The sequence below is a fragment of the Anser brachyrhynchus genome (assembly GCF_964034855.1).
Source record: "Anser brachyrhynchus genome assembly, chromosome: 15".
In the NCBI taxonomy this organism is placed as follows: Eukaryota; Metazoa; Chordata; class Aves; order Anseriformes; family Anatidae; genus Anser; species Anser brachyrhynchus.
This window is the reverse complement of record NC_137733.1, coordinates 14,035,192-14,171,100: the sequence shown is the minus strand read 5'-3', so window position 1 is coordinate 14,171,100 and position 135,909 is coordinate 14,035,192. Positions and strand designations below refer to the sequence as shown.

Here is a 135,909-nt window from a genome sequence, read left to right as displayed (position 1 = left end):
TTTGGCGTGCGGTTTGTGCGGTCGCTGCTATCTCCTCTCCCCATCGGTCGCATCCCCTCCCGGCGGTGACTCACCCGGCCGTACCTCTTCCCCGTGCCGCCTCGGAGAGCCGAGCGGCGCTGCAGTTGTGTCAGCCCAGCTGAAAACATCTGCGCCCGCCGAGCTCCTCTCATAACAGCCCTCCATTGATGGCTCCTGTGTGAAGCAGCTATGTTTTTACGGGAGATGGAGGCAGGGGAAGATGATGGGATGTGCCCGTTTTGGGGTCGGGAAGGAGGGCACGGGCGTGCGCCCCCGCTCCGTGCCCACCCACCGCCACAGGGGAGCTGAGCAGGGGTGTGGGTGCAGGGGCATCAGGAGCTGCAAGGAGGCTTTTTCCACCTCCCCTGGCTTTTTTCCTCATTTGGCTGAGGTTTTCCAGGAGCGAGAGGGCAGTCTCTGTGCTGGTGGATGTGTGGTTTTGGTGTGGCGGGGACAGGGGGCACGAGCAGCGGGCTGCAGGAGCGTGTCTCAGCCTGCCTGGCCTCGTCGGCACGTCCCTGGGCAGAAAGGATCCTGCGCTGGTTCAGCAACCGCCCTGGCCCCAGGCAGAGGGAGACGGTTGCGGTTTCCCCCTCTCCCCTCCCTTTCCCCTGGCAGCGGGCCGTGGTTGGGGTGAGCTGTGCGTTGCTCACTGCGGTAGAGTTTCTCCCCTTGGCATCGCTTTCTGGCGCGGAGATCCAAGGAGGAAGCAGCTTGCCTGCGGCCACCTCCTGCGAGCGCAGCTCCTCGGCGCCTGGAGGAACCGTATCGCCTCCAGGACCTGCCCGGGGCAGCAGGGCAGCAGGTTTTGGGCTGTGCGAGAGTTTTGGGGCAGCCTGGGAGCAGGAGGACTTCATGAAGGGGTGCCTTGGGGTTGCGTTTCCATCGGGTTCATCCCCCGAAAGGATCTGGCCCCGTTTTCTCCTCCCTGCCCCGGCTCTGGCTGCTGGTGAGGAATGGGACGAGGCTGTGGTTTGGGTGATGAAGCAAATCCTCGCACATGCCCGTGCCCTGTTTTCCCCACCTGCAGAGCTTTGGGATGGGCAGTGAGCCCTCGTGCTGGGATTAGCCTTCTCCCAGCAGCAGCGCTGCTGCCTGGGCTCGCAGGGGGTGCTGGAAGGGGTGCCCAGCGCGCGGGGCTTTGGGGCTCGGCTGCTGCAAACCTGCCCCGTGCTGCACCAGGTGGGTCCTGGGCACGGGAGGTGACAGAGCTGGGATGCTCCCCAGCTGTCTCCAGACCTAAGAAGTGGAGCTGGAAATGCTCCTGTGCGAGGGTCTTGGGGTTAAAGAGGCGAGGAGTGAATGAGTGTGCGCTCACGGTGCCTTTACAGCATCCTGCACGAGATGAGTTGGCAAGTTTCGGCTCCTGGGAGTGCGCTCTGCGTTGAGCCTCGTGGGCCCAGCAGCCAGGAGGGGTTGGTGTGAGGGTGATAACACTGGAACAGGGTGAGCAGCAGGAATTGGAGCCTCCTGGAGCCCGGTGGGCTGTAGGTTCAGACGGGCACTGTGCGGAGCGCTGCGTCGGTGAGGCAAGCGTGCCGGGTTGCAGAGGTGCATGGAAGAGGTCGAGGCTGCCTAAATAATGTGAAATATTGGGCAGCTCTCAAGGTGGTGCTTCACGTGCAGCTTCAGTAGGTTGAACCCCATCTCCTCGTGGGTTTTGGCGTGGTTTTGTTTTGATCCAGTTGGATGGGGGACTATTGACAAAACTCATCGCTGCCTGCTTGCTTTCAGTGGGATTGTTGCATTCGGTTGGGGTTTGTTGCTAATGGGGTCTGCGATGAAGGGTGGAAGCTTGCAGAGGGCTTCACCGGCTCCTTCAGGCTCTCCTGATGGCTTTTACCCAGTCTTTAAATGGTGGCACAACCTGGGAACCTGCTTCAGCACGTTCATGGGGCAGGGCGCGGTGCTGGGGTGTGCAGTATCGGACGGGTGCCGTTTGGTGGCAGTGTTGCAGAAGAATTGCTGCCTGTAGCCAAGAGCTGCTTTAATTACCGCTATTACTGTGATTGCCTTCACCAACACAGCGCTGCAGCTGGTTATTCGCATGCGGACGTTGCTGGGGGGGCCCGCTTGCAGCGGAGTCAGGCTGTGCCCAGGAAGCAGCACCCTGGATTCGCAGCGCACCGGCTGCCGGCTTGGGGTCCCTCAGAGGCGCTGCCGGGCGAGGGGCGAGCTGGGGGACCCCGAGGCGGGTGGCCAAAAAGGAGGGGACACGAGCAGTGCCCCCCATTACAGGCTGTGCCCTGCCTGCTGTGCCACGTGCCTCCTTGCAGCCCCCGCTGCTGGCGCGCGAGGGACCGCCAGCCCCAACAGTCTGCGCTCCTGCGGGGCTCGTTCCAACGCGGCGGGGCTGAAACATGTTTCCCTCTTCTGTTCCCGTCTTCCTGCAGGCTTCTCCCATCTGCCTAACGGGCTCTACCCGTCGTACATTCCCCTGAGCCACCTCGAGCCCCCCAGCGCCGGCAGTCCTCTGCTGGCCCAGCTGGGTCAGCACAGCCTCTTCGAGTCGCAGAAAGGTGAGCGGGGGTCCCTCCTGTCCTTCCTCTTGTCCGCCCCACAGCACTCGACATCTTTGGGATAGGGGACATCAAGGGGAGAGCTGCACCCCCTGGGGTTATCGCCAAGGGATATTTCTTGGGTTTTAGCAGTACTGAGGTCTTGAACATGGCTGTGCTGCGGGGAACGTGGCCGGGTTGTGCCTTGCAGCTCCTGCATGCTGCTGCAGCAGAAGGCTCGGCGTGCAGCGGACGGGGTTGTCCCGCGTCCCGCCTGGGTCATGCAGAGGTTCCTACCCCATCTCCTCTGCCCTGGTCCTTCCTGGTCTCTTTGACTCACTGCTGAGACATCCTCAAAACCCGATCCTTCCCAGCTGGCCACCGCTCCCCTGTCTCTTCTAATCTTGTCTGCCCTGGTAATCTTGTCTGCCTTTGCTCCGCAGATGGCTTCTACCTGTCCAGCCACGCGGGCCAGTCGGCTTTGCACCCGCAGCCGCCCCTCTCGAGGACGGCGGGCAGCCACACGCCGAGCACCCTGCTCCGGGAGAAGGACCTCGGGCAGCTGCACAAGAGCTCGAAAGAAAGCCTGAAGGACCCCGGCGGGAAGGAGCGGGGATGCCGGAGCGATCTCTCCCTGCCCTTCGCCAAGAAGGAGGGCAAGCCGAAGGAGGAGCCGCGGCCCCGCAGCGTGGTAGACCTCACGCAGGACACCAAGCCCGACAGCGACCGCAAGGTGAGCGTGGTGGAGAAGGCGGTGAAGGTGGGCGAGCGCCTCTCGCCCTTCCTGGCCGAGCACTTGCCAAACCGGGGCGGCGGCGGTGGCGGCGGGGAACCCAAGTCCAAGAACCCGCTGCAGAGCTCGTCCCTCAGCAACTGCAACGGCGGCGGGGACCCCATGCTGAAGGTCCTGGGCGCCGAGCAGGACCGCTGCGCCAAGGACCCCGCTCGGCACGACGAGAACATGAGGCCTTCCGCGCACGCCCACGCCGAGCGGCTGAAGCGGGGCGAGCCCCTGCTGCCCTCGGTGGGCGCTTTGCACGTCTCCTGCAGCTGCCCGTCCCCGCACCCCTCGCAGCCGGGGAAGATGACGCCCGCCACGACATTCCCCCCGCAGCCCGTCCATTCCAGCATGTACACCATCTTCCCGCCGGCCAAGGAGCTGGGGAGGGAGCACAAAGTCATCGCCCCCACCTTCGTGCCTTCGGTCGAGGCCTACGACGAGAGGAGCGGGCCCATCCAGATCGCCTCGCAGGCCCGCGACAACAAGGCGAAGGACAAGGACCTCGGCAAGGTGGGGGTGCTGCAGTCGCCCACGGAGCGGTGCCTCACGGACGCCTCCCGCACGCTCTTGTCCCAGGACTTCTCTTGCCACAGCGATGCCAAAAGGATGGAGGCGCTGAGGGAGAAGGGCTCGGTAATCAGGGCCAACTCCATGGCGCTGAAGAGGCAGGTCGCTTCGGAGCCTTTCCTCAACCGGCCGGGGCTGGGCTCTCCGGAGAGCAGGGAGTTCCTGGCCTCCAAGGACTTGCTGAAGCCGAGTCCGGAGGCAGAGCATCGGCCCTGCGAGCGGGACCGCTTCCAGCGCTCCGGCTCCAAGGAGGCGGCGAAGGTCTATGGCACTTTGGACTCCTCTCGGCAGCACCTGGACCACGGCCAGCTGAAGCCGCCCGAGCAGAAGTGGAAGCCCTTTGAGATGGGCAACTTTGCCACCACGCAGATGGCCGTGCTGGCTGCCCAGCACAACCACGTCACCCGGGCCGAGGAGGAGGCCAAGAAGGTCTACCTGGACCCCAGCGGCTTGCCGCGCTCCTCGGTGGTGGGCTCGCGGGGCGCTGCCGACGTCTTGCACCCCACGTCCCACGGTGAAGGCTCGGCCATGCAGAGCCTCATCAAGTACAGCGGCAGCTTTGCCAAGGAGACCGCGTCCCGGCAGAGCTGCGGCAAGAAAAGCCCCTTCGGCGGCTTGGGCAACATGAAGTTGGACTCCTCGCAGCTGGGCACCTCCAAAGTGCAGCAGCTGCTGGCGCAGCAGCCGGCGAAGCAGCTGAAGAGGGATCCCGAGAGACCCGAGAGTGCCAAATCCTTCGGCCGTGAGAGCATCAGCTCCCAGGGCGAGGTGGAGGTGAGGCACTTGCCCGTCGGCATCGCCGTGGCTGTGGCCCGGCAGAAGGACAACAGCAGCAGCAGCAGCAGCAGCAGCAAGCTGGCGCCCAGCCTGGCGGACCGGGATCGCTCGCTGTCCCTCAGCAGCATCAAAGGTGGGTTCCCCAGACCCGTCCTGGGGCTCTTTGCGCGGATCTGTTCGGTGGGTGGAGCAGCCCAACGCGGGCTGCGTGGTGTGAGCTGAGTTGGGCATCGTCACCTCCCTTTGCTTCCTGTTCCCAGCCAAGTTTTTGTTGTAAACCACGGCAAAGTGGGGCTCCTCCTGCTGGTCCTGTCCCCGTCCTTGGGCTGCAGTTGTGGCTGCACCGTCCCTGCTCCAGTGGCACTGGTACGAGTTTGCCCCATGCAGTTTGGCTCCTCCATGGACCATCAGCTACAGCGGCGCTGAACCGAAGCCCAGAGCTTCACGAGGCTGCGGCGAAGCCAAGCTGGGCCCTGTCAGAGGCTGCTGGCTGGGCCTGGGACCTCAGCCACCCATGCAGGCGGGAAGGAGGAAGGGAAACTCCTTGCCAGCACCCCTTTTCCAGCTCTGTCCACCTCCAGCAATCCCTGTCCGTGGGTTTGACTCCCGTTAGTGCACGGAGCGGTGCCAAAGCTGGCAGCCGGCGAGCTCCCCGCCGTGGGAGCTGACAGCCCGCGTCCCGCCCGCCGCGCGGTCCCTGCCTTTCCATTTTTCCCATTTTTCTCCCGTCACCCCCCTCTCCCAAACCTTCACCCCCCCCTTTCCCGAGCCCCTCTCCGCGTTCCCATCGCCTCCCGTCGCCCTCGAGAGCCGCCCGAGGACCTCGCGGGCATCACAGGGAGCTGTTTGTTCAGCCCTTCCATCGCCCAGACCCTCCCGGCTTGCGTTAAAATGTAATTTACTGAGCCGAACTAAAAGGCTGCAAACAAGGGCTGGATTCTGGCAGGCCCCCAGGCCTGTTGCTAAGGGATGCAGTTGGCTTTCAGACAGAACACAAGACTGCTTTTCTCCTACTCTCGCCCCCCCCAAACGCTGCCCCCCCCCAACTTTGTGTGCCAGGAGATATTCATCTAATAACATTAGCTTGCTTGCGCTGAGTGGACGGTGCTTGAATGTTTAGACCTTTTAAGAAGGAGAAAGCAGGCTTTGGTTGGCTAATCTGTAGTATTTGGCAAGTAAAATGCAAGTATTTAGTGCCGGGCATCGGTCGTCAGGGAAACGGGCCTGAGCCTTTCCTCCGTGCATAACTGATTGAATTTTTCTATGCGGGCCGTGCGTCATGTTCGTGTATGCGGACAGAATGATCATTCACCGCCGGGACAATCGGTGGTCTGTACAGAAGAGGGACCGTCCCGCTAGCGGGGCAGGGGCTGGGGAGGAGCTGCACGAATAAGAAAGGGTGTGCGTGCGTGGGGGGGTGAGGACAGGGCGATAAAGCCGCCTGCAAACAGCAGATCACGAGTAATACGGATGGGAGAGAGAGGAGCAGCCGCTGGCGGCGGGCTGGGGACGGCCGCTGACCCTGGGAAGTCCTTTGGGATGGAGAGGTGTGTGCCGGTGTTTAAAGCGTCTTTGCTTTCTGCCTGAAGCCCGTGGCAGGAGCCTGGGGAGAGGAGCCGGGCGAGATGTTGTCTCGTTCCTGGATTCCTTCTGACAGTAAAAGCTGAGGGAATTGGAGGCTTGACAGCAAAAAAACGCGGGCTGTCCAGGTTTGTGGAAATACACAGTGGAGCCCTCCTTTAAAAGGCTGCCTGTCAGCAGCGCGGACTTGATGTTACGGGAGGCTTTCTCCTGTGCCAAACCTTACCCAGACGCCAGAGCCGGGGGCCAGGGTGCAGCCGTGCGAGGCCACCGAGCCCCGCAGGGTGCAGAGCATCGTCCAGGCAGGAGATGTGCTGTCGGGGAGCACCCAGAGCTGGGGGGAAGCAAGCACCTTTCTCCTGGACCCCCTCGTGTCCCTTTAGACCATCTGGCAGCTCGCTGCAAGCAGGGCTGGGATTTAGGGGTCACCCAAACATAGCACGGACAGGGAAATGTGAAAGAAATGTGTGTACAAGAGAGTAGTTAGGGAAAAAGCCTAAAATCAAGCAGCTGGAGACCTTGGATAAAATCAGAGGGGCCACAGTACCTGGTCCGAGCAGGACCAGCAAGGAGCAGCTGAGGGTGTGCTCCTTCCTCCCTTCGCAGACGCAGCTGCTGCCCTGCCTGGCTGTGTTTTAGGATTCTGGATGAGCCGTTTCTCCAGCCAAACATCCAGCCCCCTCTTTGGAATCCTGCCCTCATCTGCCATCTGTGCCCCTGCCTCACCGGACCCTTTCCTGTTGCATGGCATGGGAGGGGGATGCAGATGCCCGCTAAGGGGTTGGTTTGCAGAGTGCAGCCCGCTGTTTTTCTCAGCGTCTGTCGTGTTGCTGCTGCCTGCTGCAGAGGGACAGGGCTTTGGAGCACACCCAGTCTGGTTTATGAGGAAGAAGGAGCCTCTTAGAGGCACAGCTGAAATCCCCCCTGTGAGATGTGCTCAGCATGACCGTGTGGTTTGATGCAGGGATTTAGCCGGGCCTTGTCCCCTTCTGAGATGGGAAATCCACCACTGTCCTTTGGCAAAAATGGTCCTGTTGGTCTGGCTGCTCCCAGGCTGGAGGCTCTCCTGTCCTGGGAGAGTGGCCAGAGGTGTTGAGTCGGTCCCTGGATGGCTTGAAAATACGGACCTCGAGCCAGGTGTAACTGCATGCTTCCAGGAATCCCTTTTGTGAGAGCGTCTTGGTCATGTAGGCAGCCCTGCCGTGTCCTCCGGGGCTTCAGCCTGGTAGTCCTGGGGAGGGAGAGCTTGTCCTGGGCTGCTGCTTGCCTCTGATGGCGCTGGGTGTCTCCTAGGGCACGGACGCTCGGAAGACGACTGCGGGGACGAGAGGAGCCGCCACCGGGACAGCCACCTCCTGGCAGGGCGGCTGGAGCGGGATCAAGAGAAGCTGCTCAGGTGAGGCTCGGAGGGCGATGGGGGCTCCTGCCATGGCTGCCACAAGCCACGCTCAGGACCGCGCTTGTTCTGCAAGCTGGCCCGTACCCCTGTGCTCCTCCAGTGCCCTGTAGCACTCAGAGCCTTTCCTTCTCCCTCTTGCCTCCCCCGTGACCAGAGAGAGCAAGGAGCTGGCAGATTTCGCCCGGATACATCCCTCCGGCTGCGCCACCAACGGTTTGAACTCCAACCTGATGGTGACGGGAGGCCCGGCCCTGGCGGGCTCGGGGCGCTGGTCTGCAGACCCGGCTTCGCACCTGGCCGCGCACCCCTGGCTCCCCCGGACGGGGAGCCCCTCCATGTGGCTGGCCGGCCACCCCTATGGTGAGTGCCCTGGAGGCAGCGACGTGTCCACGGGGTGCCCGCACCGCTATGATCTGCTGCCGGGTATCGCTGAGCGCCCGGTGAGGCTGCTCGTTGACTGTAGGGGATAGGGAAGGGGGCGTTTCGGAGCTGTCAAATGGTGGGTGGCTTCTTGCATGGGTAGGAGCTGCCTGTGTCCCTTGAGTTGTGACCGTGCTGTTCCTTCTTCCAGGACTCGGCCACCCTTCCCTGCACCAGGGCATGACTCCAGGCTTCCCCCCGGCCATGGGGGGGGCCCTCCCTTCTGCCTACCAGTTTGCCAGAGACCCGCAGTCAGGGCAGCTTGTCGTGATCCCCAGCGAGCACTTACCGCACTTCGGTAAGTCCCGGGGAGGGGAGGTGGCTTTGGAGGTGGCTAGACGGGAACGTACGTACCCGTGGGGACCAGCAGCTGCAGCTCTCGGGTGGGTGTGAACCAGCTTCTTGGTAGGTGTGTTTTGGAGACGGAAATGTCGTCTTCTGCACTGGCTTCTCATCGTGTGGAGGACCTCGTAGAGTTTGGCTCTTTGGTTAGGAGAATCTGCTCTTGGGATCAGCCAGGGACGGGCAAGCCAAGGCTGCCTAGAATCATAGAAACAAATAGAGAGCAAAGCAAGAGAACAAAGAGCAAAGCAAGTCAGAGACCCCCAGGACCTACACGTCAGCGGGAGTGGGGCTACAGAGAGCAAGACAGCACGCTTTCCATTTCTGGCTGTGTTTTTGCATAGCTTGATGTTCGGCATCCCCACACCGCGAGACTGGGGTAGATCCCCTTCCCCTGAGCAACCCGGAATCCTCTAACCCTCTAGCCGCCCCTGTCCTCGTGCCTCCTTGACTGTGCCTCTGCTCATTTCCCCAGCGGAGCTGATGGACCGGGCACCCCCGCTGTGGCCTGCCATGTACCCCCCGACCAGGAGCTCCCTGCAGCACGCTCACCAGCTCCAGCTGCTCTCCCACCAGCAGCTGCTGCGGCAGCACGAGCTGTACATCCTGCAGCAGCAAGCGGCCCACGCCATGGAGCTACAGAGGAGCGCCCAGCTCGTGGTACGTCCTCGGGAGCTTCCAGCTTGGAGGCGAAAGAGCCTCGAGTTGGGGGGCCCGGGGGGGGGGAGAGCACAGCCACGCAGGTGTGGCAGGGGTGCCTCGAGGGCAGGGGTGCACCGAGAAATCCAGTCCTGGTCCCCAGGATCTGCGGCATTTAGTGCAGCTTGCAGAGGTGGGGGGGTTTTAAAGGGGTTTGGCATCAAGCCCTTGAGCAGTGGTGTCAGGAGAGCTGCCCAGTGGCGCATGGCCATTATTCCAACCTTGGGATCGTCTCTGACCTGGGTGGTTTCATCCCTGGTCCCCTCCAAACAAACCTCCTGTGGCAGCCCAGAGGAGCAGCTGCGATGCTGGCAGCGATCTGGGTCCTGGAGGCAGCTCCCATTCACCAGGCAGTTTTGGCAGTCGGGAGGTTTCGTTTGGGTGTGTTTTGCACCCAGTTAATTTTTTGTAGCGGTCATCTGGTTTTTCGGCCTTCGTTTTACATGTGTGCTTGCCAGTCTGGAGGCTTAGAAATAGAAACCACTTCTTTCTGGTTGTGATTGAAAGCCGAGACGCCCTTCACGTGGCTCCTGGAGCTGGGGCTTCATAAAGAAAACTGTTACAGACCTCACGATGAGGAATCTACATCTGTTCCTGCAGATGCATCCTAGCAGATCGTCGTTCAGGTGTTTCAGGAGACCTTTCCTAGCTCTGAACACCTGAACTCTTCTCGCCCTGGCACTTGGGAAGCGCTAGTTTGAGAGCAGTGCCGCCCTCCATCAGATTGGCATTAAGATGGTGTCGCAGTCGGGAGCGTGTGTTTTATTGCAGTCCGTATTTGATACGACGAGGTTTTGGCCTCGTTTGGCGGTGGGCCTGTGCCGCTTTCCAGGAGCAGGCGGAGATGCCGTGCTGAGTTTTGCTCTGTTCTCGTCGCAGGAGAGGTTGAAGGCAACCGAGCAGCGGGCGGATATGGAAGAGAAGGTGACGAAGCGGAGCCTGGACAGTGCCAAATCAGGCCTTTCCTCCTCTGCCCCGGGACTGGTGCACCGAAAACCTCCTGTGCTGTCTCCCAGCGCCTCCACGTCCTACAGCAAGGCTGTGAGTCCACCTCCCCTCTCTCCCAGGGCCTCACCCGTGTCTGTGCTCAAAGCTGAGGTGATCCAAAAGATGGAGGAGCCACCTTCGCAGCCAGCCTACTCCTACCCCGCCACCCCCAGCTCCCATCCTTCCAGCCCGCCCCCCGCCTCTCCGCCCCCTGCCCCTGCCATCCCTCCAAAGGAAGAGGCGCCCGAGACGGTGGAGAAGAAAGACCTGGAGCTGGAAAAAGAGGCTGCCGGTCCGTTTCAGGCCTTGTTCCCAGGTAAGAGAGCCCTGCTTTGGCAGAGTCCCGGTGTGTTCGTGCCTGCCTCCCTTTTTCTCCTCGGCTCTTTCCTGCTTCCACCCCTTCCCCTAGAGAAAAACCGCGTCGCTCCTCTATGAAAGGCAGGGGAGAGGCAAGGGCCGGGGTGGTGCGGTGGGCTGGGATCGATGCTGGGGTTGTAGGGGCACCTGGTGCTGAGGGCTCTCCTCTTCCCTTGGGTCGAGCCTGGGTTGGTTCCTCCAGAGCTGAGGTCTCCGTGGGAGAAGGATGCGGGGTCCAGTTGCAGGAGCGTGCTGGGGAGGTGCAGAGGGGGCGTCTGGGGTGCTGCTGCCTGAGGCAGAGGGCGGCATCGTGGCCGGGAGAGAGGTGCCCAAGCAGCCACCGTGTGAGAATAGGAAGAGCTGAGAGATGATGGAAGCAAAGGGAACCCCTCTCTATGCCTTAGTGAGAGAGGGGCTGCTTTGGAGACCCGGCCGTTACACAGCCTGTCCCTCCTGATGTCTTGTAGAGATCCCCCCGGGATATCCATTCCAGTCCCTGCCTCCCTCCTTCGGAAGACACTATCCCTACCTCCTCCAGCCCACCGCAGCGTCCGATGCGGACGGCCTGGCTCCTGACGTCCCGCTGCCTGCCGAAGGCTCCGAGCACATGGAGCTTTCCCCAGAGGTCAAACCCATCCACCTGTCTCCGTCCAAAATGCTAGAACCCATCCAGGCGGCGGCAGAAGAGGAGTCCTTGGAAGAGCGGGTGAAATCGGAAGTGCAGATGGAGGAAAGCCAAGAAGGCATCTGCGAGCAGGACATGGGGGCTCTGAACATTGCCGCCTCCGCAGCCGTCCCGGTGCAGAACGTGGACAACTGCAACCTCCTCCTGCATCAAGGCGAAGCCCTGGGTGCTATGGAGCAGGACCAGGAGGACCTCCAGAGCTGCCCACCTCCTTACCAGGTCGTGGCCTGCCCCGCAGAAGCAGAGGCTCCGGCAGAGACGGGGAGCGGAGCAGAAACCTGCTCCGTGCACATGGACTACGACGGCTCGCTCGTGCACGCGGAGGCCGAGCCGCCCGAGATGGACTTGACGCCGCAGCGGGAGGAGGCCTCTGTAGCCATGGATCTGCAGAGCGCCGACGTGCCCTGCGGCAGGGAGTTCCCCAGCCTGCCCCCCGAGGAGGGGGAGCAGGGGCCGGAGATCCCCTCCTACACGGACGAGGCGATCTCTTGCCAAATGCCAGCTCTGGACATCAAACCGGGCGACCCGCTGGCTGGGATGAACGCTCTGGTGGCCGCCACGGAAATGCCTCAGGCTTGTTCCTTGTTGACTACTGCCAGCGTCGCCCCATCCCAGGTGAAGATGGAGGTGTTACCTGAGCAGGCCTTGGAGCACTCCTTCCTGCAGGGGATCACTCTGCTGAGTGAAATCGCCGAGATGGAGCTGGAGAAACGGAAGCAAGAAATGCAAAGTAAGTCGTGAGAGCGCGGTCTGGCCTTGGGCTAGGTCGGGTCTGCCTGCGCTCTGCATACAGAGGCCCGGGTGGGGTCTCTCGCACCCTCAGCCATGCAGCAAGGAGCGATGCCCCGAAATTCAGGAGGGGCTGGCACTTTGGAAGGAGTCGGAGTAAGGATTTTGTTGCAGTAGGCCGAGGTGCAAGCGGCTTCTGGACTGCTCCCCCCTTCCAAAGGCCCTCTCCGTGTCTAGACAGCTTGTGGTATGCGTAGCGGAAACGGAGCCCCACTTGCTCGGAGCTGCCAGGGTAACACCCTTCTGGCAGGCACCGAGGCTGCAGTCTGTCGGGGTTTGGCACAGGAGGCCCCAGTAGCTCGAGATGATGCTTTCCAAGAGCTTGGCAGGTCCTGAAAAGATCTCACCTTCCAGTAACTTCCTGAGGCGAGTCGTGGTGGGAGCTGCCAGTTGCGCTATGGCTGGGTACAACGGGAGATCTCAAGTGGGGGTCGGGGGCATCAGGGAGGCTCCGTGAGCTGCCATGGCCCAGAAAGGGGCATCAGCCTCTCCTTGTGGGGCTGCTATTGCAGGATGAACCTCTGTAGCTTTTATTTTTCCCCCCCTGTCCTTCCCAGCAGGTCCAGAGAGTTTCCCTGTCCGGCCAACGCTGGAGAGTTTGCTGGCTGCCAGCACCCACATGCTCATGGAAGTACTTTCCACCCCCTTTATGGAAAGTCTGAAAACCATCCGGCTGCCTCGAGAGCTGAATCCCAACAAAAAATACAGCTGGATGCAGAAGAAAGATGAGCCCGTAAGTAGCTCCTAGCGCGGCTCAGCCCGAAAAGCCGCAGTGCATCCATCCGCCGGCCGCGGCTCGCACCCGGCTCGCGTCACCCGTGTGCGTCCAGCAAAGCCTGCTGTCACTTCCCTCTGCGCTGGGAGCTGAGCAGGAGTCAGGGAGCTGCCATCCAGCTTCCTCCCTTGTTTCTGAACCACCACCATTGATCTCAGCAGGGCCCTCCGCAGCCCTGGAAGGGGTGTCTGTAATACAGAGCCAGCAGGAACTCGTATCTTAGCACTTTGGCGGGGTGGGGGGATAAGCAAAGATAGTGGCAGCAGGGTATTTTTCCTTTCTTTTTCTTTCCTGACTCTTCCCCTGGGGAGAGACTGACAAATTATTTTGTACCCAGCGAGTAAATGTTCCAAAACAGGGAATATTTTGATGTGCCTTTTTAAATAAGGGAGAAGAGACTCCGTGGGTGTATGTTATGCTGTAGGCTATTTCCCAGGGTTGCTGTCCCTCAACGCTCTTACCATCCCATGCACAAGCCACAGAGCATCTTTGCTTGGCTGGTTTTGCTCTGGTACAGCTCTGGGGTGGGGGCGAGGGTGCTGTGCTCCCCTGTAAGCACGGAGGGTGTCCCTGCCAGGCTGCAGATCTTGGCTGCTGCAAGGTCACCCCCGGTGTGCACCACCCCAGACTAGATGGGGGCCAGGACGTCGTGCCCTGACCTTCTCCTCCGCACCCCAGATGTACTCCATCAAATCGGCCATCGAGAACATGGACGCGATGGAGCTGGACTACAGGATGAGGCTGGCGGAGCTGCAGCGGCGGTACAAGGAGAAGCAGCGGGAGCTGGTGAAGCTGCAGCGGCGCCGGGACTCCGAGTAAGTCGCAGGCTGTTCACCCCGTCTTTTTTTTTCCAGCTGGGCACTTTCACTGCCTCTTGGTCCCGGAGAGAAAACAGCCCTCCGTCCCTCCATTTCCTCTCCTCGCGGTACGGCTCGCCAGAGCTTTGCACAACACACTCCTAGGCTATGTGACACAGCAACCTGAGCACTGGTGAATGCAGCTGGGAGACCGTATTAGAGACAACCTTGGCTTCAGCAGCTCAGTTTAGCAGTTCGGTGACAGGCGAAGGTTCTGGGTTGGCTCCCGTTCTTGCTTGCTTTCAATTTTTTTTTCCCTTTTTCTTTTTTTTTGGATTTGTTTGCTTTATTTTTTCTCTTGTTTGTTTTGCTTTTTTGGTTGCAAAATTCGATATTTTTTTTTTCCTTTGCTTTTTTTTTTTTTTTCGTTGTTGCCTTGGTTAACAGTGAAGCGTGTGGTTTTTTTAAAGGGAAAAGCATGACGAGAAAAGTAGAAGCTTGGCGAGAAGAGGCCCTGGAAGGCCCAGGAAGAGGAAACTTGGATCAAGCGCTCTGTCGCCCATTAAGGAGAGAGGGAAGAGTGACAGCAAGAGTGGAAAGTAAGGCTGGAAATTGGGGAAGCCGGGAAAATGGCAGGGTCGCTGCACAGGGTCGCACTTTTGGGGAGAGCATCTCGGACGCAGTGGGGGCGACGTGTTGGCAGGCTGGCTGCTGGCAGCAGCGGTGTTGTTTAACGCGAGGGTGTCGTTGCGGTGGGAGCACGGTGCTGGCCTCCTCCATCCCCGTGGGGAGAGCACGCGGCCGTGGTGCTGGGTGCAGGCAGGGCAGGCAGAGCAGAGCTGCGGTGAGATGGTAACGGGGCAGCCGGCTGGGCCTGGAGGTGAGCTCTTGGTGATGGGGAGCGTCCTCGTGTGCTGTCGGGAGAGCAGGTGCCGCAGAGCTAGTTGCAGAGATGCTGGTGTCAAAAAAAGGGAAGGACCAGGGCTAGGTTATCTGCTTTCTCGGGCCTTTCTGCTGCGTTTCTTCTGTCTTCATCTCCTGTGCCTTCCATCAGTGGGAGTTGGTTTGGCCTGACCTCTCTCCTTCGATTGTCTGGGTCATTCTCTCTCCTGCTTTTTTCTCTTTTGCAAGTCCAACTGCTCTTGTTTGGGTGTGTGGATCACAACACCACTGGCCATCCAACCACCCGTAGATGGCCAAGCCTCTCCAAAAGGAAGGCATCTCTCAGCTGCCTCCTTGGGTGCTACGTATTTTTGCAAACATCCTTTCAGGACTACAAATTAGACTCAGGTGCCCAGCTCCCACTGACCACGTGCCTTTGAAGATCTGTTCTCTCGGTGGCTCTGTGTTTTGCTCCTCTTGTTTGGATGGCTGGACAGGCTGGAGGCGCCCGGAGGTGGCTGGAGTTGTGCATGTGTGCGTGCGTGAGCGTGTTGTGTGTGCACGTCCCCACGCTGCAGGAATGCTAGAGAGACCTGGCGTGGGAGGTGAGAGCGCACCCTCAGCCAGTGCCCAGGGCCTGAGGTGTTGGTTTTCGTGTTGGACAGAGGGGAGGGGAGATGCCTGGAAGCTGAGGAGGCTGTGTTGACGTGGGCAGCAGGCTTAGAGTGAAGGAGGTCGTGTGAGGGAGCTTTTAATGGAGGCTTGGTAGAGGTCTTGAGGTGTTGACGGATCTCTCCATCCATCAAATAGCTTCTGGAGACAGCTGGGGAGCAGTGAAAGATGTGCTTCTAGTCTCACCTACATAACTTTTTTATTTTTTTTATTTTTATTATTTATTTATCCTCTCCTTTCCCACCCCCCCCCCCCAAATCCTGGAGAGACCAAAACCACACACTGTAAATGCCTCTCACGCTGGGGCCAGGCTTGTAAAGTGGATTGCCTGTCCTCTGAGCAGGTTGGTCCTCACGGTGCCCTTGTCCCTCCATGCTTCCCTGCGTGGTGGATCCTTCCCACTTCCTCGCTCCTACCCGAGCAGCCTGGTGCCCAGGCGGTGCGGCACCTCCCCAGGCGTCTCCGCACCTACAGAGTCCGTGAAAACAGAGGTGGGAAAAGACCTATGGGCCAGCTCAGTTGTCTAGCCTTCCCCCTGCTGATCTGTACCAAATTGGGCACTTTTTCAGTGGCTGTTACTCCAGACACTTCCTTTCAGGGGCCGTCTTGCAGATCTCTGATTTCAGGCACCTCATCTGTGCCGGTGGCCAGGAGTGTGCAAGGAGGGCTCCTTGGCTCTGTTTGGTGGAAAACAAGAGGCAGGCCCTCACTTTGTCCAAACCGCTGTCACTTCACAGTGGATTTGGCTCCCGTTGAGGATCCCTGCTGTCCTAGGAGACATTTAACCTCACTTTTGAGCTTGGAGGGGATCACAGGGAAGAAAGCCCCCCCCACCTTGACCCATCCTGTGCTTGGCTTGCAGACTGAGCAAGTCCTTGTTGCTCTCCGAAGACTCTGAGACTGGCGAGGGCATGAAGAAGAGGCACAAGGGGGCCCTCCCAGAGGAGGACGAGGATGTGGAGAGCAGCAGTGGCAAGATGAAAGCAAGGAATCAGAGCTGGGAAGAGCACGATGTGGCTCCCAGCTTCTCAAACGAGGTCAGTGCCCTCATGGGGAATGCAGAGCCACGGGCCAAAAGCGGCTCTTTCCCATTTTGCCATCGTTGGCTTGTGCTGAATAACTCCTCCTGATGTTACAGCATCTGCTCTCAATTCACCTGTGTTCAGATGCTCCTCAAGGGAGGGCTTTCTGCAGTGGAGGGGTGTTCACAAAAGCTAGCACTGGCGTATGGAGGTTGGGCAGGTCTGGTAATAGGTAGAAGCGAGCACCTTTGAGCCAGCCAGAGCATTGCAGTGTTGCACTAGCTCTGAATTCAGAGGAGCGTTTGCCTTATTCCTCTGGCTGTGAAGGCAGCAGTGGGGGACTGACTTTCTGAGCAAGGGAGTGCGAGCTCGCTATTTTGAATGCAGGCTCTTCTTCTGCTCCTGTTGAAGCAATGAGGTATTTACTGGAGCTTTCAGCTGCTGCTGAAATCAAAATGCGTACAGGCAAAGTACTGAGTTACAGCTGCTGTTATCTAGCTGTAGCATGTGTAAAGTAAATTTACTTTTTTTCAACGAGCAGAAAATAGGAACGGGTATAATGGCCCTGGCTGTAATGCAGTGGTGCTGATACTCTTGCTAAGAGGTATTTGGGTCTTCTTGGCATCCCTGCCACTGCAGCTGGTTACTTACATGGAAATCTGTATTTGGCTGGAATTTGGGGTGAAGAAGATTTTTAATCCTTTAGAGAAAAGCTTATAAAACCAACCCAAATAAATCCTAAAAACCAGGAGGTGAGAAGAAGAGAACTCCAAATCATTTTGATTTGTGAATGTATTTATTTTGGAAGAAAATGCAGTTTTTCTGAGGTAATCTTGAGATTCTTTGTACTCGATAATGGTGAAGCTGCACTGTTTGCTACTTCTCCCTAGTACCATGATGTATTAGGGCAACTGGTAGTTAAGATTTTCCTTTTGAGGCATTGATAATTGGCAAGCACGAGAGACTGAAATGAGGGCTAGTTAAAAACCCTGTGGTCTGCCATGATATCTGCTCTGTATTAACCTGAGTCCCTTCCTTTCACCTCGACAGTTAAAGCTTAAGAAAAAGAAGGTACCATCAGATCAGGAGCAGCTAGCCAGCAAGCTTGACAAGGCCCTGTCGCTCACCAAACAAGACAAGCTCAAATCCCCCTTCAAGTTTGCTGACAGCTCTGGGGGGAAGCTGAAAAGTGGTGGAGGTGGCAGCAGGTACCTGCCGCCTCACGAGGCTCTGCCAAGTAAGGAGGAGAAGAAGAGCCTGGCCAAGAACCTGGGCCTGTCATTGAAAACGGCCAAGGAAGGTAAAAACAAAGTGGCTGCCAAAATGAAGAAGATGGAGGTGGGGTTAAAAGTCAAAAATCAGCTCAAGGTTTCCCATTCACCAGCAATATCTGAAGTTAGCAGCTACTCCTATAGTAAGTAATCCTCCGTTTGTCTCTTGTTATGGTGTAATATGTTGTGGGAGCTTATGGTGGGGGTTTGTGGCCTCTTGGAAGTGGTCTTGGAGATGGGTCTAGTCTTGCTCACAGGTGAACAGTGAATTACACCTTGGTTAATTAATGCTGCTTTATCTTTGGGGTGAGCAAGAGATGTTCACGCAACTTGCCATCCAAGAGGTAGCAGACATCACTGCATTTCTTCCTGGCTTGTGCTGTTCTGAATGTCAGTGGGGAAAAAAGTCAAAAACTCATGTCCTTGCTTTGAGTGGGAGTAGACACTCTCCATCTACCTGTCAGATGAGTACTCACAGCCTCTCCTCTCAGGAGGTGGTTAGCAGTTCACGTTAGAGGCCCTCGGTGACTTGGGTAGGATTATATTCTGCGGGTAGCTAGAGAACTCAAAACCTGCTGGGGGCACTGGTGTTTATAAGCATCCTGCTGCCTTTTCCCAGTGTCATGGCTCGGTTCCTGGCTGGCTGTGCACAAACTTCCCGTTTGTCTCGTCAGGGTTCATCTCCACCCTGGCATCCTGTGTGCTGAGGCACCCAAAGCGCACCCAAGGCAAAGGTTCCTGGAAGTGAGCAGACACTATTACAGAAGGAAAAGTCTGAATTTCAGGTAGCATCGGGAAGGTCATAGGACCAGGCATAGAAGAGTCTTTAATGGCTCAGGCAGACACTGGGGCAGAGAGCACGTGAAGGACTTGGAGTTTATGGTCTGCGGCCTGGTTGTTTAATTGTCTTAGCTCGCTTACCTATGTATCTTTTCCTTTGCTTGCAGCTATTTAAGTCCCATGTTACAACTCTTATGTGGTATTCATATGCATAACAAATGTATGTGGCAGTGCAAGACCAGTTTAGCAATTTCACTAATGGGGAAGATGATGAGCTAGTGATTCTCCAACCGAACAAATGTTTGGCATGAAATCAACCATTTACATGGTAAAATAGGAGCCATTGTGTCCACTGGACTTGAACACAGCCTTTGGCTGGTTGTGCTGTACAAACCACCCAGCAGTGATGCTTTTGTGTGCTTTGCTCCCAGAAACTGACCCAAGGCTCCTCAACTGGGAGCTCTGGAGATAATGGGGGGGGAGGTAAGCAGGGCAGAGAGGAAGCACAGACCCTTGCTGGCAGAAGGAGCTTTCACAGTGTCCTTGCACTTGGTGCTGTGGTTTCAAGATCAAAAACTCCTTCCCAGACCTAAGGGAGCTGCACTCTGAGTCCTCTTCTCTGCAGTGAGTCTCCTGGTGTAGGACTGTGCCCCTGTCGCCACATGAATCTCAGAGCGGAGGATTATTGTTACTGAGGAACCAACTCTGGAATGGCTCAGCTTTGATACGTGGTTTTTCAGCTGTGTGCAGGTTCAGGGAAAGGGCCTTAGGCTGTCATTTGGTCACTCAAGCGTGATGGATTTGGGAAGGCAGGGCGAGCATATGGCAGCACCTCCCGTGTCTGGTGGGCTGCTCTTGTGGAGGAGGAGAATGGGACTGGTGCCAAATGCTTGTGTCTCCTAACCTCATGATTTTCTAGCTGGAGTCCTGAAAACCTTGGGCATAGATCCAACAGGCGAGATGAGTATCCCATTCCCACACGTTTTAATGGAAGTTGGACTCACAAAATCTTTTGTGTATTTGGGCTTTGGACCTCCTAAACTGCCACCCCTCATTCCTTCTTCTCCACATCCAACACGACAGGGGTGGGAGTGATACTCAATCAGGGCTGATACTGGAGAACATCTGCTGCTGCTCGCAGGCTGGAACAGTCTGTGTCCATAACACCGAGTCAATGGTGTGTTTGTGAGCTGGGATGTGACCGTTCCTACCTGCTTCTGTTGTATCCAGGGGCACCGTATGTTTTTGTTCCACTCATCAGATTCTGGAAAGGGACCGTTGGATAACGTCTCACTTCCTGCAGAGCTGGGCAGCTGAGTAAAGTTGGGGTTTGTGAACCAAGGAGTCTCGATCCCTGCCGTGTTTTGGTGTACTTTATACTGCATGTTGCTGAGTATCTGAGGAGGCAGGTTTGGAGTTAGACCTGATGCCCCTTAGCAGCTGGGCTTGCTCTGGCTGCCTCTGTCAGAAACTCTCCGAGAGAGTCAGTTTATGTAGAAAACTGAATTAGGTCCGTTAGGATTTAGGTCAGAGGATGGAGTATAATGATGGTTGAGACTGATTCAGTTTGAGCCCACTTATTAGCATCACCTTCGGTGCGCATTTCATGATGGAAACATCTACCTTGGTTTTCTTCTGATCTGAAAACAGCGCTTGGATTCTGCCATAAGGGAGAAACGGGGTCATTTGGCCTAGATGGAGAGTGTTTATTTGTAACTGAAAGAAGGAAATACATAATTATGTTTTGTTTTTTTTTTTTTGGCTTCTGCTTGTTGAATGTGAGACTTGTGGTGATGGAGGGCCTGGCAGGGAGGACATGGCAGCACACAGTCCTTCATGCAGGCACTTTTCTCTCCTGGTATAAAGCCTCTTCATGCAGAAATGCACCAAAACAGCCCTTTACCCTCCTCAAAAGAAAACATACAACCCCATTCTCTGAGGTAACGTTCTTCCCGCCTGCTTTGACTGCAGATACAGACTCGGAGGAGGAGGGATCCCTGAGGGACGAGTGGCCGGCACAGCCCCCATCCGCCCCCAAACCCCGGCCACCCGGCCTCTACAGCACGGCGGCCAGGAAGGGTGGCCGGGCGGCCGGCGGCCCCAAGGCAGCCCCCCGCAGCACGGCGGCCGGGCGGCCGCTGAAGCCCAAGGTGGCGGTGGGTCGGAAGCAGCCCTTCTGCCTGCTGCTGCGGGAGGCCGAGGCAGGATCTTCCTTCAGCGACTCCTCGGAGGACTCGTTTGATCAAGGTTACTAGCATATAGCAAACGCAACCCCAAACGCACCCTCCGCCATGGCTGCGGGGGAGTGGGCGGGTGGGGGGTGAGTAGGGGCCTGGCGGGCTGGGGTCAGCCATTTTGATGGTCGGAGCCAGGGCGGCCATCTTTGTTCTTGGCAGCGTAGCCTGCTTTATCAGCCCGACGTTTATTTTTTATCTTTTTGTACTTGTATCATTGTGATATTATTACTGGCTGGCTCTTTTAGAGCTTTTATATCAACTGGGTTTTAGTGTCCACCTCTCCCTGCTTTCCTGTTCCTTTCCTTCCCTTCAGTTTTTCCCTCACTTTCTTCCTTGCTGCCACCACCACCATTATATTATTATTATTATTATTATTACTGTTATTATTATTATTTTATTTCTTATTATTTTATTTTGGCATGGGCCTTGTAGCAGTTTGGAAGAAGCCTTTTTAATTTTTTTTAGTTACTTTTCTTTTTCTTTTCTATTTTTTTTTAATACCGGGATACTGTTGTGTGGCCGTGTGACTTGATGTTTGTACTGCAATTTGGTATACCAAGCTTTATTAAACATATCAAGTTCATTTTTAACTAAACCTGTGTACCTTGTCTCTCTTGCTGTGTCTCTTATCAGGCGATTAGGTTGCCGCTTCACTTCATCCTGCTCTGCATCCCCCTCCTGCTCCCACTCCCCATGAGTAGAACTGGAATTAACCTAGTCTGGGTACTCTCTATTATTCAAATATCCCTGCTAGCAATTGTCGCTCGCTGCCTTTGTCCAAATAAAGCCTAGGCCTCTCTCCCACCCCCCACTCCTTTAATTTCATTTTTATTTTGTTCATCTTAAGTGGTTTTTTTGTTGTTTGTTTTTTCTTTTTTTTTTTTTCAACTTGTTTCCCCTTTTGATAGACTCTCTCAAGGCAGGCAGATAAACGTGAAGGAACTCGGTCTTTATTGCTGCTGCTGCAGGCTGCTGTGTGTAAGGTCCCCATTATTCGAGAGCCAGAGATTTTTTTTTCTTCACTTTTCAAAATGTATACGGCAAGTTTTTATGCCCCTTTTGGGTGGTAAATTTTTTCAGATGCCTGGACGTAACCCATAGTGCTCAAGGATGTGGCAATTACTGCATTAAATTTGAGTCTATGGTTTCCATCCCCTACCCTCACCCCAATATTTTTTTATTACAGCTTTTTTTTGTCAGCCTGTCATTAGTACTTCAGTGGGAAAGGAGATTACTTGAGACTTTTCCTCCAGAGACACAAGGGGGTTCTGTTTTAGAGCGCACTCATTAAATAATAATCATGGGGAAAGGTCATTTTAATGAGCCCTCGGCTCCCAAAAGAAAGTAGCTCGTCTGGGCTGAATGCTAAGCAAGAGCATCCCCAGTTGTTATCATTAAGTTACATGGCAGATCTGAATGTAGCACAGCAGAAGCCTTTTAGTATTTCACACTGCTCAGACAGTTGTTAATTGAAAATGGGGCTGGATAGTTTTGCTTTGGTTTTGTTTTTCTTAGGTTTTGGTCTTAATCTCCTCCATGCACCTGTTTGTTTTTTCTTCCCTCCAAACCCATCCTCCAAAGAAAATTTAAGATAAAAAAATCAAACACAGCAGAAAGATACAGAACGCTGATTTGGTTTGATTTGATTCTGGGCTGGACCCACCGATGCATCTAAAAGAAAAAACAAAAATATGTTTCAAAGAAATTAAATTTATTCCTTAGAGAACCCAAAATGTTCTGGGGATAGTGGATTTCATGTAATGGTGAGATTGCCACATTTCCACAAAGAATGTGTGTTAACTTCCGTTCAGCTTGATATCCCTTCCCTGTTCCTTTCTACATCTTTTCTTTGTTTATTTTGCTACTGTTGGAAATTTTGAGGATATCAGTCCCTTTTAGGTGCTATGTTTTTGATTTTCGGGGGGGTTTGCTTTTTGGTTTTGCTCCAGGTAAGCAGATAGGTAACTTGTCCCTAATTGGCTTTGTCTATTTTTCAAATAACCTGTCTGCTTTTTTAAAAGAAAAGAAAAAAAAAAAAAACTATCCCAGTTTTATGGGATAAAGTCTTGGGAGGGGAGGGGATATGGGAGGAGGTTGGGGAATCTGGAACAAATGGGAAAATGCATTGTAAATCCTTCTGAGGTGTCATTTAAAGGTGGGGAAACCAAAGATGCAAAACCTCCTGGGGTGGGAGGTGGGCATGGAGAGGGAGGCCGGGAGGGATTACTGATTACAGTTTTGTTTTTTCTGCAAATGATTTTTTATTTATTTATTTATTTTTGGTTTATAGCTCTTTCTCAGAAGCATTACTTGAAGGGATATTTGGGTAATAGGGTTTCTAATGGCTTTCCCTGATACTAAACCAATTAATAACCTCAGCTTTTCTAGAAGTGCTCGCTTTCTCCTTGCAGCTGCTTGACCAACCCTTTCACCCCTGCCCCTATCCATGATGCTTTGAATGTCTGTGTCGGTCTCTTGCATTTGCTCTCACGCTGCACTAAAGAAGCAAAGTGGTTGGCTGGTTGTAGGGCAGACACTTCTCAGCGAGGGTCACTAGCCATGAACCTGAACCTTGACCATTGTTATGTAGGTAGGCAAAATAACTTTTCTTTATGTCATCTGTCAGCCTCAGATGTTTCGATGTTACCTCCGTGAATAATGACACGTAGTTCTTTGCATTCTCTCGGTTATTTTAATTTTGAAGATGATTGCTGTCCACTTTTGACTTTCCTCTATCCATGAATAGTTTTGCATGGAAGATTTGCTTGAGTGTCTGTGTTTGAGGACTCCAGAACTGCTTTACTCTTTGCAGACTTTCTTTTGGGGAACCCCTTATCCCAGCAAAATGAAAGGTTTTACGGGTGGATCCGAGACAGAGAAGCATTGCAAAGGTTATGCTCTTAAGGGTTTCTGGGCCACAAAGCAGACTGTTTGGGTATTAGGGTAGTGGGTGGCCGTGTCCCTACCACTGTCTGTGTCAGATAGGGGATTAGTAACTGCAGGAGAACTTGTTTTCGTCTGCTCTGATATAGAAGAGGTAGGACATACTGCTTTCTTGCAGACCAAACACAGCGTTGCTGTTTTGATAATGGACAGAGCTTGTGGTGTTTCGTCCGGTGACCTTGAAGGGGAAACCGCTAGTGCAGCCTAAAGCTGCATAGGACCTCTGAAGGCCATCAGGATAGGTAACGAATGCCATGAACTTCCCAGGACCAAAGACCTACATTTCTTCCTCGTCAATGTCTGTTTTCCTTAAGAAATTAGTACCTTTTTCCTGCCCCCCTTTCCTTGACCCGGAGGATGATTTTACCCCAGCGGACAAAACAGTGGGGGATAACTTATTTCGCCATACAGCCAATCCCATGCAATAGTTGTAATATTTTATGTTGTTTTTAAGTACTTCTGGAGTCAGCAGCACAGCATGTATGGGGGGAAAAAAATCTTCAAATTATGAGAATTGGTTTACTTGACAAAATACAGTCTTAAATTGGGAATTCAAAAATAAGCAATCTCCAGAATCTGGACAGACCATTACAAATCAGATGTCAAGGACCCAGTAGCTGTCTAAAGTCTGCCTGTACTTAGCCTGCTTTGTATGCTGTAGGCCTGCTTGGTGTTATAAAAAAATCATGCTATTTTTTTTACGATGTGAAATGACTCTTTTAAGTGTGTTTTTACTCCCCCCCCCTCCTTCCCAAACCTTCCCTCTTCATACCCTCCTCGATCCGCCTTGTTTACATCAGTCTTTAAAAACCAAATTGCTTAACCAGTTTCTGTTCATCTTCATTTATGCCTCTCCTACAACAAAATGCCACGGTGGCTTAGCTGTTAAAAGCAGTGAGAAAGTTTAGCATTTTTAATTTGGTTTTGGTTCTGAATTTAATGCAGGTAAAAATTTTGGAAAAAGAAAAAAAAAGTCGTCTTTGACTCCAGTTCATCTGGTTCCAATAGCATTTAAATACGTCTTTTGTTTGTTTTGGCTGTGGAATTGTGTGTGTGTGTGTGGTTGCATGTGTGGGTATATACACGCATATACATGCTCTTAAAAATGTCAGAAAAGCGATCTTTAACCTCGAATATTTTTTCCTCACCCTTGCTCGGTGTTTACAGAATTACAGTTTAAAACAGTATTTTGGAATGTTTTTTGTCCCTTTTTTTTTTTTTTCAGGAGAAAGAATTGAGACTTAGATTGTCTAAAGCATCTGTGTATGCTTCATTTTAAGCCTGCACGTAGTTTGGGTACAAGAAGAGTAAAACTCCAGCTTCAGATTACATACAGGCATCATGAGTCTTGCCAAGAAGCCATGCGGTTGGCCATAGAGGACCAGCAGCTTATTTGCCACCAGGAAGATAAATCTGGGGACTTAGTTTAGAAGTGTATGGATTTGGAGAGAAGCCCCAGACGTGTGCTGGGTTTGTTTCATTCGGTGGTTTTCGTCTCTTGGGAAATCAGGAGGAAGAGGAGCCGGGCTGCGCTGCGCATGTAGAGCAGAGCTAACGAGAGCTGCCCTCGCTGCGAGAGGTGGAGGAGGAGAGAGCTGTGGGTGCAGGCTGGGAATGTGTTAAAATGTTCTTTTTTTTTTTTTTTCTCAGGCTGAAAATTGAATCTCATGCAGATAAAAATATAAGCGTTTTGGTAAAAATGCTGACGAGAGGCTATCTTCGGTCGTCTTTCCGTAGTGTGACAGCGTGTATTTGAAGGAGGTTAGAATAACTGCCGGCTGCATTATTGGATCGCGCGTTTTCCGTGGCATGAGTAATAGCCGCTTTCATCGTGGCTTTTAAATCTGTTTCACCTTGGTGCGTTTGAAATACGGTAGCAGCTTGATACCCCTGTGCCCTCGTGTCTGCAGAGCCCATGCTGGCTGCTGTGGAAGAGGAGTCCTCACGTGCTGAAGGAGAAGCGTGCTGCGCGGCGGTTGTGTGGGGCAGGTTGTGGAGGGATTTTCCTGCAAAATTCCCCCATTTTCTGCCTGTTTTTCTACCTACCTGCCCAGGCGAGATCCTCTCTGCTCAGCCAGCTCTGTTTAGTTTAACACAAAGGGCTGTATGAGTTCATTTTTATTTTTTTTAATTTTTTTTTTCATTTTTGCTGAGAATTACTGAGCTTCGGAGCCCAACTGGATGCGAGGAAGGGGTCTCAAATACTTGGTGGTGGGAGTTGGGGCATCCCACTTTTGAGTGGAATAAAGCTGGTTTAGGAACCCGGCTTTGCTGCTTTCAGACAGGTGGCTCCTGCGCCTCAGAATAGCCAAATTCATCTGAATGTGTTTTCTTTTTGGCAAAACACGGTAGAAAATCAGCAGTTGTGCCCCCCTTCTGTGTTAGGGGAAGGAATCTGATCCTAATTTGCTCTGGATTGTTGGTTTTTTTTTTGCATGTGGTTTTTATGCAAGGAGTGAAGAGGGGCGTGGATGTCTCGGTATTGACTGCAGGACTGTTGGTTTAGTAGCATTTTCATATCAAAAGGATCCAGCTTGAGTGACTGAGACGGGGAAGGGCTTTCTATGCAGTCAAGAATTAGTATTCTGTGACTATCTGATGTATGCTGTGCAGAAAAGCTCTCCTTGTGTGAAGGAAAAAAAAAAAAAAAGGCTGGCCATTACTTCATTTGATAAAATGCAAAGACGAGAGCACTGTTTTCTGATGTTCCTGTTATTTCTAATGTCACGGAAAAAATAAGCCAGAGTGGAAAACTGACGCTTGTGTTATTGTATTTTTTTTAACAACCGAGTGTTGAGAACATTTTTATCTATCCCAGAGGGCATAAGTGAAAAGAAAAGGATTTTCGTGTTCATTCCAGCTCATTTTGAAGGGATCTGGTTTCTCATTTGGCCGGCTTTCAGACGCGGGGCCAGCGGCTGGCAGGGAGCTCTCGGGCAGGGGAGGCTCAGGCGGGGAGAGCAGGGCTCCTGCTAGCGGTGGAAATCTTTCAGCACCCTCGGTGATCCTATTTAAGCCCTCAATTTCAAGAGAGATGAAATCTGTTTTACCAGAGCCACTTCTGACAGTTAAAAACCGAAATTTATACGCGTATGTGTGCTCGTATATGCGTGTGTATGCGTACGTGTGTGGCATATGTGCCTTTGTGTAGTGACCCGTGCTCGCCAGAGCTACCTGGATGAGGTGGTGTTAAAATTAATTGCCTTCGGGCTGATGAAGGACTCTCGGGAGGTGCTGCAGGGAAGGGAGAGATACCCCTCTCAGAGCATCTGCCCCCGAGTTCCTGCTGCGCACACACCCTGTAAAGGAAAATCCCAGCCCGCTGCTCTGCGTGTGCCAGCAGAGGCAGGCTGAGAGGCTGGTTTCTTTGCCAGAATTACGCTCCGGGCTGCGGGCAGCTCATCCTGCCTTTCTGAGCTGGGCTTCCCTGGCCCGAGCCGTAGAGAGGGAAGTGAAGGGCAGGGAGTTTTGAGGCAGAGCGCTTAAACACTCCTTGTTGCCATCTCCCAACACAACTGCTGAAGCCTGCTCCTAGCAAACGTCATTTTCGCCCTTTGTCTCTTCTCATCTGCGGACACAGTTTTCCTCCTCCTGCATTCCAAACCCATCGCTTTCAAATTATTACTTCCCTCCTCCTCCTCCCCCCACTTTGCATTCTTGCCTCCTGCCCCTTCTCCTCTCCATGTCCTCCTCGCCTGCTGCCCTGGCGCAGGCTGGTCCCTGGTATTCCCCTCCCGTGCTGATCCCTGATTCTGATTGTGCTGACGGGTTTTGTGCTGGAGGAAGAGGTGGTGGGCGGGAGGGGAATCCCACAGCTCCCCGGTTGGGATTTTCAGAGGAGTTAAGCTTTTAATCCCTCCTGCGAGCTGCAGGGAAGGGGCGCGTGGCTTCCTTTTCAAATCCCTGCCAGCACCCTGCTCTTCCCTCCCTCGCCTCGGATGGGTCCTCTGGGCCATCCCCGTGCTGCTGCGTCCTTCAGGGGTGGTGGTAGGCAGGGTGATGATGCCAGCTGTGTGGCCACAGAGACACGTGCGTGTCCATGGCCAGCATCTTCTGGCTCAGCTCGCGGGTGGCTCAGTGCTACTTCAGGCGAGCACGGAGCGGCAGGAGAGGCTGGGGTGGAAATGTGGCTGGCGCACAACTCCGTGGGGTTTGTAATGGGCTTCCTCTTTTCTGCGTGCTAGATTCCAGCTCCGAGGAGGAGGAAGAGGAGGATGAAGAGGAAGAGGAGGAAGCGGAGGACTATGGGACCGACGGCACCGACAGGCTGTCGTCGCCTGCCCTTGACGAGAGCGGCCTGGGCCTGCTAGCAAGGTTTGCTGCCAGCGCAATGCCCAGCCCCATCGTTCCCCCTCCGCTTTCCATCATCCAGCTGGAGGCCAAGCAGAAGGCGAAGAAGAAGGAGGAGCGGCAGAGCCTGATGGGTGAGCTGCACGGTTAGGGTTGGTGCCGGGGGGGGCAAGGTGGAAGGTTCGGGAGGTCCCAGCGGTGCTGCAGAAAAGCAGATTGTTATTCAGACACGTCGTGCCCTGTCCTTGCTTTTGGCTGCCTGGTTCTGATGCTGAAGGCAGGGACAGAGAAGCAGAGACACCCAAGCAGAAGAAAAACCTCTTCAGTTAGCCCATTCCATCAGCTTCCCCGTAGAAACCAGCCAGCCAGACTCAAAATGAGAGTTCCTTCCTCTGCTCACGTGTTTGCCATGCCAGACCCTGTTTCTCTGCCCCTGTGTCTCAGTTTCGGTGTTACAAGTAATAGGAGTTTCATTTCTTCTCCTCCCCATGCCTGGCTGCACAAGTGCCCCTGGGTGACATCGTTCCCAGTCAGACAGATCTATATGGGCTCCATTTATAAATTCTCTATTAATATTTATTAAGTGATAATGGAATTTATAGCATGCTTCGGAATGGAAAATGATGTCTTCCTTGGGAGCCCAGCTTGTTTTAGCACCATTTCCATGCTATATTAGGCTTTTGCCAACTTGTTCCAACAGCCTCCGTAAAGAATTTATCGCCTTGTAACCTGCCCTCCTTGAAACTGGAAACGTCTAGAAATTGTCTCATGCGGCAGTGAGGGAGGAGCACGGGCGTTGCAATTTCCAGTGGGTTTTTCATCTCGAGGGTTGCCAGCTTTGATTTTGACAGGCTTGCTCTTTCCCTGTTCGTGCCGGGGCTGTCTCAGGGGAAGAGGTTGGGGTGGAAGAGGAGAGCAGGTTCCTGCAGGTTGAATTTCTGAAGGAAGATGCTTTCTCTCCGTGCCTGTGCCTCGTACATTTTCTTTTACCCACGAGTTGTTCAGTTGTGAATGTCCTTTCCCAAGGGTCTGCTGCAAGCACTGGTTATCATAGCGGGGGCCGTTCACTGTGGGGCTTGAGGAGAATTTCTGCCAACCTTCCTGGCGTGAAGCGAAGCTTGATTTCAGACCGTGTTGGTCTGAAGGCAAAGTCACACAGGTGTGTGGGTGCTGCCTCAGTTTCCCTTCTGCCCTTGAAGGCCTGTGATTTTGCTCTCCTTTATCAGGTTCTGGAGAGGGGAAAAACACTGCAGGTGGTGAACACCTTGGTGTTATTATGGTAATTCAGGATGCTGGGCACTTCTGTGCCTGTAATGCAAAGCAGTGGCCAATACGAGGGGATTTCCATCTGCCACAGACAAAAGATCATTTATGTCTCCTGACTTTAAGATAATTACTTGAGCCAATAAATAGCACGGTGGTGTCTCTTGGCCAATGGGAAAAAATAAGCTTGAAATCTGGGTTTATTCAATTCATTAAAGAGATTGTTCTCCGGAAACAAATGTGAGGCTGGAGAGGACTGCACCCAGAAGGGTCGGAAAGCTCAGTCTGTGGGGTTTGTACTTCGCTTCAGCCAAGCAACTGCTTTTTGTGGAGGGCTAGAGGATCTTTGCCTTAGGGATGTTGGGGTTTGAAAAGGGGACACCAGGGCTGTGTTGAACAGGCATGACATCTCCCATGGAGCCCAAAAGCTTCCAGCAGGACGTGGCCCCTCTTGGCTCAGCCAGGGGATTTGACTGATGATTGAATCCTTTGCGTCTAGGGACGGAGTTTGAATACACCGACTCGGAGAGTGAGATCAAGATCAGGAAGAAGTCGCCCTCGGGGCTGCTGCGGGGGAAGAAGGGGCCGCTGGAGGCAAACAGCATCCCACCAAGCCAGGCTCCGAGCGGCCTCGACCCCGGATCTGGAAGCTCCGACAAGTCCAAGCTTGGGGCTGAGAAAGGCCGCAAGCTGAAGAAATTCAAGTCCCCCAAGGACCTGAGCTTTGAGTTTGGGCTGGAGGCCAGCGATGATGACCTGTGGAACCGGCGCCGGAGCGAGAGGATCTTCCTCCACGACGCCACCACGTCCTCGGCCATGCTGACCCCCACGGCACCTGCCAGCTCCACTCCTGTCTCCAAGCCCGGGCGCTGTGGGAAGGGAGCACCCATGAGCCCTAAAAAGGAGGGCAGCAAGGGGAAGGACAGGAAGGAGCTGAACAAGGTGAGGAACATGCAGACAGCATTGGTGTGGGAGCTGAGGGCAAAAGGAGAATGATTAACTCTGCTAGGCGAGAGCAGGGAGGGTTGAGTCCCGTCTCAGTGGTTGCTCAAATGCTCTCTGACTGCCCCTTGTCCCCTGTGCCACTTCATGGTGCCTTCTGAGGGCTGCCCCTGGCTGGTAGTGGCAGTCATCTCCTGTTTGCTAACTCTTCCTCTGAGCTGAAAGCTCGGCTGCCTCTGGCTCCGGTTCAGTTCATGGTGGAGTTACTGGGGAGCAGCGATAGCAGGAGGAGTTCGATGGGTTGGTTGTGGCATGAGGCCAGCTGGGATCTTCTTGGAGCTTTTTGAGGGAAGGTTTGACAGGCAGAAATTTCTCTTTGGGGTAATGAAAAGCTCTCCCTGAAATGTGTGAAGCCTGAATGCAGGGCTGGGAGACGTAGGACAGCAGTGAACTGATTGCTGGCTGGATGTCACTCTACCTGAGCACAGCCTGCTTTGCTCCTCCTTTCTTCTCTGGGCCTGGATCTTTACCAATGGGAGTGTTTACTTTTTTTTTCTTTTTTTTTTTTTTTAGCAGCGTAAGAAAGGTAAAGAAGCACCCTGCTGCTCCTCGTCCATGTCTCCTCCTGGCATCCCTAGCTCCCCATCTGATGTTCGGGTCAGCCTGGCAAATGCCCTGGGCTCCACCAAGAAGAGCAAAGCCAAGGTGAAAGCCAAGGAGGTCAAAAAAGAGGTGAGTGGCTGGTTCTAGACTGTATGAGCTGGAGAGCAATTGGCAGAGCCCTGCTCTTTTTCTGGAGTGTGAGGGAGGGAAAACACAGAAAGCAGCCTTGCTCAGTGTGTTACAGGCAAAATTTGAGAAGCCTAAATTCCCAGGAAGGCTAGCAGGTAGTACATGCTGCTACCATCTGCTGTTCATTTGAATTCATACCTCAAATTAATGAGCAGGCAGGATTTCTCTCTAAGGCATGGACGTGGGGGTGGAGGGAGAGCCTTCACAAACAGCAGAGACCAAGGAGATGATGATGGAGTTGGTCTGCTCAGCACGTGGAGAGCCAGGTCACCACTGTTTTCTCCTCGGTGTAGCCTGTCTTCTCTCATAGTACACATTTCTGTGTCTTTTCACGTGATTTCTGAGTGTGATGCTTATGGTCTGTGTGTAACAGCAAGAAACAGATCGTGGGGCTTTGAGAAGAAAAAGGAACAGTGTCTGCTGCCTGTTTAGTGAAGACAGGCTCTCAGGAGCACTGTGCAGAGGGGTGGTGAGTGCAGAGCAGTGCTAGAGCTGTCTGCTCTTCAGCATCTCTCCTAGCCTCCAGGAGTGAGATGTGGCTAGGATGTGCAAAACAGCTTTTGCTCAGCTGTCAGTGATGCTCAGCAATGAGGCTGGTAAATAAAACAAGGATCTTTTTTTTTCATCCAGAAAGCAATGTTGGTTACACCCACTTAACTCTGTGATTAACGTTGCTGAGGATGGAGACAAGTTTGTCCCAATATCCTCAGGTTGTTTGTTGCTGGAGGAAGGTGAGATGGGATCAGGCTGTTGCCTGTTGGCACCCAGCTGACGTGCTGCTTGCTCTCCTGCAGAACCGAGGGAAAGGAGGAGCTGTCAGCAAGCTCATGGAGAGCATGGCAGCGGAGGAGGATTTTGAACCCAACCAAGACAGCAGCTTCTCAGAGGATGAGAACATCCCACTGAGCATGCTGGTTGAGAGGCCACCCACACCAGGTGAGGGCAGGAGGGGCTGGGAGGGCAAATTGTGTGAGTAGAGGAGCTGGATGAGTTTCCCAAGGCTGCTTTGGAGAGCTTTTCTGCTTTCACACATTCCTTGTCCAAAGCCACGAGTCCTTGTGGTGGAGATAACCAGTTTTCCAGTCAATTTTGGCTTGCCAAACACAAGCTTCATCAGAGTGGCCAACCCTGTTTGACATCCAGATGAAGCCCAGTCATTGAGCAGCCCTATTTTCATTTACTGATATGTTATTACTGAGAAGGGTGCCTTTTTCTCTCCAAGTATCTGGCCAGAGAGAGAGAGAGCCCTTTCTGCAAAGTACTTGCTGGCACTTTTCTAGGGAAGGTCATTCTGGGAGTATGAGATTTCTCTCTCCCCTTGCGGTCTCTTTTTCATGGATGGTGCTCTCTAATCCTTGCCTTGTTTCGATACCTCGCAGCTCCCCGCTCCTGCATAATTGACAAGGATGAGCTGAAAGATGGCCTGCGTGTCCTCATCCCCATGGATGACAAGCTGCTCTATGCCGGCCATGTCAAGACAGTGCATTCACCTGACATGTGAGTCGTGGGGCTGCTCAACTTGCCCAGGCTCTGCTAGAGAATGGGGATGTAGCTGGTGCAGGAATGGATTTGGGGACTTTGCCCGGCTGTCTGGAGAGAGACTGACAGAGTCTGGCAGGGAGGGAAGGAGAGTTCATTCTGCTTTATCAGTGCTGAGGAAAATCTAATTACCCCTTATTGAATGCACTCAACTGAACTGGTGGTAGGGCTCAGAGGGAGGTGTTACCCCATCCAGGTGATCTGTTCCACGTGCAGTGTCTGACCAGGCCTTTGTGTTTCAGATACCGTGTGGTAGTGGAAGGTGAGAGGGGAAACCGACCCCACATCTACTGCCTGGAGCAGCTCTTGCAGGAAGCGGTATGTGAGGCTAGTGGGTGCCTGGGCCCTGTTTTGGAACGGAATAGGCTAACTGAGTGTCCCTCCCTGTCTGGGGCTGCAGGGGTGCCCCGTTCCTGTCCCCATGGGCAGAATGGGCAGAGCTCCCCTTGGTGTGGAGCTCCCCACTAGCAGGGGTGGTCCTTCGTGCTGTCTTGTGAGCAGACAGGAGGCTATTTCCCTGCAGGGAAACCGTCCCTTGTCTTCTCCAGAGCTGCTTTGCTAATGCCAAATGTGGTAGGATGGTCTGTGCTGGTGCGAGGAGCATCAGTAATCGCCTCCCTTTTGCCCCGAGCAGATCATTGATGTGAAACCACCGTCAGTGCGGTTCCTGCCCGAGGGCACGAGGATTGCAGCCTACTGGAGCCAGCAGTACCGCTGCCTCTACCCAGGGACAGTTGTCCGAGGTAAGGCCGCCCTGGCTGCACTGTGAGCCAGGAATGTTGTGGTCCTGCATGTCCTGAGGGATGTCAGGCTTGTCTGGGACGGCCCTGAGGTCTGCTGTGAGTGTCTGGAGGTCAGAGGCTCACCCGTTCCTCCAGGTCATGCCCAGCTCGACCAGGGTGCAGGTTTAGTATCATCCTGTGGTCCAGGAGCCATGATCTGGTACGAAGAGGTCTGAGTGATTTAGGAGCTTAGAATACCAGGGAAATTTGACACATTTCAAAAAGTAAGAATTCACTCCAGCCCAGGCACTAGTGATTTCTGAGGTTGTGGAGGTTTCTGTATCATCTACCCACTGACAGCTCTGCCTCTGACACATCGCCTCTCGATGTCTCCCCCATCTGGCCTCATGAAAAAGTCAGTGAAGAGCCCTGGACAATTCTGCCATGACCGGCCTTGCTTTGGGCTCTCGGTCACACTGTATATAAAGAAAGAATTACTTAAAATGTATAGAGTGGTGATGCTGATGTAGGGAGAAGGAAGGTGAAAAACAGGAGCTCGTGATTGCTGAGAGAAGTTAAAAAATGCAGGTCGAAAAAAAAAAAGATACTGCAGTGAAAAAGGAAAAGTGAATCTCTGCAGGAACACAGGGAAATAGTGACACGAGGTGGGAAGTCAAACTGGAACGGTTGTTACATGCTGTAGCAGAGCTGTTGACAGAAGAATCGAGGAATTCTGCACTGGGTGGGCTGGTTTAGTATCATCAGGGATTTTTCACTGTCGACTGAGCCTTCTGTGCTCTCCTGCATTAGCCATATAGGAAAGGTGGGGGTGAGATGTTTTGGAGTTTGCGCAGGATCCCTCTATTCCCCTGTGTTCCTGCTTCCCTGACAAGTGGTTTGTACTCTTAAGTTCGTCAGTAACAACTTCTTCTGCTCCCTAACCTGCAGGAACCCTGGATCTGGAGGAAGATGGTGATCTCATCACAGTAGAGTTTGATGATGGGGACACCGGACGCATCCCGCTGTCTCACATTCGGCTTCTCCCACCTGACTACAAGATCCAGTGTGAGTCTTACTGCTCAGTTTCTTGCACGATACTTCCCTCTACAAAAGGTAGGGAGTTTGGAGCCACGTTCCTCTTAGATTTTGGGACTGATTCACAGACTTTCAATCACAAAGATTGTACCATCAATTATGGACATGCAAACCTGGGGTGGGGCACAACCCTTTGGGGAAAAAGGCCTAATCCCTGTTGGAGAATTGTTAGAGACAAGTTCCCTGTATCTCATCTCTGTTGTGTGTGTTGTTTCACTGCTTTTGAACATCTCTTTGACCCGTTCCAGGTGCTGAGCCTTCCCCGGCCCTTTTGGTACCCAGCACCAAGCGCCGCAGCCGTAAATCCAGCAAAGATGCTGGAGAAGGAAAAGAAGGGGCTACGCTGGGGTCAGAGGAACCCGTGTCAAAGGGCAAAGGGCGAGGGAGAAAGCCAAGCGTCAAGGCGAAAGCTGGTAGGTTGTCATCTCTGCCAGACCTGGAGCTGAGAGTCCTTGCACAGTTCCCCACCAACTCTCCCCAAGTTAGGGCAGTTGCATGGGGCAAGGTTTGGAGGGGGTTGGATGTACTGCTTGAGTGCAGAGCATCTGTGCATCAGCCCTCTCTACTGCGACCGTAGTTTGCAGGAGGCAGGCTCAGAAGCTGGCCTGAGCTGTGAGAGCTTCCTTCTGTGAGTCGGGGCTGCAGAGCAACGTCCCTTTTTCAGCTAAGCATCTCAGCAGCCATCAGCAGGGCCAAAGATACAGGAGATCTGCAGTTTGGTTCCTCTGCAGTCAAAGCAGCTTTCTTGGGAATTGCCCATCAGCCTCTTACAGGCACTGGCATCGGACCAGGCTGCTTAGTAAGCTTGTCCAGGGAGCAGTGAGCACCTTTGTGCCTCTTTAGGGAGCCCTAAGTAGTCAGGAACAAGCCACCCGTGGCCAGAGACCAGTCACAACTGGTGTCTGGCTGTGTCTGAGCTAATGGTGCCCGTCTGGGCGGATACCTTCATGCTTGTGTGCTTCTTATCCTCTGCAGAAGAGGCTGTCTTGCCAGAAGAGAAGGATCAGGTTGAGCCTTCACCTGGTGCCTCTTCAGTCCCAGAGAAGCCGGCCTGCCTGGGCAAGCAAAGTGTGAAGGGGTCGCGGAAGTCCCAGCCGCTGCCTGCTGGAGGCTCTCCTGCCCCCACAGAGGAGAAGCGGTCAAAAGCCAGTAAAATGAAGATCTCCACGAAGCTGCATAGCCCCCCCCAACCCACTTACCAGCCTGCTGTGTTCGGCAGCATCCTCGGCGCAGAGCCCTACGGCGACCTCCCAGGGACGCTGGCGGCCTTCAGCTCCAGCGATGCTTCGGCATCGAAAGCCAAGGCCAAGAAAGGGCGGCCCACGGAAGAGACGCAGGAATTTGGCACCATGGCCAAGGCTCAGAGGAAGCACGACAGTGAAATCCTCATCAAGCTGGACCATGAGGGTGTGATGTCTCCAAAGACAAAGAAGATGAAGGAGGCGATGAGGATGCTGGAGGACTCAAACCTGGCCAGTCGCAGAGATGGCAAGAGTCTCTTGGGGCTGGGCTATTCCCCTGCAGTGGGTGCAGAGGGCAAGCAGAAATCTTCCCGAACCAAAGCAGCTGATGGAGACCCTTCCCCTGCCAGCTTTGGGGGAAAGTTTGATGGCTCAGCAGAAAGCCTCGCTGCCTCCAAGGACCAGGAAGACAAGGCAGCAGCTCCGGCAGCTGTGGAGGAGTCTGAGAGCAACAGCAGCGACAGCAGCTCAGAGTCAGAGGGAGAAGAGGAGGCTGAGAAGAACAGAGGGGAAGCCCAGGACAGCAGCTCGGCCAGCTCCAGGGCATCCACCCCTCTCTCTTCCTCCAACTCCTCCTCTTCATCCTCTTCTAGCAGCAGCTCCTCTTCATCCTCCTCTTCCTCCTCTTCTTCTGCCTCATCGACCTCTTCTTCGTCGAGCTCCAGCTCCTCTTCCTCCTCCACTACGGACGAAGACTCCTCCTGTAGCTCTGATGACGAAGTAGCTGAGGCCCAGCCAAGTTCCTCGGTGCAGCAAACCCTCCCTCCCAAGCAAACCAAGCAGGCAGGGAAATCCCGCGCGTCCTCCCACCCCCAGAGCCAGAAACAGCCGGCGCAGCAGCCGGCGCAACAGCCGGCGCCGCAGCAGAGCGGCAACAAGAGCAGGCCCAAGAAGCGCGAGGGCATCCACCTGCCCACCACCAAGGAGCTGGCCAAGCGCCAGCGGCTGCCGTCGGTGGAGAACAGGCCCAAGATCGCCGCGTTCCTCCCCGCGCGGCAGCTGTGGAAGTGGTTCGGGAAACCCACGCAGGTAAAGGCAGCGCCTCCCGTTCGCGTGGTGCCTCTTGCGGTGCCTCTTTCCCCCTGGGGGCTGCCCGAAGGAGGCTTGTCCTTCTGGGCTGGCAGAACTCTTGACGGCGTGGTGTGTTCCCCAGCCTGGCCCTGGGGATCTCCCCGCCGTTTGCGAGGAGAATCGGGGTGGGCCTGGGTCTCTCTGTGCTCTGTTTCTTGTGGGAATGCCTCTTGGTGCTATGGCAGAAGGCAAACACCAGCGCCGTGTCCTGATTCTCCGTTAGCGTGTAGTGCTGAGGCCGTGGAGAGGCTGTTGCTGTGGTCACTGCTGGGCCAGGCCTGGCTCTGCCAGCAGCAGAGGGCAGGATGGGGCCAGCCGTGCTGGCTGGGGGAAACCAGGGCTGCTCACCCGTGTGATCCTCTCTTGGCAGAGACGAGGAATGAAGGGGAAGGCCAGGAAGCTCTTCTACAAGGCCATCGTGCGGGGCAAGGAGATAATTCGCATCGGGGACTGTGCCGTCTTCCTCTCAGCTGGCCGCCCCAACCTGCCCTACATTGGCCGGATCCAGAGCATGTGGGAGTCGTGGGGCAACAACATGGTGGTCCGAGTCAAGTGGTTTTATCACCCAGAAGAAACCAACCCCGGGAAGAAACTGAATGAAGGCAAGGTAGGCTGGTCTCCCTTGCTGAGAGGGCTGCAAAGCGGCTTGTCCCTTTTTTTGTTTCCCGAGGACAAGGAGAATCATGTCCCAGTTTGTTACGGGTAGCCTCGTGGGGTGGACCCATCGTTTCCTGCTACTGGGGATGCCCGTGGTATGGGCGGGCCTGGTATTGACCCCGTGAGTGAGGGGTGTCTTTTATCCTACTGGGAAATAAAGATGTTTGTGTCAGTACAGAAAGAGTCTGTGCGGTGTAAAAACCAATGCCCTGCTGCTCAGAACCACTGAATTCTGCACGCTTGCACGGTGTGGTTTGCAGCAGGCTCTCAGCATGTGTTACCTGTGGGTGAGGCTGAGGTTATAAAGGCACATGTGGCGGGCAGATGATAGCATGGAAAAAAAATACTAATTCACTCTTCATTTCTCTTTTCTTTTCCTCTTGGGCGCAGCGCTGGGATCAGAAATCAGGCAGGAGCCTGTCCACAGCTCTGCAGGCATCCAACCAGAGGAAGGACTTCATGGAGGTCAGTGAGGTTGGGGGCGAGTTGGGGTGGCGTGCTGGGGACTGCATAACCCGTGCTGCTGGGAAAAAGCCCCTCGATTATTTGGCTTTTGCCTCAGCTGCTGACCCTGCAGCATTCACAACTTCCGATGGGAGATCTTGGGAGGGTGGAAATTGCTGCTGGTGCTGGGCGTGAGGAGGAACAGAGGGGCTGGTAGCCAGCACCCGCCTTTGCATTTGCGTCCTTAAAAAAAGGATGCAAAACCCCTGGCCTCTGTATTCCCCCGCTGGTGCACTCTGCAGCCGCGGAGTTCCCGTCGGTGGAAGCTGGCTGAAGGCAAGGGCTCAGGTTCATTGTGCTGGACCGATCGTGTCTGCACTGCCCGTGGGGGCGTCCCTGTGCATGCTCCCCGTGTCCCTCCCGGGGCTGGCAGTGGGGATGGCCGAGGAGTTCTGCCCGAGTGTGCGCACAAGCCCTGGGTAGTCCTGGTGGATGTTTTTTTTTTTTCCTTGCAAATTGAAGATGACTCTTTAAATGCCGTGAGATCTAATTGCTGCCTTTCGTTCTGTCTCCCTCCTTCCCTTCCGGTAACTCAGCGAGCCCTCTACCAGTCCTCCCACGTGGATGAAAACGATGTCCAGACCATCTCACACAAGTGTCTTGTTGTTGGTCTGGATCAGTACGAGCAGATGCTGAAGACGAAGAAATACCAAGACAGTGAGGACCTCTACTACCTTGCAGGGACCTATGAGCCCACTACGGGCATGATCTTCAACACCGACGGGGTCCCTGTCATCTGCTGACCGCCCGGGGGACGCGTGCCACCCCCTGGGAAGGGACGGGACAAACATGAGGACGTGCCTGTTAAGACGACATGATTGTTTCTTTCAATGCTCATGACTTCTGTGTCACACTACAGACAGGAGAGCGCGAGAGACACAAGGAGGAAGGAGAGGGCTGAAGAAAGGGGTTGGGGAAGCGGTTACAGGACTTGTGGAAGATACCGGGGGTGGTGGTGGTGGTGCGTGAACCCCAGAGCTCCTCCCGAAGTGGCTTTAATTGAGGTGACACTTGACCAACTTCTCCCTTCCTCCTTTTGGTCCTGGAAAGCACATGGGTCTCATGATCATTTCACCAGCGGGACCCCCCCAGCAGGAGGGATCCCTTTTGTGTCATTCGCCCCCATCAGTCACTCAGAAGCCGCCTGTACGTGGAAGGACACCGCTGGCCTTCTACGTATGCTCCTCTCCGTCCTTATTATTCCCTTTCCTGCTTGTTTCGCATGACCCTTTAGGAAGGACAGGGTGGAAGAAAAAAAGGAGATGAGTCTCTCTCAGCGCCTCGTCTCGACCCTCTCAGCAACCTTTTTGCAGTTCCCTTGCCTGGCCGCGTGCAGCACGGAAGGGCAGAGCTGGTCCTGGCGTGGAGGTGGGCGGGAGAGGTTCTCCAGGCCGGGGGGAGCAGGGAGAAGGTGAGCTGCCCTCCAGGCTGGGATGCTGCCTTCCCGCTGCCTCGAACAAACGGTCTGAACCCACCTTCCCGCTCCCTCCTGCCCCAAAAAGGCCTTTGGGGAGCAAGTGCAGGGTGAGGTGGCGATGCTCGGCGAACAAAACTTGTTTTGGAGCGTGCAGGGAAGGGGGAAAGGGAATGGCTGGGGGAAGCTGCTGCTCGGTGCGTTGAGCAGAGGATCCTGCAGGCCCTTGGGGCAGAACTGATTTTCAAGAGCCTTGGGGCCCTTGGCAGAATGGATTTCAGCATCCCTCACCTGGCTTTACCCCTCCTGCCTGAACGGAGACGTGGAGCTGCCTGGAAGCCCTCAGTTGCAGGGAACAGGGACAGAGCGCGAAGCCCAGCCGTGCCCGCCTGCTGCATTTCCACCGCCAGAGCCTTGCTGTCACCTCGAGCGGGGGAAAGGGGCCCTTCAGCTTGCTCCATCCGCCTGGCCGGCCTTGCCACGGTTTGCAGGGAGCCGCCACCATCGCCTCCTGCCTCCCCCTGCAGCACCAACCCTCCGGCTCAATCCGTGGGGCATCGCCGCCGCCGCACCGGGGATCCACCCGGGAAGGCAGCGCGCAGCCAGGAGACGCTGGAGGAGACCACACCGCTGCACCATCCTTGCACTTAAACAAACAAAAAAAACCAAACACACACACACAAAAAAAAAAAAAAACTCCAAGAGACGCACTGATCTTCGCAACGACCGACTCGCACTACAGCTCGCTGGGACGCAGAGCCGCCCTGGCTCCTCCGGGGAGGAGATGCTCGCACGAGGACAGATCACAAACTGTCCCCCCCAACACTGCTGGGGGCCGGGGCTGGGGCGCCCCTGCAGCCACCCCTCGTACTTCGGAAGAACCACACGCACGGTGCTGAGCTGGTACCACCTCTGCCCCAGGCCGCCGGCGCCTCGGATAGTGACGGTTCTAGCCTGTACAGTTTTAATGTACCAAAAGACTCTTTAGCCCTCCTGTATTATAAGTCTTTAAATGGATTCAACTTTTTAATTATAAATATAAATATAAATATATATATATAAATATAAACTTTTTAAAACTGTGAAAAAAAAAATTATGAAATTCTAAAAAAAAAAAAAGAAAAAAAAGACGGCAGAAATGAACACAGTCTGACGTTTAGAATATTATTTTTTATTTCCTGTTGGATTGTGATTGTAAATGATCTGGGAACAGGCACACCCCCCACGCTCAAAGTGTACTGTAATTCTAGAAGCAAATTGTGTGATCATATTTTAAAGAGCGAGAGAGAGAGCGCGCGAGAGAGATTTTATGCTAATGTTAAATAGAAAGCACTTAAAACCCACTGCCTTCTATGGAACACAAGGATATTTCAGACAATCGAGAGGAAAGGAGAGCCAGGTTTTTTGTCCTTTTTTTTTTTTTTTGTCGTCGTTTTGTTTATGTTTTGTTTAAAACAATTTTTTTGGCATTCTGTTTGTTGGAGAACTCCGTGTGATCTTTTTTCATAAAAAAAAAAAAAAATTAATTGAAAAAAAAGCAACCCGACGACGCATCTTTCTTTGTCTCACTTTTCCTGACTGTGGGTGTTGTTTTTTTTTTTTTTCCCCCTCCCGGTGCCAGCGGTCTCTTTTTGGCTGTGCTTTGGCAGCACTGTGCAAGCTGGCGGGGGGCTCAGTGGGGTCCCAGGCGGGTGGCTGTGTCCCCGTCAATGTGGCTGCCCCTAGGGGACAGAGAGGACGTGCGAGATGGGGAACAACACCAGGGGACCACACCAAGGGGTCTGCAGCGTCCCCTGATAAACCCGAGGATGGTAAACCCACTGGGATGGGGCATGATGAACCCACGGCCAGCCAGCAAATGGGGCAAGCGATGACCCCAAAGAGCCTGGTCCCTTTCCACCCCAGCAGGAAAAGAACCGGGACATGCAAGCTGGTGCCTTTCAGAAAATAATAAAAACCTGAAACCCAAAAAGCATTTGTTCAGAAGGAAACCCCCAAACCCAGCTGTGTGTCTGGGACCGGCGCAACGCGGGGCTGAGGGCTGTGCTGCCCTGGGGGTGCTCCGGCAGCGCCCCACGGTGCAGGCGCCCTGCGCCTCATCGCTCCTCTTGGGGTTTTTTTTTGGACAATTTCCTTTTCCCTGTCTCTGCTGCCTGGCTGAGCGGGCACCTGCACGCCCCAAAGCTGGGCTAACGCCTGCCCAGCTGCTGTGGGCCGCCAGCAGTGCTCTGCGGTCTCCCTCTGGAGCATCCCTGGTGCCAGCCTTGCACCGAACCCGGTTGTGGAGCATCCCGCAGGTGTGCGTGCAGCGGGAGCGCTGCAGGCTGCGGCCGCTCATCCCACTGCAAGAGCATCACGCCCTGACCGCCTGTGGCACCTCGTTTCCCCTCTAACACCCCTCCTCTCCCCGCCGCTGTCAGTGCGGCGGGGCACGGGGTGGCTGCTCCTGCTGCGGGACTCTGCGCGGGCCCGTCTGTGCCCTCCATCCCCTCGCTCTGTATTCGCCACCAAAGGCGTTACAGGAGCTGAGCTGCTGGGCGCAGCGGGGAGCAGGGATCGTCGCAAAGTGAGGCATTTAATCCGGTGTCAGCTTCATTTACGGCCCTTGTAACAGAATTGGAGGCTCAGCAGCGGCCCTGGGCAGCATCCACGGTGCCTTGGCCTGGAGACCCCCCCCCAAGGCAGCAGAGCCCCCCCTTGGGCAGCCCCACAGCACGCAGCGGGGGGCAAGACCCTCTTCTCTCACGGTTGGGGGGCAAAAAAGACAAAAGCAAAGCAAAGTGTGTTCTTTCTTTCTTTTTTTCCAGCCTGCAGAAGTGATTTGGGTCTGTTACACAGCAATTGGGGTGTTTTTTTTTTTGGGGGGGGGGGGGGGGGCACGGTTTCAAGTGCTGCAGAGGAATCCTGCGGTGCTGTGGATAAAAGCCTCGCCTCGCCATCCCACAGCACCTTCCTCCCTCGCTCCTCTTCCTCACCAGCCCTTCTTCTCAGCGCTGTCCCCATTCCTTTTGGGATGGTGCAGTATTTCCTTGGCAAGAGCTCAAAGAGAACACCCCCCACCCCCCCCCCGACCCCAATACCCCCAGAGCTCTGTACTTCACCCCAGGGAGTCCCCCAGGAGCAGTGGCACCACCCCTCAAATCTGGGGGGCCACCATCCCGAGAGGTGGCCCCGCACAGCACCCCGAGGGACACCTGCATGGGCACCGAGGGCCATTTGGGGAGGCCGCAGCCCCACGCCAACAGGACCCGGTCCCATCCTGACCCCCACCACCCATCCCCGGGGCTCAGTAACCCCCCAGGAAGGAGCCGTTGGACGTTTCGGTGTAGAAACAGCTACTGTGGGACGTGCTGGTGAGGCTGTAGGCAAAATAAGCCACGGCCGAGCCCAGCGTCAAGCCCGTCATGTAGGACACGGTCATGGTGTTCCCTGCGGGAAGGGACACGGGGTGTCAGGGTGCCAGCCCCGGCCACCCCCTCGTGGGGTCCCCGAGGACGGCGTGACCCTACCTGCCAGCTCCCGCTGCTCGGGGCTCACTTTGCCGGCGGCCAGGATCATGGGCACGCTGCCGAAGTAGCCGTTGGTGATGCCCATGAGGAGGGAGAAGACGCAGGGCCAGGCCGGGTGGCCGAAGGCGGGCTTCCCGTTGGGGTAGACGCACATGATGAAGAGGGGGATGAAGACCACGCGGAGGCAGGAGTAGATGAGGAGGTGGGTTCCCCTCCAGTCGTAGGGCAGGGCGGCCAGGATCTGCAGCGAGGGGCAGAGACCGCGCTGGGGGGGTGGGAGCGAGGAGGTTTGGGAGGGCGAGGAGGCGGCGAGGCGGTGGGAAGCCCATCGTCCGCAGGAGCCCGACCTCGGCCACGCCGGGGAGCACCCGCACACCGGGTAGGTGCCCGTGGGGCGGAGAAGACCCCAAGTGGCTTTGAAAGAGAACATAAAGAAGGGGAGGGGGGCAGGGGTGGAGGTGGCTGAGCCCCCCACCCCCCTGGCCGCGGCTGCGTTGCCCTCGCCTACCTTGCCGACAAAGTCGGAGAGGTTGAAGATGGCCATGATGAGGATGGGGAGCCACTCGCCCAGCGTGCAGTTGTGGATCTCCGACTCCAGCCCGGGGAAGAGGCACAGCGTGATGAAGTAGGTCATGGCGATGGACAGCATGTAGGCCCAGATGAGCCGCGACACGACGTAGCGGTGGAGCAGCATGTCTGGGAGAGGCGGGCAGCGCGGCTCAGCCAGGTACCGCATCCCCAAGGCTCACCAGCAGCAGCACGCTGAGATGTCCCCGTATTTTTGGGCGCAGTGACAAATGGATGACCCTTCCCCCCCTAAAACCCTAGGCTGCAGTTCGCTCCTCCTGCCCCACAAACCCACCCTGCTCCTGCCACCCGCCACGGCTCGTCCCCGAGCCCGCCACCCACCTCTGAAGCTGGGCCAGCTCCTCTTGATTTTGGGCCGGGGCACGTCGAAGCGCATGTAGGTGCCGCTGCCTGCCAGCTCGGCTTCGGGGCCCAGGCTGCCCCGGGGGGAGCCGGGCTGTCCTCGCGGCCGGTCCTCCTGCACGGGGAGAGGGGACACCAGCGCTGAACCCCGGGGACAGAGGGACCTTGGGGAGCAGCAGGGGGGGGCCCTGCCTTGGCTTACAAATCGGACGTCCTCGGCGGTGACATCGTGGTGGACGCGGTACCCTGTCCCGTGGTCGCCGGCCCCCCGGGACGCGGGGTGGCCCTTGCGGGAGCAGGAGGTGTAGTAGCGGACGAAGTGGGTGCGCTTCACCAGGAGGTGGAGGATGAAGCACGTCAGCTCCATGCCGATGGAGATGAAGAAGAAGATGACCGTGTTCTCCTTCTCGTCCGACAGCAGCAGCTTGGTGAAGATGCGGCTGAGCGAGATGATGACCCCGGCGGTGCCTGGTGGCACAGCCGAGCGGTCGGGGCTGGGTCCCACAGAGCCCTACGGCTTGGGGACCCCCCTCAGCAGCCCCACATTGCACAGGGTTGGATGCTCCAAGCACGGAGGAGCCACAAGTGGCATTTTTGGGGTGATGGAGCGAACTCGTGGCAGACACCCCCAGCCCCCATGGCAGCACAGCTGATAGTGCACATGATTTGAACACCCCGTTTTGCCACGGAGCCTTCGGGGTTGTCCCCCAGCTGCTGGAAGCCCAAAAGCCACCAGGACGTGGTCCTGGGCAGCCTGTCCTAATCAGGGGGATGGAGGAGATGGCCTCGGGGGGGTCCCTTCCCACCTCAACCACTCTGGGACTCCGTCCCCAGCTGGGGACATCGTGGTGGCACGTGCGGCAGCCGCCGGTACTCACTCTCGCCCGTCATCACCCCCTGCGTGTAGCGCTTGGGCAGCAGCCCCGTGTAGCCGTAGAAGCTGGATTGCTGCACTTCAGGAGAGATGCGCGCAGGGGAGAAGGAGGGGGATTATTGCCGCAGCCGAAACGCCCCGCTGAGAGGTTGGGGCTGGCGAGGGTCCCAGGAGACCACGGCATACCTGTGCAGCCAAAAGCCACCACCCCGACGGCCACCAGGTTGATGGCGTAGGCTTGCCGGCGGGTGAAGAGCTCCAGCCAGACGTCGCAGATGCTGACAAAGAGCAGGGGACCCAGGGCAAAGAGGTAACCTGGAGAGGGGGGAGATAGGGGCAGGTGGTGGGGCTGATGGGGGCTGGCACCGCCTGGGGACCCGGGGACCCCAGCTCACCCACGGAGATGCGCGTGTGCAAGCTCAGCAGCTCCACCAGCGCGTTGTTGAGGATGACGGCCACCAAGGCCACCAGGATGTAGGTGAGGCTCATGTCGAAGACGATGGAGGTCCCTGCGGAGAGGCAGGCGGTGGGGAAGGCTGCCGGGGGCTCAGCTCAGGTTTGGCGGGGTGGGCAGGAAGAGATTGGGCTGCTGGAGACCTACCTGGGTATTTGTGGTGCAGGTAGTCCACGTCGGTGATGAAGCTGTTGTACGGCAGGAGAAACCCAACCCCGGCCAGCAGCATGGCGAAGTAGATCCCGTGGTATCGGTCCTGTGGCTCGGGGTCTTCAGAAACTGCCCCGAAAGGGAAGGAAAGAGAGGAGGTGTGACAGTGGCACCGGAGCTTTCATGTCCCTTGTGGCACTGGGGACATGGGGGCCCAATGCGTCTCGCTCAGGGCAAGCCAGCCCCGGCCCCGCAGTGCTACAAATGCCCTTGGCCTGGAGAAACTCCTTCCAGAAACAAAGGCTGGAGGGCAGGAAGACACCAGGGCTTTGAGGGCTGATGGGTTTTTCTAGCAGGGGGAGAGCCAGGCAGGAGCGAGCGGCTCAGAACCCCCCCGCTAACCGCAGAGCCCACCCCTACAGGATGCTGTGGTGGCTAAAACGGGTACAAAGTGCTCTGAAGGAGCCAGCAGGCCATTCCGTGGCACGGCATGACTTCACGGCAGAATAGCCATTTGCGGCTATTAACCCACCCCAGGAAGCTCCTCTAAATGGGTGGGAAAAGCCTCGGGGCGGGCGGCCCCCCCCCGCCCCATCCGTGTCCCCCCTCCTCACCCGGTTCCATGAAGGTGAGGACGCCCTTGGCCTGGCCGCCCCGCTGCAGCTCGTCCTCCTCCAGCTGGTAGCTGTCGAAGCTGAAGCTCATCACCACGTTCCCCTCGGGCGTCCCCGCCGGGCTCAGCTCCTTGAAGCGCTCCGTTCCCACCGACCCCATCACTGCCGACCTGGGGACAGAGAGCGGTGACCCCCCCCCCGGGGGCACACAGGTGGGTGACAGTCCCTGTGTCCCCCTGGGGTCGTGTTACCCCCCCCCCCCCCCCCCCCCAGGGTGATGCTGTAGGGTCTGTGATGCTCGCCCCGGCCCTGCTCAGCACCTCGCTGGGACGCTCAGCACCGACGCTGGGATTTCCAAAAGCAATTAGAGAAATTAATGGGTGGAAACCAGGCGGCTGCCTGGGGGGGATCCCAGCTGCCTCGGGAAGCCCTTGCTCTCTGCGGGCTCTTTATGTTTTTATATAGCCCATAAACTCCGGTTTATGCCCTTTTTCAGCATCTCCGCTGCCTGTGGCTGGGGACACCGCTCCCGCTGCCCTTTCGGGGTGAGGACAGGATGCGACCCGGCTGTTCAGGCAGCATTTTGGACCGAGGGGGGCCACGGCACAGCGGGGAGATGCTCAGAGAGCTGCCAGGCATGGGGGCACAGACCCTCAGGAGCACAGCCATGAGTGACCACACCAAATACATCCCAGAACGAGCTCCCACACCACCAGGCATCCTCCAGAGAGCCCCCCCCAGAGCCCCCCAAAACCCTGTTGTCCCTCTGGGCCCATCCCAGCCCCGCTCTGTATTACCAGCACCAGTCGCTAGATGCCAGCCTGCCCCTGTGCCCGCTGCCCGCGGGCCACCCAGCCTCCCCGAGGAAAATAAAATAAAATAAAATAATAATAAAAAAAAACCCTCCTCCAAGGCACCAGGCTGAGGCAGGCAAGGGAGGAAAAATCAATTAAAGTGATTTGTCTGGTCTCCCTGCGAGACGCGGCGCTCGCAGGAGCGCGGAGGTTTTTCCAGCCTCTCCCCCCGCTGCCAGGACGCCTCGGCTGGGGTGGGTGGCGAACGCGGTGCCCACCGACACCGTGAGCGCGGTCCCCAACGCTGAGCTGCGTTTGGTCGTGGCACGGAGCAGCCCTGACATGGTCCTGAGGCCGCAGAGCTGGTGGGGGCCTGGATGTGGCCGGGGGGGGGGAACCTCAGCACCCACCCCGGAGCACCACGGGCAGGGTTTTGGATGGGGACCCCGCTCCGTGTCATCACCCACGGGGAGCCGATGTGGCCCCATCCGCTGACAAAACCCCAGATTTACCACCCCAGGTGACGAAACCCCAACGGGAGGCATCGGCCAGGGAGCTGGCAGAGCCTGTTGCAGGGGTTTTCTCACCGAAAGGACCCCCCCACCTGGGGAGCAGCACCCCACGCCCGCTGTGACCCAAACTTCTCCACGGCACGGGAGTGGGGTGCGCCGCGCATCCAGCCCCCTCCCCCCCCAGCACCCCCTAACCTGCCCCGAGCATCCTCGCACCGAAATCAATCCGATTCCCCCTCCCTTTTGGGTTCACACGCGGGAGCAGAGCCAGGCCCCGGCACCTCTGCGGGGTGGGTGCTCCGTCACCGCCAGGGCTGGAGGGGGGGGGGGGGGGGGCACCGAGGGGCACGGCGGGGATAAACCCGTGGGGGTGAGACCGTGGTGATGAAGCTGATGAAGAAGATGATGATGATGAAGATGATGATGATGATGATTTGCACCGGCAGCAGGCTCCCCAGCCGTCAGCAGCAAAGTGCTGTAAACACGGACATCCAACCCAACCCCACCACAGGAGATGCGTGCTGGGGAGGGGGGGGGATGCTCGGGGGGAGGCCAGGACCAGGCGGGGGGGGGCTCTCACCTCCCCCAGCCCCCTTCCCATCCCTCCCCCCCCCCAAACCACCCCCCCAGCCCCAGACAAAGCCGGTCCCATCCTCACCCAACAGGTCGGCAGCCTCTCTTACCTCCCCCCCCCCCGCGGCAGCTCTGCGGCACCGGCTCCTCTCCCGCTCCCTTTCAGCCCCGGCGGCAGCCCCCGGCCCCCCCCGGCCCCCCCATACCGGAGCCCGGTCCCCGGGGTGGGGGCACCGGGAGCGGCGAGCGCGGCGGCTGCGAGCGAGGAGCGGGGGCGGCTCCGTCGCCACCCCCCCCCCGCATCCTCCCCTTCCCCACCCCTCCGGCCGCCCCTCCCCGGCAGCGCTGGCCCCAAGGCGGGGAGGGGATGAGGGGGGGCTCAGAAATGTTTTTTTCCGCCCAACAGAGCCCGTCCGCCCCCCTGGCTGTGTATACATCCTATAGGCAGCAGCTATAGGGACTGCCTGTATGTGATTTTGGAGGGGGGGGGGGTGTCAGTGGCGTGGCGCCGATTGCAAAGAGATATTAATTAGGGTGAAAAAAAAAATCTGCGAATTTCACGTATTTCATTTAGGACACAAGCTTTGCTCCCATTGCAGGGATAGGGATCTTTGCCCCCACACCCCAAACACTGTTGGCGTTATGGGGTCAGCGTGGGCTGCCCTGGGGGAAGATGGGACAGACGGACAGACGGAGGGATGGACGTGCAGGTAGGATGCACGGGGGGGGTGGAGGGATGGATGGGCAGGTGGATATATGTACAGGTAGGACAGATGGGTGGAGGCATGGACAGACGGGTGGATGGACGGAGGGATGGATGGATGGATGGACAGACAGAGAGATGGATGGATGGATGGATGGATGGATGGATGGATGGATGGATGGATGGAGAGATGGAGAGATGGAGAGATGATGGATGGATGGATGGATGGATGGATGGATGGATGGACAGACGGAGAGATGGAGAGATGGATGGATGGATGGATGGATGGATGGATGGATGGACAGACGGAGAGATGGAGAGATGGATGGATGGATGGATGGATGGATGGATGGACGGAGGGATGGATGGATGGATGGATGGATGGATGGATGGATGGACGGATGGATGGAAGGTTGGATGGGTGGGCAGGTGGATGGATGGACGGACGGACAGACAGACAGGACAACAGATGCATGGCCAGACAGCTGGCTGCATTGTAACTCCGGCTAGCAGCATGCAGAAATCCCCTTGCTTTTGGGGGCTGTGGGGGGGGGGGGGGCTCCGCTCCCCGACGTAACCAGGGTTGGAAGCAGCATGGGGTGGGGGGGACACCCGTCCAGGGAGAGGACACCAGGGCGGGTGCTCCAGGTGGGGACACTGCGGGTGTCCCCAGCCCTCCCCAGCTGAGCAGGCTGAGGCCGCGGGGATGCGATGCTGCTGGGTTTTGCAGGGGGAGCACAGCACAGTGGGGGGGGGGGGCAGCGGGTGCCCCCCCATCCAAGGTGGACAAGAGCCCCTCACTGGTGTTCCCCATCCCTGGGTGGCGGTGGGGGGGTGCCTCGGAACAGCAGCCTGCTGGCAGGTGACAAACACCAAAGAACAAGCACCGTGCTCGGCTCTGACCTTTTGCCCTACACCAACTCCCTCCCTTGAAAACTGGTGCAAAGAGGGTGATTTTGGTGTGGGTGCCTCCTCACCCTCCGTCCACCACGGAGGAGGGACCTCAAAGACGCGACACGGTTATAAAGACATCCGGGGGGCATCCCCGCGGCACTGCCAGCAGGGCAGGGACGGAGCAGCACAGCCCTACGAGACACCAGAGAATCCCCTGCTTGGCACCCAGGCGGTGTGCGAGCTCCACGAAAAGCGCAGGACGAGCTGGAGCATATGTGCGCTCGCCTTTTCCCAGCTCCCAGGCAGCGTTACTCACCCAGCTCGGCAGCGATTCTCCCGTCGGAGCCAGCCCTCCCGCCTCGGCGCCCCGGCCGCAGAGCCACGGGGGATCCTATAAAAGCCCCCGAGGTCCCGCCGGCATCCCGGCTCCCTTCGAGTGCATTTGGAGCTCCTGGAGATGCTGCAAAAAAAAAAAAAACCAAAAAAAAACAACACCTGGAGGCAAAAACCGAAGCCCCTGACTTGTGCCATCCTGGCTGAAACCACACGACCTCCTAATCCCCATTTTGGGGCACGAGGGGTTTGACACCTTACTTCGACTCACGGCTGCCAGAGGCCCCCACAACTCCAAAGGGACCCGGGACATGCATGTGGGGCTGCCAAAATGTTGTTATCTGCAACGCTCTGCGCTCACCGCAGACTGGGCTCGAGCCGGGCTCGGGGCCAGGGGTTTGCTCCTGACCCCAGCAGAGCTGGCACCAGATATAAGGAAACCTCTATGGCTTTTAGGGTCGCACCAGGATGAATTCCTCCCAAGTGCTTTCTCTCGGCCTTCCCCTCCCAAAGGACCCTGGTCCCATTCCCCATCCTCCCGAGGTGTCCGAGCTGGTGCTGGCGATGGTGCTGAGCCTCCTCCTCCCTTCGGGGACGTTTGGGGCCCCCGCGCCGTGCGCTCCCCCTGGGCTTTGCCGGGCTCTTCAATTTTTCAGCTGGACCTGAATAATTCAGCTTTGATGTAGCTGGCTCGAGGTCTGTGAGCTCGGCTGCTCCCGGAGTTTCCGCCTGACCCACTTTAACGCCAGGGAAGCCTGCCAGGCGCGGCGGAGCTGGCCCCGACCCCTCGGTCCCCGTGGCACAACGGGATGTCCCACACCCAGCCCCTTGCACCTCCGCACCCAGCAGCACGCACCGCGAAGCATCCCAGGCCAAATCACAGCATTTTGGGGGAATTTTTCCCCTTCTTCCAGCCCTCCCGCAGCAGGCACTGCTTGTGGGATTAGGAGGTGGTTTTAGGTCTGTGGCAGGAGGCAGCCTCCACCCCGGCGGCCTCCTTGCCGTGGAGGCCGTGGATTGATCTCGCCGGGCGGAATAAGGCTCCTCTGATTCATTTGGCTCGGAGATGCTGGATTAGGACGGCCTCCAGAAATCCCCTTTATTGCGTTTTTTCTCGCTCCTGAAGCAGAGTTGGGTTTTATTAATTACTGCTGCCACAGAGGTGAGAGAGAGAGGAGGGACCGTTCAGGTGGATCTCGCCACGCTGCCAAAAAACCCAGTGCCACCTCTTTAAACCCTCACGGATCTTTTAGGTCGCTCTCTTTGGGGTGATGCTGGTGCTGTGTGCCTGCCCTCCCTTGGGCACCGCTGTCCCCATTCCCCCCAGCACTCATCTCACAGGAACCCAGCGGCAAAACCCTACTCCTTAACCAAGCCGCACTCACCCAGCAGGGATGCCCGTGCCTTATATCCCTGTCCCCCGTGCACCTATGGGGTGGGCGATGGGGCACGGAGGTTTCTGGGCTGAGAGCCCCCCTCTCCCACCCTGCATTCCCGAGCTCAGTGCTCCCGGCAGCGCTGCTCTTCCACCTCTTCCACTTTATGGGACCGGGATGCTGCACGGCTCTTCCCGAGCATGCAATCCCCTCTTGGAAACCCTTCTTTAAATAACATCGAGGGCCTTCACATCCCTCCCCGAGGACGGCCTTCGCATCCTTCCCTGCTCTGCTGGGCAGCTCCGAGAGCCGGCTGAGTGCCGTGCCAGCCCCAGGAGCATCCTCGGCAGCACCGGCTTCGCATGGAGATGTCGGGGATGAAACGAGGCCGGCGTGGTGCTGGGGGGATTATCGGGGCCACAAGAAAGGCGGTGTAGCCGGGGGATTCGTTAGCTGCAGCTCGCGGGGTTGGTCGTGAACTGATTGCAGGGGGACCGAAATCCCCGGCGCTGGCAGGAGCTGGGCACCGGAGGCTGCGGGGATTAACGGGGTTTTCCCCAGGCTTTGCAGCAGGACACGGACGAGAGGAGTTGATTTGAGGCCAAAGCTCCGGATTTAAGCGCTCCTGGGAGATGCAGGGGCTGCACTGGAGCTGAGCCACGGCACCAGCACATCCCGAGGACCAATCCCACTCCCACGAACACCCCAGTCTGGGGGCTTTTCCCTGCTCCTCTGCATCCCTCCCGCCTGCACCAGCTACACCGGACTGCGAGAGCTGGAAAAACCCAGAGAGGATGCCCAGAGACTTTCCTTATTATTTTTCCCCCCCTTCCCTTCTCCTTGCTGGAACGGATTTGCATCCATCCCTAATTAATCCGAGATGAGCTGCTAATTCAGCTCCTTGATTGCAACTTTGCATAATTGCTGCACGCACACGCAGCGGCAGGACGGGATAAAAAAAGGAGACACTCAGCAGCGGGCGCAGGGGAGGTGAGGGCCGGGAAGGGCTGTTCCAGCAATCTCCCACTCATCTGGGCTATTTAAAGACCAGGTGCAGAGAGAGAGAGAGAGAGGAGATTTTTCTCTGAAAGCAGAAAATGGCCACGTCCACCTTCGGATGGTTTCGCTCGCCCGTGCTGGGCTCCCAAAGAATCTCACCGGCAGCCTCAGCACCTTTGGCGATGGGAAAACTGCAGTAAATGAGCACGGTGCTCTGGGCAGCACAGCACCTTTGGCTCTTCCCGCAGCGCTACCGAGCTCTGACATCCTCCTTCTCCTCCTCTTCTGCTGCCCAAGTGGTCGTCAGTAGGTTTCAGAGTGAACGCTCTACCAAGAGGAGCGGGGCCATCTCACCCCACCCACTCCAGGCTGCCCAGCCACCAGCGGGTGCATTCGGCCACGAAACCCCCCAACACAAGAGCCAGGGGGCTGCAGGCATGACCCTGCCACCTCCGAAATACCACGGAGCACAGGAGGCCCGGACGCATCGCCCAGTGCCGTGGCAACGGGCACAGCCACTGGTGCAGCCGACCTAAGGGCTGGTGGCAAAATTTGGGGAAAATCAGCTTTTCCCGGCAGCGACGCACAAAACCACCCCTGCAGCGCGGGTGGGCGATGTGTGTGCCCGGTGATGTTGGCCCGTGGGTTATACCCCACTCCTCCGCCACCCAAAGCCCCCTCCCAGACACATCCCCCCCCCCTTTATCACCTCCGTGCACCCCTCGGTTCCTCCCAGGGCTGAGTGACAGGGCAGCAAATAGCATTGGACAGCCTGGCCCCATAAAGACAAGAGCCACTTTCAGCCTTTTCCCCTATAAAAATGCAGCCCCCGGCCCCGGGGCCCCCTCCCCATGGCTTGGGCTGAATGGGGGGGCTCGGGCTGGGCCCCCCCGCCCCTATTAATTAGCGGGGGCACGCATGGAGCCCAACACCACGGCGGAGATTTGGGCACCACTGGCACACACACGGAGCATTAAACCCCTTACGGGGGATTTGCATAAGCTCGGGGAGGGAGGAAGAGCAGGGGGGAAAAGTGTCGACAATGGGAAAGTAAAAGCATTAAAGTGCTTAGGAAAAAAAAATCTGATAAAGGAATAAACCAGTTAAGGGAATATATAATTCGGAGCCTGGTTATTCAAATCCTGCCTTATAGGAAATCCTCTTAAAGCGATCACCTGATTGCGTGTCAAATTCCTAATTGAATAATAAAGGAATTATGTATTTATTCCATAAACGCACAAGGAGGGAGCGCACGGGGGGCTGGCAGCCCGGCGGGGGGGGTGTTGGGGGGAATGCAGGGCTGGGGGGGCAGCCCCAGTGCCCCCCCCCCCTTGGCCCCACACTTTTCCCACGGGGGGCTGTGGGCGATGCTGCGCGGCCGCTCGTGCCTGCCTCCGCACTGTAAATAAGATGCAGGGAAAGGAAAAAAAAATAAAAAATAAAAAAAGACATCACCTGGCAGCGGGGAGGCATGCAGCAAGCCCCCAGCCTGCGCCGGGGATCGAGCTGGGGGGGGGGAGAAAGAAAGAGAGGAGCTAAAAATAGCCCCGGGAGCCGCTTTCTTCCCGGAGATCATTTTTCTACCCGCCCGTTTCACTTCATAAACAGGATTATTTATTTATTTATCCCCCTCTTCATGCCACTTTTTTTTTTTTTATTCCCCTCTCTGTTTTTACCGAGTGCTTTGCCCAGGCCCAGCTCTCTTTTAAAAGCAAGTTAAAACGAGGAAAAAAAAAAACCAAACCACCCCCTCTCCCAACCCGCCCCAAAGCCAACCAAACCCAGCCCCCGTGGTCGCTCCAGCCAAAGCTGGCAGGGCCGCAGCACTTTAGAGGTAATTGAATATCCCGGAGTGCATCTGCTAATGCAGCTCCACGATAAATAAGCGGCAGCGGCGAGCACGGGGCCGTGGCCTCGGCAGCTCGGGCAGCAGCTGAGAAAACAGCGCGAGCACCCAGCAAAACCCAGCCCTGGCCAGGCCCCGGGCTGCCAGAGGCTCGGTTTGGGGAATATTCGATGGCAGCACCGAGCGGGGGGCTCGGGGAGGTGGTTATTGAATTTATGGAGTTTTTCTCTGCCAAGCCTGGTGCGTGGCGGCCACAGGGGCCGAGCCCTCCGATTTTTTGAGGGATGGAGCTGGGCTCGGGTCTTTGCAGCTGCAGCCAGGCCCGCGCTGCCTCCGCTCAGCGTCCTCCAGAGCAGCCTTCAGGGCTGGCAGCAGCAGTTAATCCAAGGCTGCGGAGGCCATCTTCCCATGCACACTCTGTTTGGTTTCCGAAGAGGCTCCTAATAACTAATTTCAGACGGTGAAAATGCGTCCTGACCCCTTGAAATGCAAATTGCCGTGTGCCCTGGGAGACGGGAAAGGCTGCTCCGCAGGCGGGAGGGTAAAAAGGAGCCAGATAAGGTCTCCTGCCCCTGCCCCTGCCTCTCCACTTTCATTTCCAAAATCACTTTTGGGTGAAGAGGGGAGCTGCTCTCTGCCGTTTCGTGGGGCTCGCTGCCCATACGTGGGGAAGGGGTGTGCAGGAAAGGGGCACGGCCCCCCTAGGGCCCCAGAAGCCAGACCTGCTGCAGCCCCGGGATGGCAGCGACACGGCAGAGCCCCCCTGGGTCCGGAGACCCAGCCGAAGGGAGCTGCCTGGCCCCGCTCAGGGGTCCTGAGCGTGGTCCCCAAGGTGCCGCAGAGCCCCCAGGGGCAGGGATGCGCCGTGGGGAGGGGGGTGGGATGCTCCCGGGGAAGGTGCAGGGATGCTCGGGGAGGGAAGGGAGAAAAGGAGCAGGGATGCTGCAGGGGGAAAGAGGTTAAGGGACAGGGATGCTACGGGAGGGAAGAGGAAAAAGGAGCAGGGATAATCCGGGAAGGGAAGGGGGAAGGAGCAGGGATGCGCACCACCACCTAGCGGCTGCGCGGAGCCCACTGCCCACCCCAGGCCAGTGCCAACCCCCGTCTGTCACTCTCGCCCCAGGCTTCTTTTTGCCCCTGGAGCACAGGATTCAGGGTACCACACCATTACCAGCATCCTCTAGCTTATTTAATGAGTTCACCCGGACTTCTCAGTCTCTGAGCCCCTTATTGCAGCCTCACCGTGCAGCTCAGTAAAAACTCACCGCTAAGGAAAAACGTGACAAGGTGCTGGAAGAGCAGGCACCGGGTTTCCTCAGCTGCAGCGGGCTGGGCAGAAAGCTCTCATTAGCTCACGTCACACCGGTAATTAGCTGAAGAAATGTCCAAGGGCCTGGCAGAGGTGTGTTCAAAACCTGTGCAGGGCTAGGGCAGAGGCAGAAGGTGAAAGGCACCCGCTCAGGGATGGATGGGCTGGCAGCAAGGCCAGAGGCTCCCAAACACAGGCAGGAGCAGAGCAGTGATGGTGCTCGCCTCTGCCTGCTGCTCCCCCAGCACCTCCCAGCGTCTGGTTTCCACCCGCTTGCTCTAAAAAGCCACAATTCTGCATCCAAGGAAAACAGCACGGCTGAACGGCGAGCCTGCCAGGGCTGCTCTGCCCAGTAGCTCTGCTCCCGGCAGCACGCTTGGCCCCGAGCCCGGGAGGCTGGGCTGCTTACACCAGCACCGTGCTCTTGCTCTGATTTCTCCTGGGACTCGAGTCCCAGGTCACAAGTAAGTACAGGCAGCAAAGGTGTCAGCGCCTGGCCAGTTGGTGGGATGCCACAACAGGGCTAAACCCTGCTTACTACTAACAGAGAGCTCCACGAAGGAAAGAGGCACAAGTCGGCGCTACCCTCATAAGGAGATAAATAATGGGAGGTGAGATTTATTATAACAGGAGGTGAGGTTTCCCCATCCCTTCCCTGGGAATTCCAGCTTAATGGGGCAGACCCAGTACCAGCAGACAGATGCAAGACTGCCACTGAACACGGCTGCAGCTGCCTGTTTCAGGGCTGTGTTTAACTCATTACTTAGGATTTTCCCCGTGCTTACTGGATACTGTTCTGGCCAACAGATTCACCTTTTCTGATTCTTCTGCAGGGATTCACGTGCTGGGCAGGCCTACGGCAGGAGCAGTCAGACCTGGATGGCCACATCCATCCTGGGCACAAGGTCGGAGCTGCTGCCTGCACCACCACCTCAGCTGGAAGCTCTGCCGCTCACTGAAGCCACCTGCAAACAGCTCAGCTCTGATCCTCAGCTTGCTCCAGGCAGAAGAAGGGAAACAGCAGCAGCAGCTGAACGAACAGTTTAGAATCACTCATCCGAGCTAACACAGCTGCTTCTGCCTGCAGAAAGGGACGGCACGAACGGCACCGGCAGGAAAGCATCGCCCTTCAGAGCAGGAGCAGGAGAGGAGATGCTTGCAGCTTCACAGCCGAGGTCGCTGTGAAACAGTCACAGAGGAGAGCAGGAGCTCTCAGCGTGTGCTCCTCCACTGCTAGCCAGAGCAACTTGTTCCTCTCATCCACCCTGAGCAGAGGGTTTGTCACAGGAGAAGCCTCCACACCCATCGGCGTGGGCTCGCTCTCCCCTGGGCCTGAAGGTGAGAAGCAGCAAGCTGGGAGCGGCAGCACAGCAAGCAGGGTACGGTACTTGAAAGCACTGCTACAGACGCAATCCATAAAATAAAGCATAAAGGAAGTTATTGAAACTCACCTGAGGAACAGGAGAAAAATACCCAAGTGTAAGTTCCTCAAGAAGTGCTCTAAGGTGGAACAAGGGGGAAAAATATGCCAAAAGGAGCTCAGCTGGTCCTTTTCCTCGGCAAAACTCAAGCTGACAACATCTTCTGAGATCTGCCGCACAGCACAGCACGGACAGAGGCTTACTACTGCTAGCAGTCGGGTTGGGGCCACAGCGTACAGGACACGCGTAGCGCCACCCGTGTGTTATCCAGCCCCATCCTCAAGCAGCAAACAGAAGGAAGAAGACACGGAATACTTATCACAACACATTTAATTTCTTAGGCAGTTATAAAATTACAAAGAGCGATGGGCTAGCAGGGAGAACCAGACACTTGGTGAGGTGGAATGTTAGACAGATTTTTCCACTTATCAACAGAGATATCGAACAGAGTCAGACTGCAGGATGCAGTGGTTTTTTTTTTTTCCCCTCCATGTGCAGAAGCAAATGCAAAAGCAAACAGATCCGAGTAGAGAAAGGGTTGAGCTAATGCCCCAAAGAAACCGAGATACAGGTTTGGGAACAACTCACCGCTCCTGAGAAACAAGTCGGACACATGCAAAGGCAGCAGGGGAAGCCAGCGCACAGATCGCTGCAGCCACATGGCGAAAGCCACAGCACCAAGACACCTGTAATGAGCACAACTGTAGCTATTTGCAAGCCAGAATTAAAACTTCTCGCCCGTTATTTTCAAGGCAGTGTAAGATGGGATTCGCCAATCTGAAGTAGGTTAAAACAAAGGCATGTTACAGTCCGAAAACGGGGAATTTACTGAATTCCTTTGGTTGTGCAGCTGGAATCTGGAAGGGTTTATTTACAGTCTGAGCCATGCTTTCTTCTTTGCAAGCCTCTCCTGGTGCAGCAGATTCCAGAAAGACAAATGCCTGCCCTGCACATGTGGAGATGACACCGTGCCTTGCACTCAGATGTTAACAGGTTAAACCAAGGCGACTGTTAGCCAGGACACCTGGAGCACAGAATAAAGCTTCCCAGACCTCCGCAGAGATTAATCCCCACCAACGCTTTGGACAAAGACTCCTGTTGCTCTGCGAACAACAGCAGAGCGTCTGCACGTACGAGTGGTATATTGAGCAGCTCAGCAGCCTACGAGGAAAGAAATTCTGCAGTCTTACTGCATGTTGCTTTGGTGCTAATGCCATTATTAGAGCCGAGAAAGCACAGCACGGGATGTAACAAAGCGTTCTGCTGATCGGCTTCTCGGGGCTGTGTGCTAACCTACTCACAGAGTAGGTTCATTCAGTTCATTCCTCCCTTTTTACTATTACACGTAGGTCAGACACACGCTTCCTTTGTGGAGACACCTGTCACCGTATTTAGAGCTTTCCCAGAAATGTATTTGCATCCAGGCAGACTTGAAAAAACCACCTCCCCCCAACAATCTCTGTAGAAATAGGCAGAAGCAACTCACTCACACAGGACCTGAAGCAGCAAGGTGCGTGCACACACCTGATGTCAGAGGGAGCGCTCACACAAACCGTCCTGCTGAACAGGGCCTCAGAAGAAAGTTTTTTTTTTTTTACTAAGCTCTTTATGCTTTCAACTTCCTCCTCCTCTCCCAGGCCCGGCCTTTTAACTGCTAGATTTATATCTATCACTCATATTTTGGAAACTGTGACATAAGAAGAGCCCAGAGCAGATAAAAGCTTTCCACCTCTGAGCTTGAAAGATGTAGGGTAAACACAGAAGTTGAGACAGCAGCAGAGTACACACACTTGCTACGTATTTGCACATCAAGAGAAACAGCTCTTTCCCTACGGTGCTCGCTGGGAACAGATCCCACTGCAATTTAAGACCTGAGTTTCCGATTCCAAGATTAAGTGTCCCCCCCTTCCCCAGCTTTGGTTATTTCTGTTGTCCAGTTCTGCACCCAACGCTCTGAGCCAAAAAGGTTTTGAGAGGTGCAGTCAGAGAGAGAGAGAGACACTGATACAAAGCAAACGCTGTCCTTCCGAGGAAGGCCACTAAAACAAGAGGGGTTGTAGAGGTGTTCCTGTATCGCGTGACTACAAGCCCGCAGCCACAGCACAAGGCTGCAGCCCCCTTGGCGCACCCTGAGGAATCCAGGGCTGTTGGACCACCGGAACAGAAACGTTTAGCACCACCTGACCCACGGAGCATAAGAATTCAGTTGCATGCTCCATACTCAGGTGAAGAAACAGCTGCAAACAGCAGTTCTGGTATGTTTAAGAAAAAAAGTATATATATCTTTGTGTCACAGGGCAAAACCCCATCCTGAAAGGCTTCTAACTTTGGTAGCGTACCACAGCAGGGTGATTAGAGGGCCTAAGGCCATCAGAGGGAAATGAGATTAATCATATTTTATCTGAGAAAGCTTCATATCCTCACACAATGAACTTAGACAACACAATCAACAGTCGCCACCCTAAATACACTGTCAGTTGGGACCAGAAACCTCCTGTTCCATCCCAGCAGCTCCACGTTGGTCACTAACCCCCGAATATTTCTAATCTTGCTCTCTAAAAAGACTTTCCCAGCTAAAACAGGAAAAAAACTTCCAGCTTTTAATTAAGCAGGGTGTAGCGATTGACCAGTCAGTCAGTGGCACAGGAGGGGTGTACTACAGCACATGGAAGACAACAGCGAATGTGGGATTTATGGAAAATAAGCAGGTGCAAAAAGTCAGGATACTGGTTTTAACCCTTTCTTAGTGTTCTCAGTTTTTAGCAGTAAAATTAGTAAACACGTTAAACGTGATAGCAGTACCTTGCTACGCAATATGGCCTTTGTTACAACTCGAGTTGTAGAGCTTGTGCTTAGCAGACCTGTGTTGCTTACGCGTGTTTGCTGCTAACTCGACTCGTTGAGTCTCTGCCAAGCCTCCAAGTATGTTACCAGGAACATTCCCAGCTTTAGCCTGGAATAAGCAGACATCTGACAGCTCCTGCGTGGTTCAGTTTGCCAGCAGAGCTTGCCGAGCTTATATTTACTTCAAGACTTGTATTTTACTCTGCAGTTACAAGCTCCACAGCAAAGCTGATAGCGCTTGTAGTAAAAAAAACAACAAAAATAAATCCAGACTACAGAATTTAGTTGTCAGCCAGAGCTTAAATTCAAGAGACTAAATGAGATTTCAGCATGGCTCAGCAGTTTGCTTTGGGCGTGCTGGATTCTGGAGAGGATGCCACAAGCTAATCCAGCCAACTATTTAGGACGGTCAAGGGTTTTCAGTGAGTAAACAAGCCTGATCCCTTCTCTCCCACATGTTTGTCTAAGAACATCTGTGCACACTAACAGCAGCCTCACCGATATGGGCAGCTCTCTTTGTCAGGGGCTATTGTCATCTTCTGCTCTTTTAGATGAAGGGGAAAGCCTACCTTACCCACACAGGGCTCGGGGGACAACAGCCACCACCCGCTATTGCTTGACAGAAGCCTTGTTAACAGTACCAAATCCTAAAAGCACCCTACCATCTAGTTTGGTAAGGAGCTCACCGACAGCTGGAATACTCAGTTCAGTCCAGGCCCCATCCTGCTCTCAAGATCTGCAATTTCCTCGTCTATTTGTATTTGTATTTCTTTGTAAGTAGTCAGTAGAGCAAAGGAAGCATCCCATACTACTACACAAAAGGCAAAGCAGGCTCACTTTGGCAAAGTGAAGTAACACTCACCAAGTACTTTGCTAATCATTTACTCACTACCTGTTATCCAAGACTTAAGAGAAGGCACATTACAACCCTAAAAATAGACTGCAGCACTGCTCAGCCTTGGACAGCCCTAGCCACGGTCAAGGCAGCTAAGGTTTTATTCCAAAGCTGCCAAAGAAAACCAGTCCTTGGAGACTATCACAAGAGGTACTCCAATAGAAGGAGAAATTAAAACTGGAGCATGATTATCCAGCAAAACAGAACCTAGAAGATAACTCTTTCAAAATCATTTATATTTACATCAGTATCTGGAAAAAGAGTCCTGAACCTTCACCATTGGAGCAGTATGCTCAGCCCCAGACAGAAGAGAAGCAAGAATTAAGAGTTACACCCTCCAGCTGAAAACCTTAAAGCTGTTTTAAGTAACGGGGCTGCCATACTCTGCAGTGACTTCTATCCAGCCTGACAGAATCATTGCTTTGGATAATTAAAAAAAGTATAAAAAAGGTTATTGCTACTCTGCCAAGGAAACAGAACAACTGACAGGAGAGAAAGTGCATTTGAAGTCCCTTTCTAAAAGAAAAAACCAACGAAACCAAACAACAGCTACCATCGGCTACAGACACCCGAGTGCTATAGGTGTGAAACAAGTCTCTAGCAATTCCTTCTTCATTCTAGCTTTCTTCCTACAGATTTTTTTTTTCCTCTTCCCTGTAAAGGCACTTTCTGTATTCTACATCCTCATGCAGGGAAACGTTTCCAGTTTTCCATCCCAACAAACAGAACACTCCCACAAATACACAACATTCAGAAGGAATTTTAATTAACAAAATGGTCCAGGAAAGGGGAGGGAGAACCCAAAAACAGGCCGATGCATTTGAAAGATTGCATGTCAGTCACTAGGTATGCCTGCAAGCCCATGCACAGGAAACCATTTGGACCTTTGTCAGTGCAGAACTGATCTCAGCTTCCAGAACCACTTCTCTACTCCTTCCTTATATAAGCTAAATATTATATACATATATAAAAAAAATACAAACTTGAGTTTGTTATAAAGTGGCTTCTCTCTCTCTCTCCCCCTCCTATGCTTGCTTGGCACATGAATGCATGCAAAGCTAGTAGGCTCCGAGGGCTGCACAAACAGCAGGTTTTGGCAACAAAAAAAACAACAAAAAAACACAGCTAAAATAGATAAGCAAGATTAAAAGCCACTGAATTGAAAACCATATATTTTTCCAATGGTATAGAATTAGAACTACAGCTACGACTTAAAACTGTAAGAGTCTGTCATCCTCTCTCCCAACTCATGTCAAAGTTCATAGCAGCATAACACGAGATTCCTCAAGAAACATCAAGCCAGTGTTCTCTGCTTCAGGAGTGAGTTCACAGGTCAAAGTTCAGTCTGTCCGAAGGATCATGGGGGGATGTTCACTGTCTTCATCCAATCTGAGCGAGTTGGTTTCATCTTCCAGGCAAGCTCCACCCACAGCACCCAGGTCTTCCGTATAGGCTGCAGAGAAAGGGATTAGTTCAACGATCAGCACCGCAAACTAAGGCTTGGATCCAACAGAGTCAGGGATTCCAGCTGAAGTACCAGACGTTATTTGCAACAGTTTCACTGCCACCCTATGTTTGCCTTCATCATGACCATGTTTCTCCAAGCAAAGAGCAGTTTGTGATCAAACCTCGCAGCTACCCCGCCTGTGTGCAATGTACATCGTTGCTTTAGGCAGACTGATGTTTCTGTACCCTCCACCCTTTCATTACAGCTGCAACTGCTGTATTGAGCCGCTGTATGTGCGGTTGAAGCACCAACCTGAGTGCTATACAAAGATGGCAAGAGCTGTATGCGCAGGCTCTACTCACGTGGAACTCCAGCATTAGGTAAATACTGAGTCTTTCAATTTCACAGAACAGCAAGGCAAGCTAAAAGGTCACAGTTCCCATAAAGGAACTGTAAGAGCACTTAACAACCAAAAAAACAACCTAAAAGAACCCCCATGATTGTAATTCAGGTGCTTTGTTCTGCACCCAGACCTCCTGCATGAAATAATTGCATTACAGCATCTGAAGAACCATTCAGCAAGTACTGCAACTATTACTGAAGTAATTGACCGCAATTTGAGACAAAGCTCTACCCAGAAAGTAGTGAAGATGAGCAGTTTATCTATAGGAGGCTACTGAATATCACAAGTGCTCTTTTCCAACCACTCACCAGTGCTTCACATCACGCTCATAGCTATGAAAAGCTCAGTGTTGAAGCAGATGAGCTCATGCAGCCATCTAGAATGATGCAATATGCAGAGGTGCTCCCTGCCCCATTTCCAGCCTTCTCCTTACCATGCCTTGTGGGTGAGGAAGGCACATATGTACCTTTAGTCACAGCAGCACTGTACGTCTGTGCTACCAATGGCCGGTCGTGGGATGCAGACTCCAGGATTTCGTTGGCTGGCTCCATGCTGCCATCGAGCCTACCAAGCAGAGAAAGGTTAGCTGGAGAGGTGATCTGCCTAGACATAATACAGCCTTACTTGACAGCTACGCAAGAATATCTGATTAGGCGTGCAAGAATACATATACACACACAACAGGAGGGATACGATCCCTTCAGGGATGGCAGTTATCTTTTCCAATTGCCTGTGCTCTGTCATAATGCAAGGGATATTCCAGAGGACTGTCAAGAGGCATCTCTGTGAATATACTTCATATTTAACACCGAATACACACCAGCAACACATTTGCCTCTGAGATGACATCAGGACCTAAACCCTGCTAACTGTTGCTAGGAAGAAAAAGACTCAAAAGAATAGTGCATATTTTAAAGAAAAAAAAATTAAAAAGTCATTCCTATCAGCAAGGTTGCAGATTATTTCTTGAATTCTGCCCACAGCAGAAGCTGTTGCTTCATATACATATCCTGGAAAACACTCTAGTGAAGGTGTTAGAGAATTTCAACTATTACAAACTTGATAAAAGCTTCTCTTTACCAGACTTCACTTTGTTTACAAATGAAACTAGAGATCATGTCTTAAAATGTTCACATAAGGATATATTATTTTTAACCAGTATTGTAGACTCGACCAAAGTTGCAAACCTGAATTGTCGTCATAAATTTTTGGCTTTAAGTCTATGATTGATCGTGTAAGTAAACCAGCTGTATTACCCTATCTGTTCCCTTCAAACCCCATAAAAAATAACAAGGCCTTGTCATATTTTCCTTAAGTCTTCTACAGTACTGCTACAAAACATTATTTCACTGGCCCATAGGCAAGGAAGTTTAGTAAGGACACCTGTAGAAAGAATACAGATAAAATTTCATAGGCCAGATTCCCCTGCGTGAAGCCAGAGTTACACATTCTCATCTCTGTAATCACTTCACTTATTGATGAAGAGGATGGTGTCAGACGTTTCAAGTTCTTGTCAAAGTAACTCAACTCAAACTGCCTAGTAAGAGGAAATAGGATCGTACAGCTAACAGCGATTGATTTTTCACTGCAGTCAGACAGTGTTAAGTTTCTGCTGGAAAAGCAGTGCTTAGCGTAGAAGATATTAAGAAGGAAGGCCCGGGGGGATTCTGAAGTTACTCATTCATGTCAGAGGTTTGAAAAAAATAGGTTAAAGAAATGAGCTCTAAGTTAGACTTCTGCAGCATGAAACTAAGTTTAAGAACAAAGCAGATTCTGTGAAGAAATAAAAGGCATCAGTCCTCAGCTAGTGCAGACTTACTTGTGCTGCTTCATTAGTGTGCACTCTCCTCCTTCTTGGGGGTCTAGGTTGTACATGTAGAGATACCCATCAGCAGCTCCCACCAATAACCGAGGGATCTTCTGGATTCTAAAAAGATTTATGGGAGATTAGTAAAAAGCTTGAGTTTCATATCAGCAAACTCTACTCTACTCCCCTCCTGAGATTTTATGCCATTATCTTCCACAGTTGCTTATAGATAGGGAATATTGTTAACAGTTGCATAGACTGAGCACCTAGGAAAGAACTGCATATATGAAAGCAAGGCATAATCACAATGTGGAGCTAATAGGATGCCATGGGAATCAAGCAACTTATACATAACCCAGGAAAGCAAATTGAGATGTTACCGTCCTTTTACCAGCTTTGTGCAACTCCAGAGACAAATGTTCTAATGTGAAGTATTTACTTATTTCAGAACTGTTACAACATTTAATTATTGCTTAAAGCGTGCTTTGAGATCAGAGGAGAGAACAAGAACATGAAATCAATTTAGCACAGAATCTACAGAAACACACAAAAAAGTTCACTACTGCTTAGGTTATTGCTTTGGTAGCTGTGCCAAATAGGCCCTGCCCTTTGGTGAAGGCAGAATAAAGTTGAGAACTAAATGTAATGAATGCTATACAGTTTTAGAGACAAGAACAACAGGAACATGCTTTCAAAGATTTCTTTAACCGTTACTCTGGACTGCCTTATTTTACAACTAACACAAAATACAGCATTATTTCCCCTAGCACTAATAGAAGCAAATGCCTTAAGCCTATGCATCTGTTCTCAGCAGCCTTCTTTCAAAAAGAAGAGACATTTTTAAACAACACTTAGAAATAGTCTGTTGCTGTTCCAAATATGACGTCTTTCCCCTCTCCTCCTCAAAGTACTGTGAGATGTTAGCTCCACCATACAGCTTTTAAACCAGCAGAGGCTTTGAAAGCACTACAGGTGACCCACTGCTCTCCGTACTACCCACTTTGCTGGAGCTGAGGTGTGTCCCCCAGTGTCAGCCCCTGCATAGCTCAGCGTGGCGACCCAGTGGGTGGTGAATGCAAGCTCCGTTTCTTTACTCACGTGGCAAGTGCACAGATGTTTTTGTGCCCACAGAACGGCAGGCGGACTGTAGCAAAGGCTCTACCCTGGTTGAACATTTCTGTTACTTGTGAAGGCAGATAGCTTGTTGAGGCCATCAGCACTTTTCCAAAATAACCTGTCCAGGTTGTAGGCTCTTCCTGAGGTCTACAGTTTAGAAGAAGAAAACAGAAAATGTCCAACTTTGACTTCACATTGGAGAGAAAGGTGCACAAACATTTTGAAACGTCTTTTCATTTTCAAAGATATCACTTGTTTTTCTTCAGAGATAAGGAACACCCTTGAGAACTCAATGTACTCCATTTACGCTACAGGACACGGTGTGTCCTGTAATACCCTCAGCCTGTTGCTAAAACATGTTCTATTGTAAATTGATACTTCTGTTTTTACAACTGTATTTCGTAACGGTTATTATACAAGAGCAAGATCTATTACAAGGTGCTAAACTTCAAGATTTTATTCAACTGTTTAATCAGTAACCAACCACTGTCTCTAATGACTTACACAAAAATATAAGTAAGACTCTTCTCAAATCATAAATAGGAACATTTTACAACATGGTGCCTTTTAAAGCCCTATAGGCAGCTGGAAGATATTGTTGAGATACATCTTCCCATATGGATGTCAGAAGAGGTAAAAAACGAATGCAATTGAAAACGTTAAACTGCCCCCATATTTCTCTGCCAAGGATGCCCAATTCCCCTTTGTCAGAAATACTTCTATTCATTAGGAGAACAGCATGCACATCAGGGGCAGCTGCTGATTCATAACCAACAACGCCCTTTACATTATGAAAGTGTTCAAAGAAGTCTGTCCACACTGACTATACTCAACAGGAAGAGTTTTCTCCAATTTGTAAGCCTTTTCCTTGGGGGGGGGAAAAAAAAAAAAAAATCTACGGCACCTCTGAAACCTACTTTTCTTTCACAGTCTCAAGTTTGAAGATATGCACTGTCTCCGTGTTACTGGATGCAGACAGAAACATGCCGTCCATGCTGAAAGCCAATGAACAGATGCTCACACACCTAGGTGTAAAAGAAACAAAGAAAAAACATTGAAGCATTATTTTTGACATTCTAATGATGCACTAACTGCTAAAAGCAAAAGCTACTGTTAAGTGACTCATGGGAACTGATTTAAATGAGAATATTATTCCTCTATTTTGGTAGGTAGGAGTCCTTCTGCACATTCACCACTCAGGAGCTCCATAGCGTTCACACCAGTTGTGCTGCAAGAGCTAGGAGGGACTGCGGCTGCATAGTAAAATCACCTGCAATTTCTCTCAGAAGAAGAGCATGTGACTTGTAATTAAGCCAAAGCATATGGCTTAATAATTAAGCAGATTCCTCAGTCATCAATGCTTTGTAAATAAAAAAGGTAACTCCATAGTAAGCATTCTCCGATACCTTCTTAATGCACTTCAAGAGCAAGATTCCCCTTAATTACATTTAACTGACATATACCAGACACTGGGGGTCATCTAGTAAAAATCTGAACTCACTCTTACCTCTGCATAAAGTATATATTAGAGCTACAGAGTTACTGCTACCACAAACTACAGTACCGTGTCAATGACTTTCAACAGCCCCGGTGCTAGCAGGATTTAGAAGAGCAAGAAAATTATACACCCTGATTCCACTTGCCATAAGAATACAGTATTGTACAAAAGGTGGCCCACTTTGAACGAGTTCCTTTACCAGTGAATTTTTAAAATGCAAGAGGAAGTACAATTCTGGCAGGACTGATTCGCAGAATAGACGAATCTAAAGTTGGAAGACGTTCAAACTGCAAGTGTTACAAGCGTACAGGCAGGGATGGAGGAAGATGACAACAGGCAAGAATTAGGATGATAGCTCAACTGCAGAGCATACTGGAGATCTACTGTAAAGAATGAGCTTCAGATAACTACCCTGGCTGAACTTTACCTCTTCACTCCTCTCCGGAATTCAAACAGTTTCTGTCCTTCTGGAATGGAAAACACTCTTATCACTGTCCCCTGGAAGGGGAAGAAAAAATAAAATCTTTCATTATCATTTCAAGTGTGTGCAGTGTGCATTAGCTCTGGTGAGCAGAGTACAGACCATTCTGCTGTTAACTTACCGTGGTTGATGCACCTCACATACTAGCATTAAATATTTTTGGAGCTTGTTTGAAGGATGTGTTTGAAGAATGGAGAAACTATAAGGTGGGAACTACTAATGTACAGTACAAGCTTTGCATCAAGAACAGCTCCTCTTATTAATCTTTATCATGAAAATGATCACGTTACCCACAAGTATAGTTACCTGATGTCTTTGTGCCTTTATCAGGTGAAATCATGTTACATCTGTGTAGTTTAAGCTTATTATCCAAGGAACAGAGGCTTCACACTTTGTAATTTATACAGTTCAGACAGACCATTTGTCATCATGTACCAAGGTCAGGCAAAACAATTCTCTCTTTTGACTTTAACTGTCTTGTTTTCATTAGGAAGATAGCATCAAAGGAATGCAACTGATTTCTAGTATGCATCCCACACTAATGGGAAAAACACTTGGAGGACTGCCCTGATTACAGCCAGATTAAAATTTAAATAACCTTATTATCCAGCATTTCACAGCATGGAAGTTATGTCAAACATCATTTACAGTTTTTAAACTTAGATTTGTCGTTATAACTTTAAGACTTCTTTTTTGGCACTTGCACATGGTACTGTGCATGCTTAAAAATGAAATTTGTTTAGACTATTTTAAGTAAGTTTATCATTGCTGGCAAGTCAATAAAAGGACGTCTTACCTTTTCTGATGCAGTGGCAAGTTTAGTACCACTTGCGTCAAAAGCCAAAGCAGCCAAGGGACTATCATGAGCTGGGATCATATTAGCAGCTCTCTGCAGGAGCAAGACGATAAAACAGAACCTTAGCAAAGCACAGGTTAAAAGCTACATGTTCACAGCTTAAGCCTGCATATGTAAGAGCTGTCAGGGCAAATATAAGCCTTATTTATGGACAACTGCTTCAATCCGTTTCAGTAACTGCTAAGCAAAAGTACACAACATTATTACTGAAGCATATGTGTAGAGAGTTCAAGAAGTAGCAGGCTACTTAAAGACAATTCAAATAGAAGTGAATGTTCATCTGCTCCACCCATTTGCTCAACTCTTCTCATCAAAGTTAGTAGTCTTACTTTCCTTTGTTGACATTCTGTGATGCCTAGGTATAATGGATAATTGTCGTGGATGGACCCAAGTGCCTAGTAATTCTTCTCTGAGCAATTTAAACTATTTCCAAAAACTGCATCTTTAGAAACGGAAACAGCACGCACAAAGACCCTTACCAGATTGATGGTGTCAAAGACCTGTACTTCTCCAATAGTTGCACTCCCTGGATAGGCCAGGTAGCAGTTGTCATTATTTATTGATAAAGCACACAACCCTAGAGGGAATGTAGAACAACATAAAAAAAAAAACCAACGGTTAGAATGAGGCAAATTCCAAAACTTATACAACAAAGCTTTGTATGTTCAAATATTGCAAAGATCAACTCAAATCATCCTTACAATGTACCAAGAGACATAGAACAATAGAACAAGGATGAAAAAAACTCAATAGTCAACCTGCAATGCATCTGTTCAACACAATTACTAACAAAGCCTAATAGAAAGTAAAATACTGTCAGAGCTACAGTAACCAATGAAGTAGAAGAAATTCCCAAGTTTGTCCTGACTCCTAAAGCATTAACCTGACACAGTACCAAGTGCTGGCAACATGTAGCTTGTAATTATCTGTATTGCTTCCTTCTGATCTGAGATTGCAACCATAAGCACTAGACCAGAAAACTGGGAGAAAGCAGTTTAAGGCAGTCTGCTGTTTGTTCTTGGAAGCCTCGTTGGATCAAATGGGTAGGCTTTAAGCCAACGCTCACATATTTAATTATAATTTTCATTTGGAAACAGAACTAACAGTGCTACAGTTCCATGTTGGAAATGTCACCTGCAGACAGAACACGCTTTTCAGACTAACACTAACCTCTGAGAACAGGATTGCCTTACCTGCAGGATTGGGAGGTGTCTCCCGGATTGTATGCAACACCTTCATGTCTCGTATGTTGTGTATGTATAGAGACTCTTCCAGACATACTATCAGCCTCTAGATGTGGGGAAGATGAAATGGTGGCATGAAGAGAGAGTTTATATGGACCTATCGACCCTATAAAAAAACTGTATCCAAAATGCAGTAGGTACCTTCCAATACAGAAAAGGTTGTACCCACCTGATGGGAAGAAATAAGAGTCTGACAGAAGATGCACAAGATACATCTCTTGGCAAGGCTTCAACAGCGCAATACTACACTCGGTCACTTGAACTGACCAGTGCGCTCGACTTTTCTCAACCATGCTAGTATAAATTGATTTAAATGAAAATTATTTGTATTACTAGATCAAGTCAACAAGCCAGAAACCTTCACCTACACCTATTTCATTCTTATTCTTTACCTGCCCATATGTATTTCCCCGCCCCCAAGAGGCCAATTCACATGTGGGCCCAATTTCCTGCTTTGGCTAAACAAAAATATACAAGGCTTTTTAAAACCATTTATAGACCCTATTACTCACTCACACTCATTTGTAATTACTCACAGTCAATTGTGAGGACTTCTTTTGTTTTAAATTTTTAAGTTCTTCGGCAACTCATTTACCCTTTGGTGACTACATCTGGACGACTGTCTCACAAGACATTGTTCATTTAGCACTACCTCACAATGCCAGAAGTCAAATCAGCCACTCTTTCCCTTATGATTTTAAACAGGAATCCCATTCTCTCACCCCTCATTTTGAGAGGGTGGGGACGGACACTAAGATGATTTCATCCTTCAGATGCCATTTTCTCTACTTTGAACGACCTAGTTAAAGACAGAAAACTCTATTTGCAGAAGAGCCTACCGATGACTTAGTACTACTTAGTATCCACCTAACTCAAAGACTTCACCAGTTCAGTGATATCATTTTCTTAAAAATTCAAATTATATCTAAAAACATTACAAAAAAGTGAACAGAATTTGAAGTTTTGTCCCGAGCAGAAGCTGTTGGCTTCAGCTACTTTTACAATTCGGATCACAGGACGATTCTGGTTGAAAGGGACCGTGGCAGGTCTCCAGACAACCTCCTGCTCAAAACAGGATCAGCCATGAGGTCAGATCAGGTTACTCACGACGTTCTTTCTAATGAAACAGACAGACACAGAACCAAAAATTCTTAAATACGGTAACTCAGATGCCATAAAATTTTATGGAAGCTACAGTCAGAAAAGTAAAAATTAATTTCAAACAGCAATTCTGTCACCAAAGGAAAAAACACCAGAAAGTGCCAGAACGAGACCCACAACCCCTCCCTTTGTTTTCACTTAAATTATCACTCACCTGTCTATTGAGTTTGACAGCCAAGATGGTGTTGGAGTAACTGTAGTTGCAAATCTCTGTCCCCTTCTTAAAGTGACAAACTTTCAGCTTGCGTGGAGCCTTAAGGCTGACTATGGCCACCAGACTACTGGAGAACAGCCTCTCCACAATGCACACATCTTCTGTGTCAGCTGAGGAATTTAACAGTAAAGGAAAGGAAACAAAATGGAGGTGAGATTTCAGGGAAGGACAACGATGTGTGTGTATTAATAGGAAATATCATCTAAGAAAATACAGTTTAAGAACACAATCATTCTGACACCACAGCTCAGAGTTAAGGCGGGACACAGGACAGGTTTCTAAAGCAGAAAATCTACTCGGTGAATGCCAATTCACAAAGGCCATTTTTTTTTTCCCCCCAGGAGTCACAGAAGTTTCTGCTTGAGAAGTGTCTACTTCCTGGTGTGCCAAGATGCAACTGGAAAAAAACAAACATCAAGGAGACAAAAAATCAAGTTGTCAAGTTCCAGAATCTTATAATCTTCTATTATCTCTGCAGAAATCTAGGTAAGCATAGGTGTTCCCTTTTTTTCCCCCCTAAGGCAATGCTACACACGGAAAGATTTCTGATGACAAAAAAGTTTCTGCACGTCTCCATGAAGGAAAAAAAAAAGATTACTCAAAGAAGCTGGAAATCTCATTTGTTCCAAAGTCCCACAACCAGTTACCCCAGCACTTCTGTATTCCCCTCTTGTGAAATTTTCCTCCGAAAGCCCCCCCGACAGTCTTCACAGCTCTCTAGGCAATCAACAGACACACTTCAAACCATTATGGTGGCACTCTGAGCACTTGAGAAGTCAAAGAAAACAGAGAGCCTGCTCCCTTGCTGGATAAATGCCAGCCTGACACAAAGCTAGCCGTACGGATGCTTTTGAGACTAAAGCAGAATGTGCAAAAAGCTATTGCGTGTCATGAGAAAGCAGGAGAGCTCTCCCAGTCTCTGCAGCTCGCCCACAGCTGCTGGCTACATCTGCCCTTCCCTTACAGGGCTGAAGCAAGACAAGCAACTGGAGCCTTTGGCATTGATCCGCGGAAACAACCTAACTTCTCAGAAATCAGTGTCTGGATTAGGTCAATGCCTAACAGGTCTCAAAACAGTAAAACTGCCAGAAAATAAATACAAAAATAAATAAGTAACCTTATTTCTGAAGGCTTCAATTAGCACTGTTCTCATCACCTAAGACAGGAATTCTCTGAAAAAAAGTTCTTACATTCTCAGGACATTGCAATGCCACCACCGTGTGACACATCTGTTTTGAAAGTGCCCAAAGAAAGCACTTATTTCAAGAAAAAGAACTGAAAATATTTAATTCTGTACATGGGAGCAAGAGTGATTGAGCACAAGAAAGCAAGAGCCTTCTTGTGGCAAAGGAGCAGGTTTATACAACACATTTTCAGTCTTCCATGCAACATAATTGACTTTTATCCAAATCTAATAAACAATATGGTATTTTTCCAAAGAAGACAGAACTGTTCACAGAGGCTTTGAAAATTCAATTTCCTCACTTTCGCAAGAGGCATAATGCGTTTTAGAAACGACTTTGTTTTCAAGGAATTATTCTCCACTTTCCTGATGTCACACACAACACAGGAAAAAGAGTAATACAAAAATCCACTTCAATAACCACACGCATAGACTTTAAATGCAAAACTCCGTGCTCCTTGAACCACACAAGTAACATGAAAGGTTCTCAAACATTTTACAGCATAGGTTATCAGCTTTCCATCTAGGCTTGGAGTCCTTCATACTAATAGTATCCTTTTACAAGAGTCAGAGAAGACTGGCACACGAAGACCCAAAACCAGAGCCAGATTGCTCCCCGCTCCTTGGGGGCTAGGTGGAATACTCGGTTTCTTTTCCCATTCAGGGGCAACCACGTTAAGAGACAGCTGCTGGGACTTGTTGCACTCCCAGGAAGGCAGGAGAACTGGTATTTCAGAGTAGGAACAATAGCAGAGATCAAATGGAAGTGCTGTCCCACACTGCACTGATGCAGATTAGCCAGCAAGAAAGGCATGCAAGAGCACTGTCAAGAATTAAGCTGCTACAGGCAAGGCAAAAAAAAAAACAAACCACCAACAACCAAAAAAAAACCCCAAATTTTCAACAAGGAAAACACCTAAGAAGTGGAGACATTCCTAGAGTCGCAGCGTAAAGAGACTTACTACACTATAATACGGTCACTTTTGAGAGAAAGGCTTTGTGATAGTCTTTTAATTAAATTCACTTTAAAAATACAGGATGCACCCCTGTTTCTTTGTCTTCCTCTAACAGGAAGAAGTGATTAAAAATCCCTTCACAACTGCCAAGTCATGTACACTTCCTAATGAGCAACCATTCAAGTGAAGTACCAGGCTGTACTGCACACCCTATGTCCAGCTGACCTAAATTAATCATATTTTTAATAGCACCAGTTAAGTTATATAGCAATGCTGTTCATCAGGTTTTCTTTTTCACCCCGTTTGTATTCTCTCCTTTACGCTACACAAGCGAGGATTACCAGCAACTCAGACCGAAAACACAGCAAGAACAAAGAGCAGAACTGCAAACTGATTTAAGCAGCAGCAGCAGCGAGGGAAGAACAAGCAAATACGTAACAAGATTACAGTTTCATAAACACAAGCAGGCAGCATCACGGACAAGAGCTGGTTAGAACCAGCTAGATTATGATCAGCTGTGCTTTTATTCCATTTTTAATCCAGGAACATGAAGCAAATTATAAACATTCATTAAGCCTTAAAGCACCCTCCGATGTAATACTTTTTTCTACAGATGGATCAACTGAGCGGGGAGTTAGGTGATTTATAGTCACGGTAAAAGTCAGTGATGGGAGCAGACAAAGAGGCTTCCCATTCTTTCAGTTGTTTTTTCAAACACAGGACAGTCAGAGCATATTTTATAGTTTACTTCAGTCACCTACCTGAGAACTTGCAGACCAGCCACGTGGGAAGAGAGGGGTCCTTAAAAATGCTCACCCAAAATGATGCTAAGTCTTTAGAACCCCTTACAAAGTGAACTGAGGGGCCATGCGTGATGGCGAGCCCTCAAAATACCTTTCCTTGCTGACAGGGGGTACCCAGAACACAGGACACCCTCCAGCCCCATGCCAAGGTTACAGCCTTAAACACGCATGGCTGGCAAGCCCAAGACTGAAAATTATTTAGCTGCATATAAAAAATGTCGATGTGCTGCAGATGTTGTATGCCCTATGAGCAACCTTTATCCCATCTGTACTTTTTCTTTCAGTGACTACCGAGAAGCAGCAGTTCAGCAAAGTTCAGTTCAGCCTCCCTCAGTATGTTTATTCAGTGTCTCACGTAACCGGAGTCATCTTCACCGAGCCTCTGGGGGTCATATCAGGCCAGATACTCCAAGTGCCTACCATACTACAGAAGTCAGGTACCTAAATTCAACAGCACAAAATGGAATTCAAGGCACCCATTAACCAGTACAACCAGACCATGACTCAAGCAGGCAGATGGAGCTGCAACCCAATTTAACCTGACCACGGGTACCTAATTTGAACTCCACAATTACTTCTCTCCATTAACTGTACACAGAAACAGGCTGTCACCAGAGATAATAGGTGATCTGAGTCACACACCATTTTCAAATTTAACATGCCACAGAGTCAGGTCACTTCAGGAATGGAGTCTGAAGACCACTCTGTTGTGTGGCATGATCCAGTAGGATCCTAGCATAAACACTGACATCACAGCTACGGGCACTGTTCGCATGGAGTTTATACCAAAGTATGGATACCCATGCATAACATTCCCAGTATTCTCACTATCACCTCAAAAAAAAAAAAAAGAAAAGATGAGGATGAACAATTGGCAAAACAGGGGTATCCCCTTCTCAAGGCTTCCCTCCATGGCATCTCGTATCCTACTTTATGGTGATCAGTTACTGGAATTTAGATAGTTCAACACTTTGGATGAGTAAAGTTGCAGCTATCATGTTCAAGAGTATTTTCCTAACAGCAAAGATTAGGATTAAAAAAATAACCAAGGCTTTGTATTTTTTGATAAAGGTATGTTAGTGGTTGCCTGCCCCAACAGCCAGTATAAAGAGCCAAAAGACACCTACCTGCACAAGCAGATTTTTTTATACCCAGATGCTACATAACCTTGCTACTGGTCATAAAAATCAGAAAAGCAAAGAGCTGTTCTCTTGGCTATTACCAAATTTCACAGGATACCAGCTAAATTTAAATATGTAACACTGACACGGTTTTACCCTGCCAGCAACCAATTGTTTTGTGTTTGTGTGTTATTTCATCATACACTTAAGGTTCCTCTCATGTGACTTCAAATAACCCGTGAAAAAATGAAACATGTCATCTCTTCCTGAAGTCAACCAAGGGAATAAAGAAGAAAAAAGAAGATACTCACTGCATTCATAGATCTGCTCTAATTTGTCCACAGAAGAAAGAGAGAAGAATTTGTAGCCTGATTTACTGCCAACCGCAAGGGATCTGAAAAAGAAACAAGTCAGTCAGGAACATAAACTACATCAGCTGTGAATTACCCTTGGACAGATTCTTACCCTATTCTACACCTCCAGCTAGGTTAGCTCAGTAAGAAGCGTGATTAAAAAACAGACAGATAATTTCCTGAACTCTGAAAAGGCCAAATAGCTTTAGAATTACCTCAGGTGTGGAACCCTACTTCACATATGATGACATTACAGCTCACAGCTTACAGCCTACTGCCCAGCTCATACAGGTGATTTCTCTACACAATTCCCCACAAACTGAAAGCTTCAGTGTGGAGGAAAGAGGACCTGAATAATGTAACGCAAACCAATTACATCATTGCCTCACCATGAGAGGTGACCTGCAAGACCTTTTCAAGTGAGATTGTCTGGGGATTTTTTGCACTTTATACTGTAACCTTCATCAACCACCCCAAGAGAGTTTTCATATAAAAAAAGGAATTAAATACTGCCAACTCTAATTTTCTCCGTTTTTACTTGATGATACTCTAGCATCTCTGAAGAACATTGTTACGTCTCAGTCATACAAATACTCATGCTGAATCTTTAATCAGAGGCTCTCTCAGAAATGCTAGTCACTGATGTTAAACAGATTTTAACAATAGAACATTAAAAAAATGACTACAAGCCCTTCTTTCCACCATTACTCAATTTTCACACTTAGCTCATAGAGCAATTGCTTTTCCAGTCAAAGACAGGTCTTAAATTTTTAGCTAAAAAAACCTTTAGGCTCATCTTGCAGCTCTTTAAACACCAAAGCAGCAGTCAATGGCACTTTATTTTCTCCTCCCCATGTGAAGGATGATTTTACGACATAGAAAAAGAAAATTAGCAGTAAATACAGTTGTACAGAAGTGTGTCACTGTTTATAGTTCATATATATATATATTTTTTTTTAACTGTCAGGAAATATGGAAACAAACTGACTAATTTCTAGTAAGATGCATTTCAATATGCCAAACTGCAGCAAGTCATCCAACAAAAGGCTCAGACCCAGCCCTGCCCATCACTGTGCCAAATTGCCCTTCTGAGCCTGTCAAGATGCTTCTCTCCATTTCAGATGCACTAACAACTAGTCCTGCATTTACAACATAGATCCCCGGATTTCTTGCTTTTCCTGTATTTTCTCTCATGGCTCCTCAATGAGCCCTTTTTAGACTTCAAGGTCCCTAGAAGATTAAAAACTGTTCCTAAAAAGATTCAAAATTGTTCCTAAAGTGTGTTATCCTCCAAAATTAAGATCCCAAGTTATAAAATCAACTTCTGCATGATGGTATAACGTTCTCTGCTAGCAAAATAAAAACCAAAACAAACAAAAAACACAAACTGGAACAGTCTGGTTAAGAAATTATACTTAAGAAGATTTAAGCCCTCAAATTAAAAGATGCACCATCTAGGCAAGAGAAATAAGCTTCTCCAGATGCAATAATCACAACAGGGGAAAAAAGATATTAGGCTTAGAGACAGAGCAGCTACGATAAAACCAAATTTTGTTGCTGCTCCTCTAAGTCACCCTTGTAATACATTTAGTATTACATGTAGTAAAATACATTTATTCAGGCAAAATTGGTACGTTCTGCAGGCTGTATCTGATTAGTTGCTGAAGACTCTGCATTGTTTTTCTCAACTACTTTTGTACAACTCGATGAAAATCCAAACTGTGAAAACATGAAAATGCAATTCAAAAAAAAAGTTATGCATTCGCTTTTCTTAGCTCATCTATTGTTTCCCTCAGAAGAAAGTTTAATGCAGAATGACATTAAAACTGTCACTTCAGAGGTAAACAAGCACTCATCCGAGTTAAAAATAAATGGAGTCACAAGACTCCTTGCAATATAAACAATCTACAAAAGACATAGGATGGATTCCTCGTGCAGAATTCCAGATTGCCCCAGAATATATTAAAACAGCTACCAAGTTGATTCCTGCACTGTATTTATAGCTTTAAATACCAAATAATGCTGCATCACTCTGTTAGTGACGGTATCACTGGAACCAAAAAGCCCATTTTCCTCATCCTACTGACTACCTACACTCCATTTACATCATTAGACTGAGTAAAAGCCAGAAGAATGAAGAAGGCACAGAACCGATCTTCCCATCTATGACAACTGCTTTTTATCATTTCTTTCTGGATCAAGGTGATGGTGAAGTCACAAAACATCTGTTTACACAGCAAAGTTTCAGTTTGTGTCAGCATAATTAAAACTGTTTCAATATACAAGCGTAATTACAAGACCAACCATTTTCCTTCTAGACTAGCATTCTTGGTTTTGAAGGGCTTTTTTTTTTTTCCTTCCTTTCTTTAAGGCACTCTCAAATTACTTCTTATGAAACTATTGGGAAAAAAGGCTTTTTATACGTAGTAAGAGAATCCACTAGGCTAAGTTATACTTGTGTAATCATAATGATTTAAATCCCCCATCTTCCCTCACACCAATATTACACTTAAGCCCTTAAGACACTCGATAGCTATCTAAATGACCAAATCCCACAAAACAAGTATCTAGGCAAAATTACCTCACCTCCTAAAAATGTGCAGCCATATGGGAAGAAAAATGATCAATAAGCCATTCAGCTAGTGCTCAAATGGACAGTGGCCAACAAGAAGATACTGTAGCTTATCAGAATCTCCTTTTACAGTGTGGGCGTTCTGCTTTATTATCACCAATTTTCAGAAGCTGATGAGAGACTGAAATTGAAAATAAAATCAATATCCAAAAAAAAAAATATGCCTTTTTTCTTCTAACATTATGCCACACAGGTATTTTTTAGCCTATTACGTGTATCCTCTATTACAAGCCTGATTTGTAGACTTTGAGCCATTTCGTCATCAAGGTTTTCTACTCAGTACAAAATTACCAATATAGCTGTGATTTATGAAACCGTGTTTACTTGCTTTTTTCAAAGATAATACTGTTGTCTGATCCAAGATCACATAAATCTTAAAAGCATTTTCAAGAGCAGCTGTCATAAATAATTAAAACTAACCTCATCAGGCAAACAGTGCTTTGAGATGTTTCACACATTTGTTTCAAGGAGCTGACATTCGCTCTAAGTGCACTCACCTAGAGTGGGAAATCAGCTGGTTCAATCTCTCCGGCTATTTTAAAACAAGTTTTTTCAGATGGGTTAGAAAGTGGTACAGGTTTTCTTTCGCTTCTTTAATATACATACAGAAGAAAGAAAACCAGTTTTCCCCTTTCCATATCATAGAGGACTTTAATAATTAATCAGGAAGATTCTACATTAATCAGAATGATTCTACTAAGGGCAAGTCTCTCAAAGATTAAAATCAATTGCAGCTGCAGTACAAACATGACTCCAGAAGTTATTGCTATTTTAAATAACCGGTTAATTAAACCTACTTTCATTACGATACAGTCTCATTATACTAATGTTCCGACTCATTTCGAATCTAATGTAAATTTCTAGGGGAGGAGCCTTTGGTGAACAAAGGCTTAGGATGGAGGGGGGGAAAAGAATAATAAAACAATAAACAATGAAATGACATAGGGACAGAATTACTGGAGGAACTTAACTTTACTTTTGCCTCCCAAATGGCTGCTGGAATCAAAGCTGTAACGTCGTATAGACACACCTCAATAGAAAGGTCAAGAATGTCAGTATTTGGGATAGGAGGTAAATACAGAAACCCATACATTCCAAGAGATTTATCAGTAACACTGAAAACCTACAGATTTTCCCATTGCTCTTATAAAAAAAAAAAACACAAATTTGCTGCTACAGCTCAAGGAGACCTCACTATCCCATTACTTAATATGCAGCAATAGGTTGGGACCACAGAAAATTCATACTCGAAGCAAACATCACCACTTTCAGAACACTTTTGGCCACACACGCACTGCACAACAGTCTCTCTCACCCAGAACCACCAGGCAAGCCCACCTCAGCTGATACTTCCACTGCAACAACAGCAAGCAACTTGACAAGCGACTGCTCCTCTCAGCTATCTTTCCTGAACACAAGAGCTATGCGATCTTTCTCTCTCTCTTTCCTTCTCTGTTTAGCTTTAAAGCCTCCTTAGAATAAAGCTCTCTGCTGTCCCCAAGGACCACAAATGAATGACACCCAAACCTAGGAGAAACAAAAGCAGAGAAGTGAATGCTGAGCGTCCAACCCTTGGTCCTCTAACCACAAGTGGTTCAACAACAAAGATAAAAACGAAGACATTTTTAAATACAAACTTCGCATGGTACGGGACTTATAATAAAAAGTCTGCAACAAGAAGCATATTATACAACTTTAGAACTACAAATGTTTGCTTACAATATGAAATCAAATAGATTTAGTCAGGCAAAAAAAAAAGGGTAGAATTTAATCAGCAGGAACAGACATATGGACTGATACCTGTCCCATGTAACTCCATACATAAATGGAAGCAGAGATTAATGACGACCTTGGAAATGAGGATTATCGATGTTTTCATTAGAAACCCAAACTCAAGGATTTGTTTTGTCCTTTTGTGAGTAGTCTGTTTTCAAAACTATAGTGACTATTTTGTTTCTGACTGCTGTCTCTTGGTTACTTTCTTTTAAAAAGGTGATTAAAGCTTCTCTGAAGTCTGTTGATTTGCATTATTTCACTTTTTTTTTTGTACAGAAAACCTGAAAACCATTTAAGTTAACATTTATGTGGTTTTTTTCCCAAATGCATTTCTCTGAGAATATATGTGTAACAACACAAAGACGGTTTTATCAATTTTAAAGATGACAGTAAACTTTGAAATCTTCAAGTTACGTTTTGGTTAAAAAGCTTGCTACTTCCCATAAAGCTGGACACAGATATATTTATGAAAACTTAAGCTCACCTCACAGCCTCATGCGAGCTTTAAAGTGCATAAAGGAGATGTGTAACATAATAGTTCTCCCAGAAGTAACATGAAGAGCACTCAAATTGAAGCGGCACTCTTACCAAATATCTATCATTAAAGATTTGCAACTGCTGAAACATACCTAGCACCAAGGTCACCGACAACCTCCTACTGCCCGGTTCTGTTAGGACTCCTGACTTCAAACCAGTCGCTTCATTTTTATCTGCGAGCTGGAGCTTCTGCCTCCCCGTTGGAGTGCCCGTCGTGCCAAGTTGTGCAATGATTGATTCACAGGGAGAAGCGTAAGGTCCAAAACGAGCACGCTAACATCGGCTGAAAGTGACCTTCTCCATGTTTTTACTTAATGAAAACATATTATATCAAAGAGAACCCACAAACCGTCCGCTTCTGCTGCTTTAGAGGTGGAGTGTTTTCAGGCAGAGTTCCAGTCCCAGCCAATAACTCAAAACCCTCAAGTAAATAAAGCTGAAGGCAACGCGGAGTAAAGAGGCAGGACAACCCTTGTAGTAACAGATACTACGCCACGAGACAATGTCACTACATAGAGCACCTATGAATGAACATCAAAAAGAACTTAAGTAGGAAAAAAGAAAGGTAAAAGCAAGATAAAGAAAACAATTCAGTCACCAGGAATTCCAACAATTGGGAAAAGTTACCGCAACTTTTATGTTGGCAATATTCTTTTAAGTACCAGCAAGCCAATTTCTGGAGTAAAACCCATCCCTAAGCTCACCTCCTTCCTACAGGAGGCAGTCATTAATTATTAAACCCCCCATAAAGCCAAAAAAAAGGTTAGGCTGACACCTATTCTTACCAGCAAGAACTACCATCTTTTTCTGATGCACAGCAACTGGCTCTGCTGTCTAGGTAAGCCAGGCGGATCTGAGCGGGCGCGGAGCTGGCACCTTGCTGAAGGTAAAAGCTTGAACGCAATAACACTGCACCCGTGTCATTTTTGTCCAGTTTTGTCTGTCAGCAAGTTTTCTAATTACTGAAACACACCTTAAAACGTGATGTGAGCCCTGCTGGCTGCCGAGATGTAAACAAAGCTTGCCTTGCACATGCTGGCTGAAACAGCGTGCGTTTGCTCACCTTGCCCGGCTGAAAAAGGACTTCTTTTACTTGGAACTCAAATTTAAAGTCAGCTTTCTGAGGCCCACCGTGGGAAAGTGTAGTTAATCCCCAGTTAGTCCTTTTCAGCTCTTCTCACCCAGTAAAGAGTGATCTTCTGGATACTCATAATAGCACGGTAATAAACCCAGACAGCTGACCTCTTGTTTCTCTATTCAGACAAGAAGTTAAGAGATATCATAGGTGGGAAAAATATAAATAAATCAAAAACTTTAGTTTAAGACACTTGGACAACCACTAAACTCCACTCAGTTTAAGAACTACAACACAGCTTGGTTATGTGGGTCGTACAGCAAATCAAACAAGTGTTTTGGTAAGAAACTGCTCCCAAGGATGTGTAAGGCTTACGGTTTTACACTTCCTTTTTTCTTGACCAGATTTCTTCTGAGACACTATCAGAAAGAAAGGATGCCTATTCCACATCATCCATCTGCCTCCTTTGAAACAAAGTGGCCTTTCAAATTATTCTTCATGATTTCAAGACAAAAATATGAACAGGAGCCTTTTTCTGGTTATATAGTCTCTATAATGGATATCTGAAACCCCTGAAGATACTAAGATGACAAGAAAGACTTCATATTCCACGACTTTCAATTACAGAGACATACAGGGCAGATTGGGATCATGTAAGATAATTGTATCACCACCAAAATTCTCATCAGATCATCTCAGGGTGTTCTACATATATTATATACACACACACACACGCAGAGTGTATTCTACCCACACAATGGACATTTGAATGCCGAATACCAAAACCAGATTGGCTATAGCACAGAAATTGAGTAATACTTTCAGATGTTTATGAAAATGAACAGGGAAAAGTAACGAAGTTACACAGCTGAGGATTAGAAAAGAAGGAAATCACGACTCCCTTGTCCTTCCCCATCTCCCTAACTCAAAACTAAAAATAAATCACACAAAGAAATGTTTCAAGGTGTACAAGTTAAGGAAGGCCTAGATAATTTATATTACATTTGCTTTCGTTTTACTTCAATCTCAGTTCTGGTCTCAAGGCAAGCCTGGAACTGTTTTGTTCAGAAGAAAGAAATATTTTCTGTCACAACTCAGTGATCTGTAAATACGTACAGCTCTCGCCAAAGGTAAGGTGCAACCAAAGCCAGGCAGTTGCTTTCAGGAAGAAGTGGTAAAGCTTTTAGAACACCAAGCTGGACAGCACAGCGAACCTCAAGAACTTCTATAATGACCTTTATAAATCACAACAGAAACAGGTGACAGATTTGCCAGCTGCGATGACTTGGTTTTATCTGGTAATAGGTAAAAAATGGATGGTATCTGAGCACAGCACGGGCATGCTTCACATGCAGGATGACAGTGAGCCGTGCATGGTACTTGATGAAAAACACGCAAGAAAGACTTGTAGAAGTCTTTGAATCACCACACTAAACTGGTAACGAGTTACTTACAAATGCACAGAAGACTCTCACCCTCCGCCCTGTCACTTACACATTAAAGTCTCCTGCCTCGGGTCTATCCAGCTCCATTTGCTCATCTCCACCCCAGAATCTCCAAAATAACCCACAAAAGCAAGGCATTTCCTTCTTTGATGTGACCCTTCTCCAATCTTCTTGCCTTCAACATTCCCACACGCTACGATCCACGATGAGGAGAGTCAAAGCTTTTACAAGGGCAAGATATTGCTTGTACGACTAACAAACAAGTTGTTTAAAAGTCACCACATGTGGATTACATCCAGTGATGCCAACCTGAGATCATTTCCTCTTACTCACTTCCTAAAATAAAACTCCTCCTTTCAGAGGTTCTTTTGGTTCCTTCCCACCGGTTTCATCTCACTGATATTTAAAACAGCCAAATCCTTCTTCAGTGCTCCACTTCCAACCACCAGCATTTCTTGAACTGAAAAACATTGCTCTTCAGTACCCCACGTACAAATTATTATGCTCTGATCCAAACGTACTGCAACTGTCAAATAACAGCAGGATGTGTAGCATCATAAATCTGACCCTTTGTAGACTGAAACCAACTACAGAAGCTAAGTGCAAGCTCAACGACCATATGAGAAAGGCCTCTTCCAAAATCAAAACCCAAAAGAAGAATGGAGTTATACAAATACATTTACACCTAAGGCATTCTGCTTCACCACAGAAAGCAGGTGAAAAGAAAAGGGCTGTATGAAAAGACAGCACCAGCGAGCTTTGGGACTATGTCTGGTACCTCCTAGGAGACTTGGGTCTCTCCTACAGGCTGGGCATCATCAGTAACAGAAAGCACCCTCCCTATCGCTCCTGAAGTGCCGGAGAGCAAGGCTGAGCTCCCCTGGGCAACAACCAGGGAGAGAGAGAAGGCACCGTGCGGCAAGCCCAGCTCAAGCAGCGCCTTTGCTCTCAGCTACGTGTCCCTGCGAGCGTAGCCTCACATCCTGCAGCTCCACACACAACCCTGGGGGCAAAGAGGCGGGGACACGTGAGATCCTTCCTACCCCCTCCTGCAGCGACTAAGCGAAACCCAGCCCCACAGCGGGGCAGCTCGGGGAGAAGTTGCGATGGGAGCGTTTGCAGTGGGATGGGGTGGAAGCAGCAGGGGGTGGCGGTGTGTGTGAGAAACCGCCAGCTCCTCAGGGCCTCTCCTGTCCTAGAGACCCCAACATCAGGGCCTTCCCTGCCCTAAAGATCCAGAACCCTAAAGACCCCCTTCCCAGGGCCTGCCCCACCTGCTAAAGACCTGCCCCCCTCAGACCTCCCTCACCCCCTAAAGAATCCCTGTCAGGACCTCCCCCTCCAGGGCCTTCCCCCCTCCTCAGAGCCTCCCCCCACCCCAAGGACCCCCCACCCTAAAGATCCCCTTCCCAGGGCCTACCTCTCCTCCTAAAGACCTGCCCCCTCAGACCTCCCTCACCCCCTAAAGAATCCCTGTCAGGACCTTCCCCTCCAGAGCCTTCCCCCCTCCCTCAGGGCCTCCCCCACCCCAAGGACCCCCCTCCTCAGGGTCCCCTCCACCCTAAAGCCCCCCCCAGGGCCTGCTCCGCCCCCCGGGCCTCCCCTCCTCAGGACCTCCCCCACCCCCCTCAGGCTCCCCGACCCCCATCCCGCCGCCCCGTACGTGTTGTCCTGGTTGAAGTTGGCGAACAGCAGGTGCCCGCTGCCGGCCTCGCCGCTCTGACCGGCCAAGTTCATGACGGGACGGGCCTCGCCGCCCCCGGCCGGCGGGGGCGAGAGGGAGGACGGTGGGCTGTGGGCCGGACCGGGGCGGGAGGAGCCCCCCCCCTGCACCGAGGACCGGTCCGGACCTGGCTGGGCCTCTCCCCGCCTCAGCCCCGTCGGCCCCGGCCCCCGCCGCACACCCGCGGCCTCCCCATGGCCGCCAGCGCCTTGTTTACGCTGCGGGCGGCGCAGCGGCCCCGCGCATGCGCCCTCCCGCCCCGCCGGCCACCGTCCCGCCTCTGCGCATGCGCCCGGCCCCCCGGGGGGGAGGAGCTGCGCAGGCGGCGGGGTGGTGGCGCCGAACTTGGTTGGGGGGGGTTGTTGCGAAGCTAAGCAGGGCCCAGCAGGGTCGGTGGGTGGATGGGAGACGCTCAGAGGAGCAGAGTCCACACTGAGAGGATGGGGAAAGAGGCTTTGTGAAGCTAAGCAGGGCCCGCTAGGGTCGGCAGCTGGATGGGAGACACATGAGGAGCGCAGCGTCCCCGCTGTGGGGATGGGAGGGGTGGAGGGGTTTTTGTAAAGCTAAGCAGGGCCCAGCGGGGTCGGCGGCTGGATGGGTGACTGCAAGGAGACTTGGCGTCCTTGTTGTCCCCGCTGTCCCCAGGCAGCGGCCGCTCGTTGTCGCCGTACGGGCGGTGAGAGCAGCCGGCCCTGCACGGAGCCGCCCCTCCGGTGCCTCTGCAGTTCCTCCTCGTACCACCGGAGGGCCTCCAGGCTCAGCGGATGTGACAGCAGGGGACAGCGGGCTGCGTTCGGGGCTGCTGGCATCGGAAGGGCCCTGCCCTGAGGGGCCCGGCTGGCAGGAGGGGACAGCCAGGGGCCCTGGGGTGCGGGGGGAGGCTCCTCAGGAGATAAAACACAACCGTCAAGGACAAGGGAACTTGGAAAATCTGGAAACTTGGATCAAAATCAAAGGCTTGTTCCTGCAGGGAACTAATCCGGGAAACGAGTGCAGGGTGCTGGCGTCTGTGGTGCTCGGTCTGGCAAAACTGGGCGGGCTCCAGCACCCCCTCTCACACATGTGCCACACACGAGCCATCCCACACAAGCTGCCGGTGGTCCCCCAAGGCATAAGGGACTCCCTGGGCTCCCCGCCATCGGCCACCCTCGCCCCCAGCTGCTGCCCGTGGCCCTCAGCTCCTGCCGCCATACAAAGCCGCTGCTCCTACAGGGAGGTTTCTCCTGCTGTAAGATGACAGATTTTGTCTCCAGCTCCTTTCTTACTTGCTGGCTCCAGCAGCTGAATGCAGGGGAAAACCTTGTGGGGAGCCACGGTCGCAATGAGCACTGCCGAGGCAGCCCAGCGCCACCACCGTGATGCCCAAAATCACGGTTATTCGCACCATTAATGGCCAGGATCCTGCTGGGACCCGGCCCAGAGGTGTCTCCAGCTGTGGGACGCCTGCACAGTTTGGGACCTTGCATGTTTCGGGGGAGGCTCCATGACCTGTTCCTCTGATTACGCAAGAACCCCCATTCGGTGACATTACCAAAATGCCATTCAGAGCACCCCATCATTAGGAAACTGGCAGCACCGTCATTAGCAATTATCAGATCTTTGCGAGGAAGTGGGGAGAGAGCCAGGGATGGGGGAGGAAGGACAAGCAGGCATGGTGGCCAGACAATGCTCAAGGAAGCCTCCAGGTGGGGAGGGGATGCATCCAGGCTGCTACGGGGCCAGTACGGGGCCAGTACGGGTCCGGTACTGGTCCCAGCACCCAGCAGCTCCCGGCCGCCCGCTCTGGAGGCAGCGCTGGTGCTGGAGCCCTTCCCCAGCAGGATTCGCGAGGCTTTCGTTGCCATAACAACTGGAGCCAGGCTTCAAAAATAGTAACTTATTTTTCATTCAATTTGCCTTTTGCCCTCTGAGACGGATCTATTTCGGGACTGACGGTTCGCTTCAGGTGCCCTCCGTCAGCACCCCCGGCTGGGGGTTCAGGGGCTGGGGTTATTTTGTTCAACGTGGTTCCTTGCTGCTTTCCCTTCCTCCCCCATCCAGGCCCGGAGAAAGGTAAAGCAGGGAACAGGCATCATTAAATAACCTTTGCCAAAGCCTCGTCATCTTGAAGGAAGGAATTTGAAAAAAAAAAAAACAAACCTTCCCAGCTCAGTGGCAGAGCGTGGGAGAGGTTTGGGAACGATCTCACTCTGCATCACGCCTTGGACCTGCCACCCTCAGCGGGGTTTGGCTGTCCCAGATCCCGCTGTCCCCAGCCTGGGCCCCCCCGGGTGGCTTGGATCCATGATGAGAACTGTGCAGGGAGGCTGGATCCACCGGATCCCAGATCCTTTTGCACCACACGGAGGCACGCAGAGCATCCCCCCTGTGTGTCGACGAGGCCGCATTTGGAAGGGGCTGCAGGGGATTTATTCATGCCTTGAGTTAAGGGGCACACGTGTGCCTCTCTCTCTAGGGATTTAGGGTTCATCTGTACACAAAAAATATCTTAAAAACATGATTTGGAACTGATGGGAAGTGGTGTGCTCTAGGAAATTTTTAATTGTTTCAGTTCTGGGGAGAGGCGTGTGATTGATTTCCCAAGGAAGTGGCCATATGAGCCTGACCCTTCAGGTGGAGCTGTCCGTGCCTCTTCCACCTTCCTCCCACAAACATTATTACAGGCTCAGCAAGGACAGGTTGTGCTGGGGAGATGAGCTCCTTCCCCAGGTGCTGCTGGCCTCCTGTCACATTTCTCGTCCCTTACGTGCTGTCCTGAAGGCACCCGCGGTCCCTGGAGCGAGGTGGGCACAATGACGGCTGCAGACAAATCCCCAAAACCCCTTTACATCCCTGCTCTGAGCATCCCAACCTCAGAAATAAGCCGGCATCTCACCTCCCCCCGGCACGGCCATGCAGTCCTCTGGGGGCTGTGGGACGGTGGAGAGGACGGGAAGGGGATGAAGGCTCCGGATGGAGACAAGCATGAATTCCCCAGGCTGGGACAAAACCACCCAGCCCTGCCTGAGGCCCTGGAAAATAACGAACAAAATCCTTCAAATCTAATAAATAAAAGCAAAGCCAAACCCAGCAACTCCCCGGGGATGCCGGGGTGGGCTGGCCCTGCCCCGGGGCTGGCGGGGATGCCTCGGACCTGGGACCCACAGTTGGCTGCTCGCCGCTCCCTCCATCCCCCCGCCGTGCTTTAATTACGTTTTCAATCCCAAACTGCTGCTATTTGATCCGCCGGGGGTGGCAGGAGGGGGTATTTTTAGCCGTGCTTAGAGCTGTCTGGGTGGATAAGGGAGAGCGTGCAGGTTGCCGCGGCCAGGCGGAGCGGGACGGGATTTGTGTCCCCCCCCTTCTTCTCCTCCTCATCTTTGCCCATTTGCTGGCTGCGAGCAGGGCTGGCTCCCTCGCCGGCTGCCTCCCTTAGGTCGCCTTTGTTTTTTTCCCCTTGTATTCTTCTCTTGTGCAACGGGGGGGGGGCGAGGCTGGCCTCCGCTTCTCCTCCTCGGCGTTTCAGCCCCGCCAACGAACACCCCAGCCCCGACGGGAGCCCATGAAGTTGCCGTGGGTCCCCAGGGCATCGCTGCCCTCGGGGGGCTCGGGGACCCCCGGGAGCCTCGCTCCGCGTTGAGCCGCCCGTGGCTGCATCCCTCCGCCGGCCCGGGACGCCCATGGCAGCGCCGAGATGTTCGTGTCGCGAGTCCTGGACTTCCAGAAGACGCGTTACGCCAGGTAAAGCCCTCGGCGCGGTGTTTTCCTTCCCTCCGCTCTGCTCTGGCAGCTCCCCGGGACGGCACCCAGCCCCTGCCCCTCCGCAGGGCTCCGGCCAAACCCCAAACCGAGCCCTAAGGGACCTTCAAAAGATGCTGAGCGCCTCAAAGCCCGGGGCAGGTGCGGGCTGCTCCCTTCACCTGCGGGCACAGCGTGTCTTTCGGGATGAGGATACCTGCCCTTTTGCCTCCCTAAGGGATTCAGAGCATCCCCGGGATCCCTCGCTCCCTGGAGGGGCTGAGCAGGGTTGGGGGTTTGCGGGTCATTGGGGTGCTGTTTGGCTGTATTAACCCCCAAATCCACCAGCCAGGACAAAGGGATCCTGACCAAGTTGGTGCTCGGGGTGGTGCTGGGTTTAAGGATCGGACCTGGACTTCCCCTGGTCCACGCTGGCTTTAACTTCACATCCGTCCTCCCCCTGCTGGGGCACCGGGAGCCCAGCTCTCAGCAGGGACAGACCCCACTGCTGGGTGCCAGCTCCCCATGGGGGGTCCCAGCATCACCCCAGGGTCCCACTGCGCCCAGCTGGCCCCCCCCAGCCCATACCCAGGGATTTCAGGCTCCCAGGGGGCTGGCAGGGGATGCACCATGATGGATCCTTCCCTAGGGCTGTTAGGAAACCTCGTGGCATTATCTGCTTGGGGGGGACCCGAAGGCTACTCGATGCCTGGCGAGGGTGCTGGGGGGGGCTTCCAGGCGTCTGCCACCGAGGACAGGCTTTGTCCCCAACCCCTGTGACCACAGCGGGGACATTTTTGTCATTTCAGAGAAACCCCTGGGGGCACTCAGCTCTGCTTTCACCCCTACCAACCTCCCAGTGGTGCTGTTAGAGGCAGATAAAAGAGATCTGGAGAGGAGTGGTGCTGGTCACTCCACACAGAAGCACCCTGAGGCATGTTTCCCTGTGCTGGAGACCTCCCATCCTCCCCAAGCCACCAGATCCTCTTTTTCCAGCCATCCCATGGGGAAAAAAAAATCTGTGCTTGCACCTCCAAAAGCTGCCTGAGCACCGCGTGCCCCTGCTCAAGGACCAGTCTGAAGCTGTGGCTGCCTCCTGGTTACCTTCAGCTGGGGGAGATGCAGAGGCAGCCAACAGGTCTGCACAATGCACCCGACCCAAAAATCCTTGGGAAAAACAGAATTCAAGCTTTTTTTTTCTCCCCCCAGCTGGCACGCAAAGGACAGGGCTGGTGGGGACAGAGCCGAGCCAAGCTCGGTGTCCCCACAGCAGGAGGCAAACCACACGTTTGCTCCATGGAGGCTGGGCTTTGGGGGCTGGCAAGCAGAGCAGGAGCTGCCCCCCAGCACAAGCCATCTGCCAGCCTTGATTTTCTCCCAAATCAGCATCCTCAAACCTCACTGTGGTCCTTTACGGAGACAACTTACTAAAAAGAGACATCAGGTGTTAGAGAGGGCATCGCAGGAGCCCACGCACAGGACCAGGTGTGGATGGGGATGGGGCATTCCTTGGCTTTCACCCCGAGACTTGCTGATGTGGTCACCAGCACGTGATATTTGCCTGGAGATTCCTACATCACCGCAGAGATCCTCTTAGCCTGGTGCTTAAAAATAACCGGTGGCTAATCCCCGTCCCTCCAGGCTCCTCGCACCCACCCTCCTCACTGCACAGATGCTCTGCTGTGCCACATCCCAAGAAATACCCCAAATATCCTCCTTCCTTTGTGCCAGAGATGCACTCTCAGCTCCCCTACACACACTGGGGACCAGGTTCTGTGGTGGGGACTGGTGTGAGCAGGAGCCACAGGCTCGCAGAAGCACAAGACATGAAGGAGGTATGTGCCCTTCAAGGCATCAAAGCATCTTGCTTATCTTTTCAGAGGATGAGAAACTCTTATCTCCTCAGCCCTTTGAAAAAAAAATATACACCCAAAAGTTTTCCTTGTGAAGGAAAAGCCTGGAACAGATTCATTTTTAATGTCTTTTTATCTAATTTTGAGAGAGGAGCAAGAAAGGAGGAACTTGGCCATCAATACACCTGCCAACAGGGATAAATAAAATACGGCGTCACGATGAAAGACCTGTTGTGTGAGAGCTGCAGCAAAGGCACCAGGCTTTGAACGAGGAGATGAAAGGCAGCGGGATCAATGCAGGAGTGATTGGAGAACCACGGGGAGAAAATTCAGGGCTGGAGGGCACCGGGGTGTTCCCGGATCTCCATCCCCTGCGTGATGCGACTTCAGCCACGGCACCAGCACGCAGTTACAGCGTGCACGCAGCTGCGATTCCTCCTGTTTTACCAGCCACCCGACGGTTATTCCCCCATATTTCTCCTCCTTTCTCCCAGCTAACAGTGCTGGTTTCCCCGCAGAGCAACAGATGGGTGCCAGTCACATCATCCCTGAAGCTCCCCGGCCGGGTCACCCCGGGCCAGTAACCGATACCTCCTGCACATCACCGCCGGCGCTGCTTGGCTCGCTTTTCACCCTGGGTTCAGTCGTGGCCGGGTGCCTGCCTGCCAGCCATGCAGGCAGGAAGCGTAGCTGAGCCAGTCTGCCCACAGACACACGAAATGCTTCCCAGGCTCGGGCCAGCGAGAGCCATAATTGAAAGGAAACGCAATTACGGAGGGAGCTGCTGCATCTGGCCAGCTCCTGCAGCTCTGGAGCAGCCGGGGCAAGGGCTCTGCGGGGAGCTGCAGGCTGCACAGGGCACTGAATCATTGTAATTAACTGACAGCAGTTCAGGATTTGATTTGCCCACGTAAAAGGCTCCAAGTCTTCTTGCGTTTGCTTGTCTTGCCCTGCAAGCCAAGGAAAATCCACGTGGCTTCAGAGCCCAGAAGCAGCAGGAGCCCCTGCAGGTGGCTCCAGGCTCGTCCTCACCTGCCTGGTGCCTGCAGCGAGGACACTGCCGCCTCCTCAGCAGCACGAGGGGATGGAGATCTGAGCTCTGTATTTGCCCAAAAAGTCCACTGGGTCTGATGGGAGGCAGCTGGGAAGAGTTTCCTGGTGTACCGAGCAAGGAGGTGATCACTGACCCCATCCTGCAGCGCCTCAGGAGAAGAAAGGGACGGGAAAACCAGCAGGAATAGGAGGGAGAGGGGACATCGGGGTGCTCGGTCCCCAGACGTGCAAAGAAAACACTGACAGCCTGGGCAGAGCTACTGCACTGGGAGGATTTGATCCCCATTTTCCTTCACAAAGAAAGCACAAACAGCCCTCGCCTGCTCCCACACGCACAGAGATGCTTTCCAAGAGCTCTGCTTCCCCCACAGCCCGCGTGGGATGGAGCGGGGAGAGGGGAAACGCTTCCAGCACCCATGTGGCAGCTCTGAGCTGCTCGGGGTCTGCACCGCGCCCAGCAGCACCTCCAACGTCACCCTCAGCTACCGAGGTGTTGCCCCAGGAGATGGGGAGGCCCCTAGAAATACCTAACAAAAAACAGGATCACCCCATCTCACCAGAAATCAGCTATTAGCCACCCTTCGGAGGCAGTTTGACTCGGATACCCTCTTAAGACAGCACCGATAGGATTCCTTACTGGCAGCTCTCAGTGTGCAGAGGGCAGCTCTTATTGCACCCAGATGTTTGGAGGGCAACAAGTGCTCTGAGCGTCCCCTGCACGGCTGGCTGGAGGTGGGGACGTCCCCCGAGCCCCCCGTTCCCCTCCCCTGGGAGGGTCGGGGCCCAGGCAGGAATCGCTGCACAGAGGCGGGCAGCAGCGGCTGAGCTGAGCCCCCGAGCCTCGTGCCCCTGGGAAGGACAGCTTTTCCATCCTTCAGCGGGTGTTGGGTGTCAGCCCGGTGTGATTCCTTGGCACGGCTCGCCCCGGCCTGTTTCAGGAGGTAGCAGTCGGCGAGGCACGTGGAAAACACAAGCCGCTGCCCCGCGTGGTGGAGCGATGTGCACGGGATGTGGGGCTCTGCCAGGCCTCCCCTTGGAGCTTTCCAGGTGAAATCAAACCTCAGCATTTATTTCCATGGTGCTCATATTATTTCCATATAGCTGTCGTAGTCCATGGTCGGGGGGACTTGATGTGATACACAGCACTTTCTGATGGTGAGACCAAGTACCACGAGCGTCACAGTCCTGCTGCTCGCTTCAGACACCAATTAGTTGAGCTTTAGGGAAGTTTGGGTCCAAGGCTGCTCTCCTGCTGAAGTTTGGAGTCCAGGCTTGCTGCTGGTGAGGGGAGGATTTGATATTTACGCAGAGGGAGCTCAGTAATGGGGCAGTGCTTCCCTCCGCGCTCAGCAGCGCCGGCTGGTACCAGTGCATCAGGGCCCTGCTCTTTGCTGCAAATAATCCTGCCTGAAACCACAGTACCTGCCTCCCTGGCTGCTGAAATGCACGATCCCCCAGAGGCATTTACTGAATTATTTACAGATACCTGCTCAGTAGCATGCTGGAGTCCCCAGTGAGACCAAGGCCACATTTCCCTGGGGATGCTACGGGGACACCTTACAGACCCGAGGAACAGCAACCCGCACACTAATCCCATGGCGTGGTAGAGGCTGGGTCTCCAGATAGAGCCAGGGATGAAGGCTGGAGCCTGCCCCATGCCTCTGCACCACAGGGCCACCGTGCTCGCTCCTGGCTGCTGCAGGGCTCAGCCAAGCTGAGCTTGCTCAGGATTTGTCCCACTGTCCTCTGTGCTTGGGGTATTGCAGGCGAGGATCACGCACAACAGCTTCCCAAACAAGCAAACAGGGAATAATAGAGAGGTTTCAGCTCTGGAAGCAGCCCTCCTAACATTCACCGAGCACCTGGGACATCATTTTGTGACTAATCAGCTGTTGTCTGAGGTCTCACGAGCACCAAATGAAACAAGAAGTCCCAGCTCGGGAAGTAATTTGGGAAACACTCCCCGATCCCATCTGTCGCGAATAAACAAGCGGCTCTGCTGGAGTTGCAGGGTTGTGAATTGCCTTGGAAGAGTTAGAGGCTGCCTATCTAGAGAGCAGAAAGCCTGCCAGAGAGAAAAATAAATATCTATATATAGAGGATGGGGAGGTGGATGGTTGGGGCCATCAGGGGGCTTCTCTAAGGCAGCAGGGGGCTCGCTCAGCATCTCTCAGCCTGCAGCATGAGGACTGCTTAGTGCCAGCCCAGCACACTCCCATGTGTCAGAGCACTGGGAATGAGAAAAATTGGGATGGGACAGTCAGAGGTGGTGAGCGAGCATTCGACCTGCAGCCTAATCCTCCTCGCTTTGGGGAAACAGGGCTTGCACCGGGGGCTGGTTGCTGCAGGAACCTGGTCATCTGCTGGTGGTCTACCCAAGTGCTGCTCTAGCTGGGATGCTCAGTGCTCCCTGTGCAAATCATCAGCTTTTCGCATGCTGCCAGGAAGCGGAAAAGGGGTCAAAGCAGAAGGAGGAGCCCACGGAGAGGCTCGTCCTGCCTGACCCCTCTCCACCAGCCTGGGAGCCAGCCTGAGAGCTCACAGCATGCACAGCTCAGCTTCCCAAACCAGGAGCACCATATGTTCATGTGGGAGCAGGCAGGCACCAAGAAGCGGGCTCAGGAACAGAGGCTCCAGCTTGGTACCAGGGCACCACACAGCACCCGTGTGGGTGGCCCCGCAGACGGCCGGGCAGCATCAGCCTCTGCACTTCCCCGTGGAAAGCACCGGCAGCGTGCAGGGCCCTGCTCTGCACCTTCAGGAGCTAATTATGAGCCGCAGAGGAGCTTGAGGGATGAAGCCTCTTACAGGGACCACATCTGGAGCATTACCAGATTACAGGGCAGAAGCAGAGCACACGCCAAGCCCCAGCTTACAGGGATGCCACAGGAGCTCACGCACGGGCACAACCCTGAGGATCAAGCCCCAGCTTTTGCACCAGGCATGCTGCCTCCAGGCTCATTAGGGCAAATCCAGACCAAGAACTGAGAGGGTCCAGGGGCTGCTGTGCCCTGCAGGACCATGTCTCTTCCATCACTGTTACCACAGGCATCACAACACATGTGCTCCTGAGCCTCACTCTACCAAGGGACAACCAGAAGGACCACAGCAGGACTTACCCCCACCACCAGCATCTCCTATTGCTTCCTCCATCCTTCCTGGCAGGATGCCACAATCAGGATACAATCCCTCAGCAGCCCCTCTGCTATTTTAAAAGCAGCCATGACAGCCACAAGAAGGAGGAGAAAGCCTGGTTCGCTCAGCCTGGAGACACCCCAGCTCCTTGGGCAGGAGGGTGCAGGTGCACAACAAACCAGCTCCCACCTCTGAGGACATTAAACCAAAACCTGAGCCAACCTGGCCCTTTTCTAGGCCATCCACAGGTGAAACCTTTTGCCATGAGCTGCTCGGGGAGCTCCCCATCACCTGTGAGCTCCCGGCCAGCATCACCTGTTTCATGGGGCCCTTGTCACAGCCATGGATGCATGGATGCACAGGATGTGGTACACGTATAGCTGGACATATAGCAGCTCCGGTCCTTCCCTGTGGGTCATCTTCTCTGCATGGTGTCCCCCAGCTCTGCCTCTCAGTGTGTCAGGGTCCCCAGGTGCCCCCGGGAGAGCTCAGGCACTCCAGTGCTCCCACACGAGCCGTCCCGAGGAATAATTTAATTTAATCCCATTTTTACCTTCTTCCCCCCCAAGCCTGGCAAAGCAAGAGCCGGGCGGATCTGCGTGATTTGTTGAGGTCAGAACTTTGTTCTTGGAGAGAAGTCTTTAAAAAACCAAAACCAACCCAAACCCACAGAAAAACAGAGTGGGAGAAAGAGAAGGAGAAAAGGACAAGCCTGGGAAGCCGGCTCTGCACTTTGCCCTGGCTGCCTGGGACAAGGGGCTCTTTGTTCCTCCGGCTGGAGCCGGGTGCATTGGCCCTTTTCAGTCTCTTTCCCCGGGCAAGGGGCCAGGGGAAAGCAGGCACAAGGAGGGCAGGCAAAAACCCCGGGGCAGCGATGAACAACCCGTGCTCGTCCCCCCCAGCACTGGGAGAAAAAAGTTCTGGGAGCCTTGGAGCCGTGCTGAGCCCCTGGGGCTGCTTCTCACGCACGTCCCTGGGAAGTGGGCAGGCTCCTGCTGTGCAGGTTTTAAACTTTTCCGTGCCATTTGGACTTTGCAGCCGTAAAGAGCTTGCTGAAATGCACAGAAACTGTGACAGTCCGTCTGCTACCTCCTGCCTGTGGCTTCCTGCACCCTGGAGCAAACCCGGCCTCGCTGCATCCCCATGCGGGTGGGGGCATTGGGTAGGAGGCAGAGCCCGCATCCATTTCCCATCCTTTGCAGGATGATGCTCATTAGGAAGCAGGACAGGAAAATAGGGGCAATCTCCTCAGAGACCCCAAAACCCCAAGCTCTTTGAGGCCATTTCACCCCCCAGGAAAAGCAGGCTGCCCATGGGGGCAGCGGGGTGCCCCGTGTGGTGCGTGCGAGGGAGGGAATTCAGCCCCTACCCTGCCCAAGGGTCCTGGGGGGGGGCTGTGGGATCCAGCCCCCCCCCCAGCTCCCCGTTACTGCCCCTAACAGCAACCACTGTGGGTCTGGGATGGAGGGGCAGATGGCACAGGGCTTTGTTAAAAAAATACATTCAAGGAAAAAGGCCTTGCGCGTGTTTCCCCAGCAACTGCGACGTCACGCGGGACGTCTGGGCCTTTGTCCTCCCCCCCCCCCCCCCGCCCTCCTTCTTCTTATTAAAAGGGAAAAGAAAGAGAAGCAGAGAGTGAAGGGGAGCCGGGGACAGTCTCCAGGCAACATGGGGACAGCAGTGGCCTCCTGCAGGGGGGACGTGGCTGGGGCAGGGGGACTCCAGCCAGGGGGTGGCAGGATGGGGAGGGGTCCCTGGTGTCCCCCGGCATGGAGGTGGCAGCCCCAGGGTGGAGGTGGCAGCCCCAGGGTGGAGGTGGCAGCCCCAGGGTGGAGGTGACAGCCCCAGGAAGAGGTGACAGCCCCAGGACAGAAGTAGCAGTCCCGGGACGGAGGTGGCAGCCCCAGGAAGGCGGTGACAGCCCCAGGGTGGAGGTGGCAGCCCCGGGGATGCTCGGCTGCTTCCCAGCCACAGACACCCTCAGTTTAGCCCAGGGTCTAATCCTGTTCGTGCCTTGCGAGCGCCGTCCCCTCTATTTGCAGCACACGGGGAGCTGAGCCCCTGTCTGTCCATCTTAACTGGAGGTATTTGGGGTGGGGGGGACACATGGCCAGACTCCTGCGTGCCTTGTGCCTGGGTCCTGCTGTGAGCGCAGGGCTGGGGACAGGGTCCCCTCTCGGGCTGTCACCGCCGCCTGCTGGGCACCACCTCGCACACCCGGGCACGCTGCAGCCAAACCCACGTTTGGCTCAAGCCTCGCTACCCGAGTCTTTTAACACAAGCTGGATTTCTTTGCATGGACGCCAGTGAAATGCTCAGAGGAGATGCTCATGGGTGGTGGCTCAGGGATGGGTTCTCCAGCACCTTCCCAGCACCCCAGGGTCACCCCGACCCCGCAGCAAGGTCCTGTCGCCCCCCGAGCTGCCGGCTGGGTGCAGAAATGCGCTGCAGATGGTGCTGGAACTGGGAGCAAATGGGGTCAGGAAGCAACCGGACCAGCTCCTGCAGGGCAGCCCCCAAACCCGGCTGTCCTGAGCCTCCCGCTGGCACTGCTTTTATTGCTCTGCGTGTGTCCATTGATCCGACGGCAGCAATCGATACGTCCCTCCACGCGCCGAGAGCAATCCGATTTCTCTGAATCTGAGAGGAACAGGAAAAAAAAAAAAAGATAAAAGTTTCTGAGGGAGCACGGCGGGGCTTCCCCCGGCAGCAATCAGTGCTGGGTCACGTGGGGGGGGATTTTGGGGGGGTGCAGGTGGGACCCAGCAGCCAAAGCATCGCTGGGGATGCCCTGGTGGGACTCAGGCTGCTGTGACGTGGGGTGGCATCGCTGGGTGGTCACAGCCCCACAGCAGGTCCCCCCCAGCCCCATGTGCCCTATTCTCCGCTGTGGGGCTGTGCCGTGCTCTGCCCAGCAGCTCCGGGCTGTTTCCAGCAGGGTAACCGCATCGGGTTGCTGCACGCTGCTTGTTTTTCCACTTGTGAAATGGAGATGGGGAGAGGTGCCAGTGTTACAGGAGCTGGTTGTCACCCACACCCTGCCCTGGGGGATGCTCCACACCTCATCCATCCACCCTTGCAGCTTTCTCCTGCCTCCTGCCCACTGCTGCCATGGGGTCACTTTGCTCACAGCCTTCCAAAAACCTTTCCCCCGTGTGCCGTCCCCTGACTGTGTTTCTCTCCCCGCTCCTCGCTGCAGGTTCATGAATCACCGCGTCCCCTCCAACCGCAGGTACCAGCCGACGGAGTACGAGCACGCAGCCAACTGTGCTACCCACGCGGTTAGTCCCTGTCCCTGTCCCTGTCCCTGTCCCCATGTGAAGGACAGCACTCAGCCCTAAGGGACCACCTGGGACACCCCAAGGACCACCTAAAAACGCCAGCGTTCAGCTCTGCACCTCCTGAAGGTCCCGGGGGTGGGATGAGCACCTGGTGCTCCAGGGATGCTCTTCTTCCTCCTCCAGCTGCCGTGGGAGGCTGGTGTGTGATGGCGCTGTGGGATGGCCCTAGTGGAGCAGGCACACATTCTCCTTGTGCCTTCCTCCACTTGGAGAATCTCTTTTGGAGCTGCCCCGCATGGGGAGAAACCCAGCCTGCCCCTTATGGGTGGTGGTTTCATCCAGAAGCTAAAATAAAGACACCCAAAAGGAAAAGCAGGGACTGCACTGTATCTGCTTGGTGGAAATGCAGACTGTGAGCAACCGGCTTGCTTCTCCCTTCCAGTTCTGGATCCTGCCCAGCATCCTCGGCAGCTCCATCCTCTACATCCTCTCCGACGACCAGTGGGAGACCATCTCGGCCTGGATCTATGGCTTTGGCTTGTCCAGCCTCTTCATCGTCTCCACCATCTTCCACACCATCTCCTGGAAGAAGAGGCACCTCAGGTACCGGCCCTGCCTGCTCGTGGCTCGGGGGGGCGGGACAACAGTTCCAGAGCCCTGGCAGCCCCTTGGTCAAAGGCTTTTCTGAGCTATGTCAATAGAAAACAGCATTTCAATGCATCGTTTATTTTATGATTTATGTCATTTATTTTATTTTATACCATTTATTTTATGATTTATATAACTTAATATCATTAATTTTATTGTTTATATAATTTATTTTATTATTTATATAATTTATTTTATTTTACATCGTTTATTTTGTTATTTATATAGTTTTATTTTATTTTATATCATTTATTTTATTATGAATATCATTTATTTTACTATTTATGTCACTGATTTTCAAGTGCACCGTTTATTTTTTATTATTTTTTTTAAAGTATCTGGTTTTACAGCGCACCTGGCACGCGCGGTGCCGCAGGCTCTGACCTGTCTGTCCGTCCGTCTGTCCCGCAGGACCGTGGAGCACTGCTTGCACATGTTCGACAGGATGGTGATCTACTTCTTCATCGCCGCCTCGTACGCTCCCTGGTGAGTGCCCTGGCTTGGCTCTGCCAGAGGGGAGAAAAGCATCCCAGCAATAAAGGCTTCCCGCTTTCCTTCCTAGTCTCCGTATTCCAACCCCTGTCTGTTGACGTTACGGGTCAGGAGGGCTGTTCCGGGACACACGTGGGGCGAGGGCCGCAGTTCCCCGCGCCCCCGTCCCGCAGCCCGCCTCGGGGCGCCGCCGCGCTCACCGCGGCCCTGGGTCTTGCAGGCTGAACCTGCGGGAGCTGGGGCCCTGGGCCTCCCACATGCGCTGGATCATCTGGATCATGGCATCGGTCGGCACCGTCTACGTCTTCTTCTTCCATGAGCGGTCAGTACCTGCACGTGGCCCCGCGGAGCCCAGCCCTGCTCCTCCTTCCCCCCTTAGTGCCCTGACGGAAGAGCAGGAAGGATGGACACAGACAGACAGGCAGGTTTGGGGGGCCTGGGCAGCCCCCCAGGCCAGCAGGCAGTGGAGGGCTCCCTCGAACCGTGTCCTTTCCCACCCACATCTTATTTTTGGGAGGCCACAGCCCTGCTGGCAGGGACGTGGGAGCAAGGACGTTGTGCCATGAGTGGGTTCTTCCACGGGGTGGCACCAAATAGAAAGGAAACGGCCCCCGAAGCCTGCCTGGAGCCCTGCCTTCAAGCCGTTCAGCTCCAGAGCCAGTTCTGTGCAGGGCCACCCGCTGTGGGCTCCCACTGGGACGTGGGACCCGCCGTGGTGGCACCGCCACCCCTTTCCCTGTAGCAGCGTCTGGGTACGATAAGCATAAAATTCAGCCCTGCCTCCTCCGTCGGTCGCAGGTACAAGCTGGTGGAGCTGGTGTGCTACGTTATCATGGGCTTCTTCCCCGCCGTGGTCATCCTCTCCATGGTAAGCCGCCGCCGGGGAGCTCGCGGGGCTGGCTTGTCCCCAGGGGGTTGGCGTGGTGCGGCCCGGAGGCAGCCCCGTGGTGGGCGAGGGGGTCTCCAGACGTGTGATTTGGGTGCTCAGCACGCCCAGACGCATGCAGTGGGCACCTCCAGGGGACGTCCTATGGGGGCTCCGTCACGTTGAGAGCATTGCAGCAAAGTCCAGGGCTTCCTTGCAGGATGAGGAGAAGGCAGCGCAGGCCTCCTCGCAGCCAGGGGGAAGTTTCGGGTTGTGACCGCGCTGCCTCCGTGCTTTTATTTTTCGCAGCCCAACAGGGACGGCCTCCCGGAGCTGGTGGCCGGCGGGCTTTCCTACTGCCTGGGCATGGTCTTCTTCAAAAGCGACGGCCGCATCCCCTTCGCCCACGCCATCTGGCACCTCTTCGTGGCCATCGGAGCCGGCATCCATTACTACGCCATCTGGAGGTACCTCTACCGGCCCAGCGCGCTGGAGGCCAAAAGGCCCCGATAGGTGCCTTAAGGACACTGCTCGCCTCGGAGGGGACATGGGGACGTGGATGGGGGACAGGGAGGGGAGCCCGGGCTGTGGGCTCGCCCCGAAGCCACCCGCTGTCCCTGTGGGTACAGACAGAAGAGCCTTCCCACACAGACAGAAGAGCCTGAAGGTTGATTTTAAAGATTTTTTTTTTTTTTTAACCTTGCGAACGGTTTATTTTTTGTTTTTAGGCAGAGTTTTTGTAACACAGCGACCAACCGAGGGGCGACAGGGGAACAACCACTTGCGGGGGTTTAGGGGAGGCTTTGCCCACCCCGCTGACCCCGAGCATCCCACGGGAGCAAGGGCCCTGACCCCACACCCTGCACTTGGCCAGTGACAACCTGGGTTTGGCTACTGGAGCCCTTGGTGTGGGCCACCCGCTGCCATCCCCATAACCCACAGTGGCGGGGCAGAGCCGGCAGCACCCAGCGATGCTCCAGGTCCCTGTGGCCTTCTCAACGGGAAGGTCCAGAGTCATCAAAGCCTTACACGTGATTAAAACTCGAACCTCTTCTAGGGCCCCCCAGCCTCCCAGGGCACTGCAGAACCCTTCCTCCGAGCCAGTGTTAAGCGCACAACCTGGTGCACTGCTCCTAGGTGGGCCCTTGGAGCCCCCCACCCCCTGACATTTTCTCCCTGGGGCTCTTGGTTTTCCTCACGAGTCTCAGTGCTGGTGGCACCCCAAGGCATGGCCCCGCTCAGCCTCTGCCACATGTGGGCCTCTGCCCATCGGGGAGGAGGCTCCCAAGGTCCGTCAGGATGCATTCAGTTTGTTTCTGTAAGGGCATTTTCTTTCTTCTTGAGGAGGGAAGGGAAACTCCTTGAATTAGGACCACAGGCCTGGCTGCCTGCTGCCTCTGGTCCTGTTTTATGGTTTCCGGGCTTGTGGCAGCCTCTTGCTCATCATCAGGTTTAAATCCACTTTGGGAGGGTTTCTGGCATTCCCAGGAACACTGCAGGGAAGGGATGCACCTGGGTGATGCTCAGAGGTGAGCTGTGATGGGGAGATCCTAGCGAAGCTCAGTTTTTAAACACCCAAACACGGCTCCACGGTGCTCTCCAAGGCAGGACAGCGAGGACACAGGACTTCTTGTTCCCCAGTGGCAGTGGGGAGGGCAGTGCCTGCTGCTGCCCGGCACGTGGGACGGGTTGTGCACACACGGACCCGACAGCCAGGTCCTCCTGGATGGGAACATCACGTGGAAGGGAACATCACCTGGAGGGGAACACCACCTCCTTTTCCTCCATCGGCCGCTGAGGACTGAAATCCACCACCCAGTGATGTGAAAAGCCAAGCTAGACTCGATGGAAAACGAAGTGCTGCACACTGCCAAGCCTCCAGCAATTCTTCAGGCTCCTCGGGCAATTTGTCACTGCTTCTGTCTGGGCTGAGCGTAGACTCTGCAGTCCAAACTGCCCAGGCTCAGCCTTGTTTTACTTACACCAGAAGAAATATTAGGGTCTGCTGCGTGCCGGGGTCCCATGCAGCCCCACAACCTTGGTGCTGCCCTCAGCCCCACCTGCACCTTCCTCGGGAGCCCCCAAAGCATCGATGTCCCTCCGGCTCTGCTCACCCCGTGACTGATGGCAGCTGCAGCAGCCTCAGGCGGCGCTGCCAGCGGAGGAGCTTTGCAGCTGCCCTTCTGCATCTCCCGTCCCTCCAGCAGCCTCGTCCCGAGCCGAGCTCCTGGACCCGGCCCCAGGACCGGCTCTGCACAGCCATGCTGTTTTGCAGCAAATTACCAAAGAGAAGGCATCTCGGTACGCTTCCCCTCCTGGCGTGGTGGCTGTGGCCACCAGGTAGGCAAGAAAAACCCATGGGGAGAATGTTCCTACAAGGGGCTGTGCCCCACGTCCCTGGCTTGGGGCTCTCTGTGGTGCCCCAAAGCAGCCTTCGGGGTGGGATGGCTCTCGGGGTGACTGGTGGTTTTGGGGGCAGGAGGTGATGGACCTGGTGGGGGTCTCTGCTGCTGCATCCCCCAGACAGCTGTGCATTGAGCAAAGGGCAGTTTGTGGGGTGATTTGGGGTCAGAATAGAGGGAAACGTGGTCTGAGAGCATAAGCTGCCATTTTTGCCCTCTGGCAAGTCACTACCCTTCTCCATGACTCAGTTTCCCCATCTGTAAAATGGGGGCAAAGACAGCGACCGACCTCAGGGGGCTCCTGTGCGGGCTCGGTAGGCACGGGGAGGATGAGCGGGGCTTCGCGAGCACCGTCACCTATTTTATACTAATTTTCAACAACTCGTAACATTCGGGACATCTGTGGGGGAGCGACCTTTTTAGCATCTTGTACTTTTTCACCCTCCGTCCTCATTCAGTCGGTATTTTCTATTTAACACGGTACTGGAGCAAATTAAAAACAAACCGAAGGAAGCTAACGCTAGTGAACGTCGTTTCCTGTGGAGTAGGACTGAAATAAAAACCCAAGATACCTCACTATTGCCTGCCTGCTAAGTCCGAACGAGTTTCCCCAAAGTGCAAGGAAATAAACCCATTTTCTGTCTGACTTGCCCCGGGGTCCCAGGAGGGGGGATTTCATGCTGTGGTGGCAGAGGATGCAGAGGGAAAGCCCCTCCCCATCCCCTCCTGCTCCTCTTTTACCTGCAGGGGGAATTTGGCCCCATCCGGGGAGCCTGGCAGCCTCCCCTGGCCCTGCACGTCCCCAGGCTGCCCTCTCGCTCGCACCTCGGGGGGATTTCGGTCCCTGGGCAGGCCGTGAGGCTGGGCAGCTTGCCCTGACACCCAGGGAGGGGGCAGCCGCCAGCTTCTCCCCCCGGCTGGCCCAGGACCTCCACCTCGCCTCGCAGGGCAGGGGGCGGCTGGACCCCTCCTGGCTGCTCTCCGATGGGAATTCCCACCCAAAGCACGACCCTCGCACCATCGGCTCCATTTTTTTTTAAGTTTATTTTTAAAATAAATTAAATAAATTGAATTAAATTGAATTTTTTAAATAAATCACTCAGCACCATCCCTCCCCGCTCCCCGCCCCAACCTGTTCAGCCAAAGCCACCCCACAAAGCCAGCACCCCGCAGACACCGGTGCCCACGGGCCTGTCGTTCTTGCTCGCTGGGATTTTGAGCGCGCTGCCAACCCCATGCACCGGCGGCGTGGCCGTTTCTGAGCCCCGATGCATGGGCAGGGAGGTGCAGCTACAAATCCTGCCTGCCAGCTGCTGCCCGCCCTTCCCCGGGGCTCGGTGAGTCGGTTTTGAGCTGGGAGCTTTGCTTTTTGGCTATTTTATTTTACTTTATTTTATTTTGTTTTGTTTTATTTTGTTTTGTTTTGTTTTATTTTATTTTATTTTATTTTATTTTACTTTGTTTTATTTTATTTTGTTTTACCTTTTTTTACTTTATTTTACTTTTACTTTATTTTGTTCTATTATTTTATTTTGTGTTGGTTTACTTTGTTTTGTTTTATATGATATTATTTTACTTTTAATTTATTTATTTATTCAATTTCTTTTCTTTTCTTTTCTTTTCTTTTCTTTTCTTTTCTTTTCTTTTCTTTTCTTTTCTTTTCTTTTTTCTTTTCTTTTCTTTTCTTTTCTTTTCTTTTCTTTTCTTTTCTTTTCTTTTCTTTTCTTTTCTTTTCTTTTCTTTTCCTCTTTTTTTTTTTTCCTTTTTCTTTTCTTTTCCTTTTTCTTTTTCTTTTCCTTTTCCTTTTTCTCTTTTTTCTTTCCTTTTCCTTTTCCTTTTCTTTTCCCCTCCTCCGAGCCCCCCCCCCCCCAAAAACGAACCACTTCGGGCCCCCCCCAGACGCCGCCGCCCGCCCCCCCGCCGCACCGGGGGATGCTGCGGGGCGCTGGGCGCTGCGCGGAGGCCGCGGGGTGGCGCCGCGGGGCCGCTCCGCACCCCCCGCTCCGCTCCGCACCCTCCGCTCCGCCCCAGCGGCCGCACGGCCCCGCACGGCCCCGCACAGCCCCGGCGGCTCCGGGCGCTGCAGCCGCCGGGGCCGCGCCGAGCTCCGGGTGAGTACCTGCCGGGGGGGCGCGGGGAGGGGGGGGGGGGGGGACAGGCGGTGTCCCTCGGGTTTGGGTTGTTATTTCCCCCTCTAAAAAAAAAAAATTAAATTAAAAAATCCCCCTTTTTCCATTTTTATTTCCCCCTTTTTCATGTATTGCCCTCTTTTTTCATTTTTATTTCCGCCCTTTTTAATTTTTTTATTTCCCTTTTTCATTTATTTTCCTTTTTTCATTTTTTATTTACCCCCTTTTTCATTTTTTATTCTAATTTTTATTTTTTTCCCTGTTTTTCATTTATTTCCCCCTTTTTTCTTCCTTTTTGTTTTTAATTTCCCTTTTAAAATTTTTTATCCCCTTTATTTTTTAATTCTCTTTTTTTTTCCCGTTTTTATCCCCCCCCCCCCTTTTATTTAGTAATCTTTATTTTGGGGGTAGCACCTCCTGGCACGCACGCTGCGCACAGGCGCAGAGCCCCTCGCTTTGCACCGCGGGATGCACCTGGTGGGGCCCCCCCCAAAACCTCCCCAACCCCTCCCTGCCTGCTCGGAGGGGGCTGTTTGGGTTTGTCGCCTGTGGAAGCGGAGGCAGGAGGAACCCGGCGGAGAGTTGAGGCTTGTCTGGTTGCCACTGGAGACCAGAGCTGCCCTGCGCACCTCTCCGGCCTCGGGGAGGGCACTGCCAGGAGACACCGTGCCTGGCCCTTGTCCTAACATCCCCCCTTGGCACCCTCATCCCCCCACCTGCCCCACGGGAACCCTGCCCCATTGCACCCCCATGGGATCTGCCTCCCCTCGCTGTGCCCTTTGGGGTCCTTCCCCCATTGCACGCACCTCGGGGGCTCGCTGCTTGGTGTCCCACCACTGTTGCCCCCATGCGTGCACCTATGGGTGCCGCTTCACCCGCCTTTGGCTGCTCGGTGCTGCCGTGGCATCCTTGGCAGAGAGGTTTTGGGGTCAGCCACGTCCCCGCGAGGCCGGAGCAGTTTCTTGCTCAGTTGCAACTTTAGCAGGGAAAACTCCGGGGAGTTTGCTACTTGCTTGGGAATCGCTTATTTTTGGTTCTCTCCAGGATCAGTTAATTATCACCGGGAAAAAAAAAATAAATTATTGCTAAGATCTCGTAATTAGGCAGCCTACCGAGGCTCGGCTGCTCAGGAGGCAGCAGAAAGCAAATGTATTTTGTAAAACATTTCTTGTGCGTGCGTGTGAATAGAGCTGCATGGGCAGAGGGCTGGCATCTGTACTTGCGCTCGACTGGAGAGCTGGTGCACGCTGGCAGCTCAAAAGACCTGCAAAATAATGATTAGGAAAAAAAAGAAAAAAAAGGCAAGAAAGAAATAAACCCTGCTAAAAGGCCTCCTGTTGTCCTAGCAGAGTTAGGTCTCAAATCGTTACAATCTGTTTGTGAAACCCTTGCTGGCTTTGGGAAAAAAAAAACCTGTTAGTTAATCTTTGCAGGGCCAGGTCTGCCTCGATATCCTGCTGGAGCAGCCTCTGGGCCGGGGGGTCCAGGGCACAACTGTGGTGCTGCTGCTGCTAATAATAACACAATAAGGAGTTTACCCGCTCTGATCCGGCTAAAGACAGCAGCGAGGCTGGCACTGACACGATCAGCCCCCGGCCTGTCCCCACATTAGCCAGATAAAGCTCACGCAACAAAGGGCCGGGCGGCGGAGCAGAGCTGTGGTCCAGTTTTTTTGGGGGGAGCGGGTGCGCAGGTTGCTTCGGGAAGGGCTACAGAGGGATCGGGCTGTAGCGAAGGGATCTGCAGAGGGCAGGTTTTGCAGCCGAGCAGCGCACGCCAACGCGGCTGAGGCCAGGGTGTTCTCATTTCCTTCGCTCTCCGAGTTATAATTTGTTCCACATTGCAGTGCCGGGGCGGCCTCTCCCTCCGCTGGCAGCATCCGAGCTGCGGTCGTTTCCATTATACCAAGGCTGCGAATCCGAGCGGTTTCCGTTAAAAAAAAAAAAAAAAGGAAAATTTTCAAATAGGGATCTGAGCAAATAGCTTTTCTGGTTGCTGTTCTGGGATGGCCACAGCTGAAATCTCGCTGCCCGTCCACGCCGTGCACACGCAGGCACAGCCGTGCGGAGCTGCCTCTGCCTTGGGACTAGCCCTGGGGAAATTCCAGGAGATTAAAAAGTGCTTTAATGGTGCTGCTGCTCTTCCCAGGAGGCAGTAAGATGACCTGGTAGCTACAGGTTGATTGGCTTGATATCATCCCCCCGAGGAGGAGGAGGAGGAGGAGAAACCTGGCTCGGGCTTTGATTGATTAAAGACTTGAGCACCAGGAAGAAATTCCTGCCACCCAACGCGGCCGCATGGAAAATAACTCCTGGCGAGTGGAAACGATTTCATTCTCTGACAAGAGAAGTGACTCTCTGGATGTACCACGCTCCTGCGAAGCGTTTGAGTTATGTGATGTGATATTCTTGTAGAAATCTGCACTCTGCAGTATTAAAAAAAAAAAATCAGTCCAGTATTTAGAGCTGGCATTACACAGCATCAAGAAAGCCTGTATTAAATAAACCCGATCCATTTCAAAGGCAGTTATCAGAGGAGATTATCACTGCCGGGCACTGCTAGCTGGTAGCACGCCCTCGGTGTTCCAGTGCCTTTATCACTAATCGGGAAGGAGATGGAACTGATTTCTGGAAAAGCCTGCGGCTCGCACAGAGCAGCGCGGTGTTAATGGCTTGGACAAATAGGGGCTGCGAACTGGGCGAGCGAAAAGCATCCTAATTAAAGGCGGGCGGAAAATGGAAATCTTTTTTTGTGCCCAAAACCAATAACTGGAGTTTTACACGTTTTCCTGTCCCTAATCTGGGCGACGAATTGAGCACGCACCGCGGTCAGCAGGAGCCGGTTTCAATGCTGGGAGAGGCTGAGCCGGGGTTCTCCGTCACGACCCCATCCAGCAGGAGCTGCTGGGGGACCGTGTGTCTGTCTGGATTTTAGCTGGAAATGAAAATTTTCAGATTAATGGAAGTTTTAGTCCAAAAAAAAAAAAAACCAAAAAAAAACAACAGTAATTTTCAGTACGAGTATGTTCTGCTCTGGCACCACCAGATCTGCGCTCGGGTTTGTGGCAGCCAAAACCACCTCCTGCTTCCCAGTGGGGAGATGCCAGACCCCTCGGGAGGGACGGAGGGGCTGCAGAGAGAGCCTTGCAGCAGGAGATGAGCACAGCACCCCTTCGGGCCACTTCTCAATAAAATCAAGGGGGCAGGGAGCTCGATCAAAGCATCTAAATGCTCTCGCGGAGGAGAAAACACACGATAGCCGAAAGCTTGTTAATTGAGCAGCGCAAAGCACGACGAGAATCAATGTCTGGCAGCCGAACCGGACGTCAGGCATAAATATTGAAGCAGCGGGAGCGATTAATCACAGAAGCATCCGCGAGAGGCGGCGGCGGGGGGCTCAGCACCTCTCTGCCTGGCAGAAAGTTCCCTCCATAGCCCCCGCGTGGGGCTGGCCGCAGGGGCTGGGCTGAGCCCGCTCCCAGGCCTTCGTTAGGTGAATTAATTAGGCGGTGCTTCGGTCTTTAATCACGCAGAGAAGAGCCTGTCTCGTGCCCTGCTGCCTCTTTCCAAGAAACGCCCGTGAAATCGGCACAGGCCCTTGGCAGGTGCTGCTTCTGCCGTCCAGTTTTTGTTACCCCCGGTCCCGTTCCTGCAGATTCACGATAAGGAGGGCGAGGGGACGGTGCTTGGTGCTCAGCAAACCATCCAGGAAGAATAAATCCTGGTGAGCATCCATCCCAGCAGCTGGGGGAAGGAGCTGGTGCAGGATGCGACGTCCTCCCGTGAAGGCGGGGGTCCCCAGCCTGGTGTCCCCGCCTGGGCATGGGAGGGGGAGCTGGGGGTCGTGGCCTTGGTGCTGGTCCCGTCTCCTCTTTCTGATAATGTCTCTTTTCCCTCTTTTTCTCTCTCCCTTTCCTCCCGGGACCGCTCCTCCTCTTCCTCTCGCAGGACGCCCGCAGGACGATGCGCGCTGGGGGAAGGCCCACGCTGAGGAGGGGGATGGATGGAAGGACAGGCGGGGTGTGAGAAGGATGGCAAGGTAAGGGGGGGCTTTGTGTGGGGTGGGGGCTCTGGAAAGGAGGCGTGGATGAAGCAGGACCCTTGGGATACACAGGGAAAAGCGGTGGTTTGACGACAAAGTTCTTGCTTTAGCATCTTTTATGGCAGGGCCTTGTTGGGATGCCGGGGTACGTTTCCTCTGCCCGAGCTGTGCTAACAGCCTGGGGAAGTGGCTCCCAAGTGCAATGGTTGGGGGGGTGTGGGGGCATGCCGCCCTGCTCCCCAGGTCAGGGCCACCCCAGGAGGTGTCGTATGGGCACATGTAGGGACAGCCTGGGCAGGAGCAGCTCCTGGGTTAAGGGGAGCTGCAGCTTCAGTCCCATCTCTGCCTCAGTTTCCTCACTGGGAAGGCAGGAACAGCCTTCCCAAACCCAGCAAGTCCCACTGAGGCTGTTGGGGCCAATACTCAGCCCCGAGGGCAGGGTGCAAGCACTAATATCATGTCACAGCCCTGCCTGCTTGGTAGAGTTCTCACCCCAGCTTCCATGACCCAGGCGGCAGCAGAGTACCAGGGACGCGGCCACCATCTCCTGCCCCTCTCTGGAGCTCCAGCACCTCTTGTTCAGAGACACAGGGCTGTAAAAAGCACAAACCTGAGCGTTTTCACAGTCCTCATGGCACTGGGATATCCCTGGGTGGGAGAGGGGTGACAGCGGCTCATCCTGGGGTTGTGGCGCTTGCCAGTGCCTCAGTTTCCCCATCCGCAGCATTCAAAGCGCCCCTGACCCTGGAACAGGAAGGTTTACACCCTGCAGAAATCATCTGTGCACAGCAGCAAGGCTGCTTCTGGGTGAGAAGGTGACCTCTTTCATTAGCAGCAGGGATGCTTTCTCTTCCCGAATTAGATGGTGGCTTGGAGGCTGTCCAGGGCCAGCATCGCTCTGCCTGATAGCGCTGGGGCTGCTGCGCGGCCAGATCCTGCTTGGGCAAGATTGTGCTGCAGATGCAGAGCTGCATCCCACACCTCCGTGGCCATGAGTGGCCAAATCGTGCTGAACACAGCGTCAGTGGCACATTTTGGAGGTCCGAATCAAATCCCTGCCCATGCATGGGGGCCGATAGCAGCTGTGCACATCTCGGGCACAAACACCTCCCAGCAGGGCAGCCCGTTATGAGGCCAGAGGTGAGGGAAATCCCTGTCCTGTCCGAGGCAGAGAGGCATAAATTCCTCCTGGAGCGCTCCCAGCAGCGGTTTGGGATGCAGCCGGTTGCATTATCAGCGCCGTGCAAGCACCGGGTGGTTTTGCATCCAGGATGCGATTTCAGAGCTGGCCCCAGATGTTGGCGGGGACATCAAGCAAGAAAAAGTCCAGCTGGCTGCTCCACCGCGGGCTTGCTCCAGGGAACCGGCTGTTGTTTTCAGGTGGAGGGTTTTTATGGTGTGCATGGGCTTTTTTTCCTTTCCCCTCCGGTGGAAGCAGACGACAAATTCACATTTCAGGCACCGCGGTCGGCGATGTCGCCGTGTGCTTTAACGTCCTCTGCAAACCAGCAGCAGCCAAAAGATTTGCTGGAGTAAGGATGTTTTTAGAAAGGCTAATTAAAGCCCATTTTCACACGGTGCCTCTCGGCGAGCAAAAGCATTTAGCAGTGACCTCAGACTAATTCAATTTGCACTTGAGCTTTCTGTTTCACCTCTAAAAAAAAAAAAAACGGGATTGCTCCGTAAACTCATTAGAGAAAGTGACTCCCGAAGTGTTGGCTCCTAACCAGGCTGGGCTCTGCCGAGTCCCGCTGCAGATAAGCACGTCCTGGCTTAGCAAGAGGGACCTCTTAATATGCGTGATGGAAATTAACTTTTCAGGGACAAAGCCATCCTGCGGTAACCGTGGGGATGCTGAGGAGCCTGGCTGAGCTCGGTTGCTGGTGTTCTGGGCTGCATAGGGGAAATTGAACTCACTCCCTGCCGGCCTTTTCCCCACTCGGAGGGGGCTCCAGCACGGGAGGTGGCTGCTCGCTCCTACCTGCCGCACATCAGCCCTCCAGACCCCCTAATTTCTCCCTTTTTCCAGACCCCTAATTTCTTTTTCCCCCCTTTTTTCCCCCTTTTCCTCATCCCCACGCAGCCGCGTCCCATGACGACCTCCCGCACCATGTTTTACGGATCCTCCTCCACCATGGCTCCGCCGTCCAAGAACCGGCTGAAGCGCCAGAGCCGCCTCCTGTCCCAGGTCCTGCAGCGCACGCTGAGCTACAAGGACCGGAGCCCCACCTCGGCTTCCCCCGCAGCCGGCGGGGACGACCCGGCCGAGCTCTCCACCCAGCTCTCCGCCCCGGGCGTCCTGAAGATTTTCGGGGGCAACATCTGCGCGGGCACCAACTACAAGAGCGTGCTGGCCACGGGCAGCTCGGGCGCACGGGAGCTGGTGAAGGAGGCCCTGGAGCGCTACGGGCTGAGCCAGCTGGGCGCCGGGCACTACGCGCTGTGCGATGTCATCGGCAGGTTCGAGGGCCCCGAGAAGCGGTGGCACACCGAGGGGCTCAGGGTCCTCGGGGACCACGAGAAGCCGCTGCTCATCCAGGACCTCTGGAAGCCCAGGGAGGGCTTCTCGCGGCGGCTGGAGCTGCGCAGGCGGGCGGAGGTGGAGGAGATGGCGGCCAGGGACGTGGACACCACCACGGCAGGTCAGCGGGCGCACCGGGGGCTTCGGGGTGCAGGGGGTGGTGCTGGCACCGGGTGGGACAGGAGCTGTGTTTTGGCTGCAGCGCTCTCGGTAGCATTGGTACTTGGCGGTCTGCGAGGAAATTCGGGACCTGTGACCTGAAAATATTCACCCCAGCTGGTGTGGGAGGAATTAAGCTAAATGAGAAGATAATGAAGAGAGAGTGATATAGGACAGCAGAGCCCCCCCCAGAGGTGCCTCATCTCCCCCTGCCACCCCTCACCATGACAGCTATCACAAGAAACCGACAGGTTTGTCCGGGGCCTGAGCGCAAAGGAACCAAGTTTTCCTCCCCCTGCCCTCAGCTACGAGCCCACGAGGATGAGGACGGGAAGGTTTACATCAGGTTTTTAATTGCACGGGGCCCTCCATGGGCCTGACCTGGAGGCAACGGGCTCTGGTCGGTCTCAGGAGGTGCTGGCCAGGTGGCTTTGCCAGGCAGGGTGCCACAGGGGTGGGCACGAGCAGTTCCTCACGCCTGTAGGAACCGAGCGATGCTGCAGGATTACCCCTGGTGCTTGGGAAGGGGGAAACCAAGCCTCTCCCCACCTGCAGATGGGAGAAGAGCCTGGTTTGAACCCCCCCCCCCCCCCCCCAGGGCTCCTTTTCCATCTGCTGTAAGGAGCCCACGCACACAGCGTGAAGGAAACCGCCAGCAGCAAATTTAGGGAGAGAGCTCGGCTCCCGGGCTCCCCCCGGATTTAAAGAAACCCAGCTCCCCCATGCAGCAGGAACCAGCTTCCCCTGCACGGGTAGGGGCAGCTTTAAGGATCACCTTTCACATTTTTTGGCAGTCCTCAAGCAAGTCCCAATACATTTTAACTCCCCCTTTTAAGAGCAAACAGGACAGCCGAACCACAAGCCTGGGCAGGCTGAATGCAGACCCTGCTGGGGCCCCGTTGCTGTAACTCACTTGCTTTTCAGTCCAGGTTCCCCCGTACCCCAGGGGAAGGTATATATGATGGGGAGGAAGGAATAGCAGCCCCCAGCCCTCATTGTAATGCACGTGCCCGCTGGCCAGAGCCCCCTCCTCACCCCTCCATCGCTTGCTGCGTCCACCTGGGGCAGGGAAGGGATGCTGGAGAACTGCTCCCGGCTTGCACGATGCACAGAGAGAAAGGGGCAGCTGCCACTCGCCTTGGGGTCAAGGATAAAGCTGCAGAGGTGGATGTGGTTTTCTTCTCCAGCTGGGGTTGGAGACGTTAAGTGCTTCAGAAGAGCGGTGACAAAAAAAAAATAATTTTTAAATAGAAAAAGAGGGCAAGATCTAAGTGCAAGAGCTACAGTCAGACGTAGCTGCAAGCGGTGGGAGAGCTGTGCTGCAGCTCTTCAGAGGGTCCCTGACTGAGCCCGAGGTGCCACCAAGCCTTGGTGCCCAGTTCCCCAGCTGGGACACGGGGCAGCAGCGCTCACACCTCGAGCTGGGCACCGCAGGGAGGTTGTGGCCCCCGCTCGGCCACGGGAGAGGCTCTGTGCTGCCCGGGCTCCCCATGCACGGAGGAGTGGTGCCCAACCTCATTACACGCCCTGCATCTGGGAATACGAGGTTATATTTCTGGTGTACAGAAATACATCTTTTGTCTCGGCAGGGTTGTGGGTTTCAAACCCTGAGGCATTTTCCGCAGTTGAAAAAAAAAAAAAAACCTACCAAAAAACAAACCAACCACCCAACACCCAGAGCTATGTAGGCAGTTGCTGTACAGACTTACCTGTTAAAATCCCACTGCTGCAGCCGTTTCTTTCAGCATCACTGGGGCTCTGCCACCACTCCCATCCCACACCAGTGGCACTGCCCCAAGGGACATCACACAGGGACACTTCTCCACCCCATCCATGGGCTGCTGGGGTAAGGGGGAACAAACCACCTGCTTCCAGCAGTGCCTCAAAAAGAAATAAAGGTCCTGGTGTGATTGGGGACCATGAGTGCCACCCACCAGGGTCACCCCCACCAGCCTCAAGGTCCCCTTGCCACAAGCTGAGCACCAGCTGCCTGCCTAGGGCAGCAGGGCGCTGGGGTGGAAAACGCGGCTTCTGTGCAAAAATAAAGGGGGTTTTGGCTTGGGGTGGCCTAGGAGAAAAGCACGGGGGTGCTGCAAAGCGAGACCCCCAGGGAAATACCCACAGAGCCCTCCCCCACGCAGGGCACCACCGGTGTCACGCAGGGATGGCGCATTGCAGCCTGCCCCGCTGCTGAGCCAGGGGCCTGGGGAAAGGCCCTGCACCCATCTGTGACCTGTCAGCACCTGGCTTAAGAGTTTTATCTGCTCAGTTATCCGTTATCCTAATTGGTTTATTAGCTGCTTCCCGGTGGGGAGGAAGGTGCTCGCTCCTCACGCCACTAATGAGCGGAGCAGGTGGAGCACCTCTGTGCTAAACGAGGCTGACGGCCTCCCCCTCTCCCCCCCCCCGAGATCCCCGGCCCCTCAACTTTTGGGGAGCAACGAGGCAGCAAATAGGGAGTACTTGTGGGGTGCTTGGGGGAGCACCCACAAACCGGGGCGCAGCGCTCAGCTTCACCAAAACCGCCCCGTTTTGCTCCATGTCCCGAGCTCGTGGCGGCTTCCCCGGGAACAAATCATGCCTGGGTCCCACAAAGTTATTTATTTATTGACTGATTTACGTAGCCAGGAACAGGGACCCCTCTTTCCCAGGCTGAAAAAGGGGCAGGCCCCAGCCAGGCTCTCGAGCACCAAAACCCGCAGGTTTTCCCCCAGGATGCAGGAGGGGTTTGGAGGCAGCAGCTTGGCGACGCTTGCGCGACTTTTTGGGTGGGATCACCTGCAAATGCTGGCGAGGAGAAAACAGCACTAGAGGACTGAAAATAAAACAAAATAACCTGGTTTGTAGACGGAGTTTGTTACGCTCAGGAAAAGAGCCGTGTTTATCTTTCCAGTGCAGCCCCGGGGTTAGCGGGGAGCCGGTGCCGGGGGCTCTGCCGGCAGTGCAAAAGCAGCTTTTTCCTCCGTGGTTTTCCTACACAAAGTAAATACAGAAGCTTCCTTCCCCCCAGATAAGGGAGCGGCGATGGCGTGCCCCTGTGGGCGGGGGGGGACCCCAGGCCCCGCAGCTCCCGGTGCCTCCCGGGGCGAGGAGCCGGAGTTGGTGCCGCCCGGCAGGATCCGGCCCCTCTTGGGCTCGGGCAGAGGCTGTGGGGTGAGCCGTGGCCTCCTGCAGACTCCTGGGGATGGCCACGGGTGTCCTCAGTGCCTTGGCTCTGCCGGTACCCGGGCACGCTTGTTGCACCCCCAAATTTCACATCCGCGGGGTGCAGGTGGGGCAGAGGCGCTGCTGCGGCCCCGTGATGTGGGATGGGACCCGTAGTGCAGGATGGGACCCATAAGGGGTGATGGGACCCGTAATGCAGGATGGGGCCCTGCCCGAATCCCAAGGCATGTAAGCAGCAGGGGCTATTTTCTCCCTCTCCCACCCCCCTATCCCCATCCCCATCATTTTCCCAGCAAAGGAGCGCTCGACTTAAAACAAACAAACAAAAAAATGTATTTCGGTACCGGCAGCCCGTTCCTCACCAAATAAGGCAGATGATGTTTTTTTTTGGGGGGGCTGAACCTTGTCAGCGTCCCTTTAAGCAGCCCCAGGAGCCCGGCTATCCACTCGGCCGTCCCCAAATCCCTCTGTCTGTCCCCAAATCCCACCGTCCGTCCCCAAAAGCCTTCTCTCTGTGCGTGGCCGGAGCAGCGGAGCTGCAGGCAGGGCTCTGGCTCGGTGCTGCACCGACGCTGCCGCAGCACGGCTCCCGCAGGCAGAGCCTTCAGGCTTTTCCCTCTTCATCCTCCTCCTCGGCCAGCCCCGAATGCCAGCGCCCTGCTCCCGGGAGGCTGCCCACCAGAGGTACGGAGCCGGCCGCCGACCCCACAACTTCTTCTTGTCGCTGCTGGAGCCCAGGCTGGCAGCCTGGGGGATGGGGGTGGGGGGGTCCCGAGGGAGCCCCCACGCTGGGGACGCCGCTGCTCCAGTGGCTGGGCCAGGCCTGACTTATTCATTCGTCCTGCAGACAGCGCTGCCCGAATTGATGCCTGGGAGACGTTAATTACAGCTCGCTCCTGCGGCAGGCGAGCGGGCAGGCTCCGCTGCAGCTCCCTGCCTGCCTGGGGGGGCTCCCTGCAGCCCCCACTCTCTGCTGCCCAGTGACTGCTACGAGCCAGGAGGCAGCATCCAGGCTCTATTTTTTCTTTTTTTTTTTAAAGATTGAGATTTTAGAGATTCCCTTTTAGCACAGTCTTCCCCCCCCCCCTCCAACCCTGGCAGCATGGGGGATGCCGAACCCCTCCCTGGCTGCCCCACGGTCAGCGGGGGTTTTGGGATGGGCTGGGGGTCCCTCTTTTTGGTGATGGGGAGGGAAGGGGGGGGGGCACAAAACTCCCCACACTGGCGCCCTGCAGTTGGGGTTGGACACGGGGTGGGCAGGGGGATGCCAGCCCTTTGGGGGGGCGGTGGGGGGGTCGCTCTCCAGCTGCGCCCCCCAGGGCTCCCAGCAGCTCCACCGCATCCCTCTGGCACCATGCTGCGGCACCCGGGCTGCTGCTGGGACAGCGTTAGGGCTTCTCCTCCCGCAGGCATCAACGCCCAAGCGCGGAAACTGCAGCGGCACCGGGCCAGGGGGGCCATGCGGGTGCTGGCGGGGGCTAAGAGGCTCAGCACCCCCCCGGCCCTGCGACGCAGCCTCAGCGAGAGCAGCCTGGGCCGCCCGGCGTCGCGGGACGAGGAGCAGCTCCGCAGGCACTGCTCCACCTTGCCCGACAGCCTGCGGGGTCCGGCCGGCCCGCGGGGGCCCGCGGCGGAGGAGCGGAGCGGGAGCAGCATGCGGTACTCCCTCTACCAGTCCCCGCACCTCCTGCTCCTGCAGGGCTACAGCCAGCAGCATGTAAGCACCGCGCAAGCCTTCCTGCTCACCGCCCCGGCATTTATTTTCTCCCCCCCCACCACCCCCTTTGCTTTTATGGCGCCCATCCACGCTCCTAAATCCGCGGGGATGGGGAGCTGCTTGCATGGCTGGAGCTGCTGGGGGGGTGGTTATGGGGTGGGTGGAAAGGGCAGCCGTAAGGAAATGAGCTGTGTAAGTCTGGGGTGTGCGATCTGTCCTGCACACCTCAAAGCGCGCAGATGGGTTGAGATTTTTTGGGGGGGATCTGGCTGTGGAGCCACGGGGAAAGCCCTGAAGCTGCATCCCTGCCCCGGCGTGAGGCAGACCCGGTTCTGCAGGACGAGGGCTGGGAGCTGCCCCGGCCCCGTCTGGCTGCCTCGTTACTGGCAAACATAACGAGAGGCAGCGATGAGACAGCACGTCTGGGTGCCTCTGCTCCCCAGCCCGGGAGGCACTGGGAGAACTGGAAAGGACTGGGACAACTCTTTTGATTAATGGCTACTTTGTCCGGGCTGAATATCTGGCTAGTCCGAGATTTCCAGCTCCGCCTCGGCGCTGCAGCTCTCTTCTGTCTGCTGCAAGCCCATTAAACACACGGGGAAACTGAGGCACGGGGCAGTTCTGTGCACTGCCGCGGGCAGGGCAGGGGCTGGGAGGGCGCAGCTGGCCCAGGGGCACGCGGGTGGGATGTGGATGGAGGGCTCCTCCTGCCCCTCCCCAGAGCTGCCCCATTTATCGCATGCACAAAGCTCCTGCGCCCACGTGGCAGCGTGCCCGAAGCAGCCCCGCTCGCTGGGCTCAGCGCCGAGCGCTTGTTTGTCTTTGGTGCTGCCAAAGAAATGCACGTCGGGGTGCAGGAGTTAAGGGGTGCGCGCACGTCCTGGCTGCACCACCCGCGCTTCTCGTGCTGGACGGGCTGCTGACGGTGCAGCCCCTGCTGGGGCAAGGAAAATAAAGAGAGAAAAGTGGTTCTGCTGCCGCGAGGTGCGGGCAGCCGGGGGGGGTTGCGGCACACTGTGCACAGCCCCCCCCCCCCGCTCACGCCGCGTGTCCCCGCTCGGCAGGACAGCCTGGTGTACCTGCTGAACCGCGAGCAGCACACGGTGGGCCAGAGGACGCAGGCGAGCAAGCCCAGCATCAGCCTGTCAGCCCCGGACATCCTGCCCCTGCACTGCACCATCAGGAAGCTCCGAGCATCCCGGCACCGCTCCGAGGAGCAGCTGGTGCTGGAGCCCAGCGCCGGCGCCGGCGTCTCCGTCAACTTCTGCCAGGTGGCCCGGACGGCCGTGCTGCGGCACGGGGACCTGCTGTCCCTCGGCCTCTACTACCTGCTCCTCTACAAGGACCCCATGAAGGCTCAGCCTCTGCCGGCGCAGACCCTGCTGCGGCTGCGGGCGCTGCACCCCGAGGGCCCCCCCGTCTGCGGGGCGTGCGGCAGCCTGCTGAAGGAACGGGGTTTTTCGGGGGCTCCTTCCAAAAAACGGGGCCCTTCGCCCACCGGCGGCCCCAGGGCTCCCCGCAGAAAGCTGCTGCTGGAGTTCGAGCCGGCGGCCGAGGACGTGCTGCTGCGGCGCATCGTGACCCTGATCGAGCCGGGGGGGGACGACCACAAGCTGACCCCCGCCTTCCTGCTCTGCCTCTGCATCCAGCACTCGGCCACCAGCTTCGAGCCCGGAGACTTCGGGCAGCTGCTGCTCAAAGCGGCCAAAATGATCCAGAGGACGGTGTGGGTCAGTCGCCGGGGGGGTGGAGGGGTGGGGGCAGTGGGGAACCCCCCCTGGGCTTCCCCACCCTGGTCCCCACGTGCGGCCGATGCCCCTGATGCGGTCAGGGGGATGCTCCCCCCGCCGGCCCCATCCCCAGGTCATCACTCGTGCTTTCTCCTTCTCTCCCTGCCCAGGAGCGGACGCGGGAGCTGGCTGAGAAGCAGTCCCAGCAGTAAGTGCCACCCACCTCCCCTCCTGGCTCTGCCCCAAAACAGGGGGAATTCAGCCCAGTTCTCCCTCCGCAGCCCGGTGTAACCACCCCGGTGCCCGCCCAGCCTGCCAGCACTGCTGCACGCTGCGTTTTCTTGCTAAATCCCACATATTTGGCTCTCTGGTCCTTTTGCCATGGTGCCTGCAAAGCCCCTGCTTGGGAACATGTGGGGCTGGGAAAGCTTGGGGGGGGACGGGGACAGGACCCACGGCAGCCCTGGGACTTCTCCCGCTCAGGACCTCACCCAAACAGGACCCAAATTCCCTGGGGACACAGCTGGGATGGCCTTTACTATAGCAGGAAAAAGTGGTTCAGCCGTTGAGAAACTTCCCAGATGCTTTTTATTTGTTTTGTTTTATTTTTGAACGGCCCAGCATGGGCAGGCCGGGTTTAACCGTCCAGAGCTGGCAGGCGCAGCGCATATTTCTCGGGGAAAGAGAAACCTTCCTCAGCCACGGGCGCTTCCTGCAGTTGAGCTGGGCCAGTGCTGGGGGGTGCCCCAAAAACACCAGGTCCCCCTTTGCCATCCCACAGAGCCACCAGATTGGTGTGTGCAAAGGTTTTCCTAAGCAGGGTGCTGGGCTCAGCGAGCAAAAAGGTCTCTGGACTCATCCCGAGGGCTGCTTTTTTGGCTGCTTTCACCCCAAGAAGCCCCCAGCCACGAGCTGGGGGGCAGCAGCTGTAACGCCCGCTGTGTCTCCCCAGCCAGGACCCCGCCGCCCTGTCCCGCTTCGGCATCGCGGACCTGCTGCCGGACCTGCAGCACATCCTCTTCTGGATGTCCAACGCCATCGAGGTCCTCTACTTCGTCCAGCAGAAGTCGCCCACCTACATCCAGAGCATGGAGGAGGAGCTGGACGTCAAAGGTGGGGGGCTCGGGGCTGCTGCTCACCCCGCACGGCCGCTTCCACCGCCTGGGAGCGACTTTATCCCTCTGACCCCCGGCTGTAAGCAGCTCTTGGTGCTCCGTGAGGCTCCTTTAGCCTCCTGCAAGCCTCACCCGCAGCACACGAGGGTGATCTGCAGCCTTGCACCGTGCCCAGGAGCACGGATAACCCCCACGCTGGGGGAATTTGGGGAGCTGTGAACGAGGGCTGCCCTGCTCAGCCGCTCGGTTCTCCAGGCTCCGCTGAGCAGGGAAGGGCTGAGCCGATGGAAAGAAACAGCCCCAAAGCGAGCCAGGAAGAGGGCAGCATCTTGATTTCCACCCTCAAAATAGCTGCCAGAACAATTTTGGGTGTGCAAGCATCAGGCAGCCCTGGGGTTGGGATGCAAGGGGAGCTGGGGGTTTCTGCACCCACTTGGAGCCGGCGGTGGCGATCTCGTGCTGGGGACCAGCTCCACAGACAGCCCAGCCAGCTTTGTTTCCAAATTTTCCCCTTTGCTCCCACATTTTCCCCTCCGTCCCCCAGGCTCCAAGGAGTCTCTGTTCTCCTCGACCATCACAGCCAGCGAGGAGGCGATGACGGTGCTGGAAGAGGTGATCATGTACACCTTCCAGCAGTGCGTCTACTACATCTCCAAGGTAGGCACCCCCCGGGAGGGCAGCAGCTCCCCGTGGCCATCGCTGGCATCCCCAGCAGCGCTCGCAGGAGCCTTTAGGCTCGAGTAGCACCGAGGTGCTTTCCTTCGGGCTGCAGTGCCCCGATTTTTGGTTGCGGCCCAGGAAAAGTGTGGAATTACCGCGGCTCGTTTCCCTGCTGGGGAGGAGGTGTTTGGGGAAGAGCTCGCTTGGCTCCGGCCGCTGCCCGGCGCGGCGGCCAGCCCCGGCATAATGGTGCGATTCAGGGCAGGAGGGAAAGGGGCCCCTGGGCTGTCACCGTTGGACCGGGCGGCACCGCGGGGGAGCAGGGAACAGAGCGGGCAGTGTGAGGCAGGAGAAAGGCAGCTGTGTGCGGGACACGGCCCGCGGGGACCCAGGGGATGCTCCTGCGCTGCTCCGTCCTCGCCTCGCTCTCAGCCCCAGCACTGACGGGTGTTGGATGCTGCACGCCCGGCCGGGCTCCTGCTAAAACAAACAAACACACAAAGGAGCGTGGTCCTGCTGTCAGCTCTCAGCTCCTTCTGCCTCCCGTGCAGTGTCTGTACGTGTCGCTGCCGGCCCTGCTCGAGTGCAACCCCTTCCAGAACGAGGGCCGGGAGGGCTGGCGGGCGTCCCCGCCGCTGCCCGAGGAGCTGCGCAGGGTGGTGCTGACCTACCAGGCTGTGCTGGACCTGCTCCGCCAGTACGAAGTGCACCCCGAGATCACCTCCCAGATGTTCGCCTACCTCTTCTTCTTCTCCAACACGCTGCTCTTCAACCAGCTCCTGGACAAGGGTCAGTCCTCCTCCTCCTCCTCCCAGTCCTCCCTCACCCAGCCCTCGCCCCAGTCCGTTCCAGTTCCTCCTGAGAGAGGTCCAGGAGAGAGGGGGCTGGGGATGGGCAGGTTCCAGCATGGTTATGGGGACACCAAGCACAAATCCAGCAGCTGAGCACCCGCGCCTTTGCTTCCTCAGGCTCTCCATCCTCAGCATCCCTCTTAGGTCACTTCTCACATGGGGTTGGCTTTTGCGGTGCCCATCCACTACCAGGCTCACGCTGAGCTGTCCCCAGGCAAAGCTCCCCGTCCCCCTTGCACACACACAGCTGCCCCCTCCAGCTCCCCGTTCCCAGGAGGGGTTTAACCCTAGTCTCGTCCCTTTGAGTCCGGACAGAGGTGGCTGGAAGCAGTTTGCTCCACGGAGGGCTGCTTACTAAAGAACCACCGCAGCCTGCTTTGTAATTGAGGAGCAAGACGGTGCTCGTTAGCCCTAATTATCGCAGCAGCGCTGCCGGATGGCAGAGCTGGCTCCTTGCCCCAGCCCTATTAGTGCCACCGTGAGTCACAGCCATGGGACATGCGGGACGTCAACCTGGGGGCATTAATTGGGGGCATTAGTCTGGCTCTGCCCCTCGGCAAGGGGCTGGGGGCTCCGGCTGAAGGAGGGGGGGGGGTCTGTTCCCCCAAACCCATGCTGACGGGGCACTGCTCTGCCTTGCAGGCTCCTCTCTCGGCTGCTTCCACTGGTCGCAGGGGGTGAAGCTGCGAGCCAGCGTGCGGCTGCTCCTCGAGTGGCTGCGCGGCGCCGGCTTCGAGCAGCTGGCCCAGCAGTTCTTCGCCAAGCTGGCCAGCGTGGCCAACCTGCTGGCCATGCCCGGCTCCCAGCTGCTGCAGGTGGGTGACGGGGGGCTCTGACCGCGACGGGTTGGGCAGGGGGCGATGCGATGCCACTCGCCCCGCGTGCTGTCTCCTCGCCCAGATGAGCTGGCCGGCCCTGCGAGCCGAGTTCCCGGCGCTGAGCCCCGCGCAGCTCCACCGGGTGCTGAGCCAGTGCCAGGCGGTGATGGACGTGGGCTTCGTCGCGGCGTGGCAGCCCGGCGAGGAGGAGAGCGCGACCGCCTTCCAGCACGGTGAGCCCCTGGTTTTGTGCTCGGTGCTGCTGCGGTCACTGGGGTCTTGGTGCCCCCAGGATCCCTGCGAGGTTTTTACGAACAAACCGAGCAGGAGATGCCCTTCCCCTCCCTGGGGCTCCTGCAGGTAGCAGCAGTGATCAGGAATAACCTCGGTCCCGTGACGCTGGGATATGACAAAGGATGCTGAGTGCACTTAGAGTGGTGTGGGGCCACTTCTGCGCTCCCAAACGAGGGATGCTGCTGCTGCCCCGTGGCCCCAATCCTGGCTGGGGAGACCCAAAGGGGCCGGGGCCAGGAGCAGGAGCAGCCTGCCGATGCTCGCGTCCCTCCCGCTGCCTTTCAGAGGGGATGCTGGAGTCCTTCGACAACCACCCGCCCATCATCCTGCCCAGCGGGGGCTTCAAGGTGGACCTGGAGGTGGAGACGTTGGACGACAACATCTACCGGCACCTCCTCTACATCCGCCACTTCCTCTGGAGCCTGCAGAGCAAGAGCCCCCAGGGTGGGGAAGGGCCAGGCTCAGCACCCCCAAAGGTAGCCTTGGCCCCCGCGCCCCACGGAGGGGCTGTTTTCAGGGGGGGTGGGAGGGTGCTGAGCCCCCTCCGAGCCCGGACCTGAACTCTCAGCCTGCATCCCGGAGCTGCTGGGGAGGGAGGCGATGCCCTGGTGGGGGGAGCTCAGCGTGCAGAGCTGCTGGGAGGATTAGTGCTGCTAATCCCCCCCTGCGGGGTGCGGAGAGGGGACAGCACAGGACAGGACAGCACAGGACAGCTCCTTCCAGTGGTCCCAGTAGCAGGGAGAGTGGAGGACGGGGGTATTTGCAGGCAGCGCTCCCCTTCTCCCCAGATGTGACCCTGTCTGTCCCCACGTAGGCAGGCAGCCTTTCACAAAAAAAAAAAACGCTAAGGGTAAGTTGTGGCCACAAAGCTGCAGGGTGAGAGCTGTGAGAAGCCAGGGCAGGCACCAGCAGCGGCCAAATCGCTCAGGTTTCGGATGGGGCCGACAGCCACGATGCGCACAAAGCCCAGGGGATGGCGGGGGTACAACACCCACCCGCCCATGATCCCGTAGAGTGTGTTTTGGGTATTTTTTTTTCTCTTTTTTAAGAAAGAGCCACGCGCTACACCAGAAGTCCTGGAAGAGAATGTGAGCCTGGTGGCAGCCCCGGGGAGCAGCACGGTCACCCCGGGGGGCTGCTGCTCCCCGGGGGGCTGCACCGAGCCGGAGGCGGACGGGAGCCCCCTGCCCGCCCTGGCTGCCAACGGCTGCCCCCGGCAGCACCCCGCCGGCGAGCCGCAGCTCCAGGAGAAGCTCCAGCAGCTGCAGCTGGGCAGGGGCCCGGCCCCCCCGGCCCCCTCCTGCCTGCTGACGCCCCCCACCACCCCCCTGAACTTCGACTCCGCCAGCCCGGAGTCCCCGCAGGGCACCGGCAAGGCTCTGCAGGACCCGCGGAGGAACGGGATGAACGGCACCAAAAGCAGCACCCCTGAAGGTACCGAAGGCTGGTGCTGCCCTTGGGGGGGTGCAGGAGGGGGGACAGAGCCCATGAGGCCACCTTTGCTGCCCTTTTCCTGCACACACACGGTTTTTAGGGGGATTTTTGGTGCTTGGTCAGGGCAGGGGGGCACATCGAGCATCTCAGCCTGCACCTGCCCCGGCAGGGAGCCAGCCCTGGGGCCACCCCAGGTCGGCTTTGATGGGGTTTTAGGGGGTGGGAGAAGTTATAAGGCCGAGTCTGGGGGATGGCAGAGCGATAATAACCCGGTGTCCCCGCTGCCAGGCTGCTCGCCGACCCCCTACGACTACCCCACGCCGGAATCCTCCAGCCGCAGCTCTGCCACCGATGACTTCTGCTACGTCTTCGTGGTGGAGCTGGAGAGAGGGCCCCTGGGGCTGGGGATGGGGCTGATCGACGGCTTGGTGAGTTCCTGCCGGCCGCGGGACGGTGCCACGGCTCTGCAGAGAGCTGCCCTGGGACACGTGGGAGGGAATGGTTTGCACCTCGAGGGAGGCGACGGCTTTGCACGGAGCCAAGGAGCTTTTATCGGGGAAAATGAGGCATGGAGCAACCTCCAGTGGATCCCCGCTGCTGCGTTGCCGCGTGCCAGGTCCATCACAGCTGTTCTGCAGCTGGCGAGAGCAAAGAGCTCAGTGCTGCTGTGGAAGGGAAATGACTCAGGCGAGGTCTTTCCTATGCCCTTCAGTTTGTGGTGAAGCAAGCACAGGGGGGGACCTGCCCTGCCTACGCCGGCGGGGTCCAGGGGCTCACGGGGTGCCAAGCAGCGCTCCGTCAGCCACTGTGCTCACTGCTCCCCCCCCTTCTGGCACACAATCTGGCTTAGCGCAGCGGAGCATCTTACTAAGGCTGCCTTTCACGGCCGTGTGTTTGTTAGTCAGTAGGAAACAGGGCGTCACCGAGCCCTGGGATAGCCGGGAGAGAACGGCTCCCAGCCCAGCTCCAGGTTAACGATGCTTCACGCTAATTGAGCCAGAAAAGATTGCCCAGCCAGACGCTCGCTGCCTTTCCCCCCAACAGCACACGCCTCTCACCTCTCCCGGCATCTACATCCGCACCCTGATAGAGGACAGCCCCGCGGCCGCCGACGGCAGGCTCTCCATCGGGGACCGCATCCTGGCTGTCAACGGCACCAGCCTCATTGGGGCGGACTACCAGAGGTGAGGTTGCCTGCACAGGACGTGGGGAAATAGGGGGAAGTTTGGGAGAGGGAGCAGGGAGAAAATGCCTGGGGCATGTTCTGGAAATAAAGCCGACCCCAGAGGTGGGTCTCAGCAATCCTCAGCTGCTCCAGCTGCAGCCCACCCTGGGCATCCTTTCCCAGGCTGCAGGGTAGGCAGCTCGCACCCACCTTGCTGTTAGTGCCTCGGGGCAGAGCTGCTCTGGGATCATTTTTCCTCGTCCTGGCAGTGCTTGCGTGAAGGCCAGGCTCTCCGTAAAGCGAACTGCAGGAGGGATTCAGGCCCTGCTTGTAACACCGAGCAGGCACAGAGCAGGAGCTGGGGGTGTTTGGCATGGGGAGAAGAGCCGCCCGGCGTGGCTGCTGCTGTCATCGAGGTGGACGAAGGGGACGGAGCCCTGCTGGTTCAGCACACAGCCCGTGAACCCGCAGGCTCTGGGGGCTGTTGGCCTGTGGCTGGGCCCCCAGGGAACCAACGTTCATCTCTCCTTGCCGCTCTCTGCAGTGCAGTGGACCTCATCCGCTCCGGAGGGAAGAAGCTGCGGTTTCTGGTCGCCAAGTCAGACATGGAAATAGCAAAGAAAGTCATCTCCAGCTCCTCTTCTTCTTAGTTCTGGTGGTACAAGGGGCTCTCTGCAGCAACTGGAGCTGCGCCCGCGAGCTAAGGCTGACCTCGTGGAGCCCGGAGTGCACGAGGGAGGACTAGGACTCCACAACTGCCCTCGATTTGCTTTTCAACGCCTTGCCCTGCGCTGCAGTGGATGGAAGGACACACGGAGGCGGTGCACGCTTCTCCCCACTGCACCAGCTGGGAGCACCATTCCCGATCCATCGCCCAAACCTCACCTTACAGCCTGTGTCATCCTTCTCAGGAGCTTTCCTGCTCCTCCATCCCCCTGGAAGAGAGCAGGAAGGGGTGCTCGCCCCACGGAGGCTGGAAGCAGGCTCCTCTGTTCCTCCAGGCTGACAGCCCTGCATGGTTCTCCTCGCTCTGGCACAAACATTCAGGAACGCATTTCAGTTCTCCTGTTACTCTTTCACAGTGGAAGGGCAGGCTTGAAACAGCTCTGGGATTTAAAGATTACGTAGCCAGGCCTGGGTTTCACTGCGACAGCAGCAGGTCAGGCTGGAAAATGGGCAGAGCCAGGGCAGGCACCCAGCTCTGGGGTGGTAAACGCAGCACAACAACCAGGAGCGGGATCCCACGCAGGATGCCTTGCTAGGAGTCCCTGTGGCCATGCCCGAAGCCAGGTGCCTTCTGCTGCTGGGCTACAATCACGCTGCCCCCAGCGGGATGGGATGCAGTTTCAGCAAAGGGCTGACACCACCAGCAGTTCCCCAAGTCCCGGGGGCAGGCCCGTTGAGAGCGGGGTGCTCTCATCCTGCCCCACGCAGCAGATTTACTGCCCAGCTCTGCCACCCTTTCCTACCCAGCTCAGAGCATCTCAGAAGCGCGTGCTGCGGCCAGGCCGACGGGCTCCCTTCGGGAGGTCAGGCTCCCTTTGGGAAGTCAGGATCCCCTCGGGAGGTCAGGATCCCCTCGGGAAGTCAGGATCCCCTCCAAGTCCCAGCAGCAGTTCTGCAAACACGACCTCAGCAGAGCCGAGCTGGCAGCTCCACCGTGCGGCTGCCCGGTCCCCTGCACACGCAGCCTCCTGCCCGCCAAGTCCTGTGCGTGCTTTTAGCGACATTAGCGGGATAAACCCGACCTGATTTCCACATATAGACAGATAGCGAGACCTAGTTTAGCTGAACCCTATTAAAACAGCCTGCCATAAAGCCCTACATCACACCCTGCACTTAAACCTGCGTGGCCTAGGCTCTGGCAGCAAATCAGATGTTAACGTGGCATCTCACAACGGCTCTCCGAGGATTGTGATGCTAAAAGGGGGATGCTTAGAGCGGATGGCCTTAATTAAACCTCAGATATTTCATTGCTAGAGTTCGGTTTCTGTGCTTAGCCTCGCACTTTGCAGGAGAGAGGTGTCAAAATAATCCATGCAGGGAAAAAAACTCCACATACCGGAGTCCAACAGAGCCTGGCCTGCCTTTTCCAGGGCGAGATGGACAAAGCACCTTCACAGAGATACTCGTGCCTTGCTTCCCTGCTAGGCTGTGCTCGTGCCACCCGGCCTGGCTCCGGCAGGCACCGGGAACTCAGCACCACTTGGCCACTGACTCAGCTGCACCAGGCGGGCGAGCAAAGGCTCAGGGCTCCTGGTGATTCACTCGCCTTTGACTCACGTAGGCTGGCCTGGATACCCTCTGCAGAGCTCGGCAGGAGCCCTCCTGAGGCCCGCGGAGCAGGAAACGCGCTGCCTAGAGCCCCAGGGGAATCTGCAGGCGCTCCTTACCACCCCCTGCCCAGGAGCGAGGGCGCAGGGTACGCCTGGTTTGCACTAGACAGCATCAGGGCTGCACCCTGACCAGTTCTGGTAGTACCAGAGCGAAATCCTCAGCTCCCCATGGAGCCTGACTCCCCGGGCACACCTGGAGGCTGGAAACAGCCCCAGAGCTGGATGTTGCTCACGGTGCAGTCAGGTACAGACACAGACTGTAAATAAACCCTGCTATTTACTGTTGTGCATGAGAGCTTGCTTCTCCTGGGAGGAGCAATGGGACATATCTACTTCCCCGTATGTTAATACTGTACAGCTCTACCGTGTATAAACTCCTTTGTGCAGATACAGAACACAGCATGGCACCTGTTTGACATGGGGCTGATGTACACTACGAAATGCTCTTGGTGTCAGCAGTAAACTGGATCAATAAATCTCTCTAAGCTCCTTGTCTGGTCCCTCGGATCTGTACGTGTTCACTGTGACGGTAAGACAGAAGACCAGTGAGGGCTCACAACAGATTTAATGGAGTCACTTCTGCTTCCCCCACCTCACACAGGAAACACGTCCCCAAAGGGATGTGATGTGCTAGCAGGGAATTAATGCAGGCACTCACTCACTTGCCCCATTCACACAAATCCACTGGTATTTTCAATCCATACTGGCCAAAGAGAGGTAGGACAAACATAGGAGGTAGAAAAATAAGAAGTGCTGGAAGAGAGGTGTACAAACAGGCTCGGACCAAAAAGGCGGCCTCAGCTCTACTTATTCCTGATTTCTGTTTCACTCACAATCCTTGTTCCTCATTCCCGGTTTAGAGCAGGGCCTCAGCCTTGAGCGTTGGCTGTCTCAGATTAGTCACAGTCGAGGCTGGAGCTTCCCAGAAACCCCAAGCCCTCACCCCGGCACAAAGCCAGGAGCTGGCTCTAGGAGTCGGGTCACTATTCTCAGGGCAGAAGGGAGGGTGTCATTCACCTCCTTCTGAAACCGGCTGCGGGCCGCATCCACAGATGGCGTGAACACGAACTGAGCCACACTTGGCATTTTCAGCAGGTTCATGAGCTCAGTTGCCCGGGTAAGGATCTCCTCACGGTCCTCCTCACAGTACACAGAGGTGACAGCAGGGCTCTGCAGAAACGTCCTCATCTTGGACAGGAACAAGGATACTCTGCAGAAGAGAAGGACAGGAACTTCAGCTGGCAGGATCTTCGCACCCAGCAAGGTCACTACTTTAGCCTGTGTACCCCAAAAGACTGTTGAAGGCAAACTCCAGAAGCCAACCACCCCTCCTGCTGATGCACAGAGCGTTAAGTCACCAGATGAATCCCACTTCCCCAAACTGTGCTCCTCTACAACTTTTTTCCTCAGTCCTCTTTCAGTTTCAGGTTCCGTCGTATAACACTGGCAAACATCTACGCTCGGACTCATCAGATCCGCATGTTTCAGCCCTTTGCCCTCTGTCCTTACCTGGGGATCAAGTCCTGGCTGCGAGCTGCCAGCTTGGTCAAGGCAGTCATAAGGACAGTGATGGCGCGGGGCGCATAGCTGGGGATGCTGGCCAGCGGTCGGACCTGGGTGACTTCGAACAGCACGGCCTCAAGAGTCTCAAAGAACCTGTTGATCTGCTCCACAGTGCAGCGCTTGTCGTAGGACACAGACATATACTCTCCGATAGCCCAGACCTGAAGCAAAGGTGAACGTGCTCAGGGAAAGCACAGGAAAGGGGATCTCATCATTTTTTAGGGAATGGCAAATCAAAGTATCTAATGCTAGGACACAGTAGGAGGAAAGGGAAGGCAACCAACAGACCGCACCGCAGCTGGAGCACCCTGTGGCAGAAGCAGGCAGGCCCCACTTACCACGTGGGTGAAGACAGCCTCCTTGTTCTGGATGTTGCTGACAGTTCCCGAGAACTCCAGAAGCTCCTTGGACAGTTCCACAATGAGTGCAGGGTGCAGTTTGCACAGCATCACCAGCTGCGAGCTCAGCACCCTGGAAGAGAAGAGACGGAGAGATCTCAGACCATGAGATCCAGCAGGGCTCACAGTCTCCAGCAGGGCTGAGGGGGTCCCACTTTGCACCCTCCCAAGATAAGTCGCAGCAGCGACTGAAACAACTCCTGCGCTGTCCCTGGAAGCCAGGCCGCAGCCAGTGGGAGGGCTGAGAACGTGTTTGGGCCTCCTGTTTTGTCTCACCTGTGCACGTCATCTTTAAATGCTGGGATCTCATAGAGCTGGTCGCTCCTCTGCAGCAGCAGCACCACCAGCTGGTTTATCAGCGGACCATCTGCAAACTGAGAAACAGCCCTCACTTCAGCAACACCAGTGACTCCCAGCAGCCGAAAAACAAACTAACCAGCCAGAGAAGACTAAGTTAGCATAGAAACAGCCTGATTTAGCACGAAGGGAGCAGGGCACTAAGGCAGCTAGGCACTCACTCTGCACGTGCACCTCCTTTACATCTGGCTGAGAACAGTGTGAACGCTGCACCGTGGAGCTTTTCTGCTTTCTGGATGAAGTGAGCAGCTCACTGTGGGCCTACGCCAGAATTAGACCATCCCATCACCCCCTCATACATCTCTCTCTTGAAGTTGCAGTGTCTTAATACTTTTGTGTCTGTGACTGTTCTTCACGTAACAAGAAATCCCCACAGCACACGTGGGATTTCCCCGAAAGGGCCTACCTCTGCCACCACACTGAAAAAGAGCTCCAGTAAGACAGGGACGGTATCTGCACACTGCACAACCCTTGGGCTGCTGGCCAGAGATCCCAGCAGCTGCCGAAGTGGAATCAGCCTGTGGGCAACAAAAAAAGGCCTGTTCCCAAGTATTCTCCAGGCCTCCCTTCCCTACACCTCCACAAAGCCTTTCCCAGCAGTCCCAGAGCTGCCTCCTAGACCTGGACAGCTGACCCAAACCCTTGTGGCAGTCCCCTGCAGCAGCCTCCTACCTCTCTGGAGGGTCTTCAGGAGCAGACTCGATGCGGAGAAGGTACTGGAAGGCGCTCTTGTAGAGGGGATGGCGAAAGGCCTCCAGGCAGGTGGCTGGCTTCACAGCCGGGTCGCAGGAAGCCCTCTCGGAGGCAGAGGTCGACCTAGCAGGAGGCAAACGCAGAACGTAATGAATTATGAGAATGATCCAGGCCACAGCTGGATCCTGAACAGTGGAGTAATACCCTTAACACTGAAACAGGGACAGCAGGTTGGTCTAATCCAGGCACCCTGGAAGCCAGAGAACCAGAACGTCTGAAGTGATGAGGAAAAAGTCCCCGCGCTGAGCTCAGAGCCCTGGACTCAGGCAATAGTTCCAGAACTGCTTCTGTATCACTCCCGGGAAACGGGAAAATGAGACTCTGCACCCTCAGGCACCAAAGCCCACAAACTTCTTGCTTCTAGGATGACTCCCTTTTCTAAGCACTCCAGAAGGAGCTGCTAATGACAGGGAAGAAAATGAAGAGCAGAGATACAGACCCCTCCACTCCCTAATGACTTTAGGATGAACTTGTGTCTGCCTCCAGGAGAACAGAGCCAGTAAAAAGGGGTAAGAGCAAGGAGGGAAGACTAGCTAGGCCACACCTCTGTGCCAAGGCAGTGGCGCATGGCAGACACTCCAAGCAGCACAAGGCAACAGTTTGGAGCTGGATACGGAGAGGGGACTGCCAACAACTCCCTAACAACCAGAGGCAGTCCAGCATTAAAGTGTAAGAGCTGGTTAACCTCCCTCCCCATGCACACCACATTACCGGGAAAACTGGGCCGATGCCTGTGCAGCTTTGTGTTAACCCGACTGCAGTAAATGCCTCTCACTCTCTGACAGCAGCAGCCAGAGGGCAGCTGAGGCTCAGAGAAGAGTGTGGTCAATGTCAAGACTCTGATTAGCAAGCGAGCGGAAGAGAAAGTAGCGTTACCTCATCTGGACATCCAGAGCTGCTGTCAGACAGGGCAGGTCAAGCAGCAAATGGAAGATCTCAATGGCTGTACCTGCGTCCAGCAGAAATGGGAGAAGGTCCACAAACTCAGAGATAAGAGGTGGGCTGTTCCACGCCAGGAACTGCAAGAAACAAGCAAAAAGCGCTGTACTGTCCCCAGTACTCCACTACGCAGCCCAGACAGTTCTCATACTGTGACTATAAGGGATGGGAAAGGGAAAGTCACTTCGGAAGAGCAGAAACAGAGAAGACTAGGGGTTCAGTGAAGAGCTGGGGATGTTGCTGGTGGCTCAACACATGCATCGAGCAGCTGATTCAGTGGCTGTCAATCTGCAACTTTCTGAAGTCTTCCAAAACCAAACTGCTGTGTACCAACTGTGCTCCCTGCTAATAATACTAAACCAGACTCTCCTCTCCTGGCAGCGCTAATCACTATCAGAACCCTCTTTCCACCTCAGACTCACACTTGTTTTTTAACACTCATTCTCACCCATCCCTCTTGCCCACGCCCTCCCCAGCACTGTCACAGTGGCACACGGCAGGCTCTGGGGTGTGCTGAAGGGCAAACAGAAGGTTCTAGGGGCACAGAAGGGAAGCGCAGCAGGCTGTCTCCTGTGCTGTTCCTGCAAACTGTACCTTAAAGAGGTTTGGGAAGCTCTGCCTGAATACACTGGAGGTCTCAGCGAAGAGCTGGCTGTTTTCTTTGCAGAACAGGACAAATTCAAAGGCCAGTGATGCGTTGTGGAAGAGCTGAGCCGGGATATCAGTGAGTAAGTGTTTATAGATCGCATCCGAGTCCACAGCTGCCATCTCGCCTGGGAGGATACAGCACATTCCTGAGCACAGCTCACCCAGCAGCCCTGCCAACAGGGGCTCTAGGGGATATGGAAAAGCTAAGTCTGGAGCATGTTCTTCTTAAAAAGCAACAACAACAACAAAATAAAAAAAAAAGAGCGACACACACACAGAGGACAGCCCAGCTCCTGGGTCTCCAGGAGTGAGATCACCATCCTACAGTACAGCCAAGGCTCAATTATGACCTCTGGCAGCCAGCAAACTGCCAGGACAAAAGGCTGTGCTGTTAGAATGCGAGACCTTGGAAGAGAGGGTGAGAGCTGATGGCTTACCGTGATTCAGGAAGAACTGGGCAATGGGCAGCAGCGCCCTGGCATAAGTGGCATCGCCGCTGATCCTGCTGTGCAGGACCTTCAGGAAGGCAGCCGCGCGGTACACGTAGGAGGAGTCCTGTTTGCAGATGATGTCCATGATTGTCACTGCCTCAATGAGACACTGCAGGAGAGCAGAGAGCCAGATCAGAGTGGGGGAAGCCACGGCACAGCTTCCCAGAGCTTCAGCCCCAGCTCTGCAAACTTACAGCTTTCTGCAGGTCTCCATCAGCCTTCTTCAGGGCCTCTGCCAGAGATGGAAGTCAAAGTTAAACTCCGGGTCCAAGCAGCAATATGAGGCTGTCAGTTCGAGCACTAATCCAGATTTCAAGACAGGTGGGAACACATACTGATCCCAGCTCAAGGCTAATAAGAACCAGGCTCTACAGCCCCCCTGCAAATTAAGGGTAGGAGGCAGAACGAGGGCATTGCCTTAAAATCCTTCCCAACATCCCAGCCCGGGGATGGTCAATGACCTGCACCAGCAGCTGCAGCCAGTCCCATGTCTCCAGGGAGTGAGATCCCAGCCCACAGAAGCAGCAAAGCAGAAGCATTTTCAACAACACTACCAAGAAAGCTCCAAGGCAAAACTCACGCCTGTTGCTCTGCTCAATAAGCCGCTGACAGTACTCGAAGGCTTTCTCCCGCAGGCGCTCCTTCGGGGGAAGCAGGTGACTAGATGTGGATGTAGTTGAGACCATGGACATAACAGACTCATCCATTTCTGATCTGTTACCTACAGAATAAACGTTACCACATCAGGTCACATCACGGGCACTGTAGTTCACTAGCTGCTGAGCAACAGAGAGGGAGCTGTCTGTCCCCAGGTGCACTGAGAGGTAGAGGAGGCGAGGGAAGAAGGCATTCTCACAGGAACATTAAGGAGATGTTGTCTTCCACCCCCTGGGCCTTTTTTCTCAGTGACCCACGGCATTTTACCTGAAACTGGGGAACCCACTGAATTAGTAATTCCTTGCAAAAGGGTCAGTAAGGATCAGTCAGGGGTTTTTGTGATATTCCTTCCCAAAGGTCCCTGCTCTTAAGTCCAAGAGATCTGAACTCTCGCCCACACTCCTGCCACTTGCTGGGATTCTGGTGCAGCCAGCTCATCGCCTCGGAACACACGCACCTCTTGGGGGTGCAACCCACGCTGGTCTGCAGTCCTTCAGCTCGTACCTGAATTAGGTGCGTTCAACCCCTTGCCCCCGTAGCACAGCAGCCATTTCCGCAGCATGGAGAAGGCCTGCATGTTGAGCCACTGGTCCTCCGTGTAGTACTGACCCAGAGAGAGCACCGTGAAGAAGTCCGTGGCAATGGCACCATCCACCTCTGTGACAGGGCCAGGCTGGGAGAAAAGATGCAGCAGGTTAGACCCACAGCGAGAGACTATGAGAAGGCAAAGAAAACTCCTCTGAGCCCTTCTTTATCGAAATAAGTTGATTTGGGGAACTTGTAACAGCAGGCTGCTGACTAGCAAATGCCCGTGTGAGATAACAGCAGCAATTCAGCACTCACCTGCCTGGTTCTGGGATTGGAGAAGAAGCCTCCAGAAGGCTGAGCGACTCCTTGCTGAATACTTGCGTACCTCAGCCAGTCGGCCATCTTTTTGCTGACTACATTGGTCTGCTCTGTACAAAGAAAGTCACAAGGTCATTGCTAGACCAAGCAGAGAAGCAGCCTCTGCAACACTTCCCCGCTGCCCTTCAGTTGCTGTACTTTTCCTCCAGCTTAGAGCTGTCCCTGACCGAGCAGTCAGCAAAGAAATGCACCCCAAGGTGGGTGCCCTACCCTCCTCACACCGCTTTAGGTTCCTGGTGTCCTTCTCTCCCTCCTAGCCATGTTCTTGTTTTGTCTGTTTCCTCAGAGAAAAAGTCAGGGAGTGAGTGCTAGAACCAAGGACTTCTGGTACCAAATCACTCCAGAGATGGTTTTTCCTTTGTCTCCACTCACAGCTGTTATTAGGACAAAGGTGCTTAAACACTGTCAGACCCGTTCAGACAGCGGCTGGCTTCACCTCTGCAGACAAAGGCAGAAATTCCTCACACAGGACACACAGAAGCTAAGGCAGGTAATCCTGCCCGCTCAGCCAGCTCTTCAGGACAGCTACAATTTCACACACCTGCAGTATCTGAAGACCTTGGCTAGGGTACAGCTTAATTTGACACAAATCTGAACAGAGCAGAGATTCTGGCCCCTGGAAGGAATCCAAGCAGTTGAAGGCCCAGCCCAGTTTTTAAGGGGTGGAATGTACCCCACCCAAGAAGTTCACTTTCCCTGTGGCAGAGATGTCACTTTTAACAGCCGTTTCCAAGTCCTACTCACATCCAAAGCCCTCAGAGGCCCTTCTGATCACTCCACAGATCACTTCCAGACAGTAGTCCCAGGTCTCCTATATATTTACCTTCAGTTAGAGCTTCTGGTGAAAGACTGATGACATTGGACAAGACAGGAAGAAGGTACCGAGAACTCTGACCCTCAGGCAGCCTTCCTTCAAGGACTTTTACGATACGCTGCCCCACAGCAGCCACTTCAGCCTTCTTGTCTCCCTTAAAAGTAAAGGAGAGGTAAAGTTAGGCAGGTCATCTCCTAACAGCGCTAGAGACCAACACCACACAAAACTCTTCGATCAAGTACCAATACCAGCGTCAAAGATAAAAGGAACTCACAGGCTATTTTACCATATATTAGAGAGTTCTTCTGCAATGTGAACCCACAGATCCCAGGACGGGAGAGTGCTTTGATGGAGCAACATGTCTGTGGACAATCATCACCTCGAGTGGAAATTAAGAACTGCAGTGGATGCCTTCACATTTAACGCTGCTCTGAGCCATCGTTTTGAGAGCAGAGAGCATTAACTGCTCCCCATGTGGTCTGTTTGCTAGCTCAATTGTTAAATCAGAAACTTATGAGCAGAAAATGGACTGCTGCAACACATTAGAGGACTCTCTGCTCAGGCTGTATCCTCACAATGAGGAAAATAAAGCTGTTACAGCTGTGGTTCTGAGATGCCATCAAACCCTTCTGTCCAAGACGACTTTGTTAGCAATGACGGGTGGACTCAGCCTTCCCAGAGATTTTCTTTCCCTGCCAATGTCATCGTGCCAACAAAAAGTAAACCTTCTCTGCTGCTCAGGGTCTGGGACAGCTGGTTGCTGCAGGTAGCGAACAAACACCAAACTCTGACCCTCCCCATCTAATAGTCAGATTTGTACCTGATCACTAGAAGCAATCAGGAAATTACAGGCAAGCTTCCAGCGAGAAACTTCACGTCAGAACCTCATCTACGACTGGGGCTACTTTCTGTGCTTCTCGAGCAAATAGGTGTGGATAAATTAATGAAAGGAACATACAGACAAGGAATTTTAAGGTTTGGGGATCTGTTCAGTGAAGGAAAAAGGAAGAGACAACCTCTCCCCACCCCACAGATATATTGCTGCTGCCTACTGCAAATGATAGCGCTGCTTATTTGTGTTGCTGACACATCTCTTGCTACTCAAGAGGAAAATCTGACTGAACTAAAATCTGCGGCAGGTTTCCAGCTCCTACTGCAACACCAGAGGCTGTGAATTATGGTATGCAAAAAGCTTTATAAAAGAACATCAGCTTTGCAGAACCAAGATGGGTGGGCAGGCAGGCAGAGAGAAGGAAGATGATTTCCACCCAAAGCAGCAACAAATATAGAAGACATTTTTAAAGGCTCTGCTGAAGTAGGGGTGCATTCCTGAGGGCTGCTGCTCATTGCACCACGTCCAGTCATGTGTTAAAGAAGTGATTCCAAAGTGGCTAAAATATATATAATATATATAAGGCCTCACCCCTTCCTTATACAGTGTAATTTTATGAAGTCTTTGTTATCAAATACTTGAAGAAAAAAAAAAAAGCACCCCTTTTTTCCTACAAAAAGCAGAACAATTAAGTTCCTTAAATGAGCACAGAAATAATTCTGTCTTCTGCTGGATACTTTCAACTAGTTTTCATTCTCCTTGAGCTCAGCAAACAAGGAAGAATCAAAACACAAATCCATATAAATGAGAGAACACTTCTGACTTGCGTGTCATTTACCTGAGCCAAAAGGACAGAGGATACCAGACTCAGGAGCTTTGTATCTTGAATGTTATCACAAGAGAGGCTCAGATCATTGCAAGGCGACATCTCTCTCAGGATGGCAGCACATAACAACTGAATCTGCTCAGGACACTTGGAGGAACACAGCACCTTCTGCAACAGTCCCGCAATCTCGCCATCTAGCCTGCAACATCACAGTAAGGCATCAATGCAAGGCAACAACAGATTCACGCGTTCATTTCCTCAATATTCATGGCCTTGGGATGATCTCCCTTGACTGAAACCCTGGTTAATGTGTTAATTATTATCTCCGCTTCTGAATTTTGTCCCTTCACACAGCTTGAAAGAGCACAGGGATACAAACGCTCACTTCACACACTGAAAAAGAAGGTCGTTGCTTTCTAGTTTGGAATGGGAAAACGCAAGCAAGCAGGCTTTATTTTTACACCAAACCCAGTGTTTTAAAAATAGGGCGGGTGGTTTTCAAAGCGCCAGCCCCCCGCTCTGTCCCAAACGGTAACGTTTGGCCTCCAGAGAGCCGCCGGGCCCGCACCGACCTGCGGGGGTACTTGCTGGCGGCGACGACGAGGTGCAGCCTCTGCAGGCAGGCGGCGGCCTCGGGGCCCGGCTCGGGGCCCTGCAGCTGGGCGGCGACGCGGGCGGCGAACCTCTGCAGCTCCTCCGGCTGGGCCTCCCTGCAGGGGGAGAGCGGACAGGGGTTAGGGCCGAGCTCCGGCCCTCGCAAGGCCCGGGGACCGCCCGGGGACCGCCCGGGGAACGGCCCGAGCCCCCCGCACCCCAGCCCCGTGCCGCCGGTACCGGGCCTGCCTCAGGAAGCTCTCGGCCGCCGCCGAGAACATGGCGGACGCCTCGGTCCGCGGCCAAAGCGGCCCCCCAGAGGCGGGCGGTCCGCAGCGGACGGCTCCGGGGGGACGCGGTGCTGCTGCGCCAAGGTTCCGCCCGGAGGGAAGGTTCCGGGGGGGGGCATCGGGACAAATACTCCGCACGCCAGCAGAAGGGGTGATGGCAAAATGCACTGCATAAATCTAGTTTGAGATTATATTGGTATTACTCCCCACGTGGGAGAGGGGCAGCTCTGGGCTCTTCACATGGCGGGGAGCACAGCCCTCGCCACGGCCAGGAGTCCTACAGAAGAAGGGCCGACGGGCCTCCAGCCACCCTGAACGTCAGGCACCACGCTCAGGAGCTCAAAGCAAAGCCTGGCTCCGACGCCATCCTGCACAACATTAAGGAGAGGAGCTCTCAGGATTCAAACCTACAAGAAAGCACAGCAGAGACGTGGCAGAAAGCGTGACAGCAGAAGACGCCATCAGCCTTTTCTGTGACCCGTTCGAAAATGATGCTTTCCAAAAAGGGCAAGAGATGATAAAAATAGCTGCTCAGCAGGTGGTCTTCACAGCTTCCAAAAGGTTAAAAGGCATTAACATTTCCCCAT

At 54.1% G+C, this 135,909-nt stretch overlaps 6 protein-coding genes and 2 long non-coding RNA genes across 23 annotated transcripts in view; 3 read left to right on the top strand and 5 right to left on the bottom strand.

Moving 5' to 3' along the window:
- TNRC18 (trinucleotide repeat containing 18) overlaps positions 1-38,206 on the top strand; it is a 51,954-nt gene extending 13,748 nt beyond the window's left edge. For 2 of the 6 annotated variants that reach the window (XM_080557401.1, XM_080557402.1), the window contains exons 3-29: positions 2,415-2,540; positions 2,963-4,777; positions 7,519-7,621; positions 7,779-7,984; positions 8,196-8,342; positions 8,862-9,046; positions 9,965-10,388; positions 10,897-11,844; positions 12,461-12,636; positions 13,357-13,493; positions 13,946-14,074; positions 15,892-16,066; positions 17,102-17,465; positions 20,074-20,349; positions 27,467-27,706; positions 29,335-29,777; positions 30,351-30,509; positions 31,364-31,505; positions 31,949-32,066; positions 32,351-32,426; positions 32,743-32,851; positions 33,779-33,895; positions 34,174-34,338; positions 34,901-36,195; positions 36,608-36,844; positions 37,285-37,359; positions 37,935-38,206. In XM_080557401.1, the coding sequence (XP_080413527.1) occupies positions 2,415-2,540; positions 2,963-4,777; positions 7,519-7,621; positions 7,779-7,984; positions 8,196-8,342; positions 8,862-9,046; positions 9,965-10,388; positions 10,897-11,844; positions 12,461-12,636; positions 13,357-13,493; positions 13,946-14,074; positions 15,892-16,066; positions 17,102-17,465; positions 20,074-20,349; positions 27,467-27,706; positions 29,335-29,777; positions 30,351-30,509; positions 31,364-31,505; positions 31,949-32,066; positions 32,351-32,426; positions 32,743-32,851; positions 33,779-33,895; positions 34,174-34,338; positions 34,901-36,195; positions 36,608-36,844; positions 37,285-37,359; positions 37,935-38,141 (8,594 nt within the window). In that variant the 3' untranslated portion in view covers positions 38,142-38,206. The remainder of the gene's footprint in view (positions 1-2,414; positions 2,541-2,962; positions 4,778-7,518; positions 7,622-7,778; positions 7,985-8,195; positions 8,343-8,861; positions 9,047-9,964; positions 10,389-10,896; positions 11,845-12,460; positions 12,637-13,356; positions 13,494-13,945; positions 14,075-15,891; positions 16,067-17,101; positions 17,466-20,073; positions 20,350-27,466; positions 27,707-29,334; positions 29,778-30,350; positions 30,510-31,363; positions 31,506-31,948; positions 32,067-32,350; positions 32,427-32,742; positions 32,852-33,778; positions 33,896-34,173; positions 34,339-34,900; positions 36,196-36,607; positions 36,845-37,284; positions 37,360-37,934) is intronic. The other 4 variants (XM_080557405.1, XM_080557403.1, XM_080557404.1 and 1 more) reach the window with 4 other exon arrangements.
- A 1,761-nt stretch (positions 38,207-39,967) lies between these two features.
- On the bottom strand, positions 39,968-45,513 carry SLC29A4 (solute carrier family 29 member 4). Its single transcript, XM_080557407.1, has 10 exons — positions 45,344-45,513; positions 44,727-44,858; positions 44,521-44,634; positions 44,312-44,440; positions 44,130-44,204; positions 43,454-43,719; positions 43,231-43,366; positions 42,830-43,017; positions 42,322-42,562; positions 39,968-42,241 (listed from the first exon to the last, which is right to left on the bottom strand). Exons 1-10 carry the CDS (start codon positions 45,501-45,503, stop codon positions 42,099-42,101), a joined length of 1,584 nt encoding a protein of 527 aa, XP_080413533.1. The 5' UTR covers positions 45,504-45,513; the 3' UTR covers positions 39,968-42,098.
- Positions 45,514-60,586: 15,073 nt separating this feature from the next.
- Positions 60,587-83,924, bottom strand: WIPI2 (WD repeat domain, phosphoinositide interacting 2). Of its 2 annotated transcripts, none has more exons than XM_080557408.1 (12): positions 83,614-83,924; positions 74,444-74,526; positions 70,010-70,179; positions 68,644-68,740; positions 67,930-68,027; positions 67,391-67,483; positions 66,541-66,611; positions 65,533-65,640; positions 64,598-64,762; positions 63,512-63,619; positions 62,126-62,256; positions 60,587-61,295 (listed from the first exon to the last, which is right to left on the bottom strand). In XM_080557408.1, exons 1-12 carry the CDS (start codon positions 83,685-83,687, stop codon positions 61,183-61,185), a joined length of 1,311 nt encoding a protein of 436 aa, XP_080413534.1. In that variant the 5' UTR covers positions 83,688-83,924; the 3' UTR covers positions 60,587-61,182. The 2 variants fall into 2 exon arrangements, with proteins under 2 accessions (XP_080413534.1, XP_080413535.1); XM_080557409.1 differs by having other exon boundaries at positions 62,159-62,256; positions 83,614-83,920.
- Positions 83,925-86,050: 2,126 nt separating this feature from the next.
- Positions 86,051-102,196, top strand: MMD2 (monocyte to macrophage differentiation associated 2). The gene is made up of 7 exons (XM_080557410.1): positions 86,051-87,393; positions 96,631-96,712; positions 97,155-97,315; positions 97,772-97,846; positions 98,073-98,174; positions 98,651-98,720; positions 99,027-102,196. Exons 1-7 carry the CDS (start codon positions 87,347-87,349, stop codon positions 99,228-99,230), a joined length of 741 nt encoding a protein of 246 aa, XP_080413536.1. The 5' UTR covers positions 86,051-87,346; the 3' UTR covers positions 99,231-102,196.
- On the bottom strand, positions 89,091-93,644 carry LOC308178562. Its single transcript, XR_013939827.1, has 2 exons — positions 93,416-93,644; positions 89,091-92,361 (listed from the first exon to the last, which is right to left on the bottom strand). It is a non-coding gene; the product is annotated as an uncharacterized lncRNA (long non-coding RNA).
- Positions 102,197-103,136: 940 nt separating the features above from the next.
- RADIL (Rap associating with DIL domain) lies at positions 103,137-125,666 on the top strand. 4 transcript variants are annotated; one of them, XM_080556893.1, is made up of 16 exons: positions 103,137-103,230; positions 107,196-107,286; positions 109,373-109,931; positions 114,544-114,851; positions 115,916-116,581; positions 116,752-116,789; positions 117,534-117,694; positions 118,241-118,353; positions 118,908-119,145; positions 119,850-120,022; positions 120,108-120,258; positions 120,605-120,795; positions 121,369-121,753; positions 122,042-122,181; positions 122,798-122,937; positions 123,463-125,666. In XM_080556893.1, exons 2-16 carry the CDS (start codon positions 107,251-107,253, stop codon positions 123,566-123,568), a joined length of 3,405 nt encoding a protein of 1,134 aa, XP_080413019.1. In that variant the 5' UTR covers positions 103,137-103,230; positions 107,196-107,250; the 3' UTR covers positions 123,569-125,666. The 4 variants fall into 4 exon arrangements, with proteins under 4 accessions (XP_080413019.1, XP_080413020.1, XP_080413018.1 ...); XM_080556894.1 differs by lacking the exon at positions 103,137-103,230 and having other exon boundaries at positions 103,250-107,286; positions 115,916-116,575; XM_080556892.1 differs by lacking the exon at positions 103,137-103,230 and having other exon boundaries at positions 103,250-107,286.
- Positions 109,947-112,222, bottom strand: LOC308178358. 3 transcript variants are annotated; one of them, XR_013939692.1, is made up of 4 exons: positions 112,092-112,222; positions 111,679-111,850; positions 111,005-111,178; positions 109,947-110,086 (listed from the first exon to the last, which is right to left on the bottom strand). It is a non-coding gene; the product is annotated as an uncharacterized lncRNA (long non-coding RNA). The 3 variants fall into 3 exon arrangements; XR_013939694.1 differs by having other exon boundaries at positions 111,679-112,220; XR_013939693.1 differs by having other exon boundaries at positions 109,968-110,106; positions 111,679-112,222.
- A 134-nt stretch (positions 125,667-125,800) lies between the features above and the next one.
- On the bottom strand, positions 125,801-135,503 carry AP5Z1 (adaptor related protein complex 5 subunit zeta 1). Of its 5 annotated transcripts, none has more exons than XM_080556898.1 (17): positions 135,273-135,503; positions 135,011-135,148; positions 134,451-134,637; positions 132,790-132,934; positions 131,904-132,016; positions 131,565-131,733; positions 130,984-131,124; positions 130,598-130,635; positions 130,350-130,512; positions 129,859-130,097; positions 129,202-129,344; positions 128,245-128,388; positions 127,979-128,090; positions 127,492-127,589; positions 127,156-127,288; positions 126,764-126,998; positions 125,801-126,464 (listed from the first exon to the last, which is right to left on the bottom strand). In XM_080556898.1, exons 1-16 carry the CDS (start codon positions 135,311-135,313, stop codon positions 126,810-126,812), a joined length of 2,193 nt encoding a protein of 730 aa, XP_080413024.1. In that variant the 5' UTR covers positions 135,314-135,503; the 3' UTR covers positions 125,801-126,464; positions 126,764-126,809. The 5 variants fall into 5 exon arrangements, with proteins under 5 accessions (XP_080413024.1, XP_080413022.1, XP_080413026.1 ...); XM_080556896.1 differs by having other exon boundaries at positions 126,764-126,978; positions 129,859-130,037; positions 135,273-135,441; XM_080556900.1 differs by having other exon boundaries at positions 126,764-126,978; positions 135,273-135,429.
- Between the last annotated feature and the right edge of the window lie 406 nt (positions 135,504-135,909).

Coding starts and splice junctions, on each gene's coding strand:
- MMD2 (XM_080557410.1), top strand. CDS start 87,347: ATGTTCGTGTCGCGAGTCCTGGACTTCCAGAAGACGCGTTACGCCAG. Junction 98,175..98,650: donor GTCTTCTTCTTCCATGAGCG/GTCAGTACCTGC, acceptor CGTCGGTCGCAG/GTACAAGCTGGTGGAGCTGG. Junction 98,721..99,026: donor CCGTGGTCATCCTCTCCATG/GTAAGCCGCCGC, acceptor TATTTTTCGCAG/CCCAACAGGGACGGCCTCCC.
- AP5Z1 (XM_080556900.1), bottom strand. CDS start 135,313: ATGTTCTCGGCGGCGGCCGAGAGCTTCCTGAGGCAGGCCCG. Junction 131,734..131,903: donor CCAATCCCAGAACCAGGCAG/GTGAGTGCTGAA, acceptor CTTTTCTCCCAG/CCTGGCCCTGTCACAGAGGT. Junction 127,590..127,978: donor TTTTCAGTGTGGTGGCAGAG/GTAGGCCCTTTC, acceptor GCTGTTTCTCAG/TTTGCAGATGGTCCGCTGAT.
- RADIL (XM_080556893.1), top strand. CDS start 107,251: ATGGAAGGACAGGCGGGGTGTGAGAAGGATGGCAAG. Junction 107,287..109,372: donor GGTGTGAGAAGGATGGCAAG/GTAAGGGGGGGC, acceptor ATCCCCACGCAG/CCGCGTCCCATGACGACCTC. Junction 118,354..118,907: donor GCGTCTACTACATCTCCAAG/GTAGGCACCCCC, acceptor CCTCCCGTGCAG/TGTCTGTACGTGTCGCTGCC.
- WIPI2 (XM_080557408.1), bottom strand. CDS start 83,687: ATGAACTTGGCCGGTCAGAGCGGCGAGGCCGGCAGCGGGCACCTGCTG. Junction 68,741..70,009: donor CTGTCAAACTCAATAGACAG/GTGAGTGATAAT, acceptor CCCCACATCTAG/AGGCTGATAGTATGTCTGGA. Junction 67,484..67,929: donor TCTTTGACACCATCAATCTG/GTAAGGGTCTTT, acceptor TTGCTCCTGCAG/AGAGCTGCTAATATGATCCC.
- SLC29A4 (XM_080557407.1), bottom strand. CDS start 45,503: ATGGGGTCGGTGGGAACGGAGCGCTTCAAGGAGCTGAGCCCGGCGGGG. Junction 43,720..44,129: donor GGGGGTGATGACGGGCGAGA/GTGAGTACCGGC, acceptor CTGTGCCACCAG/GCACCGCCGGGGTCATCATC. Junction 43,367..43,453: donor CCGCCGAGGACGTCCGATTT/GTAAGCCAAGGC, acceptor CTCCCCGTGCAG/GAGGACCGGCCGCGAGGACA.